This window comes from Ixodes scapularis, unplaced genomic scaffold, assembly GCF_016920785.2.
Source record: "Ixodes scapularis isolate PalLabHiFi unplaced genomic scaffold, ASM1692078v2 ptg001274l_1___fragment_1__unscaffolded, whole genome shotgun sequence".
Classification (NCBI taxonomy): domain Eukaryota; kingdom Metazoa; phylum Arthropoda; class Arachnida; order Ixodida; family Ixodidae; genus Ixodes; species Ixodes scapularis.
Window position 1 is genome coordinate 409,060 of NW_024610129.1, and position 144,179 is coordinate 553,238.

General features: G+C 46.9%; 2 protein-coding genes and 1 long non-coding RNA gene across 3 annotated transcripts; 2 read left to right on the top strand and 1 right to left on the bottom strand.

Moving 5' to 3' along the window:
- The first annotated feature begins 40,866 nt into the window (after window positions 1–40,866).
- LOC121834523 (ficolin-2-like) lies at window positions 40,867–88,656 on the top strand. Its single transcript, XM_042288222.1, has 5 exons — window positions 40,867–40,878; window positions 41,444–41,549; window positions 71,249–71,425; window positions 82,722–82,822; window positions 88,633–88,656. The coding sequence occupies exons 1-5, from the start codon at window positions 40,867–40,869 to the stop codon at window positions 88,654–88,656; spliced, it is 420 nt and encodes a 139-aa protein (XP_042144156.1).
- On the bottom strand, window positions 42,740–43,500 carry LOC121834505. Its single transcript, XM_042288199.1, has one exon. It carries the CDS (start codon window positions 43,456–43,458, stop codon window positions 42,760–42,762), a length of 699 nt encoding a protein of 232 aa, XP_042144133.1. The 5' UTR covers window positions 43,459–43,500; the 3' UTR covers window positions 42,740–42,759.
- A 16,383-nt stretch (window positions 88,657–105,039) lies between the features above and the next one.
- Window positions 105,040–119,062, top strand: LOC121834508. Its single transcript, XR_006077243.1, has 4 exons — window positions 105,040–105,120; window positions 105,722–105,770; window positions 107,707–107,916; window positions 118,889–119,062. It is a non-coding gene; the product is annotated as an uncharacterized LOC121834508 (long non-coding RNA).
- Window positions 119,063–144,179: the final 25,117 nt, after the last annotated feature.

Here is a 144,179-nt window from a genome sequence, read left to right on the forward strand (position 1 = left end):
GCCCACACAAGGTGTGGGGACTGCGCATGCCCAGAAACGAAATTCGCGTGAAGGGAAGCATCTGCGCATGCGCAGTGCCGTCGACAGTGCCACCGCAGCTGCGTCACGTCAGGGCCGCGTGTTAATCTATAAGACTTTTTTTTTTTTTTTTTTACAAGCGCGTGGTTTCATCTGTTCGGTTGCGCGAGAACACGTGCAAGCGATCAAAAGGATCAAGTCTGATGCTTCCGTCAACAGCTTTGACAGCGTATTACCCTAAGTATGAAAGAGATTATTCGCAACTTTCAGCGATGGTGGCACCGCGGTGTGAGAATCGCGCTCCCTAGCTCCTGAATGATCGGCTTCACAATAAAGGTGCTTGCCTACACCTATCCTGGCATGAAATAAATAAATAAGCTCTAATTCTGCTCGTATATTGCAAAACTAGAATTACTTAGGCGTCGCTGACACACCCTCGTACTGCTGTTCTACGACAATCAGCCAAATGACGGCCATTTTTACAGGCGCCAGTGCGCACCCCTATAGGTCGTGAAAGTTGCGATTAGGCGATCTGTGGTGGGGAGGACGGAAGCGACGGCGGCTCCCGAGAGGTCCCGAGAAGCAACTCTTGGAGAGAGAGAGAGAGAAACATCTTTATTGAACCGAGCTAATTACGACGTCTTCTTAAACGCCGTCGATGGAAGTGGTTCTCTCTTCACGGGACCCATATGCTTCCCTAGCCGTCTGGCCCCTGGAGATCAGGACAAGCTGGTCTTCAAGTGCGGGGCTGGTTAGCAAGGTATCCTATCGCACGGTAAGAGAGGATGAGGGAGTGGGTGGGGTGGTGGGGGCGGTAAGAGGTGTGGGAGGGGAGGGGGGGTGGCTTGACAAAATCTTATGCTCCAATGACGTGTTGGAGTGTGCCTAACTGAGTCCTCCAGAAATTACATTCCTTCTCGTACCTTTCCGGGTACATCTTGTTTTGAAGGTAAAGGGGTATTCACACGAGGGAGAAATCCCGGGGATTTCTCCCCGGCACGCGAGAATCACGAGATGAAAACGCGACCCTATTGGAAAAACCAGCATGAAAATCAAACTGGTCAAGCTGGTAATTAAGGTGGTCAAGCTGGTAATCAAGGTGGTCAAACTGGTCAATGTGGTAATTAAACTGGTTTAGCTGGCAATCAAGCTGGTTTAAGCTGGGCAAGCTGGAATTTAAGCTGGTCAGTCTGGTCTAAGTAAAAACCAGCATGGTCTCACTCGAATCTGGTTTTAGATTCAATCTGGTGTAGCTGGGAGCCAGTCTGGTCTTAACTGGTCAAACTGGTTTTCCATGGAGCCAATGTGGTCAAGCTGGGAGACGAGCTGGTCATGCTGGGAGACAAGCTGGTGAATCTGGTCGAAATAATAATCGTGGTGGTCAAGCTGGTCATGCTGGGAGCGCGCACGCCAAGGTCGGCTAGAGATAGCCGAACTGGCATTGCTGGGAGCGCGCGCGACAAGGTCGGCTGCTGGAACGAGGCCACGTCCTGTTCTTTGTCCTCTCGTTTTTGGTAGACCACCGGGCGCGTCAGGCGCGCGCTGCAAGCTACCTTTGTGTGCGAGAAAAGAGAGAGAGAGAGAGAGAGTGGTAGAAACGGAGAATCGAAGACGCGTTTGGATAGCTTGGGCAGAGGGCAGATCGAAGGGACGGCTGTGTGCGCGTTGTTTGGAGACTAGTTGAACGACGGTGCAAGCGAAGCGGGTTTTGAGAAGACAGCGAGCGGCAGTCCGTTCAGTGCGGGAAGATGTCAGACGTCCCGACTGCGGCGTCGCTTCGTGTCTTCGAACGTGTGTGTGCCCAAGAATGACGGCGGTGCCGAGGAGTATCGCCAATGCCATCCAAGCCACACGGATTTCCTCGCCTCTGCCGACCACGCAAGTTGCCGCTTCGCCCCCATCGCTGGCGGGACCCAGGTTCGCTTCTCTCGTGCGTGTAGTATTTTCGTCTGCTATTGCCTGTTTTTGGCCTGTGTCTAGTATTTTTTTCGTGTTGAGAGATAAGCAATCTGGTTTTATTAACATTGTAGACAATTTGCACCGAGAATCTGTGCGTCGGTTAGTACTGTGTCAGCGCCGAGGATGTGTAGCATTTGAGTTCATGTGAGGCTGCCGCAAGTACGAAAATAATAAATTGGATGCCGAGTTGGCTTTTCTGACGAGCTTGGCTTTTTTATTCTGTGTATTAATTTAAACAGGTTAAACTGGTTGGGAAGTTCACCAGCATGACCAGTTTAACAGCATGACCAGCATGCCAAACTGGGCATGCTGGGGCAATAACCCAGCTTGAAGCTGGGACCAGATCAACCATCATGACCAGTATGACCAGATCAACCAGCATGACCAGCATGCCAAGCTGGGCATGCTGGGGCAATAACCCAGCTTGAAGCTGGGACCAGCTTAAGCTGGTTTTTTCAATAGGGGAGGCTTTTGCACATCGCAAAGCCTAACGTTTTCGTCGTGGAATGCGCGTGCCGGGGAGAAATCCCCGGGATTTCTCCCTCGTGTGAATACCCCTTAAGGGTGCGGGAAAGATTCTGCCTGTACCTGCCTATAAATCGCTTGCTGTTCTCTGCTAAGCGATTTTTGAGGATCGGGGTAACGTCGCCTTTCCATCCTGTAATGGTTCGCAATGTCGCTATCATCAATTACGGACCGTGGCTCACCTTCCTTTACCCGGTGTTTTATCTCTCGGGCAAACTGGTGGGCAAGTTCGTTGCCCTCCAGCCCAGATTGAGCCGGAGTCCTTATCAACTCAACGTTCCATTCAGGTACACATCGCGACACTGTTAGCGCAAACACGACATCGGCGATTTTTCGCAATTTATTCAGAAAACGTATTAGTGGGCTCATACCTTTACCTCTTATATTAGAGCCCTAGACGAGGTCTTTCTATAACAATAATATCTTTGATGGCAGCCTTTCCGTTCTAAGAGAAAAACACAAAAAACTGGCGATCGCTTGTTCGCGCCAACAGTGTCACGCTCTGTACGTCGCGTTTATTTTGAGAATGTATTGCCGCAAGAGACACCCACCCCTTTCTTTAGCTGTTATATGCCTTTTGCGAGTCAGTGACAATTCTTCCCACTTTGGGCTGCGCGAGTGCTAGAGCTATTGCGACCTCTTCTGCCCATTCCGGAAAAGACGTCTTGATGGAGGTGCAGGTCACAAGCAACTTCCCTGTCGTAACTGCCGGCGTGCTTTCGATGAAAACTTGGGTAACGAAGCGTATGTGTAGAAAGTGACCCCCTCTTCCTCTTCTATTTGAACTAAAGTCTCCGTCAAGGCCGCTATACGAGCCGCTCTACGGCTGTCGTTACGACGCTGCCTCATGTTTCGAGGCAGCGGCTTAGAGTCGATTTTATGCTCCCATAGCCTGGGTAACGGCCCCGTTTCCTTCCGATCTGCCTCTTGCCAGCCAAACTTGGCAAGAACGCGACGTCTTGCCAAAGTATGACTGAGCCGAACTCTTTGATTAGACAGATGAGCTTCTTTTAACTCTTCAACGACGTTGTGCTTGGCCATGCCGAGAAGCTTGTCTGTCGACGAATGCTTCGGCATGCTCAGCGCCATCTTGGTTGCCTTCCGTATAATAACGTTCAACTGCACCCTGTATTTCTTGAGTAACTTGAGATACGGCGCCGCTTAAACGATGCGCGACATCACGAAGGCCTGGACGAACGTCAATGCACCATCTTCCTTGAATTCTCTTCTACACACGCTGGCGCTGTCAGAATGTTCTACACACAGAACCTTCTACGCCGAATCTTCCAGAACCCCACGCGTGTACATAAGGGGCTCCGCGTGGCGAGCCGCAGTTAGTTTCACCTCAGCGTTCGATCTTGCTGCATCGCCGCCTTCGACACCCGCGACGCTCTGTTGTTATCATTCTTTTTCCTTTTATTTGTGGGCACAAGTTCGCCCCACTGAACGTTCGTTTACTCAGTCATTCGCCGCCTCATCACTTGCCATTCGTGACATTGTGGTGGAGGTGCGGGGTACCGCATGTCCGTGCAGCGCACCTCCCCTCCCCCCCCCCCCCCCCCAAGTTCCCACAGTACAACTCCGAACCCCAGTTTCGGAGGCCCCGACGAAGACCAGATCAAGACCCGATCAAATCGCCGCATCCAAGGTCTACACCTGGAACACGGACTTCTGCCACCCACGACTAAGCCGAAGAAGACGACGATGGTCAACCAGGCGCAGACCCCGACCGCTTCTGCCGTCGCGTAGCTGCCGGTCACACCCAGAACTCCAACGCCTTTTCACGGAGACGTCCACGAGGACATTTAGGACTGGCTGAAAAATTCAGCGTGTATCCCGCCACAACGGATGGACGACTGAGTTTACCGTCGGCAGCGAGCGGAGGACCTTCTCCAAACAAGAGTGCAGGGCCCCAACGAAAGCGTGACCAGCTTCGTAGAGGATGTCATGCGCCTATGCGCCCGAGCCGATCCGGAGGCAGCCGAGGAGAAGAAGCTTCGCGTCCACATGCGTGGCGTGAAGGCTGAAATTTTTGGGAGACTTGTCCTCAATCCCCCGACAACAAGTCCACGGTTTTGTGGCTGAAGCCCCTAAGATCGAGCGCGCGCTGCCGACCCGAGCAAGCTATTACCATCGACTCGCCGGCGTGCCTGCTCCTCCAACCGCCGCATCTTGCCGACTGGACCTGAATACCACCGGTGTCGACGGCCTTCGGAAAATCGTCCGCGACATTGTCCGTGAAGAAATACGCAAGATGCTCCCCGCCGCGGATCGCCCATCCCCACTGTCGCTCACTGAGGTTGTTCGAGAGGAGGTTTACAGAGCTTTCCAACCTGACAACCTGAAGTCCTGATCAACACGACGACTCCAGAGGAACCGACATTGAGCTACGCCACCATGGCCCGACGACCCCCCCCCCCCCCCCCCCCTCCAAGCTAACCGCCAATCCACGGCGCCACGACAGCGAGACACACCGATGCCGTTGCATCCTGGTCGCCGGGAAGGAGAAGTCCAGTATGTCCGCCCGGAACAACTATCGCCGAGAAAAATCGACGTGTGGAGGACGGCCGATCGACGCCCGTTGTGCTACCACTGCGGGTAAGCCGACCATATCTACCTCCGCTGCCCCTACCGGCAAATAGGGCTGCGTGGCTTCCATCCGAACGATCCACGTCCACGCTACGGTGAACGACCGCAGGAGATCGAAGAATACCTCAGACGACCTCAGTCTCCCCCGCCTGCAGCTCGCCGCGTCTCCCGGTCGCCATCGCCACGACGAACAGCTTCGCCGACGCAGCGACCCCGACGTGAAAGCCCGTCGCCCCTCGTTCCTCGCCGGGGAAACTAGGCGCGGCAACCCCTGGAGGTGGAGTTGCCGAAGACGACCGACGCCAAGATCCACCACAAACGTCGGAGGGCCCCCACTCAAACATTACCGGAGACCGAAACGACGCTTCTGCAACGGTGAAGAATAATCTACATGTCGTTATCGACGGCCACGACGCGTCGGCTCTCGTTGACACTAAGCAGACTACTCCGTTCTGAGTGGGAGGCTCTCCCAACGCCTTCGGAAAGTGACGACGCTGTGGGATTGCCCACAGATACGGACCGCCGGGGGACATCTCATCACGCCAGTCGGAAGATGCACTGCTCCCGCCGAGGTTCACGGCAAGACGTGTCCTGTGAAATTCGCTATTCTATAAGACTCTGCCAGAGACGTCATCCTCGGCATGGATTTTTGTGCGAATACGGCGCTCTTATCGACCTTGGTAAAAACAGATTGACGCTGCGTACACCTCTTCCACCTTCAGGGACACCCCGAACAGCGTCAGCTGCCGCCCGAATCGCTGCCGACCACGTTACTCTGCCGCCGCGATCAAGTGTCGTCGTAACCGTCGTGACTGATGCAGTTATCCGCGGCGACATTCTTCGGGAGGGAAACCTTCAATTGGTACTGGGAAGAGGAATAGGCGCTGCGAGAGGAGTAGCTGAACTTGGGGATGGCCGCACTGTAGTCCTCGTGACGAACTTCCGAAATGAAACGCAACATATCACGAAAGGTGCAGCCGTGGGTCACGTCGAGGAACTCCGGAGCTCCGCCCAAATCACTGGGATTACTGAAGAATCCTCGCCACCTCAGCAAGACAGTACGTCGCCAGCGCAGCTCGACATTGACCCTAAGCTTCCGGGCCCGAAAAGAGGGCAGCTGATCGACCTCCTCGCCGAGTACACCGACTGCTTTGCGACATCGTCGAAGGTACCCCAAATCGCCGTTGCGAAGCACCGCATCATTACCTAGCACGACGCGCGCCCTGTGCATCGATCGCCGTACAGAGTCTCCGTAAAACAAAGGAAGGTAATCCAGGAGCAAGTTCAAGAGATGCTGAACGACGACATAATCCAGCCTTCAAGCAGTCCGTGGGCCTCTCCAGTCGTACTGGTTAAAACGAAGGAGGGAACGCTTAGGTTCTGTGTGGACTACCGGCAGCTGAACACGGTAACGTAAAAAGATGTATATCCACTTCCCCGCGTCGACGACACGTTAGACCGGCTGCGCCACTCTCAATACTTTTCATCGATGGTTCTGAAGAGTGGCTTCTGGCAAATCGAAGTCGACGAACGCGACCGAGAGAAGACAGCTTTCGTCACGACGGATGGCCTGTACGAGTTCAATGTGATGCCTTTCGGCCTATGCACGGCGCCAGCAACTTTCCAGCATGTCATGGACACCGTACTGGCAGGACTGAAGTGGCAGAGCTGTCCCGTGTACCTCGAGGACGTCGTAGTTTTTTTCCGGCAACTTTGACGAGCACTTGCGACGTCTCCGAGCTGTTCTCTAAGCAATACGAACCGCCGGACTCACTCTCCAACCGTCAAAGTGTCGCTTCGCTTATGACGAACTGAAGTTCCTAGGTTACGTGGTTAGTAACGAAGGCGTTTGCCCGGACCCAGAAAAGATTCGCGCTGTCGCAGGATTTCCAGCGCAGACAGACAAGAAGGCCGTACTCAGGTTCCTTGGACTATGTGCCTACTATCGGCGCTTCGTTCGGGATTTCGCTAGGATTTCTGCACCGCTCACAAACCTCACGAAGGACGCCCAGAAGTTCGAATGGGCCGAGGAGCAGCAGCAGGCATTCGACGAGCTGAGGCGACGACTCCAGACTCCTCGTGTTCTTGGACATTTCGGTCAGGATGCGGAAATCGAGATCCACACGGACGCAAGTAACGCAAGACTCTGCGTGATACTGGTTCAACTACAAGAAGGCACCGAGCGAGTAATCGCCTATGCAAGTCGGACACTATCCACGTCGGAGAAAAATTGCTCCACGACTGAGAAAGAACGCCTTGCGGTCATCTGGGCAATCACGAAGTTTCGTCCGTACTTGTACGAGAGCCCGTTCCGCGTAGTCATGGACCACCATTCGCTCTGCTGGCTTGTCAGCCTCAAGGACCCGTCAGGACGCCTCGCTAGATGGAGTCTCCGGCTAAAAGAGTTCAACATGACTGTGGTCTACAAGTCCGGCCACAAGCACAGCGACGCCGACTGCCTGTCTCAAGCGCCCGTCGAAACACCTTCCGGCAGCAGCGACGACAATGAAGACGAGTGCTTCCTAGGCGCAGTGAACATTGACGACATGGCACGACGTCAACGAGACGATCCTGAGCTGCGCGCACTAATAGAGCACCTGGAAGGGCGCGGGAGTACCACGCCACGTGTTTTCTCACGAGCCCTGTCGAACTTCGTGATGTGACAAGGTGTACTCTACAAGGAGAACTTCAGGGACAACAACTTGTCCTGGCTGCTGGTAATTCTGACCGACCTTCAAGAGGAGATCTTCGAAGCCTGCCCCGACGACCCAACGTCCGGACACCTTGTTTACACCCGGACACTGGCCCGTATTCGTGAAACGTATTACTGGCCCAAGCTCCCCAAGACCGTCCACCTATACACACGATCATGCCACGAGTACCAGCGACGCAAGAATCCTCCGATGAGGCCGGCCGGACTCCTGCAGCCAATTTCTCCTCCAACTGCACCCTTTCAGCAGATCGAAATGGATCTACTCGGCCTTTTTGCGACGTCGACGTCGGGGAACCGGTGGATCATCGTCGCCACAGATTATCTCACCCGGTACTCCGAAACGAAAGCCCTTCCTGCAGAGACTGTTGTCGAAGTTGCCAAGTTTTTCATCGAGTCCATCGTCCTCCGGCACGGCTTTCCCCATATCCCAATCTCAGACCGTGGATTATCATTCATGGCCCAGCTGTCGCAAGAAGTCCTTCTTCTCAGCCACACCAGCCATCGTCGCACCACGGCGTACCACCCGCAGACCAACGGGCCGACGGGAAGACTCAACAAGACCATCGCCGATATGACCTTCATCTACGTCGACGTCGAGCACAAGACATGGGACGAAGTGTTGCCGTACGTCACGTTGGCCTACAAAACGGCCGTGCAAGAGTCCATTGGGTAGACACCCTTTCAACTGGTTCATGGCCGCAAGGTAACGACAATGCTGGACGTGATGTTACCCCAAGAACCGGCTGTCGACAGAAGCGACGACCCTCAGATGGTTGCCCAACGGGCAGAAGTCCGTCAGCTCGCCAGACTCCGGATTAAAGCTCAACAACGCTTCGACTTTGGCCGCTACACCTTTCGTCGTCGGGACGTCCACTTCCAGCCCGCAGACAGGGTCCCCATTCGTCGCCGTGGCCTCAGCGAGAAACTCCTGAAACGGTATTTCGGACCGTACAAGGTACTTCGTCGACTTGGAGATCTGAACTACGAGGTGATGCCCGACGGAACAAGAACATCATCACGCCGTCCACCACGGCCTGAATGAATCCGTACTACGCTCGATAGGACTATGGACCTTATGTGTTCCAAATGATTATTTAGTCTACTTTCCTTTTTATTTGCTCTGTTTTGTTTTGTGTTGCATCGGGGCGATGCACTTTTTTAAAGTAAGGAGTGATGCCGCGAGCGCAGTTGACCAAGCAGGCAGTGCGCTCGTGGCCTAACGGTTATCGAGCGTGCCTTCCACGCAGAAATCTAGAGTCCTGGTCGCGGGGACGCATTTTTGTTGACGCTGACGTAAGGTTCTGGTAAATTCGAGAACCGTGCTGCTTGTTCGAGGTCAGAATGTTCTACACGCAGAACCTTCTATGCCGAATCTTCCAGAACCGCACGTGTGCACATAAGGGGCTCCGCGTGGCGAACCACAATTAGTTTCGCATCAGCGTTCGATCTTACTGCTTCGCCGCCTTCGACGCCCGCGACGCTCTGCTGTTATCTTTATTTTTCCTTTTATTTTTGGGCACAAGTTCGCCCCGTTAAACATTCAGGTTATTCAGTTATTCGCCGCCTCATCACTTGTCATTCGTGACAATATCATCTTCTGAAACCTGGCTCCAGAGTTCTTCCAACCAAATGGTAGTCGGTTATATTCGTACACGTCGATTGGTGTTACAAAGGCAATAAAGGACTTGATGTGTTCTTGTAGAGGGACCTGCCAATAGCCTTCACAGAGATCGATCCTGTAGAACCAGGAGCACGTCCTGTCTGGGAATTGATTTGGTGATAATCTGTGCAGAGACGAAATATGCCATCTTCTTTAGGGGCTATGGTGATTGGGGATGACAACGTTGACGTCAAGGGTCTGATGATCCTGGCATCTAGCATTCTCTACACTTCCCGCTTAAGCCATAATTTCTTTTCGTGGGACATGCTGTAGGGTTTTTTCCGCACTGCAGATGTGTCGCGTAGCTTGAATGGAACCTCAATAACCGATGTTGCTGATGGATATGATTCTACACATATCAAATCTGGGAACGATGTTGGTACGTACTTAGACCTCTTCACAGTTCTGACCATTTGACCTGGAGCAGCAGGTGAGCTATCCGCATCCTTGTCTAGGGTTACTTCGTCCTTCCAGGCTATGTTCATTTGGAAGTGCTTCATGTCGAGTCGTGATAAAACGAACACGAGCTCGACGTCTTCTGCGGCGAGTGCCTTGACCGGGATTTTCTTTCCCTTAAACTCGACTTCCAACGTCGTCCAGTTTTGCATTAGCTTAACATTGTCATCATAGCTGTAAACGTCGATGGGCAGCCGACTTCGTATCTTTTCTGGGTCCACGATATTCTTGTTGACAAGGCTGATGGATGCTCCAGTATCAACGAAGGCATCCACGTGTCTCCCACTGACGATAACAGGGGCATAAAGGATGTTGTACTTAACCAAGTAGACAGTCGCTTTCTTCGTCATCGGGAGGGACTGTGCTCCCTCTTATTAGATTTCCGTCTGGTCGTTAGCACCGCTGTTTACGATGCGGTGGCATGTATCGAAGCACGCGCATTGCGGCCCTTCCACAATGCGATGGCACGCGCATGCATTCGCACGTGCTTCGTGGCTGACTGAATTGGGTCTTGTGTTCATTTAAGGCTTGTTACTTGCCCGGTTTACTGGAAGCTTTTGGCCGCTGTGGGTGTTGACGGTCGCGCTTCTGAGCTTCGTTAGTGGTCGTTGTTTTCCGTGGGGAATGGAGTGGTCTACGAACACAACCTTCAGTGAATACAGAAGGTCCTCAATGGTCTTTGGAGAGTGCGCTCTCACTTGTCTTTCTGCCTCTTTGCTCATCCCGTGGATGACCAGTGCGACGATCGATGTTTCGGGTAAATTAGAATCGGCGAGCTGTACAAGTCGCTCTTTCTCATAAAACTAATCTAGTAGGCTGCCTTCTCGATGTTTGTAAAATATTGCCTTATCCCACATTCAACCGCATTTTGTCAGAAGATATTGTGAAGCTCTCCTTCTACGTATCCCACGAATCGCACCCACATGAAATTCGTACCACTTTTTCGCATTCCCTGCGAGAAAGAGCCTTAAATTCTTGATCCGCGCGCTGTTTTTTGTCCCGCGGTTTTTCTCACAGGCATATTTGTAGAAGTTCAGCCACGTAGAAGCAGCTGAAGATTCGCCGTTAAACATATCTGGCTTTACTGTCTTTTCCCGCCTACGTCTTTCCACTCTCATATTTTCTAACATGGTGGTCATGAACTGCCTCTGGCGTTCTATTTGAGATACATGCAACTGCAGCAGCTGAGCAACAACCGATGCCAAGTCTCTACCGGCCGAAATCACTTCACCAGAAGTAGTGGTCGGTTTCTGAAACCACTCCTAGAATTCCTGCACTATGATGTTTAGTTTCACCTTCCGTTTTAGAAGTTCTTTCGGCGACAACTTCGCTTTCCTGGCGATGAAGGAGATAAGTTCTATGCTGTTAGCTTCCCGGGCCATTGGAACTGTTTCCTCACCGTTTAGCTGGTAGCTCTCCAGTATTGGCTGTCCTTCTTTGCCAACCGTCAAAATTAAAGAAAACCACATCTTTCATGTGATCTTCTCGACTGCGCCAAGTGTAACGGTTCGTAACACGCGTCAAGATCAAAACTGCCGCTTTTATTCTATCCACCTCTTCATCCTCCTCTTCTCTTTTGTTTTTATTGAGGTAGAAAAAAGGAAGCCAGAGAAATTCTCTATCCTTCTCTATCCTGGCCTATCGCCGCTTTCCTTCTTGTCTGACTCTTGAAACACTACACTTCTGTTCATGACTCTTCTGATCATGTTCGTATTTTAGTCCTTAGAAACCTTCGTCTTTTCGATCGACGCCCCCGCTTTGCCGCTGTTCGGGAAGATGACACCCAGGACAGGATACGTGCTTGCGTGGTTGGCGTTATGCTTGTCCCGTCGATGGTGATGCCGACGTTCTCTTGTTCTCCTTTCTTTGTTCTTGGCTTGATGACGAGTAACTCCGACTTCTGTGCCGAGCAACTGAGGCCGCACGATTTAGCGAACTGGTGCACGGTCTTTGCCACTCCCTGAAGGGTCTAGTCCAACCAACTCTCCGACCCTGCCTTCGACGTCCACACAGTGATATCGTTTGCGTAGATAACATGATCTATGCCCTCTATGTCTTGAAGCAGGGCCGAGAGCGGGAGGAGTGCCAGGTTGAAGACAATTGGCGAGAAAACCGACTCTTGCGGGGTGCCTCTGTCTCCCAGGGCTATCGGTTTCGACTCCTTTTCTCCAATTTTGATCGTTGCCGTTCTATTGCTTAAGAAATCCTGTGCACACTTGAATGTTCGCTTTCCACACCCCGTTTGCCGCAGGTTACGGAGAATACTTGCTTGTGTAACGTCATCGAAGGCCCCTTGAGATCGATCCCCAGGATAGCTCTTGGCGTAGGATTCTTTGCTTTCCTGATTACCAGCTCGTGTAGTTGCACCAAGACGTCTTGCGTGCCCACGTGCCTCCGGAACCCGTACATGGTCGATGTCCAAATGTCTCTTAAAACCATACGCTCGACCACCTTCCCCACACACGACGTGAGGAAGATGGGGTGCAAGTTGTCGACGTGGGGTGGTTTCCCCGGCTTGGGAATGAAAGGCACCTCCGCTTCTTCCACTCTTTTGGTAACGAACCCTTCTGCGAGGACGCGTTGGCGAGGTTTAGCAGTTCCGCTCGGCTTTCGACACTCATATTTTTAAGCATCTTGTGTGTAACGCCGTTTATGCCTGGTGCGCTGCCTTGATTACTTTCATTGATGGCCGCAACCAGCTGCAGTTCGGTGAAGGCTTCCTCCATCTCGACGTTGCTATCCCCTTCGTACTCCAGAGTCGGATTACCTCTCTTCTCGGTCGTGAGGTATCTACTTGTGAGTTCACGGATGAGCTTCTCCCGTCCCCGTCGTAACTGTTGATCATTCTTGTGAAGTCTCGAGCGCTTTCCCCATCAGGTGCCGCAACAGTTTCGGAGTCTTCCTTGTAGACAGTGTGCCTTGCAGGTCTTCACACATTTTCATCCAATTTTCCCTGCATAGCTGCTGCGCATGCTAGACCGCCTGCTTGTTAAGGTCATGTATGCATCTCCGAAGCTTCTTGTTATGTCTTCGCCTCCTCCATCTTCGAGTAAGACCGTGCCTGCCCGCCCACACGTGGCTAAGCCTCCTGTCTAAGAAGGGAACTCGCGTAGTCGTAGTAATCTTCTGTGTAAATTTCTTCACAAACTTGTGTTGCTTCTTGGCCCATGCCTTATACGTCTTGGTGTCTTGGTCCTCGTCCTTGCTTTCACAGTCTGCGCGTCTACGTAACCGGTCCGAGTCTGTAATGGTGGCTTGACCCAGTTTCGCCCTCATATCGATCCCCCCGAGGGTGACACAAATGATGTCGTGATCTGAGCCAAGATTCTCTCCCGTGTTACGCCAAGTAACGTCGAGGTTCCCCTGAACTAACGTTAGATTAGGAGTGGTGTTTCTGACCGGTGCTGGTGCCTGTCCTGGTCGGCACGCCCGGTTCGTTAACCACCTCCATGTCGTGATCCTCTGCAGCTTTTACCATTTGGTTTCCTCTTTTGGACGAATATTTGTAACCCCACCCCGTGTAGGCCGCGTTGAACTCTCCTACCACTAAGATCGGTTTCATTCTTGCTGCTGTAATGCAGTCCAATATGGTGCCTTCAAAGTCAATGACCCTGCTGGACGGTCGGCAATACGCATTCAGGACAAAGATGTTCTTGTCACCCCCCACTCTTCTGCTTTGAATTTTCATGAGCGTATGTTCGCAGCCTCGCTGAGTGGTCACGTTCTGTGTGGCCGCCACGTTGCTGCGGACCAAGATCGCAGTACCCTTTTCGCTAGGGTCCGTATACGTTATGTATACCGCAAGCTTCGCCCGGCCGTTGGTCTCTTGTAACGCTATGATATCCGGTTACTGGTCCAATTTATCAACGTATAGTTGTAACTTCTGTATCTTGTTTATAACACTCGTACAGTTCTATTGAAGTAACGTCGCAGTCTATTTCTGCTTTCCTTTAGTCTTCGTCATTTTCTACTTTCTGAGCGGTAGATTTGCGCACGGAACCAACTTCTCGCTGCCTGACCCGTAGATTAACTCGTGATGGCTTCATCTTGGCAACCGTGAGATGCTTAGTTTTCGCATGCAACTAACGGAGGGTTCTCTGCATTTGGCCTACACATTTTTCATTCTTACTGTTAGACTCTTCACTGGCTCAGGCAATTGAGAAACTTGTTTGGAGATTTGTGTAAGCATGCTCATGACCGTCTCCATTGTCGGAGGAACGGCGGCCTCGGCCTTCTCTTCCTCCATGGAAACGAGTGCCATTTCTGTCGTTGGAGCTTGCATCTCTAACTGCGTCAACTCCGGTGGCGTGATCAGCGCCGGTGGCGTGATCGCCTTCGGCGCCGCGGGAGCGGCGAAGGTGGTGTATGACTTGGCTACGTTCCTTTTAGCTACGCTGACGTCATTACCATTGTTCTTTGGTCTACTGAGTACCTCGATACACTCCATCATTGCCTCCATCTGATTGTTTTGGCTCTTGATTTGATTGTTCTGCCTCTCTACCTTTTGCTTGAGTTCCAAACAGTGTCAACACTCTGTCTCTGGAAGGGAAGGAGGAGCAAACGGAAGGGAAATTGCTATTCTTGAGAGCGACGGGAAACCCCGCTGCCCGGCCCACCTGCTTCTCGGCGCGGTCGCTCCGCCGGGCCTTCGACTTGGGCCTCCATTGAGATTCGCGCCTGCGAGCCCCAGCTGCCGATGGTGACCTGGTAGCGCTCTTGCTTCTCCCTCGCCTTCTCTGGGAGCGGCTGCGACGCCCGTCCGACGCCTGCCACGTTATCTGCTGTCACGCTGGCACCCTCGGCTGCTGCAGCTACATCTCTTCTTCTCGTTGCTCACGTTCCCAACGCCGTTTACCAACGACGTATGGCGTCTTGAACCTTGCTTTACACTTCTTGTCTGTGGTGAGGTGGTTCTCCCCGCAGAGGCTGCAATTGGGGTTACTGCAGACGTGGCTTTCTTCGTGATTCTTCATTCCACGACCACGGCATATCCTGTCTTCTGGGTTTGGGCAAACGTCCATTTGGTGGCAGGGGGACCACACCGGTAGCACATATCGATCTGCTTGCGATTCAGCGAACACTCGACCCACAGGTTGCCGTATCTGTGGTTCGGGGCCTTGTCGCCGCCGAATGCGATGATCACCGTCGTCGTCTTACCGATATGGTTGACTTGCACAGTAGTCGAATTATAGTCTTGAACTAAGATTCTTCAATTTCTAGAATAGTGTCCGTCGACGGAACACCCCTGATGACGCCCTTAACGGTGCCGTGGGGAGCGGTCTCCTAGGCGCTGACGTCGTGTGCAATGCCGTTGATAGTGAGGTTTCTGACTGCCGGGTAGCGGTCTGCTTTCTCTCGTTTATACGTACTAAAACGACTATGTTTTGCTGTTTGTCCGGGCAGATGACGTTTGCGTTACCTCCTCGCCACTCACGTTCGCAGCTGGGGCGATGGCTCGGCTGATCTCGAATCTAGAAATTTCTCCAAGGTTCAGGCCTCCCCTGGGACGCATGACGATCTTCATATCTTGCCTTGGCAACGCAGGCATCCTCGCTGTCTTGAGTAGCTTGCTCTTGAAATGTTTCCGCTGCGGGTGACGATGCCAGGCAGCCGCCGGTCCACCGTTGACCGTCGTTAGGCAACTCTCGAAAGCGGCTCGCCATTTGCCTGCAGTGTGAACGTCACTTCTCGCTTGTCCCGTGTCACTAGTTTTCGCGCGAATGGCAGTGGGAGGTATAAACACTCATGCGGGCGTTCGGACTCGTTTCTCCACCTCCTTGCTCGCCCTCTTGCGGCGGGAACGCGAAGCGCTCTAGCGATCACGCTATACTCCGTTCACCCTTAAGTAGATTCACCCGCTCGTCACTAAGTGGGCGAATTTCGCTACACAAACCTGAGTTTCAGGAATGCACGAGAGTGTTGATTCTTTCGGAGGTTCATTACGAAGACGTCATGAAGGTCGTACGACCCTTAGGTTTTCCCCTGAAAGGGCTGTAGATTCTTAATAAATTTTAAACATATGGGTGTTTTCACCGTTTTGAGCGCATTTTCAAACAATTTTAAGATTTACATTACCTAGAAGAAAAATCTGGAAGAGCGTATGGTAGTACATACAAGAGGTTTCTCCAACCTCCATTTTAATACCATGGAGAGAACATTATACATTTTAGTATACAGGGTGTTTTAAGAAATGTGGACGAATTCGATACTGCGAAAACTACGCATCGCACCAAAAAAAAAAAAAAAAGGTTGTGTCGTTTTCATTCTAAGCCAAGGGCCTATTAGGGAAAATTAATAAAGTTCAGGATAATTAAGTTGCTAATCATTTTCGTGTAATTATTTTTAAGCATTGAGTTTAAGGGCACGGTTTCATTTGGAAACTTGCTGAGCATCATCAGAAATACTAAATGAAAAAGTTGGAGTGCGATAGAAAGCACGTGCTAGATTTTACACCTTTCTCAAAAACCATACAACTTCGACGGGTTTTTAAGTTTCGGTTTACAATCGAAGCGCTCCTCGGCACCGACGGCACCGCGCCCTGTGGAGAAATAGTGCAAGCTGCCTCTGCTGCATTGAGCGAGCACAGCGAAGCAAAATGTTGGTTGCACTATTTCTCCACGGGGTGCGGTGCCGCAGGTACCCAGAAGCGCTCCGATTGCAAACCAAAACTTAGAAACCCGTCGAAGTTCTGCTGTTTTTAAGAAGCTGTAAAATGCAGCGCGTCTATCGAAAAAATCACCCGGAAAAATCCTCATGGTCCATCAGGCTGATTGTCTCATGTGTTTTGGGACATTGCTGTTCTGATTACCTGATCGTAACCTGATGGTGTGATGGTTTGGTGGCTTGATGGCTTGATGGCATGATGGTTTGATGATCTGTCGTATTTTGGGACATTTATGGTGTGATCGTTTGATGGTGCGAACATCTGTTGGTCGGTATGAATTTCTAATTACACATATGTACCGGCAGAAGACAGATTCCATTACAGTCAATTGTGGACTTTATTTTGTGCCAATTATTATTTCAAAAAAGAACATCCGAAGTGTTAGGGTACCTTCCGAAATCCTCGTAGAGACTTGCAAACAATGTTTGTATTTAGGTTATGGCATGTTAATATTTCTATCTGGAAATGATTGGACGTTGAATTATCAAACAGCAAAAACAAAATAGCAGAGAAAATGCGTTTAATCTACTCACTACTTTCAAGACTCCACGATCCGCAGAAACTTCCTCGGTGTCTGTTGCGGGGCTATCTACACTCTGTCCCCATCATCTATGCTGGGCATGACGGCGTCGTGCGACAGCGTGCAATACACTAAGCCTCGTCGGCCCGAGAAGGCAGCAGGCCTCGTACTAGCGCATTCGCGGCTTCGTAAACGTTTTTTTTTTTTTTTTTTTTTTCGCAAATATTTAGTTTATAGTATACGTGCACCTGGTAAATAAATTTCCTATCAAGCAAAGTGCGTTTTTCGACGCATTCTCTGCCACTTGGATTGTAAACATGATTTTCTTGACATAGAAAGCAGATCAACAAATTGTTTCAGCAACGGACAATAAAACAGTTTAAAACAAAACTATGGTTGCAAAAACGTACCTGAGTTTATAAGAAGGTGCCTTCGTTACCTTTCGAGTATGCCAGGACAATTGTTGAGGCGGATTAATAGAAATTGAACACCCTGTTATCGAGCCACGCCGCTGTTAGCTTTATGCACCGAATGTAATTCACGAATGCGCAGCGACGCGAGATCATTGGCGCCTTCTCTCGGCCACTCCTGAAACCTCCTGAATGTGGTCACATTATTTCCACCACCGAAAGATGACATGAGAAGCGCCATCAGCCTTTTTTTCGTTCTGATGGTCTATCGAGATATCCTGATGCTCTCACCCGGGCAACATCAAAACGTTTCGACGGTCCGTCAGTCGCAGCAAGAAACGTTTTGAAGGTCCGACCTTTAAGCAGAAGCCTTTAATGGTCCATCAGCCACCATCAGGAAATATTTGATTGTCTCTCAGGCACCATCAAGTAGGCCTGTCGTACAATCGACAGTTAATTCTGATGGTGTGAGCGGGTTTAAAAATGTTCTGTTATTGTATTCATATATATATATACTAGTAAACGACGTATTTTTCGCCGGCTCAATACTTCGCGATTTAGGTCAAATCTGAAGTTTTGTAATAACTCGCGGGTTCTAATTTTTGCGACGCGGTATAATCTCAATATAGATTTTCATGTGTTCAAATTTTACCGGAATTGTTCGCGGGAACTATTTTTCGCGATTTGCCGGCGATTTGCGAAATTCGCGAAAATTAGGTTCTCGCGAAACTTAAGTCGTTCACAGTATATATGCGATTGGTTTAAGCATGCATGCGATCGAGTTCAGAGGAATACGCACTCGCTCAGAACCACTGCAACAACGCGCGCCCACGACTGATGGCATATTGTCGTCACATATAACAGCCACCGCAGAATATAAATCGTGGAAATGCCTATACTTTGTCAAAGCAACACAATTTTTTTTGCGAACTTGTTTTTTTTTTTTGTATGTTTCTGTATCTGACGACCGTAATTCTTGTGCAAATGGATTCTCACACCTACACCCCCCTCCCCCTGAAATAATTCCTCTTGGCACTGCGGGGCAACATGCAATAAATAAATAAATGCGATTTGATGGTACAAAACACTTTTGATGGTCCATCGCCTGATGGTCTGACGACCCATCAAATGCAGTTATGAGCTTCTGGCCGACCGTCAAACGCTTGTGATGGTCCACCAGAGAGGTTTGATGGACCATTAGCTGCCACTAAAGTACCTGACAGACCATCTAACGCTCTGGATGGTCCATCAAGGAAGTCTGGTGGACCATCAGGTGCCATTGGAGCAACTGACGAACCAAGAAGACGTTTTCAATGGTCCATCAGACGCCGTCAAGGAAGTATGATGGACCATCGAAATTTCTTTGATGGTCTATTTGGAGGGTCTGATAGACCATCAAGAGCCATCAAGAAGGTCTGGTGAACCATCAAGGAAGCCTGGTGGGCCATCAGGGAAGTTTGATGGGCCATCAGAGAAGTTTGACGAACCATCAAGAAAGTTTGATGGACCATGATATTTTATTTATGGTCTTTTCTATCGGGGTGTCTTCTATCGCACTTCAATTCTCTTATTTAGTGTGTTTCAATGATGCTCAGCAAGTTTCGAAATTAAACCATGTCCTTAAGCTCAATATTTATAAGATTAATTACTCGAAAATAATTAACAACTTAGTTATCTCAAACTTTAATCATTTGCCTAAGTGGGCCCCTGGCCTAAAAACAAAACGACACAAGCCTTTTTTTTTTTTTGTGCAACGCGTAGTTTTCGCAATATCGAATTTGTCCACCTTCAGAGAAACACCCAGCGTATTGTAGTATTTGTGTAAATAAATTGGACGGGACAGACTCTTTTTCATTAAGTTCGACGAGATGGCGATAGCAGAATCAAGCTGCAAGAGCATTTGCTGTTGTTTTCTTCTCTCGAGCTCGTACGAAAGGTGGCTCGCGGCACGCGTTTGCTGCTAGGATCGGTTTTGCCTAGCGTGCCTTTATGTGCACTTTGCTTCGGGGCTCGGTGGCTTGGGGTGATGACACCTTACCAATTTTTTTTTTAACTCTTATATTTATTTATTTGCTCTGAAGCGCGTGAAAAAGCATGTCCCTGCACGCGTTCGTGGCGCGGACTGTGCTAGGGCGACATTTTGTTTCCTGCAACTTTTCTATTTTCCATGTGAGCGCGTGCTGTCGTCATCAGGTTCTACGAACGATGGCCTCACCCTCAACAGAAGGACATTGAGGTACTCTAGTTTTGCATGTCGGCTAGATTTTCCCGTCGTGTGATTTATGTCGGCAACGACGCACAATAAATGGGATCAATGAGAGGCAACGGATGTACGACGTAGTGATGCCATGGCAACGTCCAAATTGCATTGTTTACCGCCGTGCCCATCGCCTTTACTTTCAAATAGACCGCGGCCGATCTCATCAGCTATGCCAACCAATCCAGTCATAAAAACATGCACACGACACCGTGGTTTTTGATCCCCGAGACCAAGCGGAAAAGGCATATACTTTCAGCAACGTCCCTTGGTGTGCTTGTGTTTGCCTTGCAAGCAACGTCAAATGCGCCAGTACACAATGCCTGTGCCACACGAGGCTCTTGGAAGCCAATGGCAGTGCAGCAATCTTTCGTGGCCGTGTCTCTAATGTTCGCACAACAGTGGTTGTCCGTACTTGGAAACGTCGGGCGTGAATTCTAACCAGAGTCTTTAGGCTCTCAGCGCTGGTTTGGCTTCGTTGGCTTGTATAACCCATTCCAGATCTTGGTCATTTTCTTGGTCGTCTTGTGCGCTGCGGCATATATCAGCAGTAGAGTTAGAGCTCAATTTATCCAACATTTCAATTTTTAAAAATTTACAGCCCAGCGTGCGATCTCCACAGCCCAGGACGCGCATGTTTGTTGCTTCTGAAGGCAAACACATCACGTGCATGCCATACGCACGAACACTGAAAATGGCCCCGGCCAGAAGCCCGTGTCGAAAGGCCGTACTGTTTTTCGCATTCGTTGCGTGAACAAAGGAGAGCGTCGATAGTGATTCCATAACAACAAAGAATGTCTAAGGCGTCGCCATGGCCTCAAAAGACAATGATACGCGTGTTCGGCCGAGTTTCCAATATACATGGCTTGGAAGTAACGTCATTGCATCATTCTGGTGTTCATCTCAAGTTCTTTTTGACATGAGAAATAAATTTAGTGGTAAGTAACTAAGTAGCGCCTCCACGGTGGTAGACAAAAGGGACCGTCCGCGATCTTTTATGAGAGTACGTGGAGCTCCGTGGCGGAGAATCACCTGGTTCAGCGGGAACGCAGCAATTTAGGGTGCTGTAGCGTTGGGAAGGACCGCTGTTTCTACGTAACATGTTAGATGGTCGATATACACAATTATCCAGTTCTGGGAAGGGTCCGAATAGGTCAACTCACACAACGACGAACGGTAAATCAGGGGGAGCTATGGGTTCGAGAAGTCCTGGGGGAGTTGATGTGGGACACTCTCGACGCTGGCACAGCTGGAAACTCCTGACGCACTTGAATACAGCACTATACACTCCGGGCCAAAAGAACCCATGGATGACAAACTCTTGTGTAGGTTTTAGGAATCCGAGATGGCGGGCAGGGGGCTCATCTTGCAGATTTTGTAATATCTCTTGTCAGAGGTGTTGAGGTATGACAAGGAGCCAACGCTTACCCTGTGGATCATAATTTTGACAAAACAATATCCCGTCAATATAAACAATTGTTGAGCTCTGTTAGTAAAACGTCAACTTTTGGACGGATTGCTGCCTCTCAAGTGGGAGAGTATCTGAATTATTCACACGATCTGCACGCTGCTCGGAAGGCAAAGTCTCACAGGAAATAGGAGCGATTGAAGCTGTGGTATTTGTGTATAGTGCAAGAGTAGTAATGGTGTTAAAGTGCCCCTGGAAAGAAAAAAAAAGTTTTTTAACAGTGTTGTTGGGACATCCGTGTCAAAAAATTAATTATACGCAAAAGAAAACATTTTTAGAGAAATATTCACTACCCGAGACGCGATTTAGTTGCTAGTCACCTCATTTCTACTTGTTTTTCATCTCGGCATGCCGAGCGCCTGGAGGAGAAGTGGACCGGTTTCGCCTTCGCGTCGAGGTGGAAAGAGCGAATTACCATCGCATTGAGCGAATGACCACTTCGTGACGTCATGGACTTTGCGTGCAGAATTTCAAATAAATTTATCGCCGTGAATACCGCTCTAAACATTTTTTTTTTCGCGTAAAATTTGTTTAGTGCCACGCGTGTCCCAACAGACTGTTAAAAAAAAAGTTCTTTTTTTCCTTTCAGAGGCCCTTTAAGGGTAAGCGTACATCGGCAGAGGCCATCAGCGTCTTGATGTTTTTGACCACTTCTGTTGACGATATTAAAATCATACTCCTGCAGTTTTAGCGCCCACCGACCGAGGAGTCCGGTTAGGTTCTTAAGGGAAGCAAGCCAGCACAAAGAGTGGTGGTCGGTGACCACTTCAATGTGTCTTGCATAAAGCTATGGTCGGACTTTTCCAAGAGCACAAGATTGAGATTTAGACGCTTCGTAAACAACACTTTAATAATATTTTAGACAGCATTCGTAAAACATGTTTTTAGGCTAAAGGCTTACTTGTCCCGATGAGCGAAAAAGCGTCGTATAAACCGATAAATGTATATACGATTGAGCGGCTCGCTCCGCTCATCGAGCGATCTTACTTGTCCCATTGTTTTGGCGTCATCCTTGCGGTCATCCTAGAAGTCGTCCTATACCTCTAGGACGACTTCACTTTTCACAATACTTAAGAAACAAGCGGCGTCGGCGGCGTTGTGCTGTGCCCGAAGGATGATCATAAAATACGTCATCAGGTAACAGCAGCGTGATGCCAAGTGAATAACTTCTGCAAACATGAAATCCAGATAGAATCCATGTAGATGTCTAGTTTTACAATCCAGATAGAGAAACGTTATACTGGGTTTTTCGGTAGGGATGGATCTCTAAAAATCGCAAAACTCGATGTGTAACATACGAGTGTTCGATTTAAAGAATGATCTACCCGTTTAACACATCTAAAGTGGAGTGACTTTTAAGATCACATCTTTAAGTGCCTCAAAATATTATTTAACTCACTAACTACGTTCTGAGACACATTTGTCGGTAGGTGTGAAACCGACATTAACGTCTATACCGAGGCGTTGACTTCAAAACAGTATTTTTGGTACACACCATACTAAACCAGAAACTAACGGACGACAAGGGCGCAAACACACACGTCTCAATCTTTATGAGTGAAGCAAAGTGATGAGGTGGAAAATGTGTGTGTTTGTCCCTTTGTCGTCCGTTCCTCGCTGGTTTAGAATCCTGTGGAACGTTAAGGAGCTCGCCTGCTTTATACATTTGGTTTCTGTTTTGCTCGTGACTTTATGTTTTAAAAAAATGTGGCCGCATCTCCACGTGGTGAATGATGTTCATTGCGGCGAAGCTGTGGTGGTGCTGATGATACTGATTTTATTGTTCATAGGTGGTGCGGAGTTCCGGATTGCGTTTCAACTTCATTATTACTGCTTAATGGTGGGTGAAATGCAGAGCCAGTGGTTCTTCTAGCGGATCAGCTTGGATCCGCTAGAAGCGGGGGGAACGCATCTCCACCGCTTAAGTCAACGGTCCATGTCAGAAAGAGAATGTGTTGTATGGATCGTGGTTATATACGCAGTTGAGCATTTGACCGCAGCGCCATCTCCTGTATAGACGTTGAGCGACTACATGCAACGTTGAAGTGTAGCGTAGTGTGCAATAAAGAAAAAAAAAGTGTAGCGTAGTGGTTAAGACGTCTGCCTCGTAAGCAAGCGGTTCCCAATTCGAGCCCCTAAACAAACGTACTTTTTTTTTTTTTTTTTTTATTTGGGCCGATTTCGGAGGCAGTGCAATTGATGTGAGCACGGACGCCGGACAAGGCTAGACCCTAAGGAGCTTCGCCCCTAAGAAAAAAAAACTGTACCATGGAGTCAATATTACGCTACGCATATTTGTTGCTTTCGGGAGAAAAATGCGACCTGCCTGCGCACTACTCCAGCTTCCTCGCCAAAGCGGGAATAATTCGTGTCGCTCAGTAATGTCAGCACACCACGAGACAGGCCTAGAAAATGGTATACCATCACGTATCTCCGATCCTCACTATTACCGCCATTTTGATAAACGAGTGGCGCCACATATAGACAGTTGGAGTCGTGGTTGTAACGTGACACCTTCGCGTCACGTCACGGGGTAAACTTTCCCGCGGACTTTAGTGGGCTAAATGCCCCGTGGCCCACATCACATCTGTCAGCCACGTTAACTCTCCTTTGAGAATCTCCCCCAAACCAACAAAAAGAAACAAGAATATTGCGTTAAACAGAAATCACCAGTAGTATTAATATTAATTTTGGTTCACATGTAAAACAAAACCAGTCAATAAAGATACCCTCGGGTGACGTAGCCTATCTGTGTTTATTTGCTTTGCAACTAACATTGATACTCACCATTCAAAACAAGCTCTCACAAATAAGTTTATTCTGCCAGCATTTTAGCTTGCTAATGAATACCAACAATTATCTTTATATAATTCAATGCATATTTTTCTGCTATTGAAGCATATGATTATATAGCATCGTGAAACGAAAAATGTGAGTCGCTACTCTTGTAGGTGTTTCTTGTTTCAATTTACTATCGTTAGCTTGGTTTGATCTATGGTTTTAGTCAGCGCCATGCACATTCCTGCAGCTCATGTTAGGAGTGAGGCCTCACGTCATGGAGGGTTTATGAGTCAGTCTTACCATTTGGAGAGGGTGTTCGTGTTTATTTCTAAGCGCATTTTTTTCCTTCCGTCAAAGGACTTGATAATCTTCATGCACTTACGAGTTTTCCGAACAACCAACAAGCTCTCAGAATCGAACTGACAAAAATAGGACAAAGGGAACCGACAGTATTGCTCTATCACAAATTCGTCGTCGGCTCCAAACAGGAGGGTTACAAGCTGACCGTTGCCGACTACGAGGGTCCTCATCAAGGTAGGTATCGGTTCTGCCGCAGTGCCTTTCGCAACAAATGCGAAGAATGTGGAATGGCGCGTGTTATTGAGCGCTTTGTCAGCAGGGAGCAGGACCTCTGCGGCTCTGCCGATAGAAAACCGAAAATTGAAAACAAGCCCAAACTGTTTTTGAAAGGCTGTAAATGCTTGGGGTGCTTTCTGTCTTTCTACGTGCGCTGATTTTGTGATTCTAGACGGTTGTTAGCTATTTTCTAGCTGAAACATCGTTTAAATTTGTTAATTTAGAAATTCAAATTCCCAAACCTAATTCAGAACTTCGTTATCGCAGACGCTAATGATTGTTCTGAACGTACCCTTTTAAGAAACTAGAACGAAATTAAAATCTTCTGTGTGACGTGTAGTTTCGCACGAACAATTCGGCTCATGTTCCGCGAAACACGCCGGCATGATCCACCTTTTATGAGATGGTAAAAATGATGTGCTATAACAGGGGTGGCCAGAGTGACATGGGGTTAGAGATGCAAACAAAACTATAAACGTTCTGAGAGCCGCAGGACAAAAGGAAGTAGTAATTCAAGTACACTAATTGAATTAATGTAATTTAATTACTTTCTTTTAAATTTGTAATTGCGTTTAATTACTTTGGGCTATAAGGAATTGTAATAGTAATTTAATTACTTTCTAGCTTCAGTAAGTGCAAAATTTCGGGCACAATTACAAATTACTTTTGCAAGACTGCGGCTCTGGCGGAATGCCTCTGAAAGCCTCAGTGCCCGCACCAGCGGCCTAGCTCTCGGTGACACACTCGCAGTTCCAAGTTTATTTTCTGTTGGCTTTACTTCGTATCATATTGGATTCAGCGTTTTGGAGACTGACTTCTCACCTGGGAATATTGTCACCATTGATTCAGGAGCCCCGATTCGGTTCTTACATAATTCTGAACCATCATAGTTCCAACTCAATGTAAATAAATCAATGAATCAATCAATCAATCAATCCTTTATTTCACATCAGAAACTGATGTAGGCTGCAGGGGCAAAAAGTCAAAAGTTTGACTTGACAAGGCCTCTGCAGCCTTACAATTGGCACACGGCGACATACTACACATGAAGTAATAACATTAAGTTTTCAGCTTTTAACATTAAGCAAATAAATAAATAAATAAAAAAGAACCAGAAGAACAGCATAAGTTAAACACGCTGTTAAAGATAACAAAAAAATCATATACATATATATATATATACACATACACATATACATATGTATATACATACATGTATATACACGCATACATACACACACATACATACATACGCATCATACAGACGCGCATATACACACATATATATAAGGCACATAGCATATTTAGGTACATGACAGGACAATAACATAAAACGTCTGTGTGTAAATGCGTTCCTATTAGCACGTGTGGATTATAATAACACTATTAAAATATTCTGAGAAGACTAATTGTCGTATATTTATTTGCCTGGCTAGCGAAATTGTGTCAACCTGATTTTACTTTACCGATCTGGCTCCTTCGAGCATATGAGCTAATTTAATATTATCCCAGGCAGCACCGAGTTCTGGGCCAAAACTTGGCTTGCGTCTGGCAGTTTAGGGCACTAAAAAGCCCGAAGAAGCCAAAGTAGTGCCAAACCTGACCTCCCTTGGCAACAGTCTGGGTATCTTGGCCCTAATTCGCCAAACAAGTGCCAAACTTAGGCTTCGCTGCCGGGTAGTTCGGCTGTCGTCTGGCATCTTCGGGCCTAAATCGCCTAAAAAATGCCAGATTTAGGCTTACTGCCCGGTAGTTCGGCAGATCTTTGGCATTTTTGGGCCAAAATCGCCAAACTAATGCCAAAGTTAGGCTTCACTTTTTGATAGTTCGGCTATCACCTGGCACATTCGGGCCAAAATCGCCACAGATGTGCCAGAGTTAGGCTTACTACCTTGTAGTTCGGCAGAGTTTTGGCATTTTTGGGCCAAAATTGCCGAACTAATGCCAAAGTTAGGCTTCACTTTTTGACAGTTCGGCTGTCACCTGGCACATTCGGGCCAAAATCGCCAGAGATGTGCCAGAGTTAGGCTTACTACCTTGTAGTTCGGCAGAGTTTTGGCATTTTCGGGCCAAAATCGCCAAACTTATGCCAAAGTTAGGCTTCACTTTTTCACAGTTTGGCCGTCACCCGGCACACTCGGGCCAAAATCGCCACAGATGTGCCAGAGTTACGCTTACTACCTTGTAGTTCGGTTGAGATCCGGCATCTTTGGGCCCAAGTAGCCAAACGAGCGCCCAAGTTAGGCTTCGCTTCCCGATAGTTTGCCTGTGATCTCGCAGCTGCGGGCCAAAGTTGCCAAAAAAGTGCCAGAACTAGGCTTACTGCCTTGGAGTTCGGCTGACGAATTATTTGATGTATGCGGGTGGTCTTCATCTTAATTAAATAGAAATCAAGTTTTATTCGGCTGGCAACTTTATGTTATTTCGGGTGTCTCTTGATTTCTGCAGTCCAAAGGTTGGCTGAATGTTTTGACGCGGCTGGAGCAGGCTTTGCAAACGCAAATAAATTGTGCCAGAGGTTGCACTCGCGCGTAGGTACACAAGCCAATATCGGAGCGCGCCATGAGACTGGTTCGACATTATGGCGCGTTCACACCGGCGATCCGATCTAGTCGCGCCATAACTTTCATCGCAAAAGCGACCATCGCGGGCAAAAAGTGACGGGTTTCGAGCAGTCGCTTGCTGACCCGACTTTTTACGATGCACTCTAGTCGCGGAGAGGCCCAGCCAACCAACGGCGTTCGGAGCGAGAGTTTTTGAGAAGCGACTCGCCAACGAAGGCGTTGGACTCGCTCATCGCGCACGCCAAATTGACCAACTAATTACTTTTATTTTTTTTTTTTTTTTGCGATGCGATTTAGTTGGATCGCGCGACTGCTTACATCCCCGGTGTGAATCCGCCTTTACAGAAAGTGCTGTCAATTGAGCTAACACTGGACAAGACGGATGTACGCACGTTTCCACAAGAGATATCATTATTAGGCGGCGCATTGCAAAAGCGAGCGTGGCTCTGTGCGTGTCTGTCTTGCATTGTGATTGAGCACTGTCAAATCCTAGCGATAACAAAGAGCGGAAACGACCGGGGCTCCGTGGCGCGGCTCCCGCATCACACTTGGGGAATGAAAATAAAATCCTGGAAATTGTACTATTTTAGCGTGTTGATACTTTTTAAACATTAAAAGTGGAGACACAAAAGGGACGATCAGACAGGACAATCTGAGCTTTAAAGGCCGCTGTACAAACGGGACGTTCTACAGAGAAGAACCTTCTCTCCCGAAGCTAGGGGACGGGGAGGGAAAGGGCCATCGTTGGGTGGAAAGAGCGTCTAGAGAATGGGATTAGCCTCGGGGCGAGCCATCCTCTCGAGAGGGAGTGGGGACGGAAGAAAGCTGCCGTGGGGGTTGCGGCTAAAAGGTGGAAGAAAGTTAAGCTTGTCAAACGGCGACCTCGGATCCGAGGACGGGCACGCCAGAGAATTTGAAAAAAGCTGCTTGATTAGCCCGACGACCCAGTGCGGTCTACTGGTTCTAGAAGGTGACTCAGATGAAGAAAACTCGTTTTGCTCGAAAACTCTAAAAGCATTCTGGACGTGAACTCTTGCCACAAATAAAAATAACACATGCATGAAAAACTACGAAGGCAACTAAGCTTTCTCCTATGATGGGAGAATGCGTGAGCATTACAGGCAGAGTTATGTTGGCGCAACTTGCAATAAAGAAAGACAAAAAAAGTTATGTTGGCGCGACAGACAGCGCGCTAGTTTCACGATCAAGCGGGCTTAGCTTCGAAACCGGGCTTGTTTTTTTTCTTGTGTTCCTTTTTTTATTTAGTTTATTTTTTTTATTTTCTTTTTGTTTGGTCACGTAACAAAAAAAATCACATGAACAGAATTTTTTTTTTTGGCCACGTCACCAGATTTTTTTCTTATTTCTCCTTTCCTTCAGTCTTTCTTTTTTTTTTTTTTTCCTTTTTTTCGGTTTACGCTTTTTATCGCAAAACTCTTTGCACCTATTTCGCGTTAAATTGGCGTTAGCCAAATCATTTTTTTTATGGCAGAGAATTCTGCCGTACGTACCCTATGTTACTATTACCAACCCTGGCTTGCAATTTCTGCTATCTAAAGGACTGGACTATGCCCTTGCTCCACGGTACGTTCCAAAACGTGACTTCATAATTGAAATTGAAGAGAAACTCAGACATGTGCACGATGTCACAGGGGTAAATTTCGCGAGAAGCCGCGTTGTCAGTGTTTCGAACAATGTGAAACCGGCCGGGTCAAATTTAGATCAACAAGAACGCATTGCTCTTAATCAGTTGAAGTCAGACAGCTCGATCATGATTTTAAAGGCCGACAAAGGAAAAGGAACCGTTGTGCTTAATAGGGATGACTACCTGAAGAAGATGTATGAAGTTATAAATGACAGTCGCTATTTCGTGAGGCTATCAAGAGATCCCGCCGCTAAGTCCGAAAGAGAGTTAGCTGACCACCTTCGAGAGCTGAAAAAGAAAGGACGCATCAGTGATGACCTATACCGTCATCTCTTCTCCTTTGACGCCGCGACACCCAAGATGTATGAACTCCCCAAAATTCACAAACCGGGTTGCCCCCTACGCCCGATTGTATATGTTATTGATTCATCCACTTACAGCCTTTCCAAATATCTGGTAATGATTCTGAGCCCTCTTACGGGAAACAATAAGTTTAGCGTCCGGAATTCCCGTGACTTTGTTGAACTTATACGCGCTCAGACCATGCTACCGCACGAGGCTATGGTATCCTTTGATGTGATTTCATTATTTACGAATGTCCCCAACGCCCTGGCGGTTGATGTCGCCCGTGACCGGTTGCTGGGAGACCAGTCGTTGTCCACTCGCACAACCCTCCTTGTTGATGACGTTATACTCCTTTTTTGCGTTTTTGTGTCAACCAGTGTAATTTTAGTTTTAATGGGGACATATATCATCAGGTCAGCGGATGCCCTATGGCATCCCCCTCAAACCCCTCAATTCAGTTCACCTGCGAACATGAAACCGATAGTACCTTGCCGTTTTTATATGTACGTGTCCATAGAACTAGTGAATCTTTCTTTAAGATGGAGACATCCGTATATGGTAAACCATGTGACAGACAAAACTTTCTTGACTACCACTCTCATCACCCATCTAACTCAACACTTAGCGATCAAGAACTTAGCCATGGGCGGGAGGCTTTGAAGAAACGTAACTACCCCGACCGGTTTATCAATCGCGTTAAGAAACAAATGTCCCGTCGGCGCCCGGATCGAGCCGAACGAACACGTGACGTCGTGTGCATCCCGTACGTTAAGGGGGTTTCGGAGGCATTGGGACGCGCCCTTAGGCCGTTGGGGGTACGAACTGTATACAAACCCTACAGAACAATTGCCAATGTTATCTCCAAGCCAAAAGACCCGACCCCACCAGAGGCAGAAAGGGTCGTGATCTACCAGGTGCAGTGCAAGGAATGTGACGCTTCCTACATTGGAGAGACGGAACGAAAAAGAAAAACAAGACTAAAAGAACACGCACGGGATGTCGCCAATTCCACGAACGCCACCCGCTTCAAGTCCGAACTCGTCGACCATGCATGGACGTCAGGACACCAATTTGACTTTGACAAGGCGAGGGATAAAAGGTGGGGACTGAGGAAGCTGCTGGAATCTTGGTTCATCCAGAACGACAAACGCGGAAGTGATTCATCGCTGGTAAACAAGAACCGTGGCCCCCTGCCGGACGTGTACACAAACTTTATGCCTAAATAGCCGAATTTTTTTGTGCGACTCTCACTCGCTCTGCGCTCTACTGAAGATGCCTCCCGCATGGGAGGCGAAACGTTTAATAAAATTGTTATTTTTGTGATGTCAAGCCGTTTTTGTTATTACATTTATCATGTCTTCGCCCGGCTTCTGGAGTATATTTGCGCTCCTAATTTCACCGGTACGACAGCCATGGGAGGCCACTGCGAGCGAGTGGGGACAGAAATAATTGAGGCTTATCGGATGGCGACAAGCCCGAAAAACATAACCACCCCGTCCATTTCGCTCTCAAGAAAGGAGATTATCTTTCTGAGGCCCTCAATGGAAGCCGAACGCTGACAGACTAGGCAAGGCGACAAGGTCGCCGGAGAAGCGGCCTTTCCTTTTATGCGTTGTTGATTCCCCTTCGACCTCGCCTTTTGCAAATCCTCCCCACCTGCTTTTGTGTCTTCGTGTGGCTGTCAGCGAGCGCGACAGCCGCTTTAAGCAAATCAAAAGGGTGAAGCGAAACGCGTGACCCAGCGTGACCTCTCTATGTAGGACGCGTAGGACAAAAACGTTTCGACGAAAATTTTTCACGTGACTTTCTCTGTCACGCTGATGGGATCTCTGGGGCTGTCGTTTTCGCCGTTTGCCTAGTTATAGAAATAAGCGGGCCACGTAGGTCCGGTTTTCGAACTGCGCTCTTCAGTGTTCTGTTGCTTTCGTGCGCTGCAGACGCGGCTGTGTTTTTTTCTTCGTAAACGGTCGGAATATGTCCATGCCAATTTTTCGGTAACAGCCATTTTTTGCACCGGAGTTCGTGGAATACTTGTGATGTGTTTGTTGGACACGCTTCGACAAAAACTGCTCTTCGCCGACGACGAGACGTCAGTCCTCGAATCCTCGAATATGTTTGTGGGGTGCCTGAGTTGGATTATGCATCTATCAAGGATTACATGATATCGCTCTTTTATTAGTAAGTGCACTCAAGCATGATTCTGATAGTCGTCCTGCTTTCCTCTCAATCTCCGCGGTTTTTGTGTGATGAGTTTTGCTTGGCATGAGGACAGTGCTAATTGTATTTTATAATTTGCTTTTCGTTCTACAGAGAAGTGTGACCTTTGTAAATATGTTGAAAATACATTGCGTGCAAAGATAGTTGTTTAATAAACTTCTGGGCGCGATCGAAAAAAAATTGTTTGTCCGTATAAGTGATTGGATATGCAACAAATGACATGCAACGTACACATACTTGCACGACGTTCGGCCAATACGAAGCAGACGCATCGTAGAGTTTTCGCACAATATTGCGCGAACGCTAGGCCGGGGCGAAACAGCTGTACGGCAATACCCGTCGGGTATCAAACGGTGGTACAAAACTGGACAGTTGAGCAATATTGGAACCGACTTTCGGCCGGCACTGGCACGATACTGCAAAGTATTGCCGTGCTGCTTGGGAACGGAGGTGATGACATCTTACCATCGTGTTTCCAACGCTTGTTTAATTTATTTCTCTTCTGGGACGCGTGAAAGAGCACTTCTGTGACACACCAGAGATATTCGAAACTTGGGCTGGCCTCTCGGCTTTCTTTGCCACTTTTGGCACTTATTTGGCACTTCAGTGGGTAGCTTGAGAAAAGCCAAACTTCGGCATGCCCCGAATCGACAAATTAAGATTTACTGCGGCAGTTATGGCTCAAGTCTGGCACTTACTTTGGCGCTCCTCTGGCGGACCAGAGAAACGCCAAACCTTGGCACGTCCCAAATACCGAAATTAGGCGTTGCTCTGGCAGCTATGGCTGAAGTATGGCACCAACTTTGGCGCTCCTCTGGCGGACACGAGAAAAGCCAAACTTTGGCACGTCCCAAATACCGAAATTAGGCGTTACTCTGGCAGCTATGGCTGAAGTATGGCACCAACTTTGGCGCTCCTCTGGCGGACCCGAGAAAAGCCAAACTTTGGCACGTCCCAAATACCGAAATTAGGCGTTACTCTGGCAGCTATGGCTGAAGTATGGCACCAACTTTGGCGCTCCTCTGGCGGACCCGAGAAAAGCCAAACTTTGGCACGTCCCAAATACCGAAATTAGGCGTTACTCTGGCAGCTATGGCTCAAGTCTGGCACCAACTTTGGCGCTCCTCTGGCGGACCAGAGAAACGCCAAACCTTGGCACGTCCCAAATACCGAAATTAGGCGTTACTCTGGCAGCTATGGCTGAAGTATGGCACCAACTTTGGCGCTCCTCTGGCGGACACGAGAAAAGCCAAACTTTGGCACGTCCCAAATACCGAAATTAGGCGTTACTCTGGCAGCTATGGCTGAAGTATGGCACCAACTTTGGCGCTCCTCTGGCGGACCCGAGAAAAGCCAAACTTTGGCACGTCCCAAATACCGAAATTAGGCGTTACTCTGGCAGCTATGGCTGAAGTATGGCACCAACTTTGGCGCTCCTCTGGCGGACCCGAGAAAAGCCAAACTTTGGCACGTCCCAAATACCGAAATTAGGCGTTACTCTGGCAGCTATGGCTCAAGTCTGGCACCAACTTTGGCGCTCCTCTGGCGGACCAGAGAAACGCCAAACCTTGGCACGTCCCAAATACCGAAATTAGGCGTTACTCTGGCAGCTATGGCTGAAGTATGGCACCAACTTTGGCGCTCCTCTGGTGGACCCGAGAAAAGCCAAACTTTGGCACGTCCCAAATACCGAAATTAGGCGTTACTCTGGCAGCTATGGCTCAAGTCTGGCACCAACTTTGGCGCTCCTCTGGCGGACCCGAGAAAAGCCAAACTTTGGCACGTCCCAAATACCGAAATTAGGCGTTACTCTGGCAGCTATGGCTGAAGTATGGCACCAACTTTGGCGCTCCTCTGGCGGACCCGAGAAAAGCCAAACTTTGGCACGTCCCAAATACCGAAATTAGGCGTTACTCTGGCAGCTATGGCTGAAGTATGGCACCAACTTTGGCGCTCCTCTGGCGGACCCGAGAAAAGCCAAACTTTGGCACGTCCCAAATACCGAAATTAGGCGTTACTCTGGCAGCTATGGCTCAAGTCTGGCACCAACTTTGGCGCTCCTCTGGCGGACCAGAGAAACGCCAAACCTTGGCACGTCCCAAATACCGAAATTAGGCGTTACTCTGGCAGTTATGGCTGAAGTATGGCACCAACTTTGGCGCTCCTCTGGCGGACCAGAGAAACGCCAAACCTTGGCATACCCCGCATTCCCAGATTAGGATTTACTATGGCAGTTATGGCTCAAGTATGGCACCAACTTTGGCACTCCTCTGGCGTACCAGAGAAGAGCCAAACTTTGGCATGCCCTAGTATCGCCCAACTAAGGCTATAGTTAGGCACCGTTCTTTGGCACTGATGAGTGCCATGGTGCAAAAACCTAACTGCGCCAAAGTTGGGCCCTTATGTTTGCCAGACCTTTGCCCAAGTTGGGCATTCCTCTGGCGTGCTACCTGGGAAGGTTCTCAGCTTGAGTGGCCGCTCCTTCAGCTGATGGCTTTGGCGCCTGTGAATATTCCAGGCATTCACGACACAGATGAAGGTAGCATGAATATGAGGTACGTGTACCAGAGCCTCAATCGAATAGTGTATTTGTACAGCGACACCTGATAATTATGCTGGTCGATCCCCCCCCCCCCAAAGCTGTTGTACATACCAACAATTGCCGGGCGTGTGATGTCAATGTGGAGTTTGGTCTTCCGGTCATACTGTTTGACTTGCTGAATTGACTCAACAGAGACGAAGTTTGACACTAGGGTGACAGCTTTCCTGTCAAACCAGCGAACTACCACAATTCCTTTGTCATTGTCAACTCTGTAGTCATGTGAGCGTTGCCCAACTTTTCTCAGAGTCTTCTCATCCTGGAGTTTGCAGTCTCTCAGCTGATTTTGCCTCAGAGTTCCAACGTACTGTATTCCTCTCGTTAGCCCTTCAACAAGGTTCAAAGAGCTAAACAAATTGTCAGCTGCAACCTTGAAGTCTTCATTTGAACGTATTTCAGAGCAGATGCTCAGGACAGTATCACCCCAAGTCCAAAAATGTAGTTTTCTTTGGAGTGGCCTTGGTATACCTCGAACTGGTAAAGGACACCGGTTGTGCCTGCCCGTCCCCAAAGCGTGAAACCCCACGGCATCGGTTTGTTTGGGATGTACTGTTTTAGCGAGCTCCTTCCTGTAAATAACACCATTATCACATCCACCGCATTGAACTCTTCTGGTTCAATGCTCTAGAGGTTGTGCTGGAATAATAAAATCCAAGGACGAATCTTCCACAACTTGTCCTCCTTCGCTTCTTTGGTGGTTTCCATGTTTACAACATGCATGCATTGAATCAGCTTCAAGAAACGATTTCTCGACCTCTTGTCAGGGATAGGAGAATACCTTATCCCATTCTCGCAGTAGCATATGACGTTCGGCATTTTGTAAGCCCCATTTTCAGGTATATTCTAATATACTGCTCCAGCTCTTGCAGAGTTGTGTCACGGAGCTGCCGTATTTCTGCGTACTGTACACATTTGTTTGCTCCACTCGCATAGTGAGCACATCAGTCCTTAGAAACTGGCGGAAAAGGAACAATGGTGAATCTATGGCATCCGGCTCAAAGAATACCTTGGAAAATTCAGCATGACTGTTTTGGAGCAATTCCTTTCGCCATTTGTTGTATGGACGAGAAGACGAAGCTACAGATGATCCGAAGGAATTTTCTACGGTTTCTTCATCATCACTTGTCTCAGAGGGCTCAGCCACACCGGGGGGACTAATTTTCGTCACTTTCCGACAGATCACTAAAATCGCTGACATCTTCGCCAGCGACGATGTTGTTCAATATGTTCCTAACTTAGGAACCTATAATTAGAAGGAACAAATCAATAAAAAAAAAAACGGTTAAAACGTGTACCATTCAAAGCTTTACCAAGAAAACGTATCAGAATTGGTACAAAAATTTTGCCATCAATTACGACCCACTGTATCGAAAATAATAATGCTTTATTCGGTTTCTAAAAACCCGGGCGATAGTGAAAAGGCTATTGCCCATGCCATAGAGGCCCACTGTACCCGCTACACAGACATATATACATTAAAAAAAAAAAAAGAAAAAAAATATATATAAAAATCTTTGTACACTGGGATTTGGGTCGGATTGAGTGTCAGATCACAGTTCTTTCAGATGGATGGTTGCACATTTACACAGTTCCTTTATGTCCGCTTTGCTTTCAAATGTCCCTTGTGTGACGTCACTCGGGAGAGAGCGCCAGAGCTCGATGGTTCTTGGGAGGAGCGTGCTTCTATGACGCTCCGTCGGTCCAAGGAGGGGTTGTAGTTTATCGGCGTGATTCTTCCTCACATACCCTAGGAGAGGCGTAGGAGGGCCACCCAGCGTGCAGGCTAGGAGGCGGAGCGAAGCCACCTGCCTACGGACAGACAGGCAGTTCCACCCCACAGCTCCGAGAAGTTCCGGGGTGCCAATGTCCCTGTATTGCCTCAGCTGCGGCGGCGATTGGCGACGCAGGATAGCATAGGCCGCGCAGAAATTTGAAGCAACGTTACTAAGCGGACGGGACTCAAAAACAACAGCGAACGGAATAATGTGGTTGCGCAACACTTTCTGAGCAAAAAAAAAAAAAAAGAAAGTGCCGAATTTAGGACGGCTTACTGTTTTTCGAGTAAAATGACGCCGACGGTATGCCTTCGAGCGAGCTGCTGCGTGCGGCCATCTTGCTCTAGCTGCCAGCGGCAGCCTGGCGGGGCCTTGCTGAACTACCCAAATCGGAAAACTCTGTCAGCGTATGAAAACCGATACTGCAGGCTTTGGTCTTATCCATAGAGTTATTACAATAATAACGCTATGGTCTCAGCTTCACGCAATTTATTGTCACTTTTTGAGTTATCAAACTCCACGTAGCAAATATGATACGCTGGGCTTTGTGGGGTATATAACAACACAAGACTAAGAATTATGTTACCTCTAGCCGATTACTGACTAGGAATGCAGATATTATTGTAACCTTTGCTGCTATTACACGCGCGGAACGAGCATGGGGCAACATGGCATTAGTAAGCTTATCACTGCGTGAATCTGAAACCGAAACTGATCGGGAGCATGCCATGTGGTGTTACTTTAGCCGATTACTTTCATATCATGGTGCCTTTCAAAGCGTTAGATTAAGAGAAGTGTCTAGCCGGCCAATCTAAGTACTCAGAACAACTGTATACTAATAATACTTGCAGATACTTTTTGTATTCATCAACTAAACAGCGGCAGTCACCTGCCTAATCCTTGTCAGAACCGGGTAGGGCATATATACGAATCGGGTCGGTTGGGTGGTCAGAGTAGAGAGTCGCGGTTGTGTTGTGTTGCAGTTGCTTGTGCCTTGTTGTACTGTTCATATGTATGTGCCCGTAACAGTGGTCGGTAACGTGGTTAGTGTGTTGGCGCATGAGTTGTCATAGGTGCAGTACGTACGTAGCTCTAGAGCCTCAGGAGAGTTAGTGAAGGAAGAGTATTTTTTTTTAGTGCATCTAGCGGTTACTACTACACCTCCTAGGTGGCGCAAGCTGCCGCCTCACTCAATAAGCTAAGTGTTGTGAAGTCCTGTAGCTATTGACTACAAACAGCTGGCTACGGTCCAGCCGTCCAGGCTCTGCGGTCCACTGGGCTCCCTACGTGCCTCTCAGATTGAAAACAATCGCAATAATTGTTTCACTCGGCCACCTAAATTATTGTTCTGTGTCGAAGAGCCGCGAAGTGCAGGCAGCAATGGATAACCACGTCGGTTGAGGTAGGCCCAAACAAGAAGAGATAGGGAAAAAAAAAAAAAAAGAATGCGGGGCGTTGGTGCGAGTTGAACGCCTCCCGTCGTGTCGACGAAGGTGCCCAGCGATTCATCGCCGCAAACGACAAGCATACGTTGTCTTCAATAAAGTCAGCATACCCATTCCTCGCGTTACGATTTCTTTTTTGAGCGTTCTCCGCCGGCGGTAAAAATACAGTCAATCTAGCGAGATGCCGTCGGGTGCAATCGCGACGATTCCGGCAAACACGCTGCCGTCCTCCCCGCTAATAGGTACGGTACCGGTGTCTAAGGACGGATGTTTAGAGTGTCTGGTGGCGCCTGGAAGACGTCGAATAGGCGTATGCGCCCTATTCTCAAACTCGGCCGAAAAGCCGTGCTGTTCGCTAGGCCTTACCGGGGAATCCGAGCCTCGCTAACCGTCCGCCATGTTGCTTTTGGGGGTAGTCAAATTTCACTACCTGCTTTTTGACTACGTGTGGAGTCGTCATTTTTACCCTCGGGGTCGTTATATTTGGGACAACTTTTTACCACCCCAAAGGTAGTCACCTATGACTACCTTTTTTTTTAGAGTGTACTGCGCGCGTGGACATCTACGGAGAGTCTTGCCCCGTCAAATTCGTCGTCCTCAAAGACTGTTCGAGAGACGTCATCCTTGGCATGGACTTCCTTTGTGAGTACGGTGCCGTGATCGACCTTGGAGCAAACAGGTGGACGCTGCGAAAGCCCGTGCTACCTCCGGAGGAATCCAAAACGTCGCCAGCCGCCGTCCGAGTCATTGCGGACCACGTGAACCTGCCGCCACGGTCGAGTGTTCTTGTGCCCGTCGTTACCGACGCAGTTGCCAGCGGGAAAGTCCTTCTGGAAGGCAACGTCCAACTGCTTCTCGGAAGAGGAATAGGCGTCGCAAGGGGCGTAGCAGAGCTGCAGGATGGACGTTGTGTGGTCCTCGCGACGAACTTTCGACCGTTGCGGGATAATGCCGCCCGCAGAGCCGAGAAGGCAACGATTGGTCACGGTCTTCTAGAAGACTCCCGGTCATTCTCGCAGCAGGCGTAACTGTCCCTCTGCTTTGTTATTCTCGAAAGTGCCAGTTCATCCTCGCCCCGAGCGCGCGACGCTCGAACCTGCTTTGCCGAACTTTCGAGATAGTGACGCACGGTAGATAAGCAGCTGCCCGCGACTTTGTCGAGTCAGTCTCAGTCTCGCCCCAGCGCTCGATTCCGCTGACACGCCGACTTCGACGCCCGCGACGCTCTGCTTTCTTCTGTTTCCTTCTTTATTTTTGGCACAAGTTCGCCACATTAAACGTTTATTTATTTCTGTTTATTTCTTGTTTATTGGTCACGACTCACCACCCGTGACATTATCTTAATATCTAGAAACTCTATTTCTGTATCGGGGTATTTATATGTAAATTTAATATGTGGATTAAAATTGTTGGCAAAATTAATAAATTCAGAGTTTATCTTTCCCATTATTCCAAATGATAAATATGTCGTCGGGGACACGTTTATAAAAAAAGGGGTTTATGCGGAAAGGAGTTAAATATCCGCCCCTCTAAAGACATCATATATATATATTTGCATAGGAGGGACAGAAACGTGATCCCATCGCTGCGCCATGTATTTGTAGATAGTTGAGTAATGCGGATTCTTGGGCGAGTTTGTACTGAAGCTTGGGGAACATAATAGCGCTTCACGACAGGGACGAAGAGTAGGAACGAGACAACACAATGCGCTAACTTCAACTGGTTTAATCGTCAGAAAATCAAGGGTATCAATACTCTGCATCATCGCGCCATTCAGCCAATCCCATGCCACGCCACTGATCGCAAGAAATGTGTTTCTTTGTCGCCCAAATCGACCGACACCACGCTGACACATCGATCCCCGTAGTTTTTTATCAGGTCTGCCTCTATAAAGAAGCACCTTGCCTCAGGCAGAACCCTGCCTGAGGCAAGGTTCTGCCAACCTCCACGGTCGTTTCTTCCCAAAATTTTATCAAACAATTCCCTGGTTTCCCCAAGATGTTCAGGGAATGTGTTAATTTGCTTGAATGCTGAGATTATCGTTACGGAGCACCTTAAGAATAGAATTATGTAGTTGGGTGGCCATTTAAAGGTTAAATTTGCTTCGCTAAAACCTTTTTACATAATTAAACTGTGTTACTTTGGCCTTGGGTGGTCCCCTAAATTCGCTGTTGTTCCCACTGGAGATTACCTCTGGTCCCTATAACATCCAAAGAAGCCTTTTTCCCGCTGCACTCGGCCGGCACGAGGAGGAAAAAGGGAAGGAACGTGTCTCTACAACCCACTGAGACCCAATTAAAGTCAATCCCTAGATTCGAACAAATTTCTCTTTGTCCCTAGAATATAATGCAACTCCCTAGATATAGGGCAAAATCCTTAAGGTTTTCAGCACTGGCTCTGTCTCTACATGTCTTATTCTTTCGTGTTTTTCAAATTGCCGCAGAACGAAGGCGTGTTCGGGAACATAACCGGAAACTCTCCGGTCTCCTTCTGCACTACACTGCGCAGGTGACAGGCAAGGCGGTGTAAAAGTTCAGAAGACGGCTACAATTTGTGTTATTTTTGATACAAAGGAGAGCTCATCTACTAAAATATTTACCAGTTCCTTCACTAGGAGTGAAAAAACTCCCGCAATTATTAGACCCAAGTCTCATAATCACCGTAACTCATGATTTACCAGACCTCTGCCCCTCTTCAAAAAGGCATTGCTTATTTTTTACTTCAAAAGATATGCATATATTACTTTGTTAAAAATTTAAATGTTTATTATATCAAACAATCTAAATACAACTCAAATTAAGCAAATATGGACTTCTAATAGATCGGTTTAGCCCACCAAGTGAGTACCCATAACAATATGGCAAACTTCTCAGATCATTTTAGAAAGAACTTATTCCGAATTGAAACGTGATAAATAAGTTCAATTCGGGTAAGAAATCCACAGATTCTGAAATATTCTATTTTTAACAAAATATTTTCGAAATTGACTTTAACCGAAGAAGTGGAGACATAGCTATATTCCCTGTAAGTATTATAGACGGCAATCATACTGTAGTAGTCAATACTAATTAGAACCCTAGAACGTATACTTTTTAAGGCTATGCCCGACATTATTTTTTTTTTGCATTAGGTTATATGAACCATTTTTGCAATACTTGAACTTGCAATCACCATAATATGCCGCCGTAATATTAGTCCAGAGGATGTTATAAGTGACTCGCAGCGTGCAACAAGAAGAAGCACATGCTTATTTTAAAACTTTTATATTCTTCAAGAATAAGTTGAATATCCCGCAGTCTTGCCTATGAGCGTTTTGTGCTTATGGCATGTTATACTTTCCCTATTTATAAAATTAAAACAAAGTGCTCGCATATTGTACGAATAGCCACGAAGGGGAATATAGTATTTTTCATAAAATACTGCTGCCAGAAAGTCATATAAACCCTAGTAAATTAATCTGATATGAATAAACATTTCTCTGTCAATTAAACGCATAGGATCAAATAAGATCATATAAAAGCATAAAAGAACTTTATAAGATCATATAAGGAAAATAGAATATTATCTAAGAAGTTAAAAGTAACTTCTTATCAGTTTGGTATAACTTCTTATATTATCTTATATTGCTTTTATGTACTCTCATAAGGTTCTCGTATGCTTTTCGCATCGATAACAACGACATGAAAAGATCAGTGAGAGAGACCATTAGGATAAAGACGTCTGCCGAATGCATCAGTCAAACATCCGTCCACTTAAGTTCAGACGCCGAAAATATTTTGCGGCTGACTGGTTTGAGGGAACCGGGATGACATCGGGGTGTCGCGGTGCGTGTGTGTTGACAGGAGATTTGTCGGCGGCTTTGTGACTGGTTTGGGAGCACCGGAGTGACCTCGGGATGTCGCTGTGTATGAGCGTTAACACAAGATTTGTCGGCAAATTCGAGTTGGCGACGTCTGAGCTTATTTTTGAATGGAATGTACGGGGGCCTCGGAAAAGGAAGAGGGAAGGGGTAAGGGGTTTCGGGAAGAGAAAAGAAAAAAGAGGGGGACAAAGGGTGGCGAGTGACATGTATGTTTGTCCTATGAAATAAAGTTTGTAGCTGCGTTTGAGACTTCGTCCGTGTCGTTGTGTGTTTGTCCCTGGTCCGCATCGCCAGTCTCGGGTTTACAGCTCTGCTCAATTTACACCAGCTAGCCTGCACCCTCACCGTTGCCACATTCTGATTCCCTTCGCGCTGACTCATCTATCAACTTCCAGGTGATTCAACGTCGGTCCAGATCTGAAGCCGAGAACAACTACTTCGAGAAAGTTATCAAACATTACGAGAGTGGATTTAAAACACAGGGGGGAGCTTCGTGGATAGGCAAGTACAAATGTATAACTCCTTCTGTATTAGCATCCCAGAAAAGGCAACCCAAACCTGGAGCACAAAACAACTGCTTTTAAATGGCGACCTTAGAAATTGCAACGGTAGCGCGACAGCTTTTTGTCACAGGAATGACTGGTTCGGGGCAGTCGCTTCCGGACCAGTTTTTTCGGACCGGAGGCAGAGTCACTTGGTCCCTGAACTAGTCAGCAGCGCCTCGAACATCCGGCACTTCTGCGGCAGTTGCAACAAACATGCCTGTCATTTCGCGGCAACGTAACTAGATTTGCTATAACTAACGTTTGGTCGCTGTAAGGAGCATAAATAAAGAGCCAGTGTGGTTTCTGTGGTAGCTCTGATCAGCGCTATTTAATAGTACTCATTTCTCTATAACAAGCAGCATCCATGTTTGAAGGAGCCCCCAAAAATAAACTCAATCTGATAGCCAATCCGTGGCTTATGACTTCACAGGTACGTATATTGTACCGCAAACAAAAAAAAAAACAAGAAAAAAAAAACGCATCTCCACGTTGTGAATGATGTTGATTGGGGCGAAGCTTTGGTGGTGCGTGTCTGCGTAGACGCTGAGCCGCAGCATGCCGAGCCTTTCGTTCGTTTTCATCCATGTCACGCTGCGGTCAAATGCTCAAAGGCGTAAATAACCACTTTCCATACCACACATTCTCTTTCTGACATGGATGAAAACGAACGAAAGGCTCGGCATGCTGCGGCTCAGCGTCTACGCAGACAAGCACCACAAGAGCTTCGCCCGAATCAACATCATCCACCACGTGGAGATGCGGTCGTTTTTTTTTTTTTTTTTTTGTCCTACACGAGCACGGGAGCACGTGCTCACGTGCTCGTGAGCACGTGAGCGCGTAAGCTCACGAGCAGGAGCACGAGCCCCCGACGCCGGACATCGGACGGACATACGGACATTTATTTTTATTTATTTATTTACATACCTCTAAAGGCTCCAAAGGAGCATTACATAGAGGGGGGTGTCGTATAAACTTTTACATAATCATACAATATTTTACAAGAAAAAATAGAAGACATCGTGTCACGCTAAACAGAACCATGAAGGGAAGACATTACATAACAAAAAAGCCACACACGCACTCACATCATTGGAGGCAGTCGACGTGCTAGAAAAAAAGCAATAGACCCAGCGAGCGAGTAACATACAGGGCAATATATGATTCATTCACCCTAAAGATTCACGCAATAACAACATAAATGTATCATGATCAGTGACCGTCGCAATTTCGCTTGCCAACTCATTCCATTCAGTCGCCGATTGGACGAACGGGGAGTATTTGAACAGATTAGTTCTTGCAAATGGAATATGAACTTTGTAACAATGATCATGACGAGGGGAAATGCGAGCCGGTGGGAGAATGTTGTTTTGACGGAAATCTGAGGAACTATGATAGAGTTTATGAAAATGGGATAACCTTGCGAGGTATCTTCGCTGGTGGAGAGTCAATAAACCAAGTGAACTCTTAAGTTGACTGACGCTTATAGGTGAATACGTTTTTAGTATAAACCTGGTGGCCCTGTTTTGTAATGATTCTAAATTATTAATTAAATATTTTTGATGCGGGTTCCAAATTATAGCTGCATATTCCAACTTGGGCCTAATGAGGGTAGAGTATGCAAGTAGCTTCGTTTCTGCTGTTGCCATATATAAATGCCTTCTTAAGAAACCAAGTGACTGGTTAGCCCTCCTAAGGATATAATCTAGATGAGTGTTCCAGGAGAGGTTGAAAGTTAAGTGGACTCCTAAATATTTATATGTGGATACTTTATCCAATTTTGAATCTATAACTTTGTAGTCGTATTGAAAAGATGAGCGACGATTGGTAAATGTCATTATTTTTGTTTTATCTATATTTATCTGCATTTGCCACGTGTCACACCATGAAAGTATGATATCCAAATCACTTTGAAGGGCCTGGCAGTCGCTTTGACTAGATATTTGACGGTATACCACACAGTCGTCTGCAAATAGGCGAATCTTTGAAGAAATGTTGTTGAGGAGGTCATTTATATAAATTAAAAACAAAAGTGGTCCAATAACGGATCCTTGAGGGACACCAGATTTGACATGTATAGGTGGTGAGGTGATGTCATTTGCAAGTACTGATTGTTTTCTATCGTGCAAAAACTCACGAATCCATGTAATTACCTTATCATTAATTTTGAGATATTGTAGTTTTTTTTATCAGACGACTGTGTGGTACACGATCAAAGGCCTTCGAAAAGTCTATAAAAATAGCGTCGGTTTGTGAGGATGAGTGAATACAGGTATGCAAATCCGTTACCAGTTCAAACAGTTGGGTTTCACACGAAAGACCACGTTGAAAGCCGTGCTGATTGGGAAATAGCAGGTTGTTTGAGACTAAGTGTTTCATGACAGATGAATATATTATATGTTCTAAAAGTTTACAAAGAACAGAGGTCAATGAAATTGGTCTATAGTTTGTTGGGCAATTCCGATTACCAGATTTATAAATCGGCACGACATTTGCTGATTTCCATTCGTTCGGAATGTGGCCAGTATTAAGCGATTGCTGGAATAAGCTGGCAAGCACGGCACCTGATGCATCCTTTGTTAGTTAAGGTAGCTTCGAGCATACACCATTAGGACCCGGGCTGGATTTTGTCGGCAAGCGGTTAATGGCACTGATAACACCATCAATATTGATTTGCACATCGTCCATTTCTGGAATGACGATTGTAGGTGTAACATGGCTAGCCCCTAAAAGTGTATCCACACGACGGACCAAATCGCTGTTTTGGTCCGCGGGCCGCGCATCACGTGATCTCACGTCATCGGTCTTTGAGGTCCGCCGGCGATCCGCGGCCCGCGCTTCTGAGAAACGCCAAGCGACTTTTCTCGCCCGGACCTTGGCGGCGGACCGCGGCGTTTTTAGTATAATTGCAGTGCTAAGTCTGGCAACAAGCTGACTTTTGTTGTTTAGATTGGAATCGAAATCCAAAGTCGTGTTCTTTTGGCGCCAACTGTTGAAGACGAAGAAGACGAACCTTTTGTTGTGCGACGATGGCGGCATGGTGCGACGATGCAACTTTTTACTTCATCGCGCTCGTGGAGCAATTCCCCGCTCTGTGGGACAATAGATGCATGCCCTTTTCGGTTCACTTAAGTCCTCCTCGTAGTCAATAGTCAACGCCAGGGCCACCGCGGCCAAAAGTCTTTTTCGTTCAACCTCCATCTTGGTTCCTTTCAAATAGCCTCAAAGCAGCTGGTTGCATGCGTTTGGCAGAGCTGTGAGGTCGAGGGTTAGACCGGCCCGTTCACTCTGTCGTCTGCTCTTTTGGTCCGCCGTGTGGATGCTCATTGCAGCCGGGCGGCCCGCGGGCCTCGCATCACGTGATCAATCGGTCCGCGGCCCGGTCCGTCGTGTGGATACACCACGTGATCAATCGGTCCGCGGCCCGGTCCGTCGTGTGGATACACCTTTAAGGAGCTTCGCCCCTAAAACTCGAGTGAGTGAGCCCTAATGCAGCGATTGTTCTTTCATTGTACGCTTGTGAAAGACCAAGGCTGATATCACTAATCTTTCTCTTGGCTGAAAATTACGCACAATGCGACAACAAATATGCTAAAGCAGCGAAACACGAACCCGACCTCATTGGAAAATTTTATCTAAATTCATACAGAAAGTCTTACGAAAAGGCATTTCCCGTATACTTTTGTGTGGGAAGGCACACAGGAAGCACTTCGTATGCACTTGCAAATAGTTTCATACGAGAAGTCAAACAGGTAATGAATCATAATTCAAATAACAGTCATTAGAGGCACAATCCTAGTCTCTACAAAATAAGCCCTAGCATCTTTTCACTGCTACGCATATAGTGCTCCAACTCACTTCGTTTTGAATGGGAATCGGGCACTAAAAAAATCTCTGAGTATAGAGCGGGTTATGACCGCTGTGGCGGGCGATTCTTTTCAAGGATTTGGCATTTGACGGACGCCTTACACCGCCAACCGCAACATCAGCAGCCACAACTAATGCGACACTTACGTCAACAACGGACGTCATTTCCGCTGGTGGGGATGACGTCCTATCAGGATCCTTTTTGTGGGTATGGATCTTGTATACCTATGCAGGATCCTGTGTCTTCATATGGCAAGGGCAGAGTTAAAGGAGGGGGGGAGGGGAGCCCGCCCCCCTTCTCCTTAAATCCCCAAAGTCAAATTTTTTTTTAAAGTAAAATCATTGATAAACACCAGCCAAAAGTTTAGTTTTTGGCGACATAGCAAATATTGGGTCAACACATTATATCGGGGCAACGTTTCGGCCGTAACGCGTCCTAACTGTTTTACTTTTTCACAAAACGTTGCTGTCTCTATGGGACCCCCGGCACTCTCAATCTGTCAACGAAAGCTTTTTTGCCCGGGGACCCACAACACTGCGTTAGAAGATAAAATTGAATGGATTGAATATCTCAGCAGACTCACCCCCCCCCCCCCCTCCGGCCGCCGAGTGGCCAAAGCCCCTCCCAGGCCTGACCCATAAATCCGCCCCTGGGGTATTCGCGACTCCAACTAACTATAGGTGGCGCCACTCATTTTCCAAGATGGCGGGTTTAGTGAGGGTCAGAGATGCGTGCCGCTGTTGAGCCTGTCTAGCGTGCTGGCTTCACTGAGCGACATAAATTATTTCTGGTAATACGAGGAAGCTAATGTATTATGAGCGCAGGTCACCTCTTTAACCTGAAAACAAGAACGGTGTTTAGCGTATTATTTACGGAAGGATGCACGTTTTTATTCTGGAGCGAAACCGAAACTTACCTCTATTTTGAATTTAATTTCTTGATATAGGTCTTAATTTCGAATTCTTTCATGACTCAAGATGTGTCTCACATCGTAATTATTTACTTAGAAAAGTTGTTCGCGGAAACTTTATTTTGGGCATATTGTTCGATCCAGTCTGATATTTGTAGTTGTTGAAAAAATCAGTGCTGATATCTGTGCGTTCTCGCTGCCGTTTTCTCGCTCAGAAAATCGTCATGGAAAATAATGACAATTATTCCAGCACAAGAATAAGAGAATAATTCAAATATTTACAATATGTCCACGAAACGCATAAACTAATAAACGCTGCTCTCACTGCAACAACCCGAAGACGGAATCTGAGTCAGACAGCTGAAGTGCGTGTGTGTTTTTATAGCACCGCGTGACGCGTAGGACTTCATATCACATCCAGTGTTTGACTGTTTGTCTACCTTGATAACTATGTCAGAGTTTTTCATATGCTGAAAAGAAAACAGAATTATACCTTTCTGGAAAGACTATTATGGTTAAATAGCGTATTCTCGTTATCTTGGCGTTAATTAGAGGCATACATTGCCGCGATTTGTATTAATAATAATAATATTAAAATTCACATATTTGAATAAGTAATTCTTGAAGCTCTAATATGATTTGTTAGTTACGATCTAATTTTAAACGCGCGAAGAAATATGACAATGAAAACTGTGCTAATTATCATCACTGGTTCCAATTGCTGCATTTTAATTACCAATAAAATAAAAAAAGAGTTTAAAATCAATTAAAACATTTTAGCTAATGTGAGAAATCCATGTAAAATTACATTAATTGTGGATAAAGTATATTGTGCTATCAAAGCCGAGACTTTTGACAATCGGCGAAACGTCCAGAATCGCCGCCAATATATTTCCAAACCAAATGCCCAAAAAGTGAAAAAAAAGCTGTTTTTTTTAATTATTAGTTTTTTTTATAACATTGATTTACTTTTGTATTTGCTCGCCGTCGTTTTGCCAATCTCAACCTTTCCAGTTCGAAGGAACGCCTACCTGCTTGCACGTCTGCTCACTGCAGCACGTTTCGTTGGTGTTGGAAGCCGGTGAAACAGTAGTGAGTTTTAATATTGCGTATTCGAGCGAACGCAAGTGCTGTGTGTCTGCGTTAGCTTTGCGTGCTCCACACTGCGCGTGCGCGGAGCCCACAATGGCGGTCTTGGATGGCGCATGGCGATGAGGCGCACGCACAACGTGGGGCACGCAACTCTAACGCAAACGCACACCGCTTGCGTTTGCTTCTATGCGCAATACTAAAACTCTCCACGTACAATCCCATACCGGCTGCAGCACTGCGTTGGGACAGTGAAGAGTGTTGTTTGCATTCGGAAACGACATTTTGCGAGCCATGATCGCGAGCAGTTCCGCCATGCCCGCTGAGCAGGAGAATCGGGGGACCCTCACTAGAGCGCTTCCCGTTTCCGCCGCGGGAGGGCGAGCGTCGAGCTGGAGACGCGAATACCTACACAGAATCCTGTAAGCGGGTATGGGCTTCATATACCTACACAAGACGCCGTATCCAACAACACTATATGAAATTTATACAAGATCCCTTAGTAGGAATATACACATTTTCCACAAGGGAGCAGCCATTTTGAATGTCGTCACTTCTGGCATGCGGTAAAACATCGTTTTCGTCTCTCCACGCCCCTGAAAGGTGTGCAGGAAAAATGCGTGACCGTCACACATTTTTTTGCCTCACCTATGTTTTCTTGCATATTCCAGGTTGAAATGTTTTATTACTTTTTTGTCCCGTATACCAGACACGGAACCCACGTGACTGAGAACGACAGGAAACAAGAAGCGTCTATGTATAGACCAACACGCTGTTTACAAACAAGCCCGCGTTTGCCCACACAAGGTGTGGGGACTGCGCATGCCCAGAAACGAAATTCGCGTGAAGGGAAGCATCTGCGCATGCGCAGTGCCGTCGACAGTGCCACCGCAGCTGCGTCACGTCAGGGCCGCGTGTTAATCTATAAGACTTTTTTTTTTTTTTTTTTTACAAGCGCGTGGTTTCATCTGTTCGGTTGCGCGAGAACACGTGCAAGCGATCAAAAGGATCAAGTCTGATGCTTCCGTCAACAGCTTTGACAGCGTATTACCCTAAGTATGAAAGAGATTATTCGCAACTTTCAGCGATGGTGGCACCGCGGTGTGAGAATCGCGCTCCCTAGCTCCTGAATGATCGGCTTCACAATAAAGGTGCTTGCCTACACCTATCCTGGCATGAAATAAATAAATAAGCTCTAATTCTGCTCGTATATTGCAAAACTAGAATTACTTAGGCGTCGCTGACACACCCTCGTACTGCTGTTCTACGACAATCAGCCAAATGACGGCCATTTTTACAGGCGCCAGTGCGCACCCCTATAGGTCGTGAAAGTTGCGATTAGGCGATCTGTGGTGGGGAGGACGGAAGCGACGGCGGCTCCCGAGAGGTCCCGAGAAGCAACTCTTGGAGAGAGAGAGAGAGAAACATCTTTATTGAACCGAGCTAATTACGACGTCTTCTTAAACGCCGTCGATGGAAGTGGTTCTCTCTTCACGGGACCCATATGCTTCCCTAGCCGTCTGGCCCCTGGAGATCAGGACAAGCTGGTCTTCAAGTGCGGGGCTGGTTAGCAAGGTATCCTATCGCACGGTAAGAGAGGATGAGGGAGTGGGTGGGGTGGTGGGGGCGGTAAGAGGTGTGGGAGGGGAGGGGGGGTGGCTTGACAAAATCTTATGCTCCAATGACGTGTTGGAGTGTGCCTAACTGAGTCCTCCAGAAATTACATTCCTTCTCGTACCTTTCCGGGTACATCTTGTTTTGAAGGTAAAGGGGTATTCACACGAGGGAGAAATCCCGGGGATTTCTCCCCGGCACGCGAGAATCACGAGATGAAAACGCGAGGCTTTTGCACATCGCAAAGCCTAACGTTTTCGTCGTGGAATGCGCGTGCCGGGGAGAAATCCCCGGGATTTCTCCCTCGTGTGAATACCCCTTAAGGGTGCGGGAAAGATTCTGCCTGTACCTGCCTATAAATCGCTTGCTGTTCTCTGCTAAGCGATTTTTGAGGATCGGGGTAACGTCGCCTTTCCATCCTGTAATGGTTCGCAATGTCGCTATCATCAATTACGGACCGTGGCTCACCTTCCTTTACCCGGTGTTTTATCTCTCGGGCAAACTGGTGGGCAAGTTCGTTGCCCTCCAGCCCAGATTGAGCCGGAGTCCTTATCAACTCAACGTTCCATTCAGGTACACATCGCGACACTGTTAGCGCAAACACGACATCGGCGATTTTTCGCAATTTATTCAGAAAACGTATTAGTGGGCTCATACCTTTACCTCTTATATTAGAGCCCTAGACGAGGTCTTTCTATAACAATAATATCTTTGATGGCAGCCTTTCCGTTCTAAGAGAAAAACACAAAAAACTGGCGATCGCTTGTTCGCGCCAACAGTGTCACGCTCTGTACGTCGCGTTTATTTTGAGAATGTATTGCCGCAAGAGACACCCACCCCTTTCTTTAGCTGTTATATGCCTTTTGCGAGTCAGTGACAATTCTTCCCACTTTGGGCTGCGCGAGTGCTAGAGCTATTGCGACCTCTTCTGCCCATTCCGGAAAAGACGTCTTGATGGAGGTGCAGGTCACAAGCAACTTCCCTGTCGTAACTGCCGGCGTGCTTTCGATGAAAACTTGGGTAACGAAGCGTATGTGTAGAAAGTGACCCCCTCTTCCTCTTCTATTTGAACTAAAGTCTCCGTCAAGGCCGCTATACGAGCCGCTCTACGGCTGTCGTTACGACGCTGCCTCATGTTTCGAGGCAGCGGCTTAGAGTCGATTTTATGCTCCCATAGCCTGGGTAACGGCCCCGTTTCCTTCCGATCTGCCTCTTGCCAGCCAAACTTGGCAAGAACGCGACGTCTTGCCAAAGTATGACTGAGCCGAACTCTTTGATTAGACAGATGAGCTTCTTTTAACTCTTCAACGACGTTGTGCTTGGCCATGCCGAGAAGCTTGTCTGTCGACGAATGCTTCGGCATGCTCAGCGCCATCTTGGTTGCCTTCCGTATAATAACGTTCAACTGCACCCTGTATTTCTTGAGTAACTTGAGATACGGCGCCGCTTAAACGATGCGCGACATCACGAAGGCCTGGACGAACGTCAATGCACCATCTTCCTTGAATTCTCTTCTACACACGCTGGCGCTGTCAGAATGTTCTACACACAGAACCTTCTACGCCGAATCTTCCAGAACCCCACGCGTGTACATAAGGGGCTCCGCGTGGCGAGCCGCAGTTAGTTTCACCTCAGCGTTCGATCTTGCTGCATCGCCGCCTTCGACACCCGCGACGCTCTGTTGTTATCATTCTTTTTCCTTTTATTTGTGGGCACAAGTTCGCCCCACTGAACGTTCGTTTACTCAGTCATTCGCCGCCTCATCACTTGCCATTCGTGACATTGTGGTGGAGGTGCGGGGTACCGCATGTCCGTGCAGCGCACCTCCCCTCCCCCCCCCCCCCCCCCCCCCAAGTTCCCACAGTACAACTCCGAACCCCAGTTTCGGAGGCCCCGACGAAGACCAGATCAAGACCCGATCAAATCGCCGCATCCAAGGTCTACACCTGGAACACGGACTTCTGCCACCCACGACTAAGCCGAAGAAGACGACGATGGTCAACCAGGCGCAGACCCCGACCGCTTCTGCCGTCGCGTAGCTGCCGGTCACACCCAGAACTCCAACGCCTTTTCACGGAGACGTCCACGAGGACATTTAGGACTGGCTGAAAAATTCAGCGTGTATCCCGCCACAACGGATGGACGACTGAGTTTACCGTCGGCAGCGAGCGGAGGACCTTCTCCAAACAAGAGTGCAGGGCCCCAACGAAAGCGTGACCAGCTTCGTAGAGGATGTCATGCGCCTATGCGCCCGAGCCGATCCGGAGGCAGCCGAGGAGAAGAAGCTTCGCGTCCACATGCGTGGCGTGAAGGCTGAAATTTTTGGGAGACTTGTCCTCAATCCCCCGACAACAAGTCCACGGTTTTGTGGCTGAAGCCCCTAAGATCGAGCGCGCGCTGCCGACCCGAGCAAGCTATTACCATCGACTCGCCGGCGTGCCTGCTCCTCCAACCGCCGCATCTTGCCGACTGGACCTGAATACCACCGGTGTCGACGGCCTTCGGAAAATCGTCCGCGACATTGTCCGTGAAGAAATACGCAAGATGCTCCCCGCCGCGGATCGCCCATCCCCACTGTCGCTCACTGAGGTTGTTCGAGAGGAGGTTTACAGAGCTTTCCAACCTGACAACCTGAAGTCCTGATCAACACGACGACTCCAGAGGAACCGACATTGAGCTACGCCACCATGGCCCGACGACCCCCCCCCCCCCCCCCCCCCCCTCCAAGCTAACCGCCAAGCCACGGCGCCACGACAGCGAGACACACCGATGCCGTTGCATCCTGGTCGCCGGGAAGGAGAAGTCCAGTATGTCCGCCCGGAACAACTATCGCCGAGAAAAATCGACGTGTGGAGGACGGCCGATCGACGCCCGTTGTGCTACCACTGCGGGTAAGCCGACCATATCTACCTCCGCTGCCCCTACCGGCAAATAGGGCTGCGTGGCTTCCATCCGAACGATCCACGTCCACGCTACGGTGAACGACCGCAGGAGATCGAAGAATACCTCAGACGACCTCAGTCTCCCCCGCCTGCAGCTCGCCGCGTCTCCCGGTCGCCATCGCCACGACGAACAGCTTCGCCGACGCAGCGACCCCGACGTGAAAGCCCGTCGCCCCTCGTTCCTCGCCGGGGAAACTAGGCGCGGCAACCCCTGGAGGTGGAGTTGCCGAAGACGACCGACGCCAAGATCCACCACAAACGTCGGAGGGCCCCCACTCAAACATTACCGGAGACCGAAACGACGCTTCTGCAACGGTGAAGAATAATCTACATGTCGTTATCGACGGCCACGACGCGTCGGCTCTCGTTGACACTAAGCAGACTACTCCGTTCTGAGTGGGAGGCTCTCCCAACGCCTTCGGAAAGTGACGACGCTGTGGGATGGCCCACAGATACGGACCGCCGGGGGACATCTCATCACGCCAGTCGGAAGATGCACTGCTCCCGCCGAGGTTCACGGCAAGACGTGTCCTGTGAAATTCGCTATTCTATAAGACTCTGCCAGAGACGTCATCCTCGGCATGGATTTTTGTGCGAATACGGCGCTCTTATCGACCTTGGTAAAAACAGATTGACGCTGCGTACACCTCTTCCACCTTCAGGGACACCCCGAACAGCGTCAGCTGCCGCCCGAATCGCTGCCGACCACGTTACTCTGCCGCCGCGATCAAGTGTCGTCGTAACCGTCGTGACTGATGCAGTTATCCGCGGCGACATTCTTCGGGAGGGAAACCTTCAATTGGTACTGGGAAGAGGAATAGGCGCTGCGAGAGGAGTAGCTGAACTTGGGGATGGCCGCACTGTAGTCCTCGTGACGAACTTCCGAAATGAAACGCAACATATCACGAAAGGTGCAGCCGTGGGTCACGTCGAGGAACTCCGGAGCTCCGCCCAAATCACTGGGATTACTGAAGAATCCTCGCCACCTCAGCAAGACAGTACGTCGCCAGCGCAGCTCGACATTGACCCTAAGCTTCCGGGCCCGAAAAGAGGGCAGCTGATCGACCTCCTCGCCGAGTACACCGACTGCTTTGCGACATCGTCGAAGGTACCCCAAATCGCCGTTGCGAAGCACCGCATCATTACCTAGCACGACGCGCGCCCTGTGCATCGATCGCCGTACAGAGTCTCCGTAAAACAAAGGAAGGTAATCCAGGAGCAAGTTCAAGAGATGCTGAACGACGACATAATCCAGCCTTCAAGCAGTCCGTGGGCCTCTCCAGTCGTACTGGTTAAAACGAAGGAGGGAACGCTTAGGTTCTGTGTGGACTACCGGCAGCTGAACACGGTAACGTAAAAAGATGTATATCCACTTCCCCGCGTCGACGACACGTTAGACCGGCTGCGCCACTCTCAATACTTTTCATCGATGGTTCTGAAGAGTGGCTTCTGGCAAATCGAAGTCGACGAACGCGACCGAGAGAAGACAGCTTTCGTCACGACGGATGGCCTGTACGAGTTCAATGTGATGCCTTTCGGCCTATGCACGGCGCCAGCAACTTTCCAGCATGTCATGGACACCGTACTGGCAGGACTGAAGTGGCAGAGCTGTCCCGTGTACCTCGAGGACGTCGTAGTTTTTTTCCGGCAACTTTGACGAGCACTTGCGACGTCTCCGAGCTGTTCTCTAAGCAATACGAACCGCCGGACTCACTCTCCAACCGTCAAAGTGTCGCTTCGCTTATGACGAACTGAAGTTCCTAGGTTACGTGGTTAGTAACGAAGGCGTTTGCCCGGACCCAGAAAAGATTCGCGCTGTCGCAGGATTTCCAGCGCAGACAGACAAGAAGGCCGTACTCAGGTTCCTTGGACTATGTGCCTACTATCGGCGCTTCGTTCGGGATTTCGCTAGGATTTCTGCACCGCTCACAAACCTCACGAAGGACGCCCAGAAGTTCGAATGGGCCGAGGAGCAGCAGCAGGCATTCGACGAGCTGAGGCGACGACTCCAGACTCCTCGTGTTCTTGGACATTTCGGTCAGGATGCGGAAATCGAGATCCACACGGACGCAAGTAACGCAAGACTCTGCGTGATACTGGTTCAACTACAAGAAGGCACCGAGCGAGTAATCGCCTATGCAAGTCGGACACTATCCACGTCGGAGAAAAATTGCTCCACGACTGAGAAAGAACGCCTTGCGGTCATCTGGGCAATCACGAAGTTTCGTCCGTACTTGTACGAGAGCCCGTTCCGCGTAGTCATGGACCACCATTCGCTCTGCTGGCTTGTCAGCCTCAAGGACCCGTCAGGACGCCTCGCTAGATGGAGTCTCCGGCTAAAAGAGTTCAACATGACTGTGGTCTACAAGTCCGGCCACAAGCACAGCGACGCCGACTGCCTGTCTCAAGCGCCCGTCGAAACACCTTCCGGCAGCAGCGACGACAATGAAGACGAGTGCTTCCTAGGCGCAGTGAACATTGACGACATGGCACGACGTCAACGAGACGATCCTGAGCTGCGCGCACTAATAGAGCACCTGGAAGGGCGCGGGAGTACCACGCCACGTGTTTTCTCACGAGCCCTGTCGAACTTCGTGATGTGACAAGGTGTACTCTACAAGGAGAACTTCAGGGACAACAACTTGTCCTGGCTGCTGGTAATTCTGACCGACCTTCAAGAGGAGATCTTCGAAGCCTGCCCCGACGACCCAACGTCCGGACACCTTGTTTACACCCGGACACTGGCCCGTATTCGTGAAACGTATTACTGGCCCAAGCTCCCCAAGACCGTCCACCTATACACACGATCATGCCACGAGTACCAGCGACGCAAGAATCCTCCGATGAGGCCGGCCGGACTCCTGCAGCCAATTTCTCCTCCAACTGCACCCTTTCAGCAGATCGAAATGGATCTACTCGGCCTTTTTGCGACGTCGACGTCGGGGAACCGGTGGATCATCGTCGCCACAGATTATCTCACCCGGTACTCCGAAACGAAAGCCCTTCCTGCAGAGACTGTTGTCGAAGTTGCCAAGTTTTTCATCGAGTCCATCGTCCTCCGGCACGGCTTTCCCCATATCCCAATCTCAGACCGTGGATTATCATTCATGGCCCAGCTGTCGCAAGAAGTCCTTCTTCTCAGCCACACCAGCCATCGTCGCACCACGGCGTACCACCCGCAGACCAACGGGCCGACGGGAAGACTCAACAAGACCATCGCCGATATGACCTTCATCTACGTCGACGTCGAGCACAAGACATGGGACGAAGTGTTGCCGTACGTCACGTTGGCCTACAAAACGGCCGTGCAAGAGTCCATTGGGTAGACACCCTTTCAACTGGTTCATGGCCGCAAGGTAACGACAATGCTGGACGTGATGTTACCCCAAGAACCGGCTGTCGACAGAAGCGACGACCCTCAGATGGTTGCCCAACGGGCAGAAGTCCGTCAGCTCGCCAGACTCCGGATTAAAGCTCAACAACGCTTCGACTTTGGCCGCTACACCTTTCGTCGTCGGGACGTCCACTTCCAGCCCGCAGACAGGGTCCCCATTCGTCGCCGTGGCCTCAGCGAGAAACTCCTGAAACGGTATTTCGGACCGTACAAGGTACTTCGTCGACTTGGAGATCTGAACTACGAGGTGATGCCCGACGGAACAAGAACATCATCACGCCGTCCACCACGGCCTGAATGAATCCGTACTACGCTCGATAGGACTATGGACCTTATGTGTTCCAAATGATTATTTAGTCTACTTTCCTTTTTATTTGCTCTGTTTTGTTTTGTGTTGCATCGGGGCGATGCACTTTTTTAAAGTAAGGAGTGATGCCGCGAGCGCAGTTGACCAAGCAGGCAGTGCGCTCGTGGCCTAACGGTTATCGAGCGTGCCTTCCACGCAGAAATCTAGAGTCCTGGTCGCGGGGACGCATTTTTGTTGACGCTGACGTAAGGTTCTGGTAAATTCGAGAACCGTGCTGCTTGTTCGAGGTCAGAATGTTCTACACGCAGAACCTTCTATGCCGAATCTTCCAGAACCGCACGTGTGCACATAAGGGGCTCCGCGTGGCGAACCACAATTAGTTTCGCATCAGCGTTCGATCTTACTGCTTCGCCGCCTTCGACGCCCGCGACGCTCTGCTGTTATCTTTATTTTTCCTTTTATTTTTGGGCACAAGTTCGCCCCGTTAAACATTCAGGTTATTCAGTTATTCGCCGCCTCATCACTTGTCATTCGTGACAATATCATCTTCTGAAACCTGGCTCCAGAGTTCTTCCAACCAAATGGTAGTCGGTTATATTCGTACACGTCGATTGGTGTTACAAAGGCAATAAAGGACTTGATGTGTTCTTGTAGAGGGACCTGCCAATAGCCTTCACAGAGATCGATCCTGTAGAACCAGGAGCACGTCCTGTCTGGGAATTGATTTGGTGATAATCTGTGCAGAGACGAAATATGCCATCTTCTTTAGGGGCTATGGTGATTGGGGATGACAACGTTGACGTCAAGGGTCTGATGATCCTGGCATCTAGCATTCTCTACACTTCCCGCTTAAGCCATAATTTCTTTTCGTGGGACATGCTGTAGGGTTTTTTCCGCACTGCAGATGTGTCGCGTAGCTTGAATGGAACCTCAATAACCGATGTTGCTGATGGATATGATTCTACACATATCAAATCTGGGAACGATGTTGGTACGTACTTAGACCTCTTCACAGTTCTGACCATTTGACCTGGAGCAGCAGGTGAGCTATCCGCATCCTTGTCTAGGGTTACTTCGTCCTTCCAGGCTATGTTCATTTGGAAGTGCTTCATGTCGAGTCGTGATAAAACGAACACGAGCTCGACGTCTTCTGCGGCGAGTGCCTTGACCGGGATTTTCTTTCCCTTAAACTCGACTTCCAACGTCGTCCAGTTTTGCATTAGCTTAACATTGTCATCATAGCTGTAAACGTCGATGGGCAGCCGACTTCGTATCTTTTCTGGGTCCACGATATTCTTGTTGACAAGGCTGATGGATGCTCCAGTATCAACGAAGGCATCCACGTGTCTCCCACTGACGATAACAGGGGCATAAAGGATGTTGTACTTAACCAAGTAGACAGTCGCTTTCTTCGTCATCGGGAGGGACTGTGCTCCCTCTTATTAGATTTCCGTCTGGTCGTTAGCACCGCTGTTTACGATGCGGTGGCATGTATCGAAGCACGCGCATTGCGGCCCTTCCACAATGCGATGGCACGCGCATGCATTCGCACGTGCTTCGTGGCTGACTGAATTGGGTCTTGTGTTCATTTAAGGCTTGTTACTTGCCCGGTTTACTGGAAGCTTTTGGCCGCTGTGGGTGTTGACGGTCGCGCTTCTGAGCTTCGTTAGTGGTCGTTGTTTTCCGTGGGGAATGGAGTGGTCTACGAACACAACCTTCAGTGAATACAGAAGGTCCTCAATGGTCTTTGGAGAGTGCGCTCTCACTTGTCTTTCTGCCTCTTTGCTCATCCCGTGGATGACCAGTGCGACGATCGATGTTTCGGGTAAATTAGAATCGGCGAGCTGTACAAGTCGCTCTTTCTCATAAAACTAATCTAGTAGGCTGCCTTCTCGATGTTTGTAAAATATTGCCTTATCCCACATTCAACCGCATTTTGTCAGAAGATATTGTGAAGCTCTCCTTCTACGTATCCCACGAATCGCACCCACATGAAATTCGTACCACTTTTTCGCATTCCCTGCGAGAAAGAGCCTTAAATTCTTGATCCGCGCGCTGTTTTTTGTCCCGCGGTTTTTCTCACAGGCATATTTGTAGAAGTTCAGCCACGTAGAAGCAGCTGAAGATTCGCCGTTAAACATATCTGGCTTTACTGTCTTTTCCCGCCTACGTCTTTCCACTCTCATATTTTCTAACATGGTGGTCATGAACTGCCTCTGGCGTTCTATTTGAGATACATGCAACTGCAGCAGCTGAGCAACAACCGATGCCAAGTCTCTACCGGCCGAAATCACTTCACCAGAAGTAGTGGTCGGTTTCTGAAACCACTCCTAGAATTCCTGCACTATGATGTTTAGTTTCACCTTCCGTTTTAGAAGTTCTTTCGGCGACAACTTCGCTTTCCTGGCGATGAAGGAGATAAGTTCTATGCTGTTAGCTTCCCGGGCCATTGGAACTGTTTCCTCACCGTTTAGCTGGTAGCTCTCCAGTATTGGCTGTCCTTCTTTGCCAACCGTCAAAATTAAAGAAAACCACATCTTTCATGTGATCTTCTCGACTGCGCCAAGTGTAACGGTTCGTAACACGCGTCAAGATCAAAACTGCCGCTTTTATTCTATCCACCTCTTCATCCTCCTCTTCTCTTTTGTTTTTATTGAGGTAGAAAAAAGGAAGCCAGAGAAATTCTCTATCCTTCTCTATCCTGGCCTATCGCCGCTTTCCTTCTTGTCTGACTCTTGAAACACTACACTTCTGTTCATGACTCTTCTGATCATGTTCGTATTTTAGTCCTTAGAAACCTTCGTCTTTTCGATCGACGCCCCCGCTTTGCCGCTGTTCGGGAAGATGACACCCAGGACAGGATACGTGCTTGCGTGGTTGGCGTTATGCTTGTCCCGTCGATGGTGATGCCGACGTTCTCTTGTTCTCCTTTCTTTGTTCTTGGCTTGATGACGAGTAACTCCGACTTCTGTGCCGAGCAACTGAGGCCGCACGATTTAGCGAACTGGTGCACGGTCTTTGCCACTCCCTGAAGGGTCTAGTCCAACCAACTCTCCGACCCTGCCTTCGACGTCCACACAGTGATATCGTTTGCGTAGATAACATGATCTATGCCCTCTATGTCTTGAAGCAGGGCCGAGAGCGGGAGGAGTGCCAGGTTGAAGACAATTGGCGAGAAAACCGACTCTTGCGGGGTGCCTCTGTCTCCCAGGGCTATCGGTTTCGACTCCTTTTCTCCAATTTTGATCGTTGCCGTTCTATTGCTTAAGAAATCCTGTGCACACTTGAATGTTCGCTTTCCACACCCCGTTTGCCGCAGGTTACGGAGAATACTTGCTTGTGTAACGTCATCGAAGGCCCCTTGAGATCGATCCCCAGGATAGCTCTTGGCGTAGGATTCTTTGCTTTCCTGATTACCAGCTCGTGTAGTTGCACCAAGACGTCTTGCGTGCCCACGTGCCTCCGGAACCCGTACATGGTCGATGTCCAAATGTCTCTTAAAACCATACGCTCGACCACCTTCCCCACACACGACGTGAGGAAGATGGGGTGCAAGTTGTCGACGTGGGGTGGTTTCCCCGGCTTGGGAATGAAAGGCACCTCCGCTTCTTCCACTCTTTTGGTAACGAACCCTTCTGCGAGGACGCGTTGGCGAGGTTTAGCAGTTCCGCTCGGCTTTCGACACTCATATTTTTAAGCATCTTGTGTGTAACGCCGTTTATGCCTGGTGCGCTGCCTTGATTACTTTCATTGATGGCCGCAACCAGCTGCAGTTCGGTGAAGGCTTCCTCCATCTCGACGTTGCTATCCCCTTCGTACTCCAGAGTCGGATTACCTCTCTTCTCGGTCGTGAGGTATCTACTTGTGAGTTCACGGATGAGCTTCTCCCGTCCCCGTCGTAACTGTTGATCATTCTTGTGAAGTCTCGAGCGCTTTCCCCATCAGGTGCCGCAACAGTTTCGGAGTCTTCCTTGTAGACAGTGTGCCTTGCAGGTCTTCACACATTTTCATCCAATTTTCCCTGCATAGCTGCTGCGCATGCTAGACCGCCTGCTTGTTAAGGTCATGTATGCATCTCCGAAGCTTCTTGTTATGTCTTCGCCTCCTCCATCTTCGAGTAAGACCGTGCCTGCCCGCCCACACGTGGCTAAGCCTCCTGTCTAAGAAGGGAACTCGCGTAGTCGTAGTAATCTTCTGTGTAAATTTCTTCACAAACTTGTGTTGCTTCTTGGCCCATGCCTTATACGTCTTGGTGTCTTGGTCCTCGTCCTTGCTTTCACAGTCTGCGCGTCTACGTAACCGGTCCGAGTCTGTAATGGTGGCTTGACCCAGTTTCGCCCTCATATCGATCCCCCCGAGGGTGACACAAATGATGTCGTGATCTGAGCCAAGATTCTCTCCCGTGTTACGCCAAGTAACGTCGAGGTTCCCCTGAACTAACGTTAGATTAGGAGTGGTGTTTCTGACCGGTGCTGGTGCCTGTCCTGGTCGGCACGCCCGGTTCGTTAACCACCTCCATGTCGTGATCCTCTGCAGCTTTTACCATTTGGTTTCCTCTTTTGGACGAATATTTGTAACCCCACCCCGTGTAGGCCGCGTTGAACTCTCCTACCACAAAGATCGGTTTCATTCTTGCTGCTGTAATGCAGTCCAATATGGTGCCTTCAAAGTCAATGACCCTGCTGGACGGTCGGCAATACGCATTCAGGACAAAGATGTTCTTGTCACCCCCCACTCTTCTGCTTTGAATTTTCATGAGCGTATGTTCGCAGCCTCGCTGAGTGGTCACGTTCTGTGTGGCCGCCACGTTGCTGCGGACCAAGATCGCAGTACCCTTTTCGCTAGGGTCCGTATACGTTATGTATACCGCAAGCTTCGCCCGGCCGTTGGTCTCTTGTAACGCTATGATATCCGGTTACTGGTCCAATTTATCAACGTATAGTTGTAACTTCTGTATCTTGTTTATAACACTCGTACAGTTCTATTGAAGTAACGTCGCAGTCTATTTCTGCTTTCCTTTAGTCTTCGTCATTTTCTACTTTCTGAGCGGTAGATTTGCGCACGGAACCAACTTCTCGCTGCCTGACCCGTAGATTAACTCGTGATGGCTTCATCTTGGCAACCGTGAGATGCTTAGTTTTCGCATGCAACTAACGGAGGGTTCTCTGCATTTGGCCTACACATTTTTCATTCTTACTGTTAGACTCTTCACTGGCTCAGGCAATTGAGAAACTTGTTTGGAGATTTGTGTAAGCATGCTCATGACCGTCTCCATTGTCGGAGGAACGGCGGCCTCGGCCTTCTCTTCCTCCATGGAAACGAGTGCCATTTCTGTCGTTGGAGCTTGCATCTCTAACTGCGTCAACTCCGGTGGCGTGATCAGCGCCGGTGGCGTGATCGCCTTCGGCGCCGCGGGAGCGGCGAAGGTGGTGTATGACTTGGCTACGTTCCTTTTAGCTACGCTGACGTCATTACCATTGTTCTTTGGTCTACTGAGTACCTCGATACACTCCATCATTGCCTCCATCTGATTGTTTTGGCTCTTGATTTGATTGTTCTGCCTCTCTACCTTTTGCTTGAGTTCCAAACAGTGTCAACACTCTGTCTCTGGAAGGGAAGGAGGAGCAAACGGAAGGGAAATTGCTATTCTTGAGAGCGACGGGAAACCCCGCTGCCCGGCCCACCTGCTTCTCGGCGCGGTCGCTCCGCCGGGCCTTCGACTTGGGCCTCCATTGAGATTCGCGCCTGCGAGCCCCAGCTGCCGATGGTGACCTGGTAGCGCTCTTGCTTCTCCCTCGCCTTCTCTGGGAGCGGCTGCGACGCCCGTCCGACGCCTGCCACGTTATCTGCTGTCACGCTGGCACCCTCGGCTGCTGCAGCTACATCTCTTCTTCTCGTTGCTCACGTTCCCAACGCCGTTTACCAACGACGTATGGCGTCTTGAACCTTGCTTTACACTTCTTGTCTGTGGTGAGGTGGTTCTCCCCGCAGAGGCTGCAATTGGGGTTACTGCAGACGTGGCTTTCTTCGTGATTCTTCATTCCACGACCACGGCATATCCTGTCTTCTGGGTTTGGGCAAACGTCCATTTGGTGGCAGGGGGACCACACCGGTAGCACATATCGATCTGCTTGCGATTCAGCGAACACTCGACCCACAGGTTGCCGTATCTGTGGTTCGGGGCCTTGTCGCCGCCGAATGCGATGATCACCGTCGTCGTCTTACCGATATGGTTGACTTGCACAGTAGTCGAATTATAGTCTTGAACTAAGATTCTTCAATTTCTAGAATAGTGTCCGTCGACGGAACACCCCTGATGACGCCCTTAACGGTGCCGTGGGGAGCGGTCTCCTAGGCGCTGACGTCGTGTGCAATGCCGTTGATAGTGAGGTTTCTGACTGCCGGGTAGCGGTCTGCTTTCTCTCGTTTATACGTACTAAAACGACTATGTTTTGCTGTTTGTCCGGGCAGATGACGTTTGCGTTACCTCCTCGCCACTCACGTTCGCAGCTGGGGCGATGGCTCGGCTGATCTCGAATCTAGAAATTTCTCCAAGGTTCAGGCCTCCCCTGGAACGCATGACGATCTTCATATCTTGCCTTGGCAACGCAGGCATCCTCGCTGTCTTGAGTAGCTTGCTCTTGAAATTTTTCCGCTGCGGGTGACGATGCCAGGCAGCCGCCGGTCCACCGTTGACCGTCGTTAGGCAACTCTCGAAAGCGGCTCGCCATTTGCCTGCAGTGTGAACGTCACTTCTCGCTTGTCCCGTGTCACTAGTTGTCGCGCGAATGGCAGTGGGAGGTATAAACGCTCATGCGGGCGTTCGGACTCGTTTCTCCACCTCCTTGCTCGCCCTCTTGCGGCGGGAACGCGAAGCGCTCTAGCGATCACGCTATACTCCGTTCACCCTTAAGTAGATTCACCCGCTCGTCACTAAGTGGGCGAATTTCGCTACACAAACCTGAGTTTCAGGAATGCACGAGAGTGTTGATTCTTTCGGAGGTTCATTACGAAGACGTCATGAAGGTCGTACGACCCTTAGGTTTTCCCCTGAAAGGGCTGTAGATTCTTAATAAATTTTAAACATATGGGTGTTTTCACCGTTTTGAGCGCATTTTCAAACAATTTTAAGATTTACATTACCTAGAAGAAAAATCTGGAAGAGCGTATGGTAGTACATACAAGAGGTTTCTCCAACCTCCATTTTAATACCATGGAGAGAACATTATACATTGTAGTATACAGGGTGTTTTAAGAAATGTGGACGAATTCGATACTGCGAAAACTACGCATCGCACCAAAAAAAAAAAAAAAGGTTGTGTCGTTTTGATTCTAAGCCAAGGGCCTATTAGGGAAAATTAATAAAGTTCAGGATAATTAAGTTGCTAATAATTTTCGTGTAATTATTTTTAAGCATTGAGTTTAAGGGCACGGTTTCATTTGGAAACTTGCTGAGCATCATCAGAAATACTAAATGAAAAAGTTGGAGTGCGATAGAAAGCACGTGCTAGATTTTACACCTTTCTCAAAAAACATACAACTTCGACGGGTTTTTAAGTTTCGGTTTACAATCGAAGCGCTCCTCGGCACCGACGGCACCGCGCCCTGTGGAGAAATAGTGCAAGCTGCCTCTGCTGCATTGAGCGAGCACAGCGAAGCAAAATGTTGGTTGCACTATTTCTCCACGGGGTGCGGTGCCGTAGGTACCCAGAAGCGCTCCGATTGCAAACCAAAACTTAGAAACCCGTCGAAGTTCTGCTGTTTTTAAGAAGCTGTAAAATGCAGCGCGTCTATCGAAAAAATCACCAGGAAAAATCCTCATGGTCCATCAGGCTGATTGTCTCATGTGTTTTGGGACATTGCTGTTCTGATTACCTGATCGTAACCTGATGGTGTGATGGTTTGGTGGCTTGATGGCTTGATGGCATGATGGTTTGATGATCTGTCGTATTTTGGGACATTGATGGTGTGATCGTTTGATGGTGCGAACGTCTGTTGGTCGGTATGAATTTCTAATTACACATATGTACCGGCAGAAGACAGATTCCATTACAGTCAATTGTGGACTTTATTTTGTGCCAATTATTATTTCAAAAAAGAACATCCGAAGTGTTAGGGTACCTTCCGAAATCCTCGTAGAGACTTGCAAACAATGTTTGTATTTAGGTTATGGCATGTTAATATTTCTATCTGGAAATGATTGGACGTTGAATTATCAAACAGCAAAAACAAAATAGCAGAGAAAATGCGTTTAATCTACTCACTACTTTCAAGACTCCACGATCCGCAGAAACTTCCTCGGTGTCTGTTGCGGGGCTATCTACACTCTGTCCCCATCATCTATGCTGGGCATGACGGCGTCGTGCGACAGCGTGCAATACACTAAGCCTCGTCGGCCCGAGAATGCAGCAGGCCTCGTACTAGCGCATTCGCGGCTTCGTAAACGTTTTTTTTTGTTTTTTTTTTTCTCGCAAATATTTAGTTTATAGTATACGTGCACCTGGTAAATAAATTTCCTATCAAGCAAAGTGCGTTTTTCGACGCATTCTCTGCCACTTGGATTGTAAACATGATTTTCTTGACATAGAAAGCAGATCAACAAATTTTTTCAGCAACGGACAATAAAACAGTTTAAAACAAAACTATGGTTGCAAAAACGTACCTGAGTTTATAAGAAGGTGCCTTCGTTACCTTTCGAGTATGCCAGGACAATTGTTGAGGCGGATTAATAGAAATTGAACACCCTGTTATCGAGCCACGCCGCTGTTAGCTTTATGCACCGAATGTAATTCACGAATGCGCAGCGACGCGAGATCATTGGCGCCTTCTCTCGGCCACTCCTGAAACCTCCTGAATGTGGTCACATTATTTCCACCACCGAAAGATGACATGAGAAGCGCCATCAGCCTTTTTTTCGTTCTGATGGTCTATCGAGATATCCTGATGCTCTCACCCGGGCAACATCAAAACGTTTCGACGGTCCGTCAGTCGCAGCAAGAAACGTTTTGAAGGTCCGACCTTTAAGCAGAAGCCTTTAATGGTCCATCAGCCACCATCAGGAAATATTTGATTGTCTCTCAGGCACCATCAAGTAGGCCTGTCGTACAATCGACAATTAATTCTGATGGTGTGAGCGGGTTTAAAAATGTTCTGTTATTGTATTCATATATATATATACTAGTAAACGACGTATTTTTCGCCGGCTCAATACTTCGCGATTTAGGTCAAATCTGAAGTTTTGTAATAACTCGCGGGTTCTAATTTTTGCGACGCGGTATAATCTCAATATAGATTTTCATGTGTTCAAATTTTACCGGAATTGTTCGCGGGAACTATTTTTCGCGATTTGCCGGCGATTTGCGAAATTCGCGAAAATTAGGTTCTCGCGAAACTTAAGTCGTTCACAGTACATATGCGATTGGTTTAAGCATGCATGCGATCGAGTTCAGAGGAATACGCACTCGCTCAGAACCACTGCAACAACGCGCGCCCACGACTGATGGAATATTGTCGTCACATATAACAGCCACCGCAGAATATAAATCGTGGAAATGCCTATACTTTGTCAAAGCAACACAATTTTTTTTGCGAACTTGTTTTTTTTTTTGTATGTTTCTGTATCTGACGACCGTAATTCTTGTGCAAATGGATTCTCACACCTACACCCCCCTCCCCCTGAAATAATTCCTGTTGGCACTGCGGGGCAACATGCAATAAATAAGTAAATGCGATTTGATGGTACAAAACACTTTTGATGGTCCATCGCCTGATGGTCTGACGACCCATCAAATGCAGTTATGAGCTTCTGGCCGACCGTCAAACGCTTGTGATGGTCCACCAGGGAGGTTTGATGGACCATTAGCTGCCACTAAAGTACCTGACAGACCATCTAACGCTCTGGATGGTCCATCAAGGAAGTCTGGTGGACCATCAGGTGCCATTGGAGCAACTGACGAACCAAGAAGACGTTTTCAATGGTCCATCAGACGCCGTCAAGGAAGTATGATGGACCATCGAAATTTCTTTGATGGTCTATTTGGAGGGTCTGATAGACCATCAAGAGCCATCAAGAAGGTCAGGTGAACCATCAAGGAAGCCTGGTGGGCCATCAGGGAAGTTTGATGGGCCATCAGAGAAGTTTGACGAACCATCAAGAAAGTTTGATGGACCATGATATTTTATTTATGGTCTTTTCTATCGGGGTGTCTTCTATCGCACTTCAATTCTCTTATTTAGTGTGTTTCAATGATGCTCAGCAAGTTTCGAAATTAAACCATGTCCTTAAGCTCAATATTTATAAGATTAATTACTCGAAAATAATTAACAACTTAGTTATCTCAAACTTTAATCATTTGCCTAAGTGGGCCCCTGGCCTAAAAACAAAACGACACAAGCCTTTTTTTTTTTTGTGCAACGTGTAGTTTTCGCAATATCGAATTTGTCCACCTTCAGTGAAACACCCTGCGTATTGTAGTATTTGTGTAAATAAATTGGACGGGACAGACTCTTTTTCATTAAGTTCGACGAGATGGCGACAGCAGAATCAAGCTGCAAGAGCATTTGCTGTTGTTTTCTTCTCTCGAGCTCGTACGAAAGGTGGCTCGCGGCACGCGTTTGCTGCTAGGATCGGTTTTGCCTAGCGTGCCTTTATGTGCACTTTGCTTCGGGGCTCGGTGGCTTGGGGTGATGACACCTTACCAATTTTTTTTTAACTCTTATATTTATTTCTTTGCTCTGAAGCGCGTGAAAAAGCATGTCCCTGCACGCGTTCGTGGCGCTGACTGTGCTAGGGCGACATTTTGTTTCCTGCAACTTTTCTATTTTCCATGTGAGCGCGTGCTGTCGTCAACAGGTTCTACGAACGATGGCCTCACCCTCAACAGAAGGACATTGAGGTACTCTAGTTTTGCATGTCGGCTAGATTTTCCCGTCGTGTGATTTATGTCGGCAACGACGCACAATAAATGGGATCAATGAGAGGCAACGGATGTACGACGTAGTGATGCCATGGCAACGTCCAAATTGCATTGTTTACCGCCGTGCCCATCGCCTTTACTTTCAAATAGACCGCGGCCGATCTCATCAGCTATGCCAACCAATCCAGTCATAAAAACATGCACACGACACCGTGGTTTTTGATCCCCGAGACCAAGCGGAAAAGGCATATACTTTCAGCAAAGTCCCTTGGTGTGCTTGTGTTTGCCTTGCAAGCAACGTCAAATGCGCCAGTACACAATGCCTGTGCCACACGAGGCTCTTGGAAGCCAATGGCAGTGCAGCAATCTTTCGTGGCCGTGTCTCTAATGTTCGCACAACAGTGGTTGTCCGTACTTGGAAACGTCGGGCGTGAATTTTAACCAGAGTCTTTAGGCTCTCAGCGCTGGTTTGGCTTCGTTGGCTTGTATAACCCATTCCAGATCTTGGTCATTTTCTTGGTCGTCTTGTGTGCTGCGGCATATATCAGCAGTAGAGTTAGAGCTCAATTTATTCAACATTTCAATTTTTAAAAATTTACAGCCCAGCATGCGATCTCCACAGCCCAGGACGCGCATGTTTGTTGCTTCTGAAGGCAAACACATCACGTGCATGCCATACGCACGAACACTGAAAATGGCCCCGGCCAGAAGCCCGTGTCGAAAGGCCGTACTGTTTTTCGCATTCGTTGCGTGAACAAAGGAGAGCGTCGATAGTGATTCCATAACAACAAAGAATGTCTAAGGCGTCGCCATGGCCTCAAAAGACAATGATACGCGTGTTCGGCCGAGTTTCCAATATACATGGCTTGGAAGTAACGTCATTGCATCATTCTGGTGTTCATCTCAAGTTCTTTTTGACATGAGAAAGACATTTAGTGGTAAGTAACTAAGTAGCGCCTCCACGGTGGTAGACAAAAGGGACCGTCCGCGATCTTTTATGAGAGTACGTGGAGCTCCGTGGCGGAGAATCACCTGGTTCAGCGGGAACGCAGCAGTTTAGGGTGCTGTAGCGTTGGGAAGGACCGCTGTTTCTACGTAACATGTTAGATGGTCGATATACACAATTATCCAGTTCTGGGAAGGGTCCGAATAGGTCAACTCACACAACGACGAACGGTAAAGGAGGGGGAGCTATGGGTTCGAGAAGTCCTGGGGGAGTTGATGTGGGACACTCTCGACGCTGGCACAGCTGGAAACTCCTGACGCACTTGAATACAGCACTATACACTCCGGGCCAAAAGAACCCATGGATGACAAACTCTTGTGTAGGTTTTAGGAATCCGAGATGGCGGGCAGGGGGCTCATCTTGCAGATTTTGTAATATCTCTTGTCAGAGGTGTTGAGGTATGACAAGGAGCCAACGCTTACCCTGTGGATCATAATTTTGACAAAACAATATCCCGTCAATATAAACAATTGTTGAGCTTTGTTAGTAAAACGTCAACTTTTGGACGGATTGCTGCCTCTCAAGTGGGAGAGTATCTGAATTATTCACACGATCTGCACGCTGCTCGGAAGGCAAAGTCTCACAGGAAATAGGAGCGATTGAAGCTGTGGTATTTGTGTATAGTGCAAGTGTAGTAATGGTGTTAAAGTGCCCCTGGAAAGAAAAAAAAAGTTTTTTAACAGTGTTGTTGGGACATCCGTGTCAAAAAATTAATTATACGCAAAAGAAAACATTTTTAGAGAAATATTCACTACCCGAGACGCGATTTAGTTGCTAGTCACCTCATTTCTACTTGTTTTTCATCTCGGCATGCCGAGCGCCTGGAGGAGAAGTGGACCGGTTTCGCCTTCGCGTCGAGGTGGAAAGAGCGAATTACCATCGCATTGAGCGAATGATCACTTCGTGACGTCATGGACTTTGCGTGCAGAATTTCAAATAAATTTATCGCCGTGAATACCGCTCTAAACATTTTTTTTTTTCGCGTAAAATTTGTTTAGTGCCACGCGTGTCCCAACAGACTGTTAAAAAAAAAAAAAGTTCTTTTTTTCCTTTCAGAGGCCCTTTAAGGGTAAGCGTACATCGGCAGAGGCCATCAGCGTCTTGATGTTTTTGACCACTTCTGTTGACGATATTAAAATCATACTCCTGCAGTTTTAGCGCCCACCGACCGAGGAGTCCGGTTAGGTCCTTAAGGGAAGCAAGCCAGCACAAAGAGTGGTGGTCGGTGACCACTTCAATGTGTCTTGCATAAAGCTATGGTCAGACTTTTCCAAGAGCACAAGATTGAGATTTAGACGCTTCGTAAACAACACTTTAATAATATTTTAGACAGCATTCGTAAAACATGTTTTTAGGCGAAAGGCTTACTTGTCCCGATGAGCGAAAAAGCGTCGTATAAACCGATAAATGTATATACGATTGAGCGGCTCGCTCCGCTCATCGAGCGATCTTACTTGTCCCATTGCCTTGGCGTCATCCTTACGGTCATCCTAGAAGTCGTCCTATACCTCTAGGACGACTTCACTTTTCACAATACTTAAGAAACAAGCGGCGTCGGCGGCGTTGTGCTGTGCCCGAAGGATGATCATAAAATACGTCATCAGGTAACAGCAGCGTGATGCCAAGTGAATAACTTCTGCAAACATGAAATCCAGATAGAATCCATGTAGATGTCTAGTTTTATAATCCAGATAGAGAAACGTTATACTGGGTTTTTCGGTAGGGATGGATCTCTAAAAATCGCAAAACTCGATGTGTAACATACGAGTGTTCGATTTAAAGAATGATCTACCCGTTTAACACATCTAAAGTGGAATGACTTTTAAGATCACATCTTTAAGTGCCTCAAAATATTATTTAACTCACTAACTACGTTCTGAGACACATTTGTCGGTAGGTGTGAAACCGACATTAACGTCTATACCGAGGCGTTGACTTCAAAACAGTATTTTTGGTACACACCATACTAAACCAGAAACTAACGGACGACAAGGGCGCAAACACACACGTCTCAATCTTTATGAGTGAAGCAAAGTGATGAGGTGGAAAATGTGTGTGTTTTGTCCCTTTGTCGTCCGTTCCTCGCCGGTTTAGAATCCTGTGGAACGTTAAGGAGCTCGCCTGCTTTATACATTTGGTTTCTGTTTTGCTCGTGACTTTATGTTTAAAAAAAATGTGGCCGCATCTCCACGTGGTGAATGATGTTCATTGCGGCGAAGCTGTGGTGGTGCTGATGATACTGATTTTATTGTTCATAGGTGGTGCGGAGTTCCGGATTGCGTTTCAACTTCATTATTACTGCTTAATGGTGGGTGAAATGCAGAGCCAGTGGTTCTTCTAGCGGATCAGCTTGGATCCGCTAGAAGCGGGGGGAACGCATCTCCACCGCTTAAGTCAACGGTCCATGTCAGAAAGAGAATGTGTTGTATGGATCGTGGTTATATACGCAGTTGAGCATTTGACCGCAGCGCCATCTCCTGTATAGACGTTGAGCGACTACATGCAACGTTGAAGTGTAGCGTAGTGTGCAATAAAGAAAAAAAAAGTGTAGCGTAGTGGTTAAGACGTCTGCCTCGTAAGCAAGCGGTTCCCAATTCGAGCCCCTAAACAAACGTACTTTTATTTATTTTTTTTTTTTTTTATATGGGCCGATTTCGGAGGCAGTGCAATTGATGTGAGCACGGACGCCGGACAAGGCTAGACCCTAAGGAGCTTCGCCCCTAAGAAAAAAAAACTGTACCATGGAGTCAATATTACGCTACGCATATTTGTTGCTTTCGGGAGAAAAATGCGACCTGCCTGCGCACTACTCCAGCTTCCTCGCCAAAGCGGGAATAATTCGTGTCGCTCAGTAATGTCAGCACACCAACGAGACAGGCCTAGAAAATGGTATACCATCACGTATCTCCGATCCTCACTATTACCGCCATTTTGATAAACGAGTGGCGCCACATATAGACAGTTGGAGTCGTGGGTGTAACGTGACACCTTCGCGTCACGTCACGGGGTAAACTTTCCCGCGGACTTTAGTGGGCTAAATGCCCCGTGGCCCACATCACATCTGTCAGCCACGTTAACTCTCCTTTGAGAATCTCCCCCAAACCAACAAAAAGAAACAAGAATATTGCGTTAAACAGAAATCACCAGTAGTATTAATATTAATTTTGGTTCACATGTAAAACAAAACCAGTCAATAAAGATACCCTCGGGTGACGTAGCCTATCTGTGTTTATTTGCTTTGCAACTAACATTGATACTCACCATTCAAAACAAGCTCTCACAAATAAGTTTATTCTGCCAGCATTTTAGCTTGCTAATGAATACCAACAATTATCTTTATATAATTCAATGCATATTTTTCTGCTATTGAAGCATATGATTATATAGCATCGTGAAACGAAAAATGTGAGTCGCTACTCTTGTAGGTGTTTCTTGTTTCAATTTACTATCGTTAGCTTGGTTTGATCTATGGTTTTAGTCAGCGCCATGCACATTCCTGCAGCTCATGTTAGGAGTGAGGCCTCACGTCATGGAGGGTTTATGAGTCAGTCTTACCATTTGGAGAGGGTGTTCGTGTTTATTTCTAAGCGCATTTTTTTCCTTCCGTCAAAGGACTTGATAATCTTCATGCACTTACGAGTTTTCCGAACAACCAACAAGCTCTCAGAATCGAACTGACAAAAATAGGACAAAGGGAACCGACAGTATTGCTCTATCACAAATTCGTCGTCGGCTCCAAACAGGAGGGTTACAAGCTGACCGTTGCCGACTACGAGGGTCCTCATCAAGGTAGGTATCGGTTCTGCCGCAGTGCCTTTCGCAACAAATGCGAAGAATGTGGAATGGCGCGTGTTATTGAGCGCTTTGTCAGCAGGGAGCAGGACCTCTGCGGCTCTGCCGATAGAAAACCGAAAATTGAAAACAAGCCCAAACTGTTTTTGAAAGGCTGTAAATGCTTGGGGTGCTTTCTGTCTTTCTACGTGCGCTGATTTTGTGATTCTAGACGGTTGTTAGCTATTTTCTAGCTGAAACATCGTTTAAATTTGTTAATTTAGAAATTCAAATTCCCAAACCTAATTCAGAACTTCGTTATCGCAGACGCTAATGATTGTTCTGAATGTACCCTTTTAAGAAACTAGAACGAAATTAAAATCTTCTGTGTGACGTGTAGTTTCGCACGAACAATTCGGCTCATGTTCCGCGAAACACGCCGGCATGATCCACCTTTTATGAGATGGTAAAAATGATGTGCTATAACAGGGGTGGCCAGAGTGACATGGGGTTAGAGATGCAAACAAAACTATAAACGTTCTGAGAGCCGCAGGACAAAAGGAAGTAGTAATTCAAGTACACTAATTGAATTAATGTAATTTAATTACTTTCTTTTAAATTTGTAATTGCGTTTAATTACTTTGGGCTATAAGGAATTGTAATTGTAATTTAATTACTTTCTAGCTTCAGTAAGTGCAAAATTTCGGGCACAATTACAAATTACTTTTGCAAGACTGCGGCTCTGGCGGAATGCCTCTGAAAGCCTCAGTGCCCGCACCAGCGGCCTAGCTCTCGGTGACACACTCGCAGTTCCAAGTTTATTTTCTGTTGGCTTTACTTCGTATCATATTGGATTCAGCGTTTTGGAGACTGACTTCTCACCTGGGAATATTGTCACCATTGATTCAGGAGCCCCGATTCGGTTCTTACATAATTCTGAACCATCATAGTTCCAACTCAATGTAAATAAATCAATGAATCAATCAATCAATCAATCCTTTATTTCACATCAGAAACTGATGTAGGCTGCAGGGGCAAAAAGTCAAAAGTTTGACTTGACAAGGCCTCTGCAGCCTTACAATTGGCACACGGCGACATACTACACATGAAGTAATAACATTAAGTTTTCAGCTTTTAACATTAAGCAAATAAATAAATAAATAAAAAAGAACCAGAAGAACAGCATAAGATAAACACGCTGTTAAAGATAACAAAAAAATCATATACATATATATATATATACACATACACATATACATATGTATATACATACATGTATATACACGCATACATACACACACGTACATACATACGCATCATACAGACGCGCATATACACACATATATATAAGGCACATAGCATATTTAGGTACATGACAGGACAATAACATAAAACGTCTGTGTGTAAATGCGTTCCTATTAGCACGTGTGGATTATAATAACACTATTAAAATATTCTGAGAAGACTAATTGTCGTATATTTATTTGCCTGGCTAGCGAAATTGTGTCAACCTGATTTTACTTTACCGATCTGGCTCCTTCGAGCATATGAGCTAATTTAATATTATATCCCAGGCAGCACCGAGTTCTGGGCCAAAACTTGGCTTGCGTCTGGCAGTTTAGGGCACTAAAAAGCCCGAAGAAGCCAAAGTAGTGCCAAACCTGACCTCCCTTGGCAACAGTCTGGGTATCTTGGCCCTAATTCGCCAAACAAGTGCCAAACTTAGGCTTCGCTGCCGGGTAGTTCGGCTGTCGTCTGGCATCTTCGGGCCTAAATCGCCTAAAAAATGCCAGATTTAGGCTTACTGCCCGGTAGTTCGGCAGATCTTTGGCATTTTTGGGCCAAAATCGCCAAACTAATGCCAAAGTTAGGCTTCACTTTTTGATAGTTCGGCTATCACCTGGCACATTCTGGCCAAAATCGCCATGGATGTGCCAGAGTTAGGCTTACTACCTTGTAGTTCGGCAGATCTTTGGCATTTTTGGGCCAAAATCGCCAAACTAATGCCAAAGTTAGGCTTCACTTTTTGATAGTTCGGCTATCACCTGGCACATTTGGGCCAAAATCGCCACAGATGTGCCAGAGTTAGGCTTACTACCTTGTAGTTCGGCAGAGTTTTGGCATTTTTGGGCCAAAATCGCCGAACTAATGCCAAAGTTAGGCTTCACTTTTTGACAGTTCGGCTGTCACCTGGCACATTCGGGCCAAAATCGCCAGAGATGTGCCAGAGTTAGGCTTACTACCTTGTAGTTCGGAAGAGCTTTGGCATTTTCGGGCCAAAATCGCCAAACTTATGCCAAAGTTAGGCTTCACTTTTTCACAGTTTGGCCGTCACCCGGCACACTCGGGCCAAAATCGCCACAGATGTGCCAGAGTTACGCTTACTACCTTGTAGTTCGGTTGAGATCCGGCATCTTTGGGCCCAAGTAGCCAAACGAGCGCCCAAGTTAGGCTTCGCTTCCCGATAGTTTGCCTGTGATCTGGCAGCTGCGGGCCAAAGTTGCCAAAAAAGTGCCAGAACTAGGCTTACTGCCTTGGAGTTCGGCTGACGAATTATTTGATGTATGCGGGTGGTCTTCATCTTAATTAAATAGAAATCAAGTTTTATTCGGCTGGCAACTTTATGTTATTTCGGGTGTCTCTTGATTTCTGCAGTCCAAAGGTTGGCTGAATGTTTTGACGCGGCTGGAGCAGGCTTTGCAAACGCAAATAAATTGTGCCAGAGGTTGCACTCGCGCGTAGGTACACAAGCCAATATCGGAGCGCGCCATGAGACTGGTTCGACATTATGGCGCGTTCACACCGGCGATCCGATCTAGTCGCGCCATAACTTTCATCGCAAAAGCGACCATCGCGGGCAAAAAGTGACGGGTTTCGAGCAGTCGCTTGCTCACCCGACTTTTTACGATGCACTCTAGTCGCGGAGAGGCCCAGCCAACCAACGGCGTTCGGAGCGAGAGTTTTTGAGAAGCGACTCGCCAACGAAGGCGTTGGACTCGCTCATCGCGCACGCCAAATTGACCAACTAATTACTTTTATTTTTTTTTTTTTTTTTGCGATGCGATTTAGTTGGATCGCGCGACTGCTTACATCCCCGGTGTGAATCCGCCTTTACAGAAAGTGCTGTCAATTGAGCTAACACTGGACAAGACGGATGTGCGCACGTTTCCACAAGAGATATCATTATTAGGCGGCGCATTGCAAAAGCGAGCGTGGCTCAGTGCGTGTCTGTCTTGCATTGTGATTGAGCACTGTCAAATCCTAGCGACAACAAAGAGCGGAAACGACCGGGGCTCCGTGGCGCGGCTCCCGCATCACACTTGGGGAATGAAAATAAAATCCTGGAAATTGTACTATTTTAGCGTGTTGATACTTTTTAAACATTAAAAGTGGAGACACAAAAGGGACGATCAGACAGGACAATCTGAGCTTTAAAGGCCGCTGTACAAACGGGACGTTCTACAGAGAAGAACCTTCTCTCCCGAAGCTAGGGGACGGGGAGGGAAAGGGCCATCGTTGGGTGGAAAGAGCGTCTAGAGAATGGGATTAGCCTCGGGGCGAGCCATCCTCTCGAGAGGGAGTGGGGACGGAAGAAAGCTGCCGTGGGGGTTGCGGCTAAAAGGTGGAAGAAAGTTAAGCTTGTCAAACGGCGACCTCGGATCCGAGGACGGGCACGTTAGAGAATTTGAAAAAAGCTGCTTGATTAGCCCGACGACCCAGTGCGGTCTACTGGTTCTAGAAGGTGACTCAGATGAAGAAAACTCGTTTTGCTCGAAAACTCTAAAAGCATTCTGGACGTGAACTCTTGCCACAAATAAAAATAACACATGCATGAAAAACTACGAAGGCAACTAAGCTTTCTCCTATGATGGGAGAATGCGTGAGCATTACAGGCAGAGTTATGTTGGCGCAACTTGCAATAAAGAAAGACAAAAAAAGTTATGTTGGCGCGACGGACAGCGCGCTAGTTTCACGATCAAGCGGGCTTAGCTTTGAAACCGGGCTTGTTTTTTTTCTTGTTTTCCTTTTTTTATTTAGTTTATTTTTTTTATTTTCTTTTTGTTTGGTCACGTAACAAAAAAAATCACATGAACAGAATTTTTTTTTTTTGGCCACGTCACCAGATTTTTTTCTTATTTCTCCTTTCCTTCAGTCTTTCTTTTTTTTTTCCTTTTTTTCGGTTTACGCTTTTTATCGCAAAACTCTTTGCACCTATTTCGCGTTAAATTTGCGTTAGCCAAATCATTTTTTTTTATGGCAGAGAATTCTGCCGTACGTACCCTATGTTACTATTACCAACCCTGGCTTGCAATTTCTGCTATCTAAAGGACTGGACTATGCCCTTGCTCCACGGTACGTTCCAAAACGTGACTTCATAATTGAAATTGAAGAGAAACTCAGACATGTGCACGATGTCACAGGGGTAAATTTCGCGAGAAGCCGCGTTGTCAGTGTTTCGAACAATGTGAAACCGGCCGGGTCAAATTTAGATCAACAAGAACGCATTGCTCTTAATCAGTTGAAGTCAGACAGCTCGATCACGATTTTAAAGGCCGACAAAGGAAAAGGAACCGTTGTGCTTGATAGGGATGACTACCTGAAGAAGATGTATGAAGTTATAAATGACAGTCGCTATTTCGTGAGGCTATCAAGAGATCCCGCCGCTAAGTCCGAAAGAGAGTTAGCTGACCACCTTCGAGAGCTGAAAAAGAAAGGACGCATCAGTGATGACCTATACCGTCATCTCTTCTCCTTTGACGCCGCGACACCCAAGATGTATGAACTCCCCAAAATTCACAAACCGGGTTGCCCCCTACGCCCGATTGTATATATTATTGATTCATCCACTTACAGCCTTTCCAAATATCTGGTAATGATTCTGAGCCCTCTTACGGGAAACAATAAGTTTAGCGTCCGGAATTCCCGTGACTTTGTTTAACTTATACGCGCTCAGACCATGCTACCGCACGAGGCTATGGTATCCTTTGATGTGATTTCATTATTTACGAATGTCCCCAACGCCCTGGCGGTTGATGTCGCCCGTGACCGGTTGCTGGGAGACCAGTCGTTGTCCACTCGCACAACCCTCCTTGTTGATGACGTTATACTCCTTTTTTGCGTTTTTGTGTCAACCAGTGTAATTTTAGTTTTAATGAGGACATATATCATCAGGTCAGCGGATGCCCTATGGCATCCCCCTCAAACCCCTCAATTCAGTTCACCTGCGAACATGAAACCGATAGTACCTTGCCGTTTTTATATGTACGTGTCCATAGAACTAGTGAATCTTTCTTTAAGATGGAGACATCCGTATATGGTAAACCATGTGACAGACAAAACTTTCTTGACTACCACTCTCATCACCCGTCTAACTCAACACTTAGCGATCAAGAACTTAGCCATGGGCGGGAGGCTTTGAAGAAACGTAACTACCCCGACCGGTTTATCAATCGCGTTAAGAAACAAATGTCCCGTCGGCGCCCGGATCGAGCCGAACGAACACGTGACGTCGTGTGCATCCCGTACGTTAAGGGGATTTCGGAGGCATTGGGACGCGCCCTTAGGCCGTTGGGGGTACGAACTGTATACAAACCCTACAGAACAATTGCCAATGTTATCTCCAAGCCAAAAGACCCGACCCCACCAGAGGCAGAAAGGGTCGTGATCTACCAGGTGCAGTGCAAGGAATGTGACGCTACCTACATTGGAGAGACGGAACGAAAAAGAAAAACAAGACTAAAAGAACACGCACGGGATGTCGCCAATTCCACGAACGCCACCCGCTTCAAGTCCGAACTCGTCGACCATGCATGGACGTCAGGACACCAATTTGACTTTGACAAGGCGAGGGATAAAAGGTGGGGACTGAGGAAGCTGCTGGAATCTTGGTTCATCCAGAACGACAAACGCGGAAGTGATTCATCGCTGGTAAACAAGAACCGTGGCCCCCTGCCGGACGTGTACACAAACTTTATGCCTAAATAGCCGAATTTTTTTGTGCGACTCTCACTCGCTCTGCGCTCTACTGAAGATGCCTCCCGCATGGGAGGCGAAACGTTTAATAAAATTGTTATTTTTGTGATGTCAAGCCGTTTTTGTTATTACATTTATCATGTCTTCGCCCGGCTTCTGGAGTATATTTGCGCTCCTAATTTCACCGGTACGACAGCCATGGGAGGCCACTGCGAGCGAGTGGGGACAGAAATAATTGAGGCTTATCGGATGGCGACAAGCCCGAAAAACATAACCACCCCGTCCATTTCGCTCTCAAGAAAGGAGATTATCTTTCTGAGGCCCTCAATGGAAGCCGAACGCTGACAGACTAGGCAAGGCGACAAGGTCACCGGAGAAGCGGCCTTTCCTTTTATGCGTTGTTGATTCCCCTTCGACCTCGCCTTTTGCAAATCCTCCCCACCTGCTTTTGTGTCTTCGTGTGGCTGTCAGCGAGCGCGACAGCCGCTTTAAGCAAATCAAAAGGGTGAAGCGAAACGCGTGACCCAGCGTGACCTCTCTATGTAGGACGCGTAGGACAAAAACGTTTCGACGAAAATTTTTCACGTGACTTTCTCTGTCACGCTGATGGGATCTCTGGGGCTGTCGTTTTCGCCGTTTGCCTAGTTATAGAAATAAGCGGGCCACGTAGGTCCGGTTTTCGAACTGCGCTCTTCAGTGTTCTGTTGCTTTCGTGCGCTGCAGACGCGGCTGTGTTTTTTTCTTCGTAAACGGTCGGAATACGTCCATGCCAATTTTTCGGTAACAGCCATTTTTTGCACCGGAGTTCGTGGAATACTTGTGATGTGTTTGTTGGACACGCTTCGACAAAAACTGCTCTTCGCCGACGACGAGACGTCAGTCCTCGAATCCTCGAATATGTTTGTGGGGTGCCTGAGTTGGATTATGCATCTATCAAGGATTACATGATATCGCTCTTTTATTAGTAAGTGCACTCAAGCATGATTCTGATAGTCGTCCTGCTTTCCTCTCAATCTCCGCGGTTTTTGTGTGATGAGTTTTGCTTGGCATGAGGACAGTGCTAATTGTATTTTATAATTTGCTTTTCGTTCTACAGAGAAGTGTGACCTTTGTAAATATGTTGAAAATACATTGCGTGCAAAGATAGTTGTTTAATAAACTTCTGGGCGCGATCGAAAAAAAATTGTTTGTCCGTATAAGTGATTGGATATGCAACAAATGACATGCAACGTACACATACTTGCACGACGTTCGGCCAATACGAAGCAGACGCATCGTAGAGTTTTCGCACAATATTGCGCGAACGCTAGGCCGGGGCGAAACAGCTGTACGGCAATACCCGTCGGGTATCAAACGGTGGTACAAAACTGGACAGTTGAGCAATATTGGAACCGACTTTCGGCCGGCACTGGCACGATACTGCAAAGTATTGCCGTGCTGCTTGGGAACGGAGGTGATGACATCTTACCATCGTGTTTCCAACGCTTGTTTAATTTATTTCTCTTCTGGGACGCGTGAAAGAGCACTTCTGTGACACACCAGAGATATTCGAAACTTGGGCTGGCCTCTCGGCTTTCTTTGCCACTTTTGGCACTTATTTGGCACTTCAGTGGGTGGCCAGAGAAAAGCCAAACTTCGGCATGCCCCGAATCGACAAATTAAGATTTACTGCGGCAGTTATGGCTCAAGTCTGGCACTTACTTTGGCGCTCCTCTGGCGGACCAGAGAAACGCCAAACCTTGGCACGTCCCAAATACCGAAATTAGGCGTTGCTCTGGCAGCTATGGCTGAAGTATGGCACCAACTTTGGCGCTCCTCTGGCGGACACGAGAAAAGCCAAACTTTGGCACGTCCCAAATACCGAAATTAGGCGTTACTCTGGCAGCTATGGCTGAAGTATGGCACCAACTTTGGCGCTCCTCTGGCGGACCCGAGAAAAGCCAAACTTTGGCACGTCCCAAATACCGAAATTAGGCGTTACTCTGGCAGCTATGGCTGAAGTATGGCACCAACTTTGGCGCTCCTCTGGCGGACCCGAGAAAAGCCAAACTTTGGCACGTCCCAAATACCGAAATTAGGCGTTACTCTGGCAGCTATGGCTCAAGTCTGGCACCAACTTTGGCGCTCCTCTGGCGGACCAGAGAAACGCCAAACCTTGGCACGTCCCAAATACCGAAATTAGGCGTTACTCTGGCAGCTATGGCTGAAGTATGGCACCAACTTTGGCGCTCCTCTGGCGGACCCGAGAAAAGCCAAACTTTGGCACGTCCCAAATACCGAAATTAGGCGTTAGTCTGGCAGCTATGGCTCAAGTCTGGCACCAACTTTGGCGCTCCTCTGGCGGACCCGAGAAAAGCCAAACTTTGGCACGTCCCAAATACCGAAATTAGGCGTTACTCTGGCAGCTATGGCTGAAGTATGGCACCAACTTTGGCGCTCCTCTGGCGGACCCGAGAAAAGCCAAACTTTGGCACGTCCCAAATACCGAAATTAGGCGTTACTCTGGCAGCTATGGCTCAAGTCTGGCACCAACTTTGGCGCTCCTCTGGCGGACCAGAGAAACGCCAAACCTTGGCACGTCCCAAATACCGAAATTAGGCGTTACTCTGGCAGCTATGGCTGAAGTATGGCACCAACTTTGGCGCTCCTCTGGCGGACCCGAGAAAAGCCAAACTTTGGCACGTCCCAAATACCGAAATTAGGCGTTACTCTGGCAGCTATGGCTGAAGTATGGCACCAACTTTGGCGCTCCTCTGGCGGACCCGAGAAAAGCCAAACTTTGGCACGTCCCAAATACCGAAATTAGGCGTTACTCTGGCAGCTATGGCTCAAGTCTGGCACCAACTTTGGCGCTCCTCTGGCGGACCAGAGAAACGCCAAACCTTGGCACGTCCCAAATACCGAAATTAGGCGTTACTCTGGCAGCTATGGCTGAAGAATGGCACCAACTTTGGCGCTCCTCTGGCGGACCCGAGAAAAGCCAAACTTTGGCACGTCCCAAATACCGAAATTAGGCGTTACTCTGGCAGCTATGGCTGAAGTATGGCACCAACTTTGGCGCTCCTCTGGCGGACCCGAGAAAAGCCAAACTTTGGCACGTCCCAAATACCGAAATTAGGCGTTACTCTGGCAGCTATGGCTGAAGTATGGCACCAACTTTGGCGCTCCTCTGGCGGACCCGAGAAAAGCCAAACTTTGGCACGTCCCAAATACCGAAATTAGGCGTTACTCTGGCAGCTATGGCTCAAGTATGGCACCAACTTTGGCGCTCCTCTGGCGGACCAGAGAAACGCCAAACCTTGGCACGTCCCAAATACCGAAATTAGGCGTTACTCTGGCAGCTATGGCTGAAGTATGGCACCAACTTTGGCGCTCCTCTGGCGGACCCGAGAAAAGCCAAACTTTGGCACGTCCCAAATACCGAAATTAGGCGTTACTCTGGCAGCTATGGCTCAAGTCTGGCACCAACTTTGGCGCTCCTCTGGCGGACCAGAGAAACGCCAAACCTTGGCACGTCCCAAATACCGAAATTAGGCGTTGCTCTGGCAGTTCTGGCTGAAGTATGGCACCAACTTTGGCGCTCCTCTGGCGGACCAGAGAAACGCCAAACCTTGGCATACCCCGCATTCCCAGATTAGGATTTACTATGGCAGTTATGGCTCAAGTATGGCACCAACTTTGGCACTCCTCTGGCGTACCAGAGAAGAGCCAAACTTTGGCATGCCCTAGTATCGCCCAACTAAGGCTATAGTTAGGCACCGTACTTTGGCACTGATGAGTGCCATGGTGCAAAAACCTAACTGCGCCAAAGTTGGGCCCTTATGTTTGCCAGACCTTTGCCCAAGTTGGGCATTCCTCTGGCGTGCTACCTGGGATTTCTTGAAAATAAAAGAATGTAAGACTTCATTGCCCCAGACTGTCCAGTAGTATTAATAATTTAACATAATTCACACGAGTAACGTACAATACATGACATTTACACAGCGATGCCTAAGCCTCCTCCTAAGTGGGGCAAGCAAAGAACAAATGCGTTGCATTCTTAACTACTCGCTTAAAGTCATATGGCCCAAGTCGAATCGCTCTCATAGATAAGTAATTGTATTACATTTTAAAAGTAATTTGTAGTCGTAATGAATTACTTTCACTTACTAGTAATTGTAATTGTAATTAAACTACTTTTAAAACAAAGTAATTGTAAATGTAATTAAATTACATTTTGAGAGTAATTTACCCATGTATGGGGCATCTTTATGCCGAAAAGCAATATGGTTTTATGTACGTTGTCTAGTACAAGACTGCCAAGACTATGAGCTTTTTTATTTTTTTTTATTGTAGAATATTGTTTTGTCTTGGTGACACGGGAGGAGAAAGGGGGCAGACTTACCAAGGAGCCGTGAGCCGCACTTGGACCCGTGAACAGCCGCACGCGGCTCGAGAGCCGCGGTTTGGCCCTTTGCTATCATGTTGACTTTTGACTGCTGTTTCTTACCAGGTTTTGTTTACCATTCAGTTCAACTGCATACATCCGTAGTGACTGGTACAGCTGAAGCCCCAGCACGATTCCGGACATTAATTATTGACACTTTAAGTGGGTTGTCGAACTAGTCAGACTAAATGCATTTTCGGAAAACCCAGGCTTTAGTCTTCCCAACTTGCTATTTATTATCTCTCCATTCAGATTAGCAATTGAGAAAGCAGCAAATGAAGGTTCTGCCAAAATCAACATTCAAATTTTCCCGCGTTCTCCAGCAGTGTGATGTCACACGCTGTATAACTTGGAAGTCGAGCAGACAGTTTAAAACGACACTGTACTTTAAGCGTTTTTTTTTTTCTTTTTTGGCGTGAGCTAGCTTAGAATTTATTGCACGCCACCAAACAAGTACAAACTGTGCTGTCCCCATATAGTAATCCTATATAGGAATCAATAAATGGATTGAAGAATGATAATGGCCGTACCTTTGTAGCGGGCGGTAGCTTGCTCCACTTAGCGTCACGTTTTTGGCGTCGCGTTTTCAGTGTTGTCAATGTTACCATGGAGCCTTTCGGACCAGATTTTAAAATGCATTAACTTCAGAAAAAAAGTACTGTGATTTGTAATTTAAGTTACTAGTTCAGTTGTGTCAATCAATGCGTCTAAACAATTTGTATGCAAATCAGTTTGGAAGTAACGAAAATCATTTTGTGTTCACTGACGCAGTAAAATGATTCTAGATGTTTGCCTATAACAGAACATATTATATCACAGAACATAATATTTTATATTTGCTGCTTGTTAGAATATCATAATGCAAGAGCCGTCAACACCCTCGCTTGGCTGACACTGGTGTTTTGGCATGCACAGATTACGACGCGTTGTCCTACCACAACGGACAGAAGTTCACCGTCAAGAAGAGCATGACGCAGCCACCCGACGGAGACAGATGCTCCGCGGAAGCTGGCGCGGCACCAAGCACCGCCGGCCGCGCGTTATCAGCGTTGCCAGATAACAGAATTCTCAACACGCGATGTAAATCTTGACGCAAATATTAAAAATGAGAACTAAAGGAACAAATAAGTAAATAAAACTGGTTTGTGTGTCAAAAGACACACCTTTTAATTTTATATGGGAAATAAAAATGCTTTTGAACACTTCGAAATGGGCTGAATACGAAAGAGCGTACTGTGCAGGATCACGTGATAGTTCGACCGACCCTCATTGGGCGAGACCCGCTTCGACGCCTCGGCACGCGCGTCTTGTTCTGGGTCGGCTGGAAACCAACGCTCCCGCGAAAACGCGCGCCCGCGCGCAGGAAATGACGTCAGTTTTACACTGACGCGCCTGAGTCGCGAGCAACGAGGTAGAGGGGCTTAGAGCGATAAACCGGGGTTCCGGTCTGCACTCGAAAGTGACCCCCATAAGGCGGCTGCCATTGTACGCAAATTTGACCACACGTCACATGACCAAACAAAATACGTGACGTCACAGGAAAGATGGCAGCGCCCTTGCAGCGGCTGGCCCCAGCTGGGCCGGAGCTTGTCGGATGCTTTTTTGGTTGTCGTTCGTCTCGGCGAGTTGATTTCAGACGCGGAAGCCGTCATATGAGGCCGGTCGAAAGCGAGTTCAGAGTTCAGCGTGGTGTTTGACGTAGGTATAACGTGAAAATACGGAGAAACGGTGTGCATTTCGCTGGTGACCGTCTGCATTTCGCTGGTGACCGACCGGGATATTGCCACGGAAGAGACAATCTGACCTACGTTGCTCGGACCTCGGATTGATTCGGATACCGCTAGGATAAAATTTAAGGCGACGTTTATGTGCTCTCATTGACCATCGGAATCTTCGAGGTTTGAAGTGAAGCGTGGGCAATATATTTGGATACACAGTTTAACAACGGAAATTGCATGAGTCGTGCTTGGCGGTGTGCAATCGCGGTGCAGCTTCGGTCAAATGACCGAGGGCTCACTTCGGTTGTGCGGCGCACCGGAAGGCTGCCTTGAAGCTGGTAGTTCCCGTGCCGTGCTGAATGATGCTGTGCTGCTTACAAATTGTTCCGGCGTAGAAGTGCACGTTCACGGAGCACAGGTGTGCGGCGCACCGAAGAGCTGCCTTCAAGCTGGTAGTTCCTGTGCCATGCTTTAGGTGATGCTGTGCTGCTTCCGAAATTGTTCCGGCGTAGACGTGCACTTTCACAGAGCACAGGTGTTGCAGTTGGTATTGATGCCGCTGGTCTGTCGCACGTTTCGTCAACACAAACGTTCATCCACACTCGTTACGCGAATTACAAGCTGTCCGGACATTTCATCGAGCGTGTTACGTACCCAGCTCACGCCGCTTTGTGGCAACAGTCTGCAATGGCTCATTGCCAGAAAAGTGGTCCCACATCCATTTCAGTTCAGTACGTCCACGGCAGTCGCCAAACCCCGAAGGAGAGGATTTATTCGGACAAAATGCCACTAAAGCAATGCAGCTTCTTCAGTGTTCAGGATAGATTCTCTTCTGCGAGTTTTGTTATACTGTCACGGATCCTTGTTCCAGTACTCTCTTCTATCAATATTCACTATTTTGGGACACTGCAGGTCATGCTCAGCTCTAATCGTATGTTCAGGTGGAGGTGCTGGGCACTTTACCCATAGCCCTTCACTCTGTGTGAACCCGGCGGCTCTTCAGCCGAGTTACCCGATAATGGGACACGGCTGGCGGACTATCCTGCGTCTTATGCCCCTGTCAAGCCATAAGCAAAGTCCTGACCCGAGCCTGGCAGAACAACCGCAAGACGACCGAGTACCACAAGGAGTAACCTCGGAAATACACCACGAAGCACCTGAAATCCGAGCCAGTTGCTGCTACCAGGAAAAACCACCGGAATTCGGTCTCCTGTCAGAAAATCCGAAGCTGACTAAGCCAACAATGACAAGCCTGTAGCAGCAAACCGTGTCCCCTCCCACCATTGTTTGCATGCCCGTCGCAAATCCCACTCCGACGCTTTTTCACGCAAGCTGTATGAAGACGTCAAGGACTGGATTGAACAATATGACAGTGTCGCCCGCCACATTGGGTGGACAGACAACCAGCTCCTGCAGAACCTATACTTCTCGTGGAGGAAACTGCCGGCGCTGGTCTGAGAACCATGGATCCTCCTTAACGTCATGGGAAGTTTGCAAGATCGAGCTGAAGCGCGCATTCGTCAGCCAACATCAACGAGAGAGAGCCGCATTCTTGATTCTGTCCAGGGCACTGCCCCAATGAGAGCGCCACCGCACTCGTGGAGGATGTTTTGCGCTTGATCGAGCGCCCACGCCCACGCCCACGCCGACCTTGATGCTGCAGAAGACAAGAACCTAAGAATCCCATGCCCCTCACGTGAGGGACAACACCTTTGGCAGCCTTGTCCGCAACCCCCCAACAACAGTCGAAGTGTTCATATCACTGAGGCTTCCAACATGGAATGTGCACTGCATGCCCGAGCCTGCCACTATGAACAACTTCCCGGCGTCTCGACACTCGAGTTGTCCAGCTACTACTTCGACGCCAGCCTCCCAGGCATCCACGACGTTGTCTGGGAGGAGATCAGGAAGCTACTTCCTGCCATCAGTTGCCCGGCTTTTATTTCGATTGCCGAGATTGTTTCGGAACAAGTTTGACAGGTATTTCAACCGAGACTTCTGCGAGCGAAGCGGCACTTGACAAACCAAGGGCAACTTACGCCACAATGGCACGACGACCGCCACCGGCTGCCCCTTTGTATTCAATGCCAATTCAATGAGACACTCTAACGCCGAAGCATTCCCGGCATCGTGTGTAGGTCTGTGCTCAACAAAGTACACCGAGGAAAACGTAGGTGATGCGAATGTGCGACCGAAAACCACTTTGCTACCACTGCGTGAAGCCGACCATGTCTACCAAAGTAGCCCGTACCAATGAATTGGTCGGCGAGGGTTCGTGCCAAACGACCCTCGATTACGTCTCGAGGAGCGACCACGGGAGATTAAGGATTACCTTCGGCGACCTTTTGTCCCTGATGCCGAAGGTGCTGAAACGAAGATTCTGAATCCCTGATTACCCCAAAGCTCCTCATGTCCATCACCTCAACAAAAGGTAAGCACGACAAAGCAGGTGAACGGCGATGCAGTGACAGTGGATTTGGTGTCGGTTGTCGTCCAAGGACAATACCTAAAAATTTGCTGACACCAATTTTCTGTGTCCACTCCACGAAGTACACAATTTCCAACTTTGAGGGAGAATGCCCCCGAGTGACTTGAAGGAATAGAATGGTTGGTTGCTCTCAAAAGTGAACTGCAAGCCCCACCAGACTTGGATAGCAAACAAAAATTGTTGCCAGCTTTCAAGTCAACGGTACAGCAAAAGGCACAGCCACGTAAGCAATACATGCCCGAGCTTGCTACATTGATGCCGAAAACTACCAGGAAAATTTTCGGATTAGAAGCCAGCCCTGCAGCTTTAGTGCATCAGACGTCAGTGGCCGCACATGACGTATGATTACAAGACAGCATCAGTCGGTCAAAGTTGCCACTCGACCAAACTGAACACCGACGTGCCAGGAGCGTTATCCGACAACAAGGTCCACAGGTACTACGACTGAACACCTGACACGAGACTGTCGCAGAAAGAACTCGTTATGGAACCATTTACTAAGAATCAATAATTATGTAATCAAGTGGAAATAAACATATTTGATACACTAACCCGATAAACATATTTCCGCTTGCCTTCATGCCTTGAGAGTCTACACACCGAGAATTGTGTCCACTGCACGCTTTGGACCTTACGAGGACACTCGCTTCTCTGACCCTTCAATATTAATTAAGGGGTCATACCAGACTCGCAGACTTCTAGCAAGGGGCTGCACTCGTTCAACCTTTCCTGAACATGTGGTGCATCCGAAAACCAACTCCAGTGATGTGAAAATGTTATTTATTAATTTATTCCTTCCAGGGGCCTTCGTAGGCATTGCAGAGAGGATACTTAAAACTACACACATGATAATAGCATTAAAGCACACTGCTGTAACTTGTTAATTGGAAAAACAAACACACCTCTGAGCATATAGTTTAATAGTATGTGTTGATGCATTGTTATATAGCATGACACTTCCTATATGTATGACACACTAGACCCTTTGCAGAGCCTTATCAAGCAACACAACCGTCACCATGTTTTTCGGCGTAAAGCACACGAATGGGCCCCAGTTCACGTCGAACGCTAATGCAGCATTCGAGTCCAATAGGTGCTGAGCCGAATTCACAGGGATGGCGGACATAACATTCTTGTCGAACAAATGCCCAAACTCTGAAAGCCTGGGGTAATTACAGTAGTAGCTGCTGTAATTTGTTTCATCAGAATTTGGCAGACGGCAAAGGCTACAGTCTCGGTGAGTCAATACACACATTGGAGAGAGGCACATGACAGCATATCACCAGAGTGCTCGTCTGCACAGATTTGTCGCACACCTTCGCTCCGTCTCTCTGATTGGCTCGAGGGGACTGTGGCGGTTGGCCTTTTCCAAGTTACGGTGATGCGAAGTATAGACAGCCCACACTTTTAAAAAGAGTCTATTGAAGAGACCGAAAGGAATGGTAGTCAACATTTTTCAACAAGACTGCTCTCCAGGCAAGGGATGAACACAAATATGAATCATCTTATCCAGGAAATTAGAACAATTAAATAATTGACCGACTAATACAATGCACTCTTGATGGAAAAGGGTATAGCTGCAATAAATCCTACAAAACAGAAAAAAATGCGCAGTTAATCTATGCATGCACCAAAACAGTTGTTCTTATAGCAAGTCGAATTGCTTTGAAGCAGGTGCCTGCAACGATTTATTCTTCCCCATACTCAATAAAACGCCAACCTCGTAGCTGAAAATAAGGGTGCACGTCGCACTCACACACAAAAGAAAAAAGGAAGAAAAGCGATCGAATGTAGAATCGTGGATTAGCACAAAAGGTTAAAATCGCAGGAGCTTCCTCGCTAAAAGTTGCTATGGTTGTTCGGTGACGGAGGGCTGAAACAACTTCCCTTAGGCCCTAACGCGACGTATACATTTCGCGTAGATTCTCAGATATTTCAACGTTCAAACAAAGCTAAGAGAATGCGAAAATTTTATGTTAAAAGCACTCAAAGTTCTATCGATCCTCGGACACATCCCGGAATCCGAGCACCGGTACGGCGATGCAGAGCTGATGCTGTCTCACAGGCGTTAATATCGATATGATCCAGAGCGATCTTGCGCAAAAACGGTATAAAGTCTCATTCCTTCATATTTTCACATTATACCTGCGTCAGCGAGCACGAAGAAGCCCGAAGTCGTCGGAAAGCAGCTGCACATCACGGCTACCGCGCACCGAACAAACTCGCATCCGCCAGCTCTGGGCGCTGCCATCTTACCTATGACGTCACGGCTCTTGGGAGGTCACGTGACGAGTGGTCACATTTGCGTAAAATATGGCGGCAACCGGGGGGGGGTGCCACTTCCGAACTTCCGGTTTATCACTCTAAGCCCCTCTACCTCGTTGGTCGCGAGCAAAAACGCGCCATGCGGTCTGCGCTTTAGTCGAAACCGAACGAGCATAGTTCCAAATTGCACAAATAACGTTGTATTTAGGAAGCGGTTTCCAGAGCCGTATGTGTCTGCGCTGTAAAGGAACAACTTGGTCCTCGCTGCACCACTTACGAGGAGTGGTTGTTAAACAACACGTGGCTGAACACTCATTCTCCGCTCGCATGTAACCCTAGCGGTCCGAACCAACAGATGGACACGACAGGCGTCCCCTAATTTTACCTGTCCTTCGTCGCTTTTTTTTTTTTTTTGCGCTGGGTTTTGTTAGCAACGTAACTTTTGTTCTGAAACGCTGGCATCTCGCTCGAACCAGTTCATACCCCTGGCGCTACATCTGGGCGTAGAACAGCTCATTTCTGCTCATAATTTGTTTTCAGGGTTACAAAAATCAGAAATCTGTGTGTGTGTGGGAGGAAGGGTGTTGCGCATGATACATAAAATGTTTTCTCGTTAGAAACAATGCTGCAGCTCCGGCACAGCCCTTCAGCAGCGCCGCCCTTTTCCTCTTTTGTCTCGTTCACAGTTCCTTGTCTGGCCATTTTAATTGTCGGCGATGCGGGACTTTTTCACAGCATCGATTGTAGCTTTGTTTCACGTCGTACTATAAAATGTCCGCCTCCTGACATGTGATAATATTTTCCAGCGAGTCCGTTTCTGCTGCGAGTTGTTCCATGAAATCAGAAACGTTTCCTCCCGACGTAACATGACGTTGCTTAAATTAGGTTAATTGGTTGCAAAGATCGGCGGTTGATTGATTTATTCTGTTATCTACATCGCCCTTACCCGGGCATTATTGTAGGGCGAAGACAATACCAAAAGGCGAATAAAATATAAAACACACATCGAAAATATGCGTACGATTCGAAAACAGTTCAAATGACATCAGGTATAAAAATAATGACATAATATAAAATTTGCGACAAAACAACAAATTGGCAAGCACACAACCAAACAAATCCACAAATAGACAGTAAGCGAAAAAAAAAAAGTTCTGCAGAACCGAAAAAAAAAATGAGGAAGCTGCAGCCGAGGAGACAATTTTATCTGGTATGCTATTTCGTTCGTTTACAACATGGAGATATTACAATGATCACTATAGGTTCAGGTATCGCTAGTGTGCTATTGCATATTAAAGCAGACAGCAACCAGTCTAAGCTTACCTTCCGGTAATGCATTCCCATGGAAAACGCAAATGCGTTTTCTCTTGGCGATCGATTATAAGAGCAAAGTCTGCTTAGTGCTGTGACAGAATAAAAAGATTGGAACGTTTTACAATCGGACGTACAAAAATATGTGCCTGTTAGAGCGTTTTCCTTTAGAATTCATAATGGTGAACACTGCGCTAAAATACCCCAACATGTATAATACGCGTTTACGTTCCAGACTGCTACTATAGGGCACGTATTTACGCATAAAATCAATGTTATGAAGCCCATAAAGTGAATCAGCTTGATGAAATGCCAGAAGGATGCTAATATAGGCAAAATCAAACAATCTAAACACACAACAAGAACAAAGCATGGAGTTATGGGACGGAGAACACGTACTGGATTAGTAACAAACTGTGCATAAGTAACATGCTGCGTGTCCGTTATCTGAATGCGATTACAGCTTGAATCAACCCTATGCACTTTTTATTTGTTCTTTTTTCTTCAGTTGATAGTTTGGCTTGACATATCATGCTGTACAACGTAGACCTGAGTCTAAATTTTTGCCGACTTAAATATCGCACAGTAATAATAGAAAAACCAATTAATTAAATAAATTACGCTTCTATAATGTGAAGGAAGCTACATAGTACCCGTAACGAGTAAAGAAACTACGCTGAATTCTAATATTCCCTGGCGAAGAGAAAAATATCCCGTACGTTTTCTCATAGGAATACGCAGAAGACTGGAAACGTAGACTGTTTGCTGTTTCCTTCAATTCGCAACTGGAAGTCCCGTAGACACTAGCGCCAGCTGAGCCTCTAGCGTTTATTGTAATAACTCTATGGTTTACGGTTCTCGGGGGAAAAAAGACTCCGGTCTTATGGCGACCATCATGAATTGGTACAAATTGTTTTTAATTCACACGAAGAAATCTAAAACTACATACTCGAATACAAGCTAATATAATCATGGCTTAATTATTTAATGACCGAGTAAATATTGTCACGTGTATCTTATTTTTCCTTCCTATATTAACGTGAAAATTTTGCACTGGTAGTATAATATTAAAATAAAATTTCGACCAGAACTTTCATTAATTTTCATTTTACTCTGTATTAACAAATAAGAAATTTGTAAAAATTATGAAAAACGTAAAACAAAAATATAAAAAAAATCCTTGTCCACTTGTATTATAACACTTAGCGAGTGGTGTAACATTATCAGCCAGTTACGCAAACATCCGATAAAAAAGTGTAAGCACCTGGCAATAATTACTCTTTATTTATCCAATAAAATAATTAAAACATAACTACATTAGCCTGCCCTAGAACCCACACGAACGTAGAGAATATTGTTCAAGAACAAAAATAAATAATATACGAATGTGAAATTAAATTACATTTTTGAATGAGGCGTGTGCGCATGCTCAGTGCCGACAGCAGCGCCACCATAATGGCGTGACGTCACAAAATAGGGTTGGTCTATACACGAGGTAGGCTCGGTAATGTACCAAACCACAACACTCGCTCACATGCTGCACATTAATCGCAATCTGACAGGAAATCAAAACCAACAAACAATTCCAAATTTAGAGATTTTTCTTATCGCCGTAAAATGCTGTATTTGTCTTACATATTTCTAAAAATTAGTTGATTTAGTGGTTTTCTATAATTCTCGGAAATTTTCGAATTGGAACAATGTGTTTATTTTCACTACTTAAAAGTTAATGCGTGAAATTTTGCTCAATTGGCGGAGAGATGTTTTGGTGGCGCCCTCCTGTTTCCCTCTCGCGACGTCATTACCCTCCGAGCAACAAGTTCGATGGTGCTTGTAATTAGCATGGTGGAAGCTTGAAATCATTGCGTCCTCAAAGCAACACTGCCAACACCGCCGAAACTAAAGTTCTAACATTCCTCTTGTTTGCGTCGATGAGAAATCCTTTGTTGACGTCATAGTCAGCATTCGGCCAACCGTGAAGGGCGCTGTGAGGAACAGGATCACTGAATCGGGGGCGGTAGTGTTTCAGAATTCTGCAGGTATCAGTAGTGAGCATTTTTTAGAGCTTTTAGAATTTTATCTGGGTTCTACTTCTGTTAACGTCAGTGGGCAGTTTTTTATACAAAAATCTGGTGTTTGTATTGGTTCGTCCGTTGCCCCTGTTTTATGTGACATTTTTTTAGCATCGTTGGACAAACGGATCTTTGAAGGTCTCGCGCAATTAGATATAGTAAAGGCGTTTACGTATGTTGACAATTTCCTTGTAATTTTAAATACTGCTACTAATTTGGATGAAGTTGTGAAAGTTGTCAGAGCCTTCACAGAGGCATCAGGAGGTCTGAAGTTCACTTGGGAGATGCCAGATGACAAGCGCATCCAATTCTTAGATCTTACGATAAACTTTTCTGGAGACCATTTTTGTTGGATGTATAAACCGCGGTCAAAGAAAAGCCTAGTGTCATTTGACAGTGCTCAGTCTAAGATTATTAAGAAGGAATTCGCTATAACCTGCCTCCAGGCAGCTTTTTCAAAAAGTTGTAATCACCAAAAGTCGACTAGCTTTGATATACAGATTAAACGGTTACGGAATGCAGGGTTCCCTTCATGGCTGATTGCTAGTGTCTGTGAAAACCTGCTTCAAAAAATCAAACAAAAGAACCAAAAGAATGGAAGTATCACAAAAAAAGACAAAAAAGAGTGCAAGTCATTCCACACATGCACAAAGTTTCACACAACATAAAAAAGATTGCCAGCAGATACAATGTTAACATTGTTTTTTCTGCGTCCTGCAAACTGGCTAAGATTTGTCCGATGATGACTAGAAAAAAGAAAGTTTTGTGCTCCAAGAAGCATGCAAGCCAATATACTGACTGTGTCACTAACGTCATCTATGAAATACCGCTTAGTTTCGGGAAAGTTTATATAGGTCAAACAGGACGCTGTTTCAATGACAGGGCAAGAGAGCACAAACTATCTGTACGCAACAAATCGGGGGGTCATCTGTCGGAGCATGGCAAGCGTTGTGGTTGCGAGCCGATTGTGGAGTCAACAACGTTCTTGAAAAAAGCGAAAGAAAAAACAGAGCGGGAGACTATAGAGGCTTTTTTTATTAAAAAGAAGTTTTCGTTTTTTTATCGTTCCCCATCTCAGGGTTTACAAGATGACGATTGATTACCAGCTCGCCTGCACTCTCTCACTGCTAAGAATGACAAGTGCATCAGTGCGCCATCTGTTATCCTACTAGATAAAGAAGTGACCTATCTCGATGGGTGTTTGTAAGGTGTTTTATTGGCTGTTGGCGTTGTTTGAAATGTAAACGGTGGATGAGTTGTCTATAAAAGCGATGAACGGTCTTGCAATAAAATCAGTTGAGAGTCGCGCCTCGTCCCTGTCGTTTGTGTTATTTCCTATTGTCCCTGTCTCTTTGCGTTTTTAAACCTTATACCAATCAAGGGGTTCGTGCCAATAGTTCTACTTTTCTCATGGCGATACTTTCTTATTCTAGTTACGCTGAAACTGCTTAGTGTAGTTTTTGTAGGCCAATTCGACCACGTTTTATTTCAGCATGGCAACCGTCACCCAGAAACGGTCTATACGGGATGTGTGGAGTACGTGGCTGGAGACGAGAGTGAACGGCTGTCTGTTGACAATAGGCATCCGGCCTGATTGAGCGGATTGTAAACGAATCGTTGGGTAGAGACCGTTTGTTTCTCGTGGTGGCTGCCATGTTGAATTCTGATGTAGCTGAGTTGGGAAGGAACCACACATCACTTTATTCGTCGACTGGAAGATGCTATACTTCGTTTCACCTTAAAAGGGTACGGAAACAAAAATTGAAATATTCAGATTTCGTTCGGAAATAAGTAAAGCGTGACGGATAATAACCGTAACTGATAATCGCACGTTTGTATTTTGAACGACTGGCTATATTTGTCGGTCCAAACGGTGCGCTCGAGCAAGCACTCGAAGCGAACGGAGAGCGCGATGCGTCATGGGGATGTCCGGCGCAAACAAAAACAGAAGGAAAAGATTTCCCGCCTTCGTGGAGTAGCAAGGCAGGTACGGTTATGAGCTTTGTCCTTGGTGGCGTTGTCAGCGTTGTGGTGGTGTCAATAGCGTCAGCGCGTTACAACCGAGCCGTTCGAAGTGCCCGTGCGGTGACGAGCGTGTGGCTGGCCCGAGGAGCACGTAGCTTCCACAACACTGTCAGCTTAGGGCTGAACGAGGTGGGGAAAGCAATTTTGCTCGAGGTTTGAGCGACGGGCTAATCTTCTAGGGGGAGAGTGGCTGTTTCCGGTTGCACAAACGAGGGTCTGAGAAAGAGGGGAGTCCTTCCTTTCAGTCTTCTTGGACCGTTTGGTACAATGCGCGACTTGTGAGTTGAGGAGGAAAGCTAAGAGGGAAAAGGTTGAAATGCCAAAGAGCGGCGCTGCTCCGAAAGAATCTGCTGCGTCACGATTACGTAGCAGATTCCACAACGTTTCTAGACTACCTCCCAAATATAGGCTCCGCATGCATCCACCAGGTGCACATTGCAAGATCGTTTATTTAGCTCTAAAATTAGCTTTCTTGTGCCTTTCAGCGGAAGACTGGTGTTTTTGAGGTTAGGGTGGAACATACAATACATTCAAGCTAGAAAATGAGCTCTGGAATTTCGTTTCCCTACCCCTTTAAGTCCAGACACCGCGGACGCTATAGAGCACATGAGACCAACCAGACAGCGTGAAAAGGGCACCATCATGGTAGTCGTTTTGTTTCTGAACGTGTTCTATCATCTCTGAACCAATCATAAACAAACATTAGGTACAGAGACTTGCGCTTTTGGCACTGTTTGGTTGGTCCCATTAGCTCGTAGCGTCGGCTGCGCCTGGACTTAAGCTAAACAAAGTAAGCACCTTTTCCACAAGGGCGCAGCCACCTTGAATGTCGTCACTTCTGGTATGCGGTAAAACACCGTTTTGATTTCTCCACGACGCTGGAAGGTGTTTACGAGAAATGCGTGAATGTCACACATTGCTGTTTCGGCTCACCTCTATTTTCTCGCCTATTCCACGTTGAAATGTTTTATTGCTTTTTCGTCCCGTATACGAGATATGGAACCACGTGATTGAGAACGAGAGGAAACAGAAAACATCTATAGAATTCAAGGGGTTCTTGCCAGTAGTTCTACCTCTTTCTTGGCTATATCTTTTATTGCAGTTATGATCAAACTAGGTATTTACTTTAGTTGCCGTCGCTCAACCCTTTACGTCATATTTTAAGGTGGCAACCGTAATACAAAAACGGTCTATAAAGCAACTGAAGTGACGTGGCCGAGTAGGGCTATTTGGTATACGTTAATAATAATGTAAAAAAAGGCCCAAAACTACTGACGGAACAGAAGAAATACGCAAACAAAACGAACGCAGACTCGCAGCTGAAGTTTTTATTACTTGCAACAGGAAGCACGAAAATGAAAAGAAGAAACCAAACATGCACCCTCAGTCGCACACGAGTCAAACCCCTCGCCCTATCACCCGCATAGCCGCCACATCACCACGTGGCCACCTCTGACTTTCGCAAGCAAAAATTCGATTTTATTGTTTTCCAAAGTGCTATTGACGCTTCTCTCGCACACTAGTCTCCCGGAGTGACAATGTCAAACGTGTTGAGTACTTCTTTCGTCGTTGTATCTTTGTCTCTTCCTCTAATTGTAGCGTCACCAAAGGGCGGTTTACAGCTGCACCCTCAGCACTGTAACGGGAGGTGGGCTCCCGTTACACGGCCAGGATTAAAGTGCATGACTACCCTCTTGTTGCTATGGTCGGAGGGCACCTCCTATGGCAGGAACCGAATTCGCGTGATGTGGAGCGTCTGCCCATGCGCCGACAGCAGCGCCACCGCAGCGGTGTGACGTCAGAGTGCCGAGCTCTGGTTGGAACGATTAGAGGGTAGACCCGAAGCTTGTCTCCACTGCACTCGTCGAACGCGTTCGAAGGCGAAAGCCGAAAGACTGACACCGGCGTTTCGCGTTCTAACGCGCTCGTCGAGCGCAGTGGTGACCTAATCTTACCGAGTCCTAAGCGTAGTCATTCCGACCAGAGCTCTGCAATCTGACGTCCCCGTGCGCTCTTGTCTCCTCCTTTCCGTCAGTTTTCTCGGCGTATGGCTTGAAGTTCACGCAGCAGGGTTGAGAGTGCCTCGAACGGCAGGCTGCTGCCACAAATTGCTCCTTTCAATGCGTCATTCGTCGTTCGGATCACTCGTTCCCGCAAGCCTCCCCACCGGGGCGCGTTTTACTCAATGAACTTCCACTCTACGAGGGAGTTCGTCACAACAGTCACGAACTTCGGATATTGACAAGGTGGCCAGCACTCGTACACATTATTTAAAGTATTTATTTGTTATTAGAAGATTACACACAGCGCACAAGAAGCGAACACGAAGTAGAAGGTGTACACGGGACAAGCGCTTACTCTCAACTGAAGTTTTTATTAAAAGGAATCATCGAAGAAAACAACAGCATTCCACACCATCATGACCAATTCAGCACGTGTCGAGATAACAGATCTTTTTTGCTATGTTGAAAGACCAGTGTTTGGTTTACACATTGCCCAGTGCCTTCTTTTTTGATCGCGTAGGCCTCTAAAATTTCCCTATTCATTTGATCTCCCTTCTTCCAGAAATTATGACGTGCTGGAAGTCTGGCTGGCATCCACAGTATGCACAAAGGAGCGGCAAATGATCCCAGCTGTCGACCGCAGAGACCAAGTACGCTAACGGGGAGATCAGATGACCAGGGAATTGTTAATGGCCTACATGATCAAAAAGAAGGTACTGAGCACTGTGAAGGCTAAACGTCGGTGCTTCTACATATCAAAGAGATATGTTATCTGGACACGTGGTGAATTGGCCATGATGGTGTGGAATGCTGTTGTTTTCTTCGGTGATTCTTTTTAATAAAAACTTCAGATGAGAGTAAGCGCTTGTCCCGTGTACGCCTTCTACATCGTCTGCGTTTCTTGTGCGCTGTCGAATCTTCTAAGCATGAACCAACTAGAGCGCATCGCCACCCTAATTTAATTATCATAATATAAGGGTTTCCCAAAACAAAGAACTCGAAAGAGTACAATAAAATAGTGTACTTAATCACCTAGCTAATTAAAATGTTCCGCTTTCATATTCCAGCGTCCGCAATGGCCACCAACTTAACTCCAGAACTAAAAAAATCTTTTTTTTTAGTGTGGACTAAATGATATAATAATAATAATAATAAAAAAAAAACTTCGTAGGGTTTTTTAAGCACGAACACGCCCGCGTTTTCCCACAGCAGCTGTGGGCACTGCGCTTGCGCCGAAATCTGATTTGCGTGTAGTGAAGTGTCTGTGCATGAGCCGTACCGACAGCAGCGCCACCGCTGCGACGAGGCGTCAAAGCCGTGAGTTAAAGTATACAGAGAAGTGCGCGCAATAAAATTACATTCTATGATAATGTATTCATTTTTCAAGCAAGTAGGCTACGACGCGTCGCAGCACAGGATAGCTCCGATTAGAAAAAACACTTCCAGCCTTTCCACTGTGGTGAAGTACGAAGACCAGCGAAGCTGTACTATGGTCAGACGACCTCAAGTACGACTTCTAAGACGACCTCGAGGACGACGCCTAGAGGACGACCTCAGGGACGTCATCTAGACACCTCAAGGAGGATGCCTAGGACGATTTCGAAGACAACGTCTAGGACGGCCTCAAGGAAGACTTCTAGGACGACCTCGAGGACGACATCTAGGACGACGCTTACAGAAATTCAGCCACTCCACTCTGGTGAAAACCAGAGTGGAAAGGCTGGAAAGGTGTTCGCCATCTATAAGCGAGGCCGGCAAGCCGATTGTCTGGTTGCTGCCGTTGCTGATAGAAGGCGCTAGCTGTCCAGAGTTTTGTGTCGACATTTCTTTTGGGGGGGGGGGGGGGGGTGGAAACGACCCTGGGGAAACTAGCCCTTAACAGCTCTCCTGTAAAAAAAAGAACACTGTTTCAAGAGAAATACAGATATGAGTTCACCGTCACGCCGCTGATCGGTCAGCGAGTTCATTTTGAGTATTCGCATTCTCAAAACACCGCGGAACGCAGCAACATATAAGACTAGCACCACGTGTCTTTTGACAAACATTCTTCAACCTTTTATTTGATGTTATCGAAGTAGCTGTGTGACGCTTTAGACAAAATAAAGAGTTTCCGCTGAAGCTCACTCTTCATGTTGTTTTCTAGAGGCACGAGGCAGGGTTCTGCGTACAGTACGGCAATGACATCGTTTCAAACAGCTGCAATGAGCCAAGAGTTCCCTGGAACACGCCGCCTAGAGGTAACTACATCGTACGTCATGTAACATGTTGCTGCCTAACGGCACCGTTTTTTCGACGCGAAAAAATTACAGATTAAAAAAAAAAAAAAAAAAGAAAAAAAAAAAGCAGCTTTATTTTTTTATACCGCTGCTCAACTGACGGGAAGTTCGTCTACCCTAAAGTGTAAACAGGATACAAGTGATTTTCCGAACGACGAGACAAGCGGCGGCGACGAGGATCCGCTGTCGCTCGGTCCTATTGGATACGTATCCAAGTGTGAGCCCTAGTGGCACCAACCTTGTGACCGTTGCGCGTCACAAGCGTACGATGAGCTAAGAAAGCACGACCTGTCACGTGACAGGTTGAGACTAGTCGCGTGATGTTCACAATGTCAAACAAAAGACGTGTGCTTTATGCTGCGGCGACCACGCTTCCTTGCGCCCCAGAGACCTCTGACCTGCCCACTCCTTTTTGTTACCAGCAGATGCGTAAAGAGTATTTTTCAAGGATTGAAAAATATTCTCCCTAGTGAAAAAGCTATTTTTATAACAAATATCTTGTGTCCAATATACATATGAATCATACAAGAGATATAAGAACATATAACCACCATATAACTGCTATGCAAGAACTGTATATGATATATAAGAACATATAAGAACCATATAAAAACTATGCAAGAAATGTCTAAGATATATAAGAGCATATAAGAATCATATAATAAACTTATAAGAAACTTCTCTCAAGCTTGTTATATGTACGCATAGCAGAACGCGTTGGATAGAGTACAGTTAACACTGAAAAAATAAAAACACAGAAAGTACACGAGGGACAGACACACACAGTTCTTTAAACGAGCAACTACATTTAAATGATGCCCATTACACTATGATGAACCACCTTGGATACGGAGAAAATTAAGTGAAGACGAAAATACTAGAAGGTACTAGAAAACGATAAAGAAAAAGTTAAAGATGGCGGAATTTTAACTTCCTGAAAAGGAAGAAGAAAAAACGGGAGATCTTTTCTATGACAATTCCGGCGGTAGGAAATCCATCTCTGCTGTCGATAACAACAGTGAGGGCTCGGAAACATTGTCTGTGGCAGTTTTGATCTTAAAGGCTTCGATGATCTCTCGCCCATACTTGTCTTTGTGTGAGCCTAGCTCAGTAGTGTTTGCATAGCAAGAAGAGCAATCTTGGCAGGTGCGGGCGTGGACAACAATCGGATGGTAGGAGTCGGATGACGCCTTGTTGGTTTCGAGAAAGTGTTCTCTAAGGCGAACGTTCAGGCATCGTCCCGCCTGGCCAATGTATTGACGGCCACAACTGAGCGGAATAGAATAAATTGCCCTCTCTTGGCATTTGACGTATTTGTTGACGTGTTTGATGGTGCATTCTGGTGGACGACTTTCTTTATTTACCCTTTGGCACATTTGTTTTAGCTTCATCCGACATGTGAATACTACCTTCGTGTCGAAGCGGGCAGCGAGACTGTTCAGGCGGTGGGAAGTATTATGCACATATGGAATACAAGCCGGGCGTGTGTGGCTGCGTCCATTGTTGTTAGATGATCGGCGGTTGGGCCCTGTAATGAGATGCTGAATGGTAGTACGGAGGAGGTCTGCTGGATACCCGGCTCGGAGAAGCCGGTCATGCTGACGTTGGACGCTTGTTGATGAGAGATGGGGACAGGATTTTGAACAAGAAGAGGCAAACAGGGTTCCAATAATTCCAAGCTTTACCAGTTTAGAGTGGTTTCTGCAGAAAGGGAGGACCGGTTTTTAGAGCGCAGCTCTTATGGCGCATTCACACTGGAAGCGGATCCGCGTTCGCGAAGCGGTCGCCGATGCGGTTCGCGAGCGACCCCGTTCAGACTCACCAAGAGGCGGTTGGCGGTTTCTCGGCGATCACGCGTGATCTTTTGAGACTTGCGTTTGGCAACCCTGTTTTACAATCCAAAATCCACTGTAATTCAAGATCCAAAGCCAAAGTTTTGCTATTTTGGCACTCGGAATATTTTTCTCCGGGATGTTCGCACGCATTACAACTCCGAGTTCAGGCAGCGAAAAAAAAAAAGAAAAAAGCATGGATCCGCCAAACTCGCCTGCGATTCCCTCGACTTCGCCCACAAGCAAAGCCCAGCTAGGCGCGCCTTGCTGACTCAAAACAGGATGCCCCCGATCTTTTCTTCGAAGTGGACTCTTCCCGCATGAATAGCTGACCTTGTTTTCGGGATAGAGGGCGAGTTTTCCCCCCTCGTTTTTGAACTTGTTGTTCGCTCTTATCATTTTCGAAGTTGTGAGCGGTGGGGTGGACCGTGGTGCGGGGAAATGTGTTCGGTGCTAGCCGGTCGGGGCTTCGTTGGTGGCGGACTCTTCTCTCGTCACTTGCTCGTCGATCGAGTCTAGGGTTTGTTTGACATTAAGCTCAAATAAACGCCGTATGGATTACCTCTGCATTGTCTGGTACGTACACTTTATTTCTTGAGTACGTTCCCTTTATTTATTTTATTTATTCCTTGAGTACGTTCCCTTTATTTATTTAGTAGTAAACACTACAGGTCGAGCTAGCGCAGGTACCCTGCCCCCTCCGCGGTAGTGCGTTGGCTACGCAATCGAGTTCACGACGTCTCTATCGGTCTTCGTGGTGGTCATGCACGATGTCGAAAGCTTTCAATAGTTCACGCGACTATCTTAGTGGGTAGAAAGGCTGACATTTCGGTCGATCAGGGGCGGGTTCCGACGTTCTACTGGCAGAGATTAACAAGGCAGCGAGCTTGGGCTGTGGCACTCGGAATAATGAACAAACTCTTACCCGAACCAAATCACCGGTGCGAAGCCCGTTAAAATTACGAGTCAATTCTTTTCGCGGCGCATTCAAATGACGGACGTGAACATCAAGTTTCTCCGTTCATTTGTCGAAAGCTAGGACTACAGCGCCTTGGACGCCTCTCCAGCGACAGGTGCCATCTTGTTTCGAAAGTCACTGACGTCACGTCAGCGTCGCGTTGTGGTTGGTTGCCGCTTTGCGGTTCGTGAAAGCGGTTGGGAGAAATCGGTCCCGAAGCGGTTGGTCAAAACCCGCTCCAACCGCTCGATCCTAGCCGCTTTGCGGTTGAGAACGCGCGGATCCGCTTCGCGAACGCGGATCCGCTTCCAGTGTGAACGCGCCATTAGGGGCCCGTTTCCGGCTTGAGCGGCGTCGGCGTCGGCGTCGCCGTCGCCGTCGGCGTAACCGCGAGGTCACGTGACCCCCTGAGGTCACGTGACCCCTGAGGTCACGTGACCCCCTGGTCACGTGACCTCAAGGAGTCACCTATCCCTCAGTACGCATCCATCTTCCTCCTCAAGAGCTGCGCTCTAACCGGCGTTACAGGGAATTGTAAACGGCTTTCATATTTTTTTTTTTTTTTAACGTTGCTGGAAACTCCAGCATATGCCTTGTGGATGAAGATAAAGCCTTAAATCCAGATACTGGAGTCCGTCTTCTGTTGGTTCTTCACTTGTAAACCTAAGACCCGACGAGCAGGAATCGAACGCTTCACAAATGGCCCGTGAGGAGATGGAGGTCGGATGAATAACAAGATAGTCATCTACGTATCGAAACACTCGGTATTCGGGGGCGAAAACATCCAGTCGGGACTTAATTGATCGGTCTACGTACATGAGAAAGACTTGACTGAGTATTGGGGCTAGGCAGGAGCCTATACAAACACCATTCTTTTGTCTTAATATGTTGCCGTTGTATTCAACGAGAGTTGGCTGAAGGTATAAGGCAAGGAGATCTGTGAAATCCTTAACTGTGATCCCTGAGGTATTTTGAAACATACAGAGACCATGTTCATGGATCCAGACACGGAATTCAAGAGAATACGGGGGTCTAGGCTGTAGTAAAGCTCTTCTATGTCTAAAGAAAACATGGAGAGTGGCTGGGTGGTGGAGTGTAGGGGGGAAAGGTGCGAGATAAGATCTGTGGAGTTTGAAATTCTAAAGCGCAGGAGGAGCGTCACCGTGGAGAGATGTTTTTGTAGAAATAAGGCCAAGGGTTTCTGCCAGCAGCCTCTTTCAGATACGATGCTTCTGAGCGGCACGCCTTCCTTATGCGTCTTGGCTGTGAAAAATACGGAAAAATACTGTTTTGCAGGTGAACCGAGTGTTTTCTTGAGAGCGGGCAGATTCATCAAAGTGCGACAGTCTTTTTGCCTCTGCGCGCAGAGATCCAGATGGCCTCTTCTTTAGTTGATCAAAGTTCTTTTCCAGTGCATTCGTGACCTTCTCTTCATAGGTTCTTTGATTCGACCACGAAAACACTGGTCTTGTCTGATTCGAGCAATTTGAGTTGCCCCCGCCGCAACTCTTCAACTGCTTTCCGAATCGGGAACTTGCCTGCTTTCGGAGGGGGGTGGTAGCAGATAGTGGAACACAGGGCGAGGCGACTTGATGTACCGAAGTTAATTGGTGAACTTTTGAGGTTTCCATCCAAAAATATGGATGGAAATCAGGCTGGAAAGCATTAGAAGTTGTCACAGGCACTTATTTAGCCAGTCTGCCTGTGAACGTCGATTTCGTCACTATTCTTGCCCTGGACTAGCACCGTAATCACAAAGTCACTAAACGCTTGTGCTTGATTGAGAGAGACTGCATTCGGTGCAGAACGCAGTTTTCTTACTGCTCTGGACAGTGACAATAAATTTGAGGGATGTATTTTCGCCCACAAAATTGTATTTAATTACAATTGTATTTGAAATACCCACGTTTTAGTATTTAAATACAGACGTCAAATACATTACCCAATTTGTAAATAAATACAAATGCAGAATACACAAAGCATTTGAAATACGTATTTCAAATACTTGTATTTGAAATACTGCCCATCCCTGGTTTTTATACTGTACTATTCTCATATGGTTCATACATATCTTGTATCATTCATATGTGTTTATTGGACACAGAAATTTCTCATACCAATTAGATTTTTCGATAGGGCTTTGCACTCTACACGTTAATTGTACGGCGCACCAGGGGTTTGGGGATTCGTATTAGGGTTCAACGAAAAGCCAAATATAACGAAACAAACCAATCAACGCACCTCTTCATGACACCCCTCCTGTTAATTCCCGGGGTCAGTCGTAAGGCTGTTTGGAAAGGCACTGCGTTGATTTTCGGATTTGCACACTAAATACATAACACCCTTAGGCTATTGATGTAACACACTACGTGTGTTGGTTTAACACCAAAACAACATTGGTGTAAGTCTTCGGAACAGTGTTAGGGTGCTTGCGTACGCCCTACGAATAGGGAGGATAGCTTGCGATGTTAGCAGCATCCTAGGGATATTCTTGCGGGCAACAAGTTTGCAAAGAACAAACCCCACATACAGTCCTCACACACGCAGAGAAACAGCAAGTACGGGCGTAATAGATCACGCACGAAAGCGGAGCCATTACCCTGCTGACTGGTTCACCCCCTTATATATACTCAACTATTCAAAGACACACATTCAGAGTTGCCTTTGTTTTTTCTTCGGTTTTTTTGTTTTCGTCAACATTTCGCTTAATGCATAATATATCTAAGTTCAGAAATGTTTCTTCAGTAAAGAGCATTGGTAGAGGCTTGCGTTAGTCGAGATCGTCACTAAAACAACCTCGCTAAAACGGATGTCATTGCGGCGAAAGTGTTGTTCGCCTCACCATATATCTTCTTGCAACCTTTTTTTTTTACACCGTTTAAGATAAAGGGTGTTAAATGCAACATAACCCTATTCTATGATCGAAAAGGGCGTATTATGGTGCAGTAACGGTACTGAAAGGGTTTAGTAATGGTGGAAAGTCACTGGAACAGCGTTTTTACACCCCAAAGCGTGTAAAATATTTTAGCGTATGGGCGGAATAGTGTCTCTCACTTCTAGCATTAAAGAAAGAAACTATTTTTGTTTTGGCGCGTTACGTTTTTGGGTAAAAAAAATGAAACACAATAATCTTTGTGGTATTCCGAACTCTTATACCTTCTCTCTCGCGTCACCTGCATCGTGCCGTCATTAAGGGTACATCAAGTTTGCGATTGAGTTTTGTCTTCAACGCTTTCTGCGATTCTTGACTTTTCAAGCTACGGTTCGGTCACAACAGCACACCGCACCCGGCCAGCATCGCCGGTAGTGGCCGATAGTAGAGGAGAGATGGTCTTGTTTATTTGGGGTGAATAGGCCCATAGAAATTTAGTAAGTGTTGGGTGGCAATAGTAACAAGCTTTCAACACATTTAATATTAAACTAAAAGATACTTTAAAACGTATTCATCAACTGAGTAAAACATTCCACTGCTCACTAAGCTACCCCTTGATGACGTCAGATTGTGGTTTCCAGGACCGCGATGACAGCCGCCGATCGAGAAATAGTCTGTTTTTTTCCTTTGGAAATACAAAGTAAAATTGGGATATTAAGGCAAGGTGGCGTGTTTTCTCTTCTTGCCAAGACAGGCAATATATAGCGTCCAAACTGCAAACGTTTCCGACGTTAAAACCGTCTCACACTGCGTTCTTAAAGCAACCGTTGAACAGTCGTATTTTTTTATTTTTTGTTAAAATTACTACCATCGGTGAACAAGGATTTCTCTTACTTTACCGGTTATGTGGCTGTACCTGTTGAGGTACGTTGAAATCTTCAAAATTAAAAATCTCAGTTTACTAAAAAAAAAAAAAAACAATGCTGCTGTTCCTGAGGCTGCTTCAGTCCAATACACGTGCTAGTGGGACCCTCTGAGACCTCAACGAATCATCAAAGGCAGAAATAAAAAAGTAATAAAATTAATGGTTAGATTCCACTTTCATAGATTTCACAAGGTAGGAAAGGCATTTCATCAACGTATTTTTCTCGTCATGCCTACACTTTAGTTTTTATCACCGCGTTTTTGTTTGATTGCTCGCTTTGAAAACCACGAGAGCTGTAGTCTGTAGCAGGCTATAGCAACAGCGGAACAGATGCTCCGACAAAACCCTCTTCCTTTCGAATCGCATTGAACGGTTCGCAGAGCGAACCTTGCAGAGAAGGAGAGTGCGGAGGGGGAAACCACCAATCATGGCGAGCAGGGAGCTGTCCTGCTGTTGTAAAGCTGCTACAGACTATAAAGGGTCGGAGCCCCGACTGCATGCTACCAGCTGACGAGAAGAGCGTCTTCTGGGGTAAATATTGTGCAGGCACTTAATCGAAATCTTCCAAAGTAAGTTGGTACTTTCACTCACTCAAATGACAGGGGCATAGCAATACCGAGGCGGCCGTTGTCACTGACAGCTCAATAAATGCAGGGCGTGCCTTACTTCTCAGGCATCTTTGCTTCAGCCTCCTTATTAAGCAATATCTCGTTCGCTGGGGAGCGACGGTAAGATCCTCGACATACCCTTGAACTGTCGACAGCTCAATGGAGGCCGGAGAGTCATTTAATGATTCGTCGCTGTTTGGTGTTGTTTTTGTTGAAACGCCAGGAAAACTGTCGAGGAACTCTCGTCCTTCTGAAATTAAATTATTGCTGGAGCTAATTTTTTTTTTCTGCACGAGGAGCAGTGTTTTTTTTTTAACTCTTGCCTATTTTTTTAACCAAAATGTGAAGTTCTAAGCAGACACCTTTGTTAACCTAACAAATGAAGGAATACAAAAAAAAAAGTTACGCAGACAGGCTTTATACTACGAAGAAAAATATTTCACCTATGTATTTTATCTCCCTTTCGGGACTCGCTTTATCGCCAGGCGAGCACGTGGTAAGATATCTTGAGGTTAATCTATTGTCGCTCGACACAACCTCATAAATATTTCATATGTTGCAGATCATGACACCGAGGAGAGTTATAGCTGGTGTGCTCTTTGCCATTATCGGTACGTGCCACATGATATCTCTTTAAAAACTAGAAACGCCGTACGCCGAGTTTAGATTCCCAATACGTATCTCAGGTCGCACTTTGACAGCTCCACTAATACCGAACCTTGAGCAGCGAAGGGCAATAAAGAATTTTAGTATGTCGTTTCAATACCTCTGATAACGATACTCTTTGAGTATGCCTCGCATCGCTATCAGGTATCGTTATCGGAGGCATAGAAACTATCTGCTCGAACTCCCTGGTGTCAGCGCAGAACGTGTTTTCAAAATTATTAAGATCTACATTTGAAAAGGGTGTCAGTGGTGTATACAAACCATTCCAACTAAGACATCCCCCCCTTTTTTTTGTTTTAATCACACCCAAACGTCATAGCGTGCGTGACAATACTCTGTTTCATGATAACTTTTCAAACTGTGGAGGCTACGGCTCTGCGGTCCAATGAGAACGTTAGAGAGATGCACGTGACTAGACGAAAGGGGAGAATGTGTGTCACTACACCAAATGCGAGGCGCGTGGCCCGGAGGAACCGCCTGTCGTCTGCTAGCCAAGAGTCGCCTGCTCCGAAACCAACTAACTTCGGATGAACGTCCACAGCAGCAACATTTCCGTCCGCTAGAATAGCGAGCACTTCGGGAACAGTTCATGAGACAACCATACGCTCAATTTAGCCGCGAATTGGTGTCAGGTGCTAATGCCAGGGCGCAATGCGATGTTTTGAGTGGAAACGGCCGATTGCACGGCTGCGGTCAGCAACGGCCACGGCGCAACAAGTAGAAAAAAAAAATCGAGAGTGGATACAGATGTGGCGTCACTTTTTTGCTTCAAGTATAATTAAAACACATTAATTTGTGATTGTTTATTCTTTATTCTTCGTATCTTTTAGTTAGAGATGGAATCGCGCGAGTTCCATTGCTGTTTAAAAAAAAAGAAGCCTAGAACTACTTTTCGTCGCGGACGGCGCTATGGCCGTGGCGGTAACGAGGCCCCCGTGGCCTCGACCATGGAGTGTTATGACGTGCCTTGCTCCGGCGCTCTTATTGGACCGCGGAAGCCGCAGCTTCCACAGTTCGCCAAGTTATCGTGAAACGGTGTATAATGGTGTAGCGCCATGATCGGGAGGGAGGGTGTTAACCAATACAACCTAGAAGACAAGACCTTTTCCACCCCAAACGTCATCACTAGTTGATACACGCAGCGCCACCTAACCTTCGCCAGCCTCGCCCCCAGCGTGACTCGCAGCGTTTCCCACCGAGCGCCACGGAGCTCTCGTAACATGGAGCTCTATGGCCCCCGTAACCGAAAACGGGCAAAAGTGGGCCCCATTTTACCATTAAAATTAAAAGAAAAATCACTTATAACTTCTGAGTAAGATCACGGTTGGTGCTGAAACCTTGGCATCTTGCTCGAAAGGTTGGGGCTACGTTCTGACGGAGTTCGAGCTCTCCGCGGTGTCCAGTTTCTTTTGCGGTGCGAAAAGCCGGGTTCGGATCTCTCACAAACACCCCATACATTCCAAATCTCTTCGCCGCATGTCACATTGCATAGCATTCTTATATAAAAACGCTGCTCATTGGAAACCCCACCATGTGCTTTCGCATACATAAGCAGTAAGCTAGAGAAACAAACGCCTCACTTGACCCACGTTTTGCAACAACCAGAACTAACTCTGGCTCCTGATAGGCGATTCTGAGCAAAACCCAGACTGGGCCGAAAAGGTCACTTTTGGTTCTACCTTGGCTTCTTCGGGCATTTTAAGGCACTAAATGCGCAGGCAAAAAGCACATTTTTGTCCCAAAGAACTGCGATGCCCAAGTGTTCATGGCATTAATATCTGTTTTAGGCGATATTTTTTAATTTGTTCAATATAGCAAACAGCGTCTAGTATCAGCAGCCAAGATACGTGGCTGATACTGAAATAAAACTTGTCCCGACAGCCCTGAGCCAACTTCGCCCCGGTGGCGGAGCATGCCCTGGCACCGAAACGCAGTGCAATGCCGGCTGCTGTCCCCTGAAGAATGCAGTCTGTTGCTCGGACAATCAGCACTGCTGCCTCACTGGCTACGTATGTGACCCCCCTTACTGTATCGGCGAAGCCGGCAGCTCACCCGTTCCGGCGGAAGACATTGAATAAGCTCATATTCGACGTAAGTTCACAACAACCCCCCTTCCTTTTGGGTGACCTGTGCCATGGCAATGTTCTACCCTGTTAGCAAAAATAACACGCCCAGACGTGTAAACCGTTGAACCATAGCGGACACGTCGAAACGTGTTCGTTTTACACGGAGCCATCTGTGTTTTTCGTCTACACATGAGGTGCTGTGTAAAGTTAACACGCTACACCGTGTTTGCCTTCCGAGAAGCACGGTTCAACGTGTTCCTTGTGAAACATGGCGGCCAGCAGCCGAGAACAGGCGAGGGACGAGCCCAGCCAGCCGCGCCTTTCAGCCGAACTGAAAGCATACAGGACGCGTTCGTTCTCGTTCGATGTCTTTTATGCACAGTAAACAGTCTCCGAGCGGCGGACGTAGCTACGTGCAAAGGTACGTACGTGCATCGTCGGCGGTCGGTGGTGTCGGCAGCTACGACAAAACCGCTAGACAAAAAAAAAAAAAAAAAAAAACGAATATTGAATTTACATGGATAAATAGCTCAACCAAACTCTTGTAATCGGGCGGTAACTTGCGCCACCTAGTGCGATTTCTAGCAACCAATGAAAAAAAAAGCAGGAGTGGGTTAATACGCTGGGAACTATCACGAGTAGACTGCTACTCTACATACCTCACAGACAAGACGAGCACCACGTAGGACACAGCAGCGACACATACACAAACACAACACCGACACTACGCCCGACACTTCCTAACACTAACAACACTAACAACGGACTCTCCCCGCGGCGTATATATGCTTGACATGTACGGGTGAGCTCTTTGGTCGCTGACCGTTACCGATTTATAGAAGAAGACACAGAACACGGCACAATGGACAGCAGTATGTAAGAACTGTTTGCATTTAAAAAGTATGGAGGCAAAATCTGTAAAATTAGTCCTTTGCGAAAAACAACGCTGTACTAACAATAAATCTTAAACCGGCCATGAAAAAGTTCAAATTTTTGTTATTTTCATGGTCGACCAGTGTTATGAGCAGTCCGACTCGCTTGAATCAGATAGAAAAACAAATGATTGGGATTTTATCAGTACGTATTCAATAATCAATGGAAATTATACTTGCGCAAGGCATTTTTTATATATATTATTGTGAAGGACATCCGCCCAACACTTCACTTCCGCTAGTTGTAGTACGCGTACGGGAGCAGACGCCTTCACTTTTGGGGCGTTTTGATGCAGATTGTTGTCGTCTGTCGTGTTGGTGTCGAGCGAAGCGGTGAGGCTTGGGAGTTTGTGACCGGTGTTATTCGTGATCATTAATGTGGCGCTGATGCGTTTTTTTTTTTTTTTTTTTTTAATATTTTTATGTAGCCACATTGAAAATTCACGAGCCCGTGGCACTGCATTATGCTAAAATCGCGAGCTCCTTCTCTGTTGACGTCGTTTTTCTGGTAGCACTCGTGGATACTGCAAGCGTTTAAACAGTGCACAGTCTCGCCTACATCCGCGGTGACGTACTCGACCTGTTGAAACATATTGCTTGCGTCATTTTGGAGTACGCAAGGTAATTATCTCGCTGCTCTGGTTTCGGTTATAAAAGCAAGGCAAAACGCTCGTAGTTCCCGCCCTCAGTACACGTTGGACATCTTCCACACTTTGACACTGGATAACTGGATGAACGAGGATTTACATTTACTTCAGAGGTCACACTCGCCGCTTCCTCACCGTCGAGCAGCAGGATCAGCTGGCGACAAGCCGCGTATGAAAGGCTCGAGCATCAACAGCCCAAGTGCACTCGGTGCCGATGCGGGCGATGCGGGTTTCTGTCAACCGCTAGCCCAGCACAGACCGTGACCGTTCCAGCTCTTCGTCATGACGCGGTGTTGCAGAAAGCAGCGTATAATACCACTACACGGACCACCGAAGCGAACGCACTGTTATCGTAAATCTTGGCTTGTGATTGCGCCTAAATTTGTAAATAATCTTATTCTTTTTTCTGGAGACGCAAACAAAGGGCATAACAAAATCGTTTGCATATTCCGCATACCTCGCAAAAGCGTCAGTCACCTTGCGAGAAGCGCAAAACATGGTGTCCGCACCGTCCTGACTTTCCAGTCTTTTACCTGCTTTAGAGCAGTTTGTACCTGTTAGTAGGTATGCCTACTGAAACTGCAACTTGAAACTTGGGGCAGTGCCAGAGGGAAAAGAGACATATTCGGGCCTTTTCCCAATGTAAAGGAAAACCACTATGTTCTCTACGTAAAAAATTGGTCTCAGTTCATGGATCTGTGGGCAGGTAGAAAATCTTGCCCTATAGTTTATTCACACCGCATGATGAGCGCAACAAACTCACACGAGTCACACGAGATTTACAGGAAAACATCGGTGGTGTCTTAAGTTTCCCTGAAATTCTGTATAACCGGTCGTTTGCGGGACCGAATCATCTACTCGAGCGGTGTGCGTCGCTGTGCGAACACGTCGCTGTGCAAATGCAGTCTAACGACACGAAGCATAGAAACGGCAGATTTAGGGAAACTATCCGAAGTCCCTTGTTCAATTAAAACGACGTAATTTTGTTGAAAACGGCCGCAGCATTTTACTCACGGTATGCGTCGGGAATCTTCCACATTTTGAAACGGAACGAAGGAAGATTTACTTTTAAGAACGCTCGCTGCGTCCTCCCCGACCAGCTGGACCGGATCAGCTGACGACGACGGGGCTAAACCCGCCAAACGCAACCCCACAACAACCAATATGAGCTCCGCGTTAGTGCGGGTTTCTACCTACAAGCACCGCACCACACACCACGAACGTTTCGGCCCTTTCTCGCATCGCCGTGTTGCCCCAAAGAGAACGAGATCGCCGAAGAACGCAGCGCTGTCGTGAACCTTGGCTTGTGGTTGCGCACTCGTGGACCCGTGACTCCCCTCGCTTTCAAAGCACACACGACGAATGGTACTTTCCGTCTTCCGGGAACGTCACAGGGGCACTTCTCCGGTCACGTCTTCACTATGTGCTCGCAAACTGCGAAGCTCTATGCGAAGCTTCTCGCGTCCCGTCAAACCAAAACAATAGCGACTGCCAGAAATTTCTCCAGTCAAACAAAAAGAACGAAAGCCAACCGGCGCTTGCTTCCAGCGTACATCGGCGTTGCACTTGCGCCGTGGCCAGATCGCTTGCAGTTGAAGGTTGAAGCAAAAACGAAACCAACTGCAATGTCACGTGTTCACATCGAGGACACGCTTTTTATATCCATTTTAACTGTTTGGAACGAATAATTGGACCCATGACTTTATTTGTGGTGTGTAAGAAACTATTATCAAGAGCCCTAAACTAAATGCAAACATGGGCGACATGAGGGAAGCCGCATTGCCATCGACCAGAAAATGGCGGCGAGCCACGGTAAGCGCGGGTTTCGCCAACGTCCCGCGACATGGCGTAATTGCTTTTGGTGCATATCTGTTTCCGAGACATGTTTCTTTCGGCGGCATTTGTCTCGACGGTCCTTTCTAAGTGTGTCCCCAAGCATTCCGGTGCTTCGATAGCCTGCAATGCCGCGGTCGTCGCCGGAGGCGATGCGTGTTATCGAGGTCGGCTACACGGTTATGCGTGTATGACCGAACCAAAACACGTTTTTTACAACCTCGCATGATATCTGAACGTATTATCCGTTACTCATCGTGTAAATTTATGGTAATTTGTGTAAATAGCGTGTTTTTCACCCCAAATATTCACCAAATACACGGCACTTGCTAACAGTGTAGCAAAAAGATCTGAGGTCCGCATGCCACCAACACGCGTCTCTGACGGCTCACCCCTGGTGTGGCGCTGTGTCGGAACAGCGCACGCGACGGTTCACTTCACTGGATTCTGGTTTCTGCGCACCCGAAGCGGACTTGTTTGGAAGCAGCGCGTTGGTGTATATACTGGGCCTGGAGTCACGAGCGAAGCTATACGGGTCAGCGTAACGGCACTTCTACCCTCTCGGTACTACGAATCATTGTTGCCAGTTAAAAAAGAAAAAAAAATCTTTTAGGCGAAATCGCGGAAAACGCTGTCCGGTCCCCCGGAAGTGTTAAACCAGTCTGACGCGCCAAGCGAAACGGCATTACTTAAACTTCCTGACACCATGTTCAAAGCCGAGGGATCCGGAGTTTCGAAGGCTAGCTATCGCCAATAACGCAGTCTTTCTAGGAAAAAAAAATGGCTGCGCCCACAAGAAAATCAGGGACCAAAGGGACGATACAGTGATGTCTCGTTATTATGGACACCTCCGTTCCCGTAAAACAAAAATGGTCCATAATGTAAGTTGTCCATAATAACGAAACAAAATGCATGTATTTTCCCAGTCTGTCCACGAAAGTGGCGTCCTCATAGGGGGGCATCAATATTAACGGGGCCCATATTAACGAGACATGCGTGCTTCCTTCGACTTACCCGGGGCTCCTGCACCACACACACACTGTGATTCCCCCAAACCAACCAAACGTATCACTGTGTTGATGTCGCAGTTCAAAAGCATTGTACTTTTTTGTGACCTCTAGCTGTTTAGGTTTTTTGTCTAAACCGAAAGGTGGTTGTGTTTTGTACCAGCCATCACTTAGTTCGTTTTATAACGTGGGTGAGTGTTCTGCGCGCGACCTTGAAAAACAGGATTTTCGGTGGTTTGGTTGCGGTTGTAGTTTTGTGTATAAGGAGGTTGATTGATTAAAATTATTTGCGGAGTTTGAGACGCTATCTGTCCCCTGTTACTTTCTTTTCCACTGTCAAAAAAGGAACTTCTCCTTCGGTTCCAGTTTTGGGTTAAAATCATCCTGGCAAACTTCCACCAGCTCACCTGCGGACTTACCGTAATCTCGCTACTCTTGGCATAGGTATTATTTTGTGGCTTTAGGCAAAGTACACCTGACCGACTTCTGGATGGCAGCTTTGCGTTCCATCGCGTTTTATTTCAAAGGGAAGCTCAAGCACTCTAAGTAATCTGGTCATCGCACTTATCTTCGGGAGAAGAAAACGCAAACGGTATTTATTTTGAAATATGCGTGCAGCAATCGCCTCCGGGCATACGACAATCCCCTCTGTCACCTGCTACCTATCCAGAGTGTTGTGACGTCATTGACGTCATCCGAGGGTCAGCTTAGTGACGAGAAAGGATCATCTGACCCCATTGGCGACGCCACTTTTCCTAGCTTTCACTCCGCTATACTATTTCTTCAAATTCAAGAACCTTTTCAGCTTCTCTTTAAAGCATGAAATCAGGGTGAAGAATATAAATCAATATAATTTAAATTGTGATTTAAATCAGCTTAGTTTTACAATAATGGTTTAAATCAAACCTTTCCAGCAAAAAATAATTAAAACAATGCATTGTTTGTTTAATATTTGATTTATTATATGCAGCCACATTTTGTATTTCATTCGAAAAAAAATCATTAAGCAAGGAAGAGCTGTATAGGGCTTTCGTTCTACCTTACCATAAGTTCATCGGCTGCATGACGGCCTAGACCAACAAGATCCAAACGCGAAAACAAAAAGTTGAAACTAGAAAAGGATGTCCTTCGACAAGAACGACACGTCAAGCGAAGCTTTTCTGACCCTCTAAAAGAAGATCAAGTTTCTTTAGACGTCACCATGTCTATTTTCGATCTCTTCTACTTTTTGATGTTTCTTCTATACTCCAGTGTCAGGTTAATTCAGAACAGTTAAGATCAAGCTCTTTTCGGTCAAATATGGCGGGGATTACAGAAATAAATGTTGTTAATAGATCGATCTAACTAAGCGTTTCATGCATGCGTGACGCCTCCATAACTGTAGTTCACAGGAGACAGGCGTCATGGCACAAGATGGCTCCGGCCGTCTCGTGCTGGGCTCTCTGAGAGCTCCAGCGGGGTTATAGTTTTCCCAATCTCTGCCTGCAGTTGTGGAGTAACGAACTTGACTCTCGAGGTCGGTCTAATAAATTGAACTTTAGATTTCCAGTAACGCTTTCGTCCGCATAGTTTTTAGTTATCAGACGAATGTACCAGTCAATCTGCCAAGTTGAAAAATACAGGTAGTCATAGGAAATCACCATGTCTAGTTACAGTGATTCGAAGAGAAAGAAACGCGTAGCAATCAAAATTTATTTTTTTATTCTTCACCGGGCTATTGAATATGGTGTCAAGAGACTACCCAATCTATATTTTGCTATAGAGTCAGGTATACTTTTAATAAAGATAAAAACTGAAGTGCTCTAAAATGAAACCGAAACATGAGCACTGAAGCTCATGGCCGAGACCCGTGGACGATGTGTATTAAGGAGGAGGGAGAAATGTAGACGAGGAAATGCCAGAAGTCACGTGGCTCCCGCCGACCGCGTTTTTTTTTCTCTGCTTCTTGGGCGAGTGCAGCAGACAACAACGACGACGAACTTGCGTGCACCCATTATCGTGCGATTGTTTCGCACTCATGTCCCTTCGGCTCGACGTTCTGCGCTTGAAGATCGATTCGCCGGAACTACGAACAACATGAACTGAAGAGCGTTTTGGCAACATTGACTGGCAAAAGAACGAATAAAACAAACTCGGGACGAGGGAAGACGAACATTTCCCAAGTAGCGGCCCCACGTCCATTGCAGTGTTGGTTCGTCGTCCAGCGTCGTATAGCGTCGTCCAGCTACGACGCTATATTGAGAATAACCACTGATCACTATGACTCTTTGCTGGATTCACTCGCGTTCGCCCGCTCCGCGAGTGCGGCCAATGCCACCACGATCGCCCATATTTTTGGTAGTGTTATATTATCTCTAGCCACACCATAATAGTAGGGTGGCGCAATCTACCGCCCGTTAGATAGGGTACACATTTTCCACCCGCAGCTGGCTGAAGGGTGGCAGGGCGACTTCGTGGAAACCTTGGGAACAAATAAATAATTTTTACCCCAGCGTATCACTACGCGCCAGGATAGTCACAAAAACACTGAATGCTTGCCGATGGTAAGTTCTTGTCTTTTCGCGATCTGGGCGATTTAAACAGCGCGCCGCACAACATGACGGCATAATCGACCTTCCTCTGTCGCATCCACTGAGTTTCAAGAATCTGCTTGGTTCGTCGAGCGATTTACATTAAGCACGAAATATCACCCATGGTACAATCTGCTAGACCCACGGCTATCTTTATGGCAGCCTGCCTGCCGCCACAGCGTTGTCTGCCATATTATTATCATGGCTAGAGATGGCCGACCGTGGCCACATTTCTGCGCATAGGCGTATCTGTGCAAACGCGATACAGCAAGTATTCTTAGTATGTTTATACGGCCTGAACTTAGTCTGCGTCAACGGGCGACTTGTCTCTCAGCTCTAGATGAGCAATTTAACTAAGTTCAGTACTACCCCTATAGCCTGGTGTCTTTAACGTACACCAGGCAGTAGTAATGCACGACCTCACGCCGGTACGATGCTCATACAGATTGAGAAGAGCAGGGGTGGGGAAGAATGAGGTGTACATGTAGTACAGAGAGTTTCCGAGGAACGCGAGCCATGTTTTTTCGGCCAGGGCAGCCAAAGTATGCATCCCAGGAAGTCTAACATTCTGTGGAAATGTGACGCTGGCAGTTGAGATAGAAAGGAAAAGTTTTATAACAAGGCATTATCTCGATCAGAAGATAATAAAAAAAAGCAAATGTTCGATATGAGCCGACGTCTACCTATGCCTAATATCGTTAAAACAAGAAATGACACGGTGAGAGCATATCGCATTTATTTCAGTGAAAGGTAAACGGAAGAAATGTTTTCAGCCAGAAAGAGGATGTTGTTTTCTTCGCTGCTGACAATTTGTGTTTCCATTGAATTAGATACTACAAGCGCCTACAGTGTGGTTTCTTGTTTTGACGATATTAGGCTTAACTGGACGTCGGCTCATAGAGAAGATTCATCTTTCTTAATTATCTTTTGAACTACGTGACGTCATGTTCTCGAACTTTCGAGTTCTATTCGAACCGCTAGCGTCACATTCTCACGAAGTTAGAGCTTTCTGCGATGCTTTGTTTATTTACCGGAGCTGAAAAACACAGTTCTCGTTCCTCAGGAACTCCAACCACTTCCTGTTATCTGCTCATATTTTTTTTTTTTTTTGTTATCAACGCATTTCCAGTTTTTTGGAGGCCAAGAAAAAGGATTTCACGTACTTTTTCATTCTTAATATTGAATGTCTCCCTTAGATGACCCTCGACTTTGAACATATTTGGTGCACATAGTTTTACCGCCACGTGACCATAGAAAAGAGAGTGAGCGCGACTGAAACCTGCCAATTCTCGAGCGACTGCTTCCGGGCGGAAAGAAAAACAATTTTGAACCACAAATCGTGTTCTGGGTAGGTGGGCTCTCAGGCCATGTTCAAATAAAAACCTCGGCAGGTATTAACACCCTGTCCAAATTATCTGATGTAAATCAAGTAAATCTGAATTACCTAAATATTTCCACCCTGCATGAAATGTATTTTGACGAAATCCTCAATCCAAACGTTTTTTCCGTCCGTCCGTACCTTTCCCATTGAATTTAACAGGAAATTTATGTCGCGTCGCCCAGAAATCAATTTATTGTTCCTATTATAATTTGAAAAAAAAAAAAATTGTTGTCACGTGACCCGACGTCACGAAACCGACACAGAAATTAATTTACTTCGCTAAGTTTAGCGAGAGAATTTATGTCACGTGACCTATAAACCAATTTAGTTTCCTGCTAACTTTTTAAGGGATATTGACTTCACGTGACTTCTGTGCTAAAGTTAGTTTGCCTGTTAGATTTAGAGGAAAAATTAATTAAAAGACAGGTTCTTCTTCACTACCCAAAACGACAGTTTAATGAAGCCATGGGGAATTCTTGCCTTAACTCGCGCGCGTTGTTGGTTTGGTTACATCCATAGCGCAATTAGTAGGTCCAAGTATGTTTTTGAGCCGTCCTATGTATCAGAGAGAAGAAATAATTAAAAAAAAAAATTTCCATTTCGCAGCAGAACTGGTGTTCCCGAATGTTCTTTTTTCCCGCTGTCCATTGAAGATTGGAATAACCTGCCAAGGAACATTGTTGAAACGGCATTATCAGAGCTGTTTTTAAAAATATTCAATGTTACCTCTAAATACCGCAGTTCATTACGTCTTGAATAATTGTGTTTCATCTTGTGTTTGTAGTGTACACATTTTATGTATGTGCCCTTCCCCACTATAATGCCTCTTCAGGCGATGTAGGTGTGCAAATAAATAAAAAAACGAATTAAATACGGGTTCCCTCTCTTCCGCCTGTTATCTGTCCAGAGCGTCGGGACGTCATTGAAGGCATCCCAGAGTCAGGTTAATGGTGAGCAAGGTTTAACTGACCTTGCTAATGACGTAACTTTGGCATGGTTTTCTCTCCAGTTTAGCGCTTTCCTACTGTTGACGCGCCGCAATAGGCAAGTTGACGTCGAATTTTCAATTTGCTATTACGACCCTGCTATTTATAAGTTCGAAATAAAATTTAAGCCATAGATGCCTAAACCTCAACATTTACTGTTTGTTTTAATTCAAAAACCTTTTCAGCTCCCTTTTTAAGGGGCACTGGCAGGGTATTTTTGCTCGCCAAGGTTTTATTTGTACATGACATATGAGATCCCAAGTACCGAGAAAAAAAAAAAACAGTTTGCGGCTCGAAATTCGTTTTCTTTCCGCCCGAAAACCGCCGATCGAGAACTGGCCGGTTTGAGTCGCGCTCACTCTCTTCTCCGCGGTTACGAGCCGTTTTCTATGGTTTCGACACAACCACCAAATATAATCAAAGTCTTAGGTCATCGAAGGCACACACATAATATTAACAATAGAAGAGAAATATGATACACATTTTTGTGGCTTCTAAGAAGCTCTAAATAAGTTGATTAAAAAAAACAAAAAGAAGTTGCACAGCCACGTGATTTCCGCCAATTCTGTCCTCGATATTTTTTCTTGCTCCTCAGTACAGTCTAGGTTTTGGTTTCGAGCAGTGTAGTTTTTTTTTTTTATTTTGTTAAAAATATATGTGGCGCTGTAGGAAATTATTGATTCCGTAGTCTTCTAACACAAATAAATCACCTGAAGCCGTTATCGGCGTTGTTTCGCAGCAGATTCCCTGGATGTGAACCATGTAGAGTCGTCGTGGCACGTACCGTCACAAAGTTGCACGACTGCATCGTGTCACATGACGTCACGTGGATCCGAGTCGTTTCTCGGAAAATTTGTTTTCAACCAAAATATAGTGAAGATTTTCCAGAATTTTTATCGTGGAAGCGTACGCAGCATTTCCTGGCTGAAACGTAGAAACCTTTCCATAAATTTAGCGGAAAAGTTGTCCTCTAAATTTGGCGGCTGTGTGCAGCAGAGTTTGTTCAGCAAGCTGTGCAGCACCTCAGTTGTGTCGCGGCAGTTCATGTGCGACGCACGGCAAGGAACCGGGAAATTTAATGTCTCTGCCAGACACGTGGCTGAAATATAGCAACTAAATTCTCATACTCAGTACTTCCTCGAAAAGGAACTAAGTACACTACTCATTACTACGATTCAAAAGAAACGCCTTGTCTCAGCTCGAAGGTAACGCGCTATTTTCTGGTTACTCTGAATCCGTTGTGTTTATGAAACAGCATCAGCTTCCTGTCATTATGATTTCTGGCGTGTGAACGCGCTCATGCGGAGATAACCGTTGCTACACCGACATATCATGGTGCACATCTTTGAATAACCTATCAAGCGTTTTCTCGTTGTGCAAATTACAGGCCCCAGCCGGGGTGAGAACTAGGTTGGACACTGTGTTGTAGACGTCCCCCTCGCCAACTGAACACCGTCACTCGTTACTTCATTAAACAGTAACAAAATTATGCTACTCGGGCTTTCTCCTCAGAAATAACTAAGTCGTTACTTCGTTTCTGAAAAAAGTACAAAGGTACAAGTCACTCGTTACGTACAATTCCCTGTCCTGGAACCTTTTCTTCATGTTGCAGGTGACGCAGTTTTTTTGCCGGCTTTACAGGTGTGTTCCCTCGCCTTTCTCGGTCTGCGCTTTCCCGATGTGAATCCTTTGGAGGGACATTTGTGGCCGTTAACACGCCTCGGCGATCCTCAAGCCGCCTCGCTGAATTTCATCTAGTTTTCTGCAACTCTCAGCCTGCGTCTTTGTGTTTAAATAAACAAAAATATTACAGAATCGGGAGTTTTTTCTTACGACTTAAGAGATTCAACGTACCCTTGCCAGAAATATCACAGTTTCGTAGGGGACGAAATCATTTGACGTTTTATCCGTTGAATTTCCGCCGCTTACGTACTACTCAAATCAGTTTGCACACTTTCCTGGAGGTCCGACATTATCGTGACAACAATAATTTTGACGAAAATAATCCCTGGAGAAGGGGAACAAGAGGGACAGAGGACAAAAACAAATCTCCAAACACAGCTAGGTGACTGTTGAGCGACCGAAAAAATCCGCCTGGTACGGGTATGGAACCCGGAACCGATATCCGGACCAGGAGGATTTTTTCTGGTCGCGCACCAGTCACCTAGTTGTAACAATAATAATAACGGTATATGGTTTATTTTCGGATGCGACGAAGTAGGATTTGGGTCTGCCGAAGCCAGAATTGGCTTGTGTGGCTAAACCACCAGTAGTAAAGTTATAAATCAATTAATTTCAACATTGTGAAGAGTGCATCAGCACATAAGACACACAAACACACGCACACAAGTTTTAAGAAAAAATAACATTGAAGCATTGGTAAAGTTAGAGTCCAGAGTTGATGGTATGTGGATAGTCGCATTACATGAAGAACACGCACACATACATCGAAATATTAAAAAAATGAAGCACAGGTCCATGTCAAGCTGCCACGGTACTTGAGTTGTAATAAAACTCCCATCACTGGCCTAAGAAAAAAAATATTTAGAGCACAGTTTAAGACGTCCAGAAGATGAATCTGGTTCGTGCAGGCACACTTGATTTAAATTAGGTCTCGTAGGGCTTGTTTCAACTTTTTTTTTCGAATCCAGGTCCCACACTCTTTCAGGGAGACTGTTGAAAATGTCCGGTACATGGTATATTCCGCAGGTAGCACGCCAGAGGAATGCCCAACTTGGGCAAAGGTCTGGCAAACATAAGGGCCCAACTTTGGCGCAGTTAGGTTTTTGCACCATGGCATTCATCAGTGCCAAAGTACGGTGCCTAACTATAGCCTTAGTTGGGCGATCCTATGGCATGCCAAAGTTTGGCTCTTCTCCGGTACGCCAGAGGAGTGCCAAAGTTGGAGCCATACTTGAGCCATAACTGCCATAGTAAGTCCTAATCTGGGAATTCGGGGCGTGCCAAGGTTTGGCATTTCTCTGGTCTGCCAGAGGAGCGCCAAAGTTGGTGCCATACTTCAGCCATAACTGCCAGAGCAACGCCTAATTTCGGTATTTGGGACGTGCCAAGGTTTGGCGTTTCTCTGGTCCGCCAGAGGAGCGCCAAAGTTGGTGCCATACTTCAGCCATAACTGCCAGAGCAACGCCTAATTTCGGTATTTGGGACGTGCCAAAGTTTGGCTTTTCTCGGGTCCGCCACAGGATTGCCAAAGTAGTGCAATACTAGAGCTATAACTGCCAGAGCGATGCCCAATTTGGGTATTTTGGACATGCCAAAGTGTGGCGTTGCTCTGGTCCGCCAGAGGAGCGCTAAAGTTGGTGCCAGATTTGAGCCATAACTGCCATAGTAAAACCTAAACTGGGAATTCGGGGCATGCCAAGGTTTGGCGTTTCTCTGGTCCGCCAGAGGAGCACCAAAGTTGGTGCCATACTTCAGCCATAACTGCCAGAGCAACGCCTAATTTCGGTATTTGGGACGTGCCAAGGTTTGGCGTTTCTCTGGTCCGCCAGAGGAGCGCCAAAGTTGGTGCCATACTTCAGCCATAGCTGCCAGAGCAACGCCTCATTTCGGTATTTGGGACGTGCTAAGGTTTGGCGTTTCTCTGGTCCGCCAGAGGAGCGCCAAAGTTGATGCAATAATTCAGCCATAACTGCCAGAGCAACGCCTAATTTGGGTATTTCGGACACGCCAAAATTTGTTTTTTTCTGATACGCCACAGGAGTGCCGAAGTGTGCCATACTTGAGCCATAACTACCAAAGCAACGCCTAATTTCGGTATTTCAGCCTCGCCGAGTTTGGCTTTTCTCTGGTCCGCCACAGTTGTGCCAAAGTAAGTGCCAGACTTGAGCCATAACTGCCGCAGTAAATCTTAATTTGTCGATTCGGGGCATGCCGAAGTTTGGCTCTTTCCTGGCTACCCACTGAAGTGCCAAGTAAGTGCCAAAAGTGGCAAAGAAAGCCGAGAGGCCAGCCCAAGTTTCGAATATCTCTGGTGTGTCACAGAAGTGCTCTTTTACGCGTCCCAGAAGAGAAATAAAATAAATAAGCGTTGGAAGCACGATAGTAAGATGTCATCACCTCCGTTCCCAAGCAGCACGGCAATACTTTGCAGTATCGTGCCAGTGCCGGCCGAAAGTCGGTTCCAATATCGCTCAACTGTCCAGTTTTGCACCACTGTTTGATACCCGGCAGGTATTGCCGTACAGCTGTTTCGCCCCGGCCTAGCGTTCACGTAATATTGTGCGAAAACTCTACGATGCGTCTGCTTCGTATTGGCCGAACGTCGTGCAAGTATGTGTACGTTGCATGTCATTTGTTGCATATCCAATCACTTATACGGACAAACAAATTTTTTCGATCGCTCCCAGAAGTTTATTAAACAACTATCATTACACACAGTGTATTCTCAACATATTTACAAGGTCACACTTCTCTGTAAAACGAAAAGCAAATTATAAAATACAATTAACACTGTCCTCATGCCAAGCAAAACTCATCACACGTAAAACCGCGGAGAATGAAAGGAAAGCAGGACGACTATCAGAATCATGCTTGCAGTGCACTTACTAATAAAAGAGCGATATCATGTAATCCTTGAGATGCATAATCCAACTCAGGCACCCCACAAACACATTCGAGGAAGAAGGTTGCGCACATTCAACTGACGTCTCGTCGTCGGCGAAGAGCAGTTTTTGTCGAAGCGTGTCCAGCAAACACATCACCAGTATTCCACGAACTCCGGTGCAAAAAATGACTGTTACCGAAAAATTGGCATGGACTTATTCCGACCGTTTACGACGAAAAAACACGGCCGCGTCTGCAACGCACGAAAGCAACAGAACACTGAAGAGCCCAGTTCGAAAACCGGACCTACGTGGCCTGCTTATTTCTATAACAAGGCAAACGGCGAAAACAACAGCCCCAGAGATCCCATCAGCGTGACAGAGAAAGTCACGTGACAAATTTTCGTCCAAACGTTTTTGTCCTACGCGTCTTATGTAGAGAGATCACGCTGAGTCACGCGTTTCGCTTCATCCTTTTGATTTGCTTAAAGCGGCTGTCGAGCACGCTGACAGCCACACGAAGACGCAAAACCAGGTGGGGAGGATTTGCAAAAGGCGAGGTCGAAGGGGCATCAACAACGCATAAAAGGAAAGGCCGCTTCTGCCGGTGACCTTGTCGCCTTGCCTAGCCTGTCAGCGTTCGGCTTCAAGTCCGAACTCGTCGACCCGCATGGACGTCAGGACACCAATTTGACATTGACAAGGCATCGACCTTGGAGGGGGATAAAAGGTGGGCACCGAGGAAGCTGCTGGAATCTTGGTTCATCCAGAACGAGAAACGCGGAAGTGATTCATCGCTGGTAAACAAGAACCGTGGCCCCCTGCCGGACGTGTACACAAACTTTATGCCTAAATAGCCGAACTTTTTTGTGCGACTCTCACTCGCTCTGTGCTCTACTGAAGATGCCTCCCGCATTGGAGGCGCAACGTTTAATTAAATTGTTATTTTTGTTATGTCAAGCCGTTTTTGTTATTACATAAATTAGGAGCGCAACCGGGACATTTTCTCCCGTGAATGACGATCGGGTGCTTGGACTCCGAAGCAGCTTTTTCGGCGTCCATTTGATGTTCTCGGAGTCGGTCGCTGAGGCATCGCCCCGTTTGCCCGATGTACCTGGTCCCGCAGGACAGGGGGATCGCGTACACTTCCTTCGCTTCCTCTCCTTCCGCCAAGATTTCTCTTTCCGGTACTCCCACGGAGCGGGCGGGTTTCGAGGTTGAAGCCGAAAATAAAGTTCGCTCTTTCCACTTGTTTTTGCGTTTCCTCCTCTCCTGCCCTCCTTTCCTCCCTTCACCGCCCTCCCCCGAGGGGCCAACGCGGAGAATGGATTAGGAGACGCCTCCGTTAATCCGGCATAACCCGCCGTAGAGGGGGCGTGCTGCTTGACTAAAAATTATCTCGCTGCACAAAAAAATAAAAAAATAAAAAAATAAAAAACGTCGCGGGCAGCGATTTAATGCGCTTTGCCGGATGCGTAACGCTTCGCCCGCCTTGGACAAGCTGGGATGCATTGGACTAACATTTTTCGAAGCGCGGCAGGTTTAGTGTAGGTCCTATCATAATGGTCCTGCAAGACTTCCCTGTCCGCCACAAGCTAGCCAATAATTCAAGGACATAACGACGGCAGCGTATTCAAACAGTGTAAAATAAAATGTATATAATATTTATACACCAACTCATGTTTACAAACAAACCGGAGCGCCCCTAGCGGACGCCACCGGCGCCGCGCATGCGCGGTGGATGGTGGGCAAGAAGCCCGCCGTCGCCCATAAACAAACCATTAAATTGCGTTGTTGTCGGCGTCGGTGGAAGTCCCCGTGCTCTTTTTCGCGTTGGAATTGTTGATGCTACGTCCTACTAACAATGTCTGACTACTCGAGCGGCTTCAGCAAAACTAACGAGGCCAAACTTTGCGTGAATAATGTGACGTGCGACGATTATTTCACGTGGACGCCGAAGAATGGGCGCTAAAGCCTGACTCCCACAATGAGATTCTGCTCGCTGTTTTCAGACGCGACGTTGCTCGGACTGCAAAAGCGTGGGCCGTAGCTGAGACGGTGGACGTCAATACAGAAAACCGCAAGTAGAATCGGGCATTACAAGTCGGTGATGGCCACCGGTAACAATAACGATAAACATCTTGTATCTGTTTACACTCAGCCTACTTACCCCAACCAACCTTCAAAAGTGTTTTGAGGCCTGCACTTAGTTCTTATCGCAATTACCGGATCAACGTTTGGTTTACGGGCCGCTGTCGTTTGAACGAGCTGACGACAAAAAGCAGCCAAGTTTGAAAGAGCAGACGACAGTTCGAACGGATGCGTAATGGGGTACGGGTAAGAAGCACCGCGTCCCGCGTCAACAAACCACTCGAATGTCACGTTGTCGGCGTCTGTGTGAGTCTGCATACTCTTTTTCGAGCTGGAATTGTCGATTCTACGCCCTCGTCGCAATGTCTTACCACTTTAATCGCCTAAGCGAAATTATCAAGGCTCGTACGCGGCTAAACTTTCCGTAAAGAATTTGACGTGCGACGATTCATTCGCATCAACTCCGCAGAATGGACGCCAAAACCATGATGAGATTCTTCCAGCTATTTTCGGTAGTGACGTCGCTCGTCTTGCAAAAGTGTAGAAGGTTGCGGCGATGATCGACGTCTATACTGAAAATCGGAAGTGGGAACAGACCAAGCGTAACAAGTCGGTGATGGCCACCGGTACCAATGATCAACATCTTGTATCTGCTGTTTACACCGAGCCTACTTAAGTCTATTGAAGCCTGCAATTGCTTCTTATTGCAATCACCGGGTCAAAATTTGGTCTATGGGCCGCTTTTGTTTGATCGAGCAGACGAAAAAAAGCAGACGTTCGAAAGAGCAGACAAAAGTTCGAACGATCAGGCGGCCGTGTGAATTTGAAGAAGCACTGAACCCGTGGATGCTTCGGACAACTTGGCGGTTTTCTCTCGTTTATGTTGGAACAAAGCAAATACATCTGGCGACCACAAAGTGTTGCCCGCGCACGCAATCGTAGTTCGACAGCGTCTGGTTTGCCCTTTTCACGGCTACTATCCGCGTTCTCGGACGAACGGCGGGGGCAAAAACACATGAAAACTGATCTTCAAACCTTTCCAGACTCTCTTGGTACAACCCCCGTCGCAGCATTTTGACGAGAAGGCAGGTTTTTTGTCTCGTTTCTTCCAAAGAAACACAGGAATGCATGTCTGGCACGGCGACTTCTGCCCACCAGCCCCGACCGGAAGTGCGTCCGGCGCGCCACCACCGCGGCGTGACGTAGGAGAGTTGAGTTCGTGTATAAGAACACCATCGTCTTCACTGCTTGGCTTTCAAATTTTTAGCGCCGCAAATAATCGTAATCAAAATATTTTTTTATAATTGAAGACCCCTCGCCGTGCATCGAACCCAAAATTACGCTTACGTTAAACATGATTCGGCGCGGGAGCAACTCGAGTCACCGTAATTTTTTTTTTTTTTTTTTTTTTTTTTTTTTTTAACGTGGCTTTTGCTTTTTAATCTAACTAAGGTACCACTGGCAGAACACGAATCGCATACTTGGAAGGATCTGAAAACTCATATAGGTGGTTGAGTGAATGCAATACTATCGCATTCGTTGAAGCTCGATTTGTTGATTCGAACTTCAACAAATCACACGCACCCATTCTCCCTATTTCTGTTTACCCAGTCATAGTCGTTCCCTCACGATGCAATACGAGTACAAGTAACGACAGTTTATGCAATGTTGACGATACACAGCCGTGATCGCGCGGTTTTTAGAAGCGCTATAGAACGAGCACAAGCGTCGAATTTCGGTACACTGATTTCTGTCTCCCCACCGTGACGCCACACGAGAAAAGCGATTTCGTTCTGTCTGTGAAACTAGGAACAAAGAAATCAAGATATAATCCCGGTAATAAAACCAAGCGAAATGGATCTCTGCCGCCAATGCCCAACCGTTCGCGAGGTGAATGGGCAAAAGCATATATTACCTCCGTGCCTTTACCCTCTGCGCACCGCCAGAGAGAGTCATACAAACTCCTTTGCGCTATTATCAACACGATTGCGTTTGCAAGCCTGTAGTTTGACTCGGCAGGAATTCGTCCCTTCTGACTTTCATAGCTCTCTATGAAACCAGAAAGGTAGATACTTTTCTCCATTGGGTTGGTTTGCCCGGGGCCTCCAGTTATTTACGACCAAAATCACACTAGAGGCGCTTCAGCAATGTTCACTCTGGTCGACACACGTGCTCCTTAAAAATGCCTGTCGTCAACTCTTTCCCAAAAGATACTTGAAGAGCCAATCTTAGAGACCGACGGATAACGAGGCCTTAGACCTCAAAGAAATTATAACACAAATTTGGCGTCGTCATTCCCAAACTGGTTGCCGGACGAAATCCAGGGTTGGTAATAGTAACGTAAGATACGTACGGCAGAATTCCCTGCCATAAATAAAACGATTTGGCTAACGCCAATGTAACGCGAAATAGGTGCAAAGAGTTTTGCGATAGGAAGCGTAAACCGAAAAAAAGGAAAAAAAGAAAGAAAGAAAGACTGAAGAAAAGGAGAAATTAGAAAAAAAATCTCTGGTGACTTAGCCAAAAAAAATTCTGTTCATGTGAATTTTCTTGTCACGTGACCAAACAAAAAAAAAAACGAAAAAAAAAAATAACGAGAAAAAAAACCATCCCCTGCCCGGTTTCGAAGCTAGGCCCTCTTGATCGTGAAACTAGCGCGCTATCCGTTGCGCCAACATAACTTTTTTCTTCTTTCTTTATTGCAAGTTGCGCCAACATAACTCTGCCTGTAATGCTCATGCATTCCCACATCATAGGCGAAAGCTTAGGTGCCTTCGCAGTTTTTCATGCATGTGTTATTTTTATTTGTGGCAAGAGTTCACGTCCAGAATGCTTTTAGAGTTTTCGACCAAAACGAGTTTTCTTCTTCCGAGTCACCTTCTTGAACCAGTAGACCGCACTGGGTCGTCCGGCTAATCAAGCAGCTATTTTCAAATTCTCTGGCGTGCCCGTCCTCGGATCCGAGGTCGCCGTTTGACAAGCTTAACTTTCCTCCACCTTTTAGCCGGAATCCCACGGCAGCTTTGTTCCGTCCCCACTCCCTCTCGAGAGGATGGCTCGCCCCGAGGCTAATCCCATTCTCTAAACCTCTTTTCATCCAACGCTTGACCTTTTCCTCCCCGTCCCCCGGCTTCAGGAGAGAAGGTTCTTCTCTGCAGAACGTCCCGTTTGTACAGCGGCCATTAAAGTTCAAAGATTGTCCTGTCTTTATCGTCCCTTTTGTGTCTCCACTTTTTAATGTTTAAAAAGTATCAACACGCTAAAATAGTACAATTTCCGGGATTTCATTTTCATCCCCCAAGTGTGATGCGGGAACCGCGCCATAGAGCCACGGTCGTTTCCGCACTTTGTTATCGCTAGGATTTGACAGTGCTCAATCACGATGCAAGACACGCACAGAGCCACGCTCGCTTTTGCAATGCGCCGCCTAAAGGGGTGTCCAAACAGGACACGACTCCGACAAATCGTGAAAATTGAAGCGGGCTTGAAGCGGGCGCGTCCGCTTCAATTTTCACGATTTGTAGGAGTCGTGCGTTTTGTAGTGTCCTGTTTGGACACCCCTTAATAGTGATATATCTTGTTGAGACGTGCGCACATCCGTCTTGCGCAGTGTTAGCTCAACGGCAGCACTTTCTGTAAAGGCGGATTCACACCGGGGATAGCAGTCGCGCGATCCAACTAAATCGCATCGCAAAAAAAAAAGAAAAAAAAAGTAATTAGTTGGTCAATTTGGCGTGCGCGATGAGCGAGTCCAATGCCTTCGTTGGCGAGTCGCGTCTCAAAAACTCTCGCTCCGAACGCCGTTGGTTGGCTCGGCCTCTCCGCGACTAGAGTGCACCGCAAGCGACTGCTCAAAACCCGTCACTTTTTGCCCGCGATGGTCGCTTTTGCGATGAAAGTTATGGCGCGACTAGATCGCGTCGCCGGTGTGAACGCGCCATAATGTCGAACCAGTCTCACGGCGCGTCCCGATATTGGCTTGTGTACCTACGCGCGAGTAAAACATCTGGCACAATTTGCGTTTGCAAAGCCTGCTCCAGCCGCGTCAAAACATTCAGCCAACCTTTGGACTGCAGAAATCAAGAGACAACCAAAATAAGATAAAGTTGCCAGCCGAATAAAACTTGATTTCTATTTAATTACGATGAAGACCACCCGCGTACATCAAATACCTCATCAGCCAAACTCCAAGGCAGTAAGCCTAGTTCTGGCACTTGTTTGGCAACTTTGGCCCGTCGCTGCCAGATCACAGCCAAACTATCGGGAAGCGAAGCCTAACTTGGGCACTCGCTTGGCGACTTGGGCCCAAGGATGCCAGATCTCAACCGAACTACGAGGTAGTAAGCCTAACTCTGGCACATTTGTGGCGATTTTGGCCCGAATGTGCTAGGTGACAGCCGAACTGTCAAAAAGTGAAGCCTAACTTTGGCATTAGTTTGGCGATTTTGGCCCGAAAATGCCAAAGCTCTGCCGAACTACAAGGTAGTAAGCCTAACTCTGGCACATCTGTGGCGATTTTGGCCCGAATGTGCCTGGTGACAGCCGAACTGTCAAAAAGTGAAGCCTAACTTTGGCATTAGTTTGGCGATTTTGGCCCAAAAATGCCAAAGCTCTGCCGAACTACAAGGTAGTAAGCCTAACTCTGGCACATCTGTGGCGATGTTGGCCGGAATGTGCTAGGTGATAGCCTAACTTTGGCATTAGTTTGGCGATTTTGGCCCAAAAGTGCCAAAGATCTGCCGAACTAACGGGCAGTAAGCCTAAATCTGGCATTTGTTAGGCGATTTAGGCCCGAAGATGCCAGATAATAACCGAACTACCCGGCAGCGAAGCCTAAGTTTGGCACTTGTTTGGCGAATTAGGGCCAAGATACCCAGACTGTTGCCAAGGGAGGTCAGGTTTGGCACTACTTTGGCTTCTTCGGGCTTTTTAATGCCCTAAACTGCCAGACGCAAGCCAAGTTTTGGCCCAGAACTCGGTGCTGCCTGGGCAGGTACGGGCGACGCGGCGCCGCGGCGCCGCGCCGAAGTGACTCACAGACACCAGCACCGGTAGCTCTCATACTGCCGTTCGCCGCCCGTTTTTACCGCTCATATCTCCCCTGTCTAGGAGCTCTCTGAAGGAACGAAGACCATCTTATCATTGGCGCTCTGTCCGAGACAAGGCTTCGTCACTGATCTCCACTAGGGGGCTAGATTTAGTCCCTTATAGTAGAGTCACAGGAAGTAGGCGGCTTGTCCCGGAAGTGAGCGCTTCACAGACTTTTCAACTCTCTCGACTGCTACTTCAAACAGCGTTCAGAGCGCTAGGTTTTTCTCCTGCTGTCCAAAGAGTGCCTGCTTGTTGCGAAGTAAGTGTATGCGTACCCGAGAAATCTTCTGGGAAGCCATTCGATGTGAAAATTTCGAGATTCTAGTTTAGCAAGTGTGCGTATGTCCCACGTTTAAATGCCTTATTCTAGGGTTTTAATCCAGAACGGGAGCATTGAAACCCAATTAAAGACACAAAAAGAGTGAAAGCCGTTTACAACTCCCTGTAACACCGAATTAGAGCGCAGCTCTTGAGGAGGAGGAGGGAACGGTACTGGGGGGGGGGGTGAAGTGACCTGGGGGGGTCACGTGACGATGCCGATGATGTCATCAGTGACGTCACTGATGACTTCATCAGTGACGATGACGATGCGGACTCCGATGGCGTCATCAGCGATGATGACGATGACGATGCGGATGTCAGTGACGTCATCAGTGACGTCACTGATGGCGTCATCCGTGATTATGACGATGACGATATGGATGCCGGTGACGTCATCAGTGACGTCACTGATGACGTCATCAGTGATGATGACGATGACGATGCGGATGCCGGTGAGGTCATCAGTGACGTCACTGATGACGTCATATGTGATGATGACGATGACGATGCGGATGCCGGTGAGGTCATCAGTGACGTCACTGATGACGTCATATGTGATGATGACGATGACGATGCGGATGCCGGTGACGTCATCGGGGAGGTCACGTGACCTCGGCGGGGGGTCACGTGACCCTGGGGGGTGGTCACGTGACCTCGGGGGGGGGGGGGGGTCACGTGACTTCGGGGGGTCACGTGACCTCGGGGGTCACGTGACCTTGGGATGACCTTGGGGGTCGCGTGACCTTGGGGTGACCTTGGTTACGCCGACGCCAACGGCAACGCCGACGCCGACGCCGCTCAAGCCGGGAACGGGCCCCTAAGAGCTGCGCTCTAAAAGCATAAAAAAATATCGACTCAGTGGACTAGGAAGCCCAGCAGACGCTTGACTTCCGCAACAAGCACCGAGCTTTACTTACGCCAGGTCGGGAGAGCAGCTAAGCACCATACAGCCCCTGATAGTGGAGATCAGATAGGCTTCGTGTTCGGGTAGTTCCCGAAGAAAAACCTATTGGTTCCAGACCTAAGCAAAAACCGAGAAGCAGCGCCGACGCGAACCGAGACACACCCCCACCCCAACCCCACCACCTCGCACACCCACATACCTACATGCAAGCGTGCCCCCCCCCCCCCCCCTTTATTTTCCTAACCGCCCACCTCCGCATGGGAAACGGAACAAATGGTCTAAAATAAATGGTCCCTGAATAAATGGTAACGGAACAAATGGTCTAGGAACTAATGGTCCCAAGCACAAACTAGGAAAAATGGTCCAAAATAATTATCGCCGATGTGGCTTCTGCGTTTTCGGATAAATCCGATAAAATCCAATAGCACTCGCCGAATTTCGAGGCTGCCAGTTTAGCGAAGTCGACCGGTTTTTATATTTTTCTGGGAAGCTCAGAAATGTTTCGCACTTTGGAAACCTAATGCACCTATAAAGGCATCGACCTCAGCTCGATATGTGTGCTACCACTACGCGACATCAGGGGATGGAACACTCTCAAGAAAAAAGGGTGTAAAAGGGTGTATCGTTACACCCTTCGTCCCATATAATACACCCCAAAACTTCAATTCGACGTACAGCGCCCTACAGTCAAACGGACGGCCCGACATTCCCGACATTTTACGAGGGGCTTGATAGCCGTGTGGTACAACTTATTAAAATAGCTAATGTACGTTTTACTGACTACAAAAAAAAAAAAAAAATCGGCGTTTTCTTGGCCCTACTGTAAAAATTCGGCGTTCTCTTTTTGAGGTCTTTTGTACGTACTTTAGCTATCGAATAGGTTATTTCACACCGTTATCAAGCCCCTCGTAAAACTTGGGGCCGTCTGTTCGACTATAGTGCGCTGTACGTCGCGATGAAGTTTTGAGGTGTATTATATGGGACAAAGGGTGTAACGATACACACTTTTACACCCTTTTTTCTTGAGAGTGAAGTAATTCGAGTTTAGAGAGCAACTCCGGCCAAAACTCAAAATGAAATAAATTACTGGTATCGCTGTAGTGCCACAAAATACGACACCAGCCAAAATATTACGTCAGTGGGACGCCGCATTCTCAACTAATGCCGATAATAAAAAAAAAATGAAAGCCGCTTACAACTCCCTGTAACGCCGAATTAGAGCGCAGCTCTTGAGGAGGAGGAGGGAAGGGCACTGGGGGGGGGTTAAACTAACCAGGGGGGGGTCACGTTACCTTGGGGGTCACGTGACCCCCAATGCCGATGATGTCACCACTGACGTCACTGATGACGTCATCAGTGACGATGACGATGCGGGTACCGATGACGTCATTAGTGACGTCACTGATGACTTCGCCAGTGATGATGACGATGACTATGCGGATGCCGATGACGACATCATTGACGTCACTGATGACGTCATCAGTGATGATGACGATGACAATGCGGATTCCGGTGACGTCATCAGTGATGATGACGATGACGATGTGGATGCCGGTGACGTCATCAGTGATGATGACGATGACGATGTGGATGCCGGTGACGTCATCAGTGATGATGACGATGACGATGTGGATGCCGGTGACGTCATCAGTGATGATGACGATGACGATGCGGATGCCGGTGACGTCATCAGTTATGACGATGACGATGTGGATGCCGGTGACGTCATCAGTGATGATGACGATGACGATGTGGATGCCGGTGACGTCATCAGTGATGATGACGATGTGGATGCCGGTGACGTCATCAGTGACGATGACGTCATCGGGGGGTCACGCGACATCGGCGGGGGTCACGTGACCTCGAGGAGGGGGCCACGTGACTTCGGGGGGTCACGTGACCCCCCACGAGGTCACGTGACCTTGGTGGGGGGCTCGCGCGGTGCATTATGGGACATTTCCCATGATGCACCGCGCGGTTACGCCGACGCCGACGGCGACGGCGACGCCGACGCCGACGGCGACGCCGCTCAAGCCGGAAACGGGCCCCTAAGAGCTGCGCTCTAAAATGCGACCCACCGCGAGCTGCTGCTCCTTAGCGGGCGGCCAGCGGGTTGCCGATCGCTAAAGCAACATTTGGCCGTGACGGCAGCATCGTTCTCTTTTTTTCCTCCGGTCCGGGCGTTGCGCGGAGTGCGTCTCTTTGAGCCGCTACCACCACTACTTCGGCTTGTGATTGGCGTGTTTAGCCGTTGCTTTCATCTGTAGCATGTGTAGCTTCAGTATAGCCTTTTGTTTATTTGCTTATGAGGACTCCAAGACTCGTTTTAGCGAGCAACTCGGTGCGCCCAAGACTGCTCAGCTGTTCCTCGAAAGATGCCGAGTACAACTTGTAGCGCTGTGGGCTGCTCAAACAACCCGCTGCGCAACCCGGAGGTGCTTTTTCACAAGTTTCCAACGGACCGGAAATTGGAGAAGGTATGGGTGAACGCTGTTCGACGAGTGGACTGTGGACTTCGGCTCTTACGCGCCCGAAGAAAAAAGAACGAAAAAAACAGACGTGTACAGCCCAGCACACGTGTGTTCGGGCACCGCGGCCCGCACCGGAGAGCCTCAAAGCTTCGTGTCTGGGACTGACCCGCAGCGCAAAAGCGAGAGGGCCTCCAGTACTGTACGTCACTGGCAGCGCGGCGTAGAGCAACCCCGCTCCATCCACGGAGCCCCGATGACAATTTAGGCCTAGTGACGAGTACGGAAGACCGCACACACGGTGACAGACGCTGAGTACGGCACCGAACGAGTTCACTCGTTTTCCAGTCGCTAGTTTTCGGGTATATAGAAGCGACGAGTACGGCATAGGCACGCACGGCGGCGGCCGCCGAGTACGGCACTGTACGAGTTCACGGGTTTTCCAATCGCTAGCGTTTGGGTATACGCACTAACTCTTGCTGTATATGCTGGATAACTACCACGTATACAGAATTAAAACAAAATCAGTTAATCTCCTATCTTTAGACGGCTAGCGCAACAGAGGTAGGTGCCGCTCGGACTGCGTACTCGTTGAACGTGATCAATCCTGACCTCACGTTCACTTAGCGGCTGATTTCCAGTGTTGCCGGGGCCTCGAGCGGCTAGTTTCGGTTTTGTTGGCCGCGCCCCAAACAAAACGTTGAGGCGTCGATATTTTTAAAACCACGCACAATAAGGAGAAAAAAATTACACCTTGCAATTCAGGGACGCTGACTGCACTAAAAACAGTCATAATCTCAAAATAGAATGTATGGACCGGAGTTGCCCTTTAAAGGGATACTGAACCGAAATTTCGAGCACGCTAAACAAGGCCGGGCGAATAGGCGGGAAGCTGCAAAACCAAAAAGTACCTCTCATACGGCGATATATCTAACGGATCGCCGTATTTTTCGGGAAAGAAGTGCGTGATTGAACCCGGCCGACGAGGCCGACGAGACAAGGCACGTCACGATTCCCATTCGCTCTCCTCCTCGCTACGTCCCGTCAAGCTGGTGAACCGAAGCGAGGAGGAGAGAAGCGAGGCCGCTTCTCCTCATTCTCAAATTCTCCCGGAGGACGGTTACGTCAAAGAACTCGCTTGATCGCGCCCTTCTTTTCCAAAAGTACAGCCATCCGTTTGAGATATCGGTGTACGAGTGATGTTTTGGAGTTCATAGCGTCCGGTTCAACACTTCTGCAGCCTTACTTGGCGAAATCCAAATTTTGGTTCAGTATCCCTTAAATGGCTTCAACAGTAAGACTAGGCGGGAGGTCAATCGATCGACTGACGTTTTAGCGAACGCCCACATCTCAACGAATGACACTTTAGCGAATAGTCGGCCGCCGCAAAGCGGCGTCTATTGGTGGGCGAAGTGGAGTCACATTTTTGTAATGAGCCGCCGCAGACTGTCGCCGGCGAAGCGGCGTAATCGCAGCGCGAGGGGGGGGGGGGGGGGGGGGATTAACACGCGCCTATGTTAGTCACTAAAACGTCTATTGGCTCAAAGTTCGCTGTGTGCTAAAATGTCGTTCTCTCATGTGATATGGACCCGTCATTACTCTTATACTATCGTATAAGGTAACTAAACTAACAGTTAGGAGATAACTGTTGGACAGTATTCATTTCGAAAATATTGTGACTATTTTGAATAACATTAAGTTTAATACCCGACCACTTTCTTCCAAGTAACCGGCCTCAAATATAGACGAAATCCTTCATTCCCCCAGTAAGTTAGTAATTCCAAAACAGATGAAGTAGATTGCATGGTATATCTTAGTTCCAAAACAATCTTCTTACGGGACAATTTTTCCTACTTTGGACTTGGAACCATTAGTCTGGGACTATCTGTTCCGGGACCATTTGTTCCGGGACCATTAGTTCCGGGACCATTAGTAGTGGGACCATTAGTAGTGGGACCATTAGTAGTGGGACCGTTTGTTCCTACACCTCCTCCCCATCTCGCACCCGAGAACGAAGACACTCCTTGAGGTCGTAATCATGTCCAGTGCGGTGAGATCTCTAAGCAGTGGACTCTCCCTGCTCGTTTATTCGTCAATGCGGGTGTTCCGACGACTGTTCAAGATCCAAGGAACTAAGCAGACCGGCGCTATTTCTAATTCCCGCTTGATGCGTGTTAAACTTTTTATTTAGGTACGATATGTAGACTGAATGCAGATTGAAGTATGGTGGCAAATGGTTTGTTTATGTGATTTTTTTCGAGACATATATGTTTCGAGAACGGGCGCTTGGGGATTTTGTTAAGGTGTGACTTCTGATAGTTAAATCTTGGACGGGAGGGTAGATCTATCTGTCCAATATACTGCATGTTGCATACCCGGCAGAGCAACCGACAGGCAACATTAGCTGTGTTGGTTATAATTTCCGTTCATTCTTATGAGAAAGTCCAAATTTGTACTTTTTGCCTCCACGGATTCTGTCATGTGGCTGCACACTTGGCACCGCGGCCCAAGGCATGGCCGAGATCCGAGGAACTTCTTGTGTTGCATTTGGATTGTATTTTAATGTCTTTAAGGCTTTTTCCTGGACGGTAGACAACGCGTGGGGCTTGCGGAAATGCAGATTGAAGGCGCCGGTTTTGTGAGTAAATATCAACAAATTTCGCGTAGGATGTTTTTGATATTTCTGAAGGTTACTTGAGTAGGTTAGCACAAAATTATATTGATTATTCCCAGAGTTTTGAACGCTTTTCTGCTGATGACTGTCGCATGGTCTAGTGTGCTAGACTTTTCTATACCACTCGTGATGACGCATGGCGGATAATATTGCCTAATAAGTGCTTTCGTTAGATTATCTGTGTATTATCGCATTATATATTGGGCAGGTATTCGTATATACATATATATACATATACATATATATATATATATATATATATATATATATATATATATATATATATATATATATATATATATATTGTTGTTGTTGTTACACTTTATTAAGATAAGGATGGCGCGACGGCCTGGACGGGACGGTTTACAGGGGGGGATTAAAGAAAACGAAAATTAAGGTTATATCCTTCGGTCAATGCCCGTCGCGCGCGCAAAGTCCCAGAGGGACAGCAGCGTCTCTTTCGCACAGGCACTACTCTTGGGGTTAATCCAGTCCTCGTAGGCACGCACATATATATATATATATATATATATATATATATATACGAATACCTGCCTAAGTTCCAAGCGTCGAATAAATCCTCCTGTTTGGTTTTCCACCGTCACTCTACATCCCTGTTTTCTACTTCTTCGGCCTTCAAGCCAACATGTCCCCATATATGTATTATTTCCGTGTTTCTGTGCGTGTGTTGAAAATAGCCCTGAAGTCGAGGTCAGATTCTAGAGAAAGTGGAAAAACATCACGTGATGTTTTTGAAAAGAGTGCGTTTCCACTGTGCGTCACAGCTGGGTGTGTTAACAAACCCAGCTGTGACGGTCATAGGGATGTCATGCCTCTTTTCTGTTTGAAACATAAATGTTATTTGAGGTACCCCCTAAAATGTCCACATACCTTACGTTTACAAAAAAAAAAAAAATCTTGCTCTTCTAAAGAAAATTGCGCCTGACGTGAGGTGGAACAACGACTTTTCCAATTGCGGCTAGACGCAATACTAAAGACAGCAGGAATACAAAATAAAACTTTCTACATCGTAAATATGTTAAAACTTAAAGCACAAAAACGGGAATACACGAATAAATTAAATTTATTTTATGTACGTTTAGATCACAAGTAAAATAAAATGACAAACTTGGCCTCTTGGCAACACTTTTATATTTAGTAATTTTTCGGCAATTGTTTGCACATCATAAAATTAAGCTCTTAAGCTGAAAGTTTTTGTACAGATTATTCCATGCTTTGTTACTTTGTAACGAAGATGGTAATGCTAAACTTTTCTGTTTTATTGCATTGCGCTCGTAAAGTTTCTGAAGATCGAAACAGTCGAAAGTGTCCAATTTTTGTGCGCCAATAAAAAATAACTAATCTTCCTTTATTTTCTACAAACTTCCCTCGATGAACTCTGGAAAATGGGTAATTCAAACTTGCAGTAACATATTGCATTATATTGTTTTAAATTAGTAAACGATAAAAAAAGTATTTAGTCAGACGTATGTTGCATCAATTGCCATTGGTTGGTTCCTTTCTAACGACTAGAGCTACTCGAGCAGCACGTCCAAATTTGGCCATAATTGGTCGCATTATGTCTGAGACTTCATAGAGCATTATACAAAAAAAAAACTATGAGCTCTTTGTCATTAGTTATGTGGCTGGTATTGCCTATGAAAAATAAATTGGCGGCGCATTCAATTCTTAGGGTGGTGTGCTTTGTTAAATTGCGCTGCACTGCCCTACTTTTTTAGAGTAGTACTTTAACGTGGCTAGTCTACCCCTAAAAATATTTGATTTATTTATTTAGGCTAAACTATATTTCGTTTCCAACTCCGATGGTCTGTAGCGGACGGCACGAGCTATCTCAACTCATTCAGCGTATCAAGTAACAACGCGTCGCTGCGCCCCTCTCAACGGTCACGTGACACTTACAGGGAATTTGATAGAACTGTTTGGCCCGTAGCCTCGATTGTGGTCCAGCGTAAGGTAAAAGCGAACATGCGAAAATAAGGCTTCTTATGCCGAAACCGAAAGTTGGCGTGGCGAGGGCGGAACAATAGCAGGTTACGCCTAAAAAACAAAACGAAAAAGTAGAAAGAAGTGGAAAGCTAGGTAGCGTTATTGGACCAACAAAATGTTCACTTGGGCTGGTGGATTCATGACTGGATACAAGCGCCAAAGGACAGGGACACAGTGAAGAAGGCAACGGCAGCAGAGCGTAATCTCAACTGAATGTTTATTATAAAGCACACTGACTTAGATACTTTAATAAAACCGCGTCACTTCCAGCCACCCCAATCTCTCTATATCCCTATAAATAGCATTTCGTCATCTAACAGGGCAACAGACGGCTCACTGACACACTTATCGACACCCCTTGTTTTGACGACAATCGCTTCGCGAATTTCCACAGTTGTTTTTCCGATGTGCCGTCCAAAGATGGTTGTGTTTCACAACAAAAAGGTGCAAGGTCATCGATCGAATGCACTTCAGAATGCCGAGACGGCGTCTGTTTTATAGGTGCTGCGTGTTCTCTTGCAAGGTCGATTGCGCAGCAGCCTGTGTGCCCGGCGTAGCTGCGCCCACAGGATAGTGGAATGTCACAGGTAGCGTTGTAGGAAGTCTGTGAAGAGAAAGCACAGTGACAGGAGTTCGTGAAAAAGAAGAACACGTACAAAATATTACTGGTGAGTTTGAAGCACAAGCCAGCAATTTAAATACAGATTTCTCGTATCAGTGAATTTCGGAGCCTACCCTTCGCAGGGAGGCTGGCCTGCTGGCGACCAGGTTTGAATAGTCATAAAAAAGAACACATGTTTAAAGTGGTAATATTGAAACAAGTTTAATGAATGAGGATCCTGTGGGCACATTCGGCGCTTATCGCGTGCATTCTTTGTGCCGGACGGTGACCTGAGTCGATCACGGCGCTCTCCTGGCACTTTGAGGATGAACATTGTTTGCCCGTATTGCCTGAAGCGATCACTGTTCGTTTCTTCTCAGTAGCACCGCAAGCTCGCGACCTCGATCTACTTTTCGCAGCTATAGAAGACTTTACTTTCAAAGATATAAATTTCCTGCGTTTACTGTTCTTGGTAAAATAGCTGTGGTTGCGAAGTGTCAGACCGCGTACACTGCCACAAGTGACAGGACTGAATTCCACGTACAACAGAAACAGAGTCCCATTCCTTTGCTTCCATTTCTCTGAACGCATTGACGTCAGTTTTCGGGAGGAGGATTAGTTTCACGTTCGGCAGTTTAGTGTTCAGTGGGGCAACATCTCTGACGCCGACTTGATCACCGACGTGGTGGCCGTCGGAGGTTGTACAACGTTGCCTGGTTCTTGACACGACCCCCGACTTGATCGCAGGCACACTTGCCATGTCCAGTTTCGGAAACAATCCACTTTGTTGACGTGTAGCTGTTGCTCTGCAGCTCGTGTAGTTGGAATTTGCACTTAAAGTGGCTTGCTGCACCATTACTGACGTAGGTTACATGAGCATACCCAAATTGGATTTCACGATTCTCCAAGTCGTTATCATATAAATTAAGTTACAGACAATCTCTGTCAATTGCAATTCTTTTATTCTTAATTTGCAGTTACTTTTTTTCTATGGAAATGTGTGGCTTTTCACGGCGGCGGATCTATTGGCGCTCACAGCCGGCGCAGTTTCAGGTTGTGCCGCGCCCTAACCCCTATGCCATGCTACCGCCAAGGTTGTAGGCTGATCTGCTTGAGAAAGTCAATCCCGTTGCTTCTTTGACGTCGCATAGACAAAATCGCTACACGTCGGCCGTTGAAGAAGGTACCGCGAAGCATGTTACAGGGTGGCGTCTCTCGATCGGCCAATGGGCATCTTTGTGTCGCCTGTACAAAAATGTATTAGGAATGTTCGGTCAGTTTGTCTTTTCTTGACCGCCCCGTAGCGTTTGTACGCTTTTTAATAATAATGCAATTGTGAAGAATGCGTATGTGCACGCCCCATTTATGGCCGCCGCTTTAGCGTCAATTTGGCTGTATAATATCTCGCTTTATAACTTCACAGCCACACAAATATTGCAGTATGTTTTTGCATATTCTGTTAGTACATAATACAAACGTAAAATTGCGTAGAGTTTAAAGAATATTAAAGATGGCATTTCTCTAATTATTTTCAAAATAATGCGTATTTATTTAAATGCGCTTGTGAGAGGAACTCTTGTAAAATTATCCCGTTAACCAGGACAACAATATTTTTTTACAAAGATGAACTATATACTGAGAGACACAGTGGCAAAATGTGAAGATCTCTGCCTTATATAGATACGAAGAAAAAATGTTTAATCCAGAGCGTTATTGCGCAATACGCTGCATTTGCGATTTTGTTTCTCAAAATAACGACCTTAACACTCGGTGACTAATACTTTTTTCTAAATCATTTCTATACCTAATTATTCAGTAAATATTTCTGGACCTGTAGCCAAAACAGTTTCTCGGGGACGCCGCCCGAATTGCCAACATCGCGCGATACGGAAAACGCGCACGTGACTGAGAAGGCGCTTTCAACATTTTTTTTCGCAAGGACAATAAAAAAAAAGGATTAGTTTATTTTTTGGGCATGGAACCAGAAAAATATTTTAATCAAAATTAAAAATGGTAATTGGACAGGGTTGTTCAACCTTTCCGAACAGCCCATCGAGCATTTTTTAGTAGAAGAAAGCATGCTAAAAAGATGCAAAAGCAACTAAATTATCACGAATTTGAAAGCTAAAGGCATAAAAGAGGCTTCTGTGAAACTCAGACCAGCCAATCATTGAAAACATAAACTCAATGTGTGTGTTCCAGCTCTTTCTATGTATACACGCTGCCAGTTGCACGATCATTTAGTCTTCGGTTTATCGAACTTACTGGGCAATCAACCTCATCTGTGTTACCTGTATTGTGTACTGCATGGCATATATAGCGTGAGCGATACATAAATAGTAATATTTATTTATTATTCAAAACAGTGCTCCAGAGGGTATTACAATACGAAGAGTCACCATCATAAAAAACACTAAAATTTTAACAACCATAACCATGGATCAGCAAGACACGCAAGTTACACAAAAATAATATGTACAAACTCATAGACGGATGTAATCACACATAAAGACAACAACTTCGGTTCGCAAGGAAAATAACACAAATACAATATTCAATTAAATACGATTATAAGATACGACGCTGGAGTTGCAAGAAAAATGAATCTGGACTTTGCAAGGTAACATTTCGCTTGGCAGACTATTCCATTATTTTATTCTTCGTGGGCAAAAAAATGCGAAACAAATCAGATTTCGATGTGTATTTCTGAACTTTTAAGTCATGATCGACTCTATGCGATACATAAAATGGCTTAAAGAAGTAAATCAGTGTTTTTTTTTTACAAACCACGGGAAAAAAATTAAACGATTTTAGACCCGAATACTTACGCCTAACTGCAAGCGATTTCCATCGAGTATAATTTTTTATTGTGGATACACTACTATAAAAGTTAAAGCTCAAGTGGCACGGTTTTGAATTTTTTTAGTTTTAATAATGAAATGCTGTTGGGATGACTCCATAGAAGAGAAGCATACTCGAGAACGGGTTTCGCACAAGAAAAAAAGCAAAAAAAAAACAGTCTGTTTTGGCGATTGCTAAGCGCGCGAAAAGTTTCTCCGTAGAAAACTCATGGTTCTAATAGCTCTTCGCATTACGCAGTTCGCACGTGAAAGCCAATCTCAATTCATCAAAAAAAAGTACTTCCAGGTATTTCGCTTCCTTTTTAACGTTTACAGTTTCTCCGTGTGAGATGGATGTTGACCAGCAAGTCTTATGTTTCCTTGTAAACCTTACATGACAACATTTTGGTGAGCTTAAAGTCATTTACAACTTAGATTCGACATACAGATTCTATCTAAATCAAGTTTATCAGCTGATACATTAGTGTCTGAATTAATTTCATAATACGAAAAGCAGTTGTCTGCGTATATTATCACGTGGGAGGTGATTCCCTGGTTTCTGTCATTAATTAAAATTCGAAAGGGGAGTGGCCAAAGCACAGAGCCACGTAGTACTCCGGAAGTTACGACAATACAATTAATTTAGTTTTTTTTTTCACATTTTACAGCTCAATTTTCACATAAGGCAAGATGGCTTGTGCGTGGAACGCCGCAATTTCAGTACAGAAAAAAAAAAGAACCAATCTGATGACAACACACTTCGAATGTTCAACGAAATGAACAAAAAAAATTATATTGTCGTCACGTTCGCAGCGATCAAAGCACGAGAACAAGCGATAACAATGCCTGCACAAGCGATTTGGTGGAATCATAATGGTTTGTAATGACGCTGGCTGGTCCGCCAAGAAATACAATACGGTGTGCAATTTTGTCCGCTCTCTGCGCATATAGTAGGTTAGTTTACTTCTGAAACGCAATCACTTCCATATGTTTCCTTTTTATCTCCACCAATGACGGCACTTGCTCGCCTGCCTCGTAACCACGCACTCTCTGCGCGTTCTCAATGTTGCCATCTTTTACTTGGTTTTTGTGAAACGGCACGCAAAAGTAAGAACTTCTTTACTCCGCGGTCTGAAATATTAAACCCATAGCGATCTTTCTTACGTATTCCAATTCAAATTTGTTAAAGGTTTGCTGGCTAGAAAATCGCTGTTATGTCGAAGTGAGTTGGTCTAATTTTATTTTTTAATAAATACCAAAAAACAACTTTTGCAAAAACCACACTGCCCGCGCACCCATGTTGTTAAATTTTTGGTGGTGCATTGAAGCCAACTCCACACCCATTACTCGCTTCCCACGTAAACAAATAAAAAAGTTAATATCGTTTCCAATAAACGTTTAGAAATATTTGCATCTTGATATCGAGGCCATCACGTAATGAATTATTTGGGAATTCGTTGTTCGTCGAAAAAAAAAGCATATCACGCGGTTGTTGTTTCATAGCTAATGAGAATGTTTTGGTTTTTTTATATGTAGATTTCTCTCACATAGTTGATAAACTCCTAAATCAGTGCAATTCTATCTTTCAAAAAGCCACTGCAACTGCGTCTACTCCTTGCCGAAGACGACAGACGACCACACTTTTCACAGGGTTGAATTCACTTCTCTTTTTTTTTACCTATGGGGCAGGTGACTGCAGGATTTTGGTCGGTTAGTTAATTTATCGGGTACAACAATGTAAGACAACCTGCACATCTAAATTCACACGCTTGTGTCTTACATTGGCGAAATAAGATCCGGCATTTAATTGGCGCCACATTACATTACATCTTGTTCGGGCTGGCGTCAAGGATTAATTCTATATGATATTTAGTGAATGTGCCGGAATAGGGTGCACCGCCTCTTTATTTTTGCGAGTTTAAATGCATCCTACACTCGTTTTCAAATCAAGAAAGAAGTATGTCTTACGCATTGTTCATACGCCGCGCGAAGTAGTGCTTACAAGACTTGGTTGTCGGAGTAAGAAACGATGCTTATAGAGTTTGAAGTTGTGTACCTGTTGATAATATAACGTCTGTCTAATCTAAATGCACCTACATAGTGCGAATCGTGAAATGTGTCAACAATTGGCTTAAAACGTATTTTTTAGTAGTAAACAAGTTCCGTTTTTTTTTTTTTTTTCGAAGAAGTTCTGTTCTTCTTTAGACTAGCTGACGCGAAGATACCCTGCCCTTTTGCGGGACTACATGAGAATAGCTAGAACCGGAGGCGGCGTCAGTTCGTCTCCGTGTCTCCATTCAAAAATTGTGATCTGAATAACCTACTGAAAAGTGTTTTTCTATAACCGACACACTAAAAAACGCAGGGCGCTGCCAGTCCCAAACATCTCATTACCACTCCATATGCTGCAAGGTAGCGAACCTAGACTATAAGAACGTCAAAAACCGCTCACTCACAAAGAGAGAAGCATGAACATAATAAGTTCCGCCCAGCGTTCTTAAACTGTCCGTGACTATGCGGAGTGCAAGTTTGTCATCTTCTTTCGCACGGATTGTGGTTACATCAGAACACGGAGCTGTGATTGGTTCTGAATGAAGGATAGTGGGTAGACCTCAAAGCAAGCTGCCTTGAGGTCTACCCACTTTCCTTCAATCGGAGCCAATCAGAGCTCAGCTTCATTCTGACGTCACCGCGACTCCGGCGCAAAAAGCAGAAGATTTGCTCTCCGCATAGACATTATGAAAACGATTGAGTGGAGCGGTGATCGAGCTAGAGACCAAGGAATACAATTTCGTACAAAGAAAGGTTGTGGAATGTCTGTTGTTCACACACTAAGGACTGTTCACAACGGAGTGCCCTAAACCTCTTTGCGATCCCCAACGACGAGAGAGCACATTGACGCCACCTATTGGGTAGCTGTGAAACACTTGGGATTTACATGAAAGAAGTGGCTGCTGCGGTTACACGAAAGAAGGAATTGTTGCGTGGCTGTTTTTTGACCACCCGTTTCTCTATGGAGTACCCGTCCAATGCTTCGTATAAATGACGGTAACAAGGTCTTATTGATTTGTTATTTTTCACTCCATTGTATAGCTGGTTGTATTCTGCAGGCTTGGGATAGAATGCGTTAAAACAAATTAAGAAAATGGTAATCTCCGCAAGCAAGAATACATTTTTTTTTTAAGTTTCACAGCGAGATGTTTTTGTCAAATGGTCGTTAGTTGAAAACGGAGCACCAGTTGCATGTTCACAGAACTGACTGTTACACTGGGGTGCAGTGTGTTGTTTTAACGTTTTTCAAAGATTTATTAAACAACATTTTTGATTAATGCCCAAGAGAGTATGATTTTTGGCAGTAGAAAATGGCACC

What these genes read in the sequence shown, in the direction of transcription:
- LOC121834523 (XM_042288222.1), top strand. An exon ending in GGGGGGAGCTTCGTGGATAG is followed by an intron (nt 41,550 to 71,248) that starts GCAAGTACAAAT and finishes CTTCCGTCAAAG; the next exon opens with GACTTGATAATCTTCATGCA. An exon ending in GCTCCGCGGAAGCTGGCGCG is followed by an intron (nt 82,823 to 88,632) that starts GCACCAAGCACC and finishes CCGAACCAACAG; the next exon opens with ATGGACACGACAGGCGTCCC.
- LOC121834505 (XM_042288199.1), bottom strand. Translation starts at nt 43,458, where the DNA reads ATGCAGATAAATATAGATAAAACAAAAATAATGACATTTACCAATCGT.